This window comes from Coptis chinensis, chromosome 2 (assembly GCF_015680905.1).
Source record: "Coptis chinensis isolate HL-2020 chromosome 2, ASM1568090v1, whole genome shotgun sequence".
In the NCBI taxonomy this organism is placed as follows: domain Eukaryota; kingdom Viridiplantae; phylum Streptophyta; class Magnoliopsida; order Ranunculales; family Ranunculaceae; genus Coptis; species Coptis chinensis.
The window spans coordinates 15,518,917-15,663,095 of NC_141457.1; the positions used below are offsets into that span (position 1 = coordinate 15,518,917).

Sequence of the window (144,179 nt, forward strand, 5' to 3'; positions counted from 1 at the left end):
TTTGATGAGGTAATCCAATCTTATGGATTCGATCAAAGCCCAGACGAATCTTGTGTGTACAAGAAATTTGATGGAAACGTAGTGGTATTTCTTATGCTTTATGTAGATGACATCTTACTCATTGGAAATAATGTGAAAGTGTTGTCAGACATAAAGGTATGGTTATCAAAGCAATTTGATATGAAGGACTTGGGAGAAACGGGTCACGTCCTTGAGATCAAAATTATAAGAGATCGCAAGTAAAGGATGTTGTGCTTATCTTAGGCTACCTATATTGATACTGTGTTGACTCGTTTTAACATGCAAAACTCCAAGAAAGGTTTCTTGCCTTTCAGGCATGGAGTTCCTCTATTAAAGGATATGTGTCCCAAGATACCAAAAGAGATAGAGGACATGAAAGCGGTCCTTATGCTTCGGCTGTAGGAAGCTTAATGTACGACATGATATGCACGAGGCCATACATCTGCTTTGTTGTTGGGATGGTTAGCAGATATCAGAAGAACCCAAGGGACAAGGGCACTGAACTGCGGTAAAAGATATTCTTAAGTACCTGAAAAGGACTAAGGATTATATGTTAGTATACCGTACAGATAGTTTGGTTCCCTTAGGGTATACATTTTCTGATTTTTAGTCAGATAGGAACAAGAGTAAGTTTACCTCAGGTTGTGTGTTTACCTTGGGAGGTGGAGCCATAGTATGGAGGAGTGTCAAGCAGAAATGCGTATCTGACTCCACCATGGAAGCTAAATATGTGGCAGCCAAAGAGGCGGTTTGGCTCCGGAACTTCTTGTTGGACTTGACAGTGGTACCTGGTTTACCTATGAGTATCACACTTTATTGTGATAACACTGGTGCGGTATCTAACTCGAAGTAACCACGATCCTATAAAGCAAGTAAACAAATTGAGCGCAAGTACCACCTGATATGATCAATCATAAAAAGAGGAGATGTTACTGTTACCAAGATAGCATCAGAAGACAACCTAGCTGACCCCTTTACAAAGAGCTTACCAGCTAAGTCTTTTGACAGGCATGTTGAGGGGATGAGAATCAGATGCTAGGCAGTATAGCCTTAAGTATAAGTGGGAGATTTGTTAGTAGTATACTAAAAAGCAATGCTTTAAGTATAAGTGAGAGATTGATAGGGTTATATACTAAAATCATTACTTTTGTATTAACTCTAATTTTTTATATTTTGAATGAGAATCATATGAGCAAATGTTATACATATTATATATGTTATTAGTTATATGCATGCGTCTAATGTTTTATGTTGTAGATGATATGGTGTGTGGTGACACACAGAAGATCATATCATCAATACCTTATAAAGTATAAGTAAACGTTCTCAACCTAGATGGATTTGGACAAACCATTGGTATGGTTGTAGTATAATCTGGTATTAGTCTATCTTGACTACAGGATTACACTAATACACTTTGTGTGTATTGAATAGGACTAAGTGAGGTTGTTTCTCTTTATACTGACTATATAAGAGAACAAACACCTCTGTTATTATGGATGTTTGTCCTCTTAATCCGGATATAATAACGGACACTTACGTGCATTGTACATTGCTTTAAATCATCAATGAGTGAGATTCATTTATGAATCAACAAACTCGATGGATTGGGTAATGACATTGTATGTAAGGTGTATTGTTGATTATAGAAGGAATTGAATCTGTGACCCGCAAGAAGTTAGGTTGATGATGTCCCCTTGAGGAGCTCATAAGGATTGTCAAGTAAACCCTGCAGGTGGATTTAATCCGACATGACAATGAGGTTGAGTGGTACTATTCAAGGACATAAGAAGTTGATTAATATAGTTGTCAGTAACTTGACTTAATCAACGGGCATTCGATATCTTAACACGGGGAGATCAACGAGCATATAATATGGAGCCCATAACCGTAATACACGTAATTTGGGATTAGGGCGGTAGTGCAACAATAATCTTTAGTGGAATAAGTCATTTGTTGACGGACTTGGGCCGTGTGTTCTGGGCAAACATGGGAAGCCCAAGCCCGTTAGGAGACCTAACCCTAATTTCTCCTCATGGTCCCTGTTGTAGCCTATATAAATAAACCCTTTTTCTCTTGGCCGAAATATTCAGTGATTGCTCAACAGAGGCAAAGAGAGAAAGAAAGGGCTGGTAGATCGTTGCCTACACAACGTCCATTCCAAATATAGAAATATAACAGAAGATCAAGAAGTTGTTGATTCGTAGAGTTTGAATTCTCAGAGATATCAAGGTATGATTCCTAAACAAATCGTGAACATTACCCTTTATTACACAAAATCCTTAGTGCGTATTTGCATACTCATTTCCAATTGTTTTGATGCCCACTTTACTTTTGCAACCCAAAATGTTTTAATATTCAAGCCTCCATCAAACTCCCGCTTCTAATGTCCTTAAAAGTGGTGTACATACATGGAGAGCACTGAGCACATGACCATTGTAGTACTATACATTTGATCCGGTTGACAAGGGAACAAGGCACAGGGCAGCGTGTTGTTGCCAACCTAAGTTTGGGATGAAAGCATTATGCTTTTCGCATGCATTCTTTGTTAAATAAAAGCAAACTATTATGCATCTATCCCATATGTGGGTTACAGTTTCATGTTAAATGAAATCAAAATGAGAAAAATCCAGCAAGCAAAAAACGTAATTGATTCTACGAGATAGCTTCGATACTACTCCTTTATTTTTTCTTATTATATTCCATGGAAAATAGGTGCAAGCGAAGTCTGTGTTTAGTTTACATCCTATGGTTTATTTCTTGTGCATGTTGCGAACATATGGGGTCCTTAGCTTGCTAGTTGGAACTCCTCTCACTTTTAATGGAACCCGCTTGACCCCCTCGTCCATTTGGAAAGGACAACTCCCATCTAAGGGACAGATCTCCCATTTTATATTCTTCTTATAATCAAGTTTGGGAATCATGCTTGTTTTATGCAAGTAGTATAAAACTACAAAAGTTAGTTGTTTTCTTTGTGCATTATCTTGATTCTTGATGGTTGATACAATTAAACATGCGATAGATCTTGGTTATATTCTTCTTTTTTCTTTTTCTATAGATCTTCTTGGTTAAGGATCTAATGATTCATAACTTTAAACATATGTATCTAGCTATATTTAACAATGTTTGTGTGAATGTTGGTTTTTTTCTGAAAGAAGTTGTGAATGTTGACAGTACTGCTGTTGCATGATCTCTTATATATGATCGATCAGGATCAACTAGGGACCCAAGATATGTATGATGCCCCCACTAGAAAGGAAAAAAGGGGTAATCATTTTAACTTAATAAATATATACTAGAAGAATTAATCGACCACGTCATCATCGTCATTTAGGACCTTTGATGGCATTTGATTCAACATTTTTACCTATATTGCAATAAAAAAAAGGATGAAATCGTTGGAGATGCTCCTCACAAGGCCAACACCCATGGCAAAGCAATCATATATGATGGCCAACATTAGGAAGGAAGTTGATAGGAAGTTTTGAGTTTTTCTCAATCAAACATGTTTTTAGGGAGGTGAATAAACTTGCAGACGCACTAGTGTCAAATATAATATACCATCCACCAAATTTATAGAACTTGTCCCGAATTCCTTTTCCAAAGATATTAGGAAAATAGTCTATAATGATGCCAATGGCAAAATGTATGTCAGGATGTAACCAACTTGTTATATCTTAATGAAAGGGGTAGGGGGACCTCTCAAAAACCTCGCTTGCCAATAAAAAAAAAATGCTCCTCACAAGGCTAACAATAATTATTATTTTCATTTAGACAAAAATAAAAGCGAAACACTAACTAAAATTTAAGATTTTTCATTTTTTAAACTAATAGTAAGGATTAAGAAATACAGAGAGTAACTCTTAAGGACAAAAAGGAAGAAAAAATTACTTTTAAATTAAACTCACATTTTTTTTTATAATCACTCACAATGACCAAGTAGATTTTAAGACAAGTATACCCCAAAAGCAAAATTACCCGAGTGGTAAAAAGTCAAGTTTACTCTTGACGTGAAATAAAAAAATAACCCAACCCGACCCAATATATGTAGCATGAACAATCGTTGTTCATACCTCAACATGAGATATAAACAATTTTTGTTCATACCTCAATATAATGTATGATTAGTGGGAACACCTATTGGAGTATGAACCATCATTGTTCATACTTATTTGGGATATGATGAACGATCACTTTTCAACCTCAGCATGAGCTATAAACAATCACGTACTGTTCATACCTCAACATAATGTATGACCAGTAAAAAAACACCTATTGAAGTATGAACAATGACTGTTCAAAAACACCTATTAGAGTATGAACAATCACTGTTGTTACATATTTGGGATATGAATAATATAATCACTGTTCATACTTTAACATAATGTTTGATCAGTAAGTTGAATGCCTATTGGAATATGAACAATCATTGTTCATACATATTTGGGGTATAAACAATTACTATTCAAACCTCAACATGAGCTATATACGAACAATCAATGTTCATATATACCTTAACATAATGTATGATCAACATAAGCTATGAACAATCTCTGTTCATATCTCAACATAATGTATGAGGGAGGTATGTTTACTTATTTGGGATAAATTGTTCATATATATAGGTGTGATTGTTCATACCAAAACGATAAAAAGAGTAAAATCGAAAGATATTAATTTTAAATTTGAGTTATTTGTCCTTAAGAGTTATTTACACTTACACCCATAGTCCATGATTTTGACAAAATTCTTGGAATTTTGGAAAATATTTTGGTTTTTGAGAAATTCAAAATTCCGGTTCAAGGGTTGAAAAATATAAAATTTCATAATACACTCGAGATATAGTGAAATAATGGTTGAAATTCTAGCAATTTCGAAATCTTGAACTATGTCAGTACCCTCCACTCTCAACTACTCGTGGTCATAGTTCGTGATTCCGAATGAAACTTCGGAATTCCGCCTGAAATTTCGGTTTTTCAAAAAAGCGGAATTCCGAATATAGAGTCGAAATATCCAAAATTCCAAAATCATCCGAAATTCCGAATGTGATAGGGGTCGAAATTTAATGAATTCCGGTTTTTGGATTTGTTGGAATTCCGAGAATTCTGAAATTCTGAACTATGCTCGTGGCAGACCATCTGTCTAGACTACAAACAGGCCGTGCATACGACCTAAGGTCAGGTCGTCCAAACGACCTAGGAAACGTAACCGCTGCAAACTAGTCAACAGTATTATTAATAAAAGATCATTACTTCGTAATGGAAGGAGTAAAAGTAATCATCAAGACAGTACAAAAGGGGGATTTACGCCTATAAAAAAAAGTGTCTTCTCCATTCTTAGAGAGGGGGGTTTAAATTCTCTCCATCTCCAACTCAATCACTCAAAAGATGAATTACGTTTGACTTGATTCCAGTTCATCAGAGAACTAGATACGTAGACAGTTTAGAACACTGATCTGAGTTCAGTCAAACATATTATACAAATTATATTATCCGAGATTATAAAGTCGGGACTAAAATATACTTTTACAAACTATGACCTGAAAATTGAGTCATTTGGAAAAAAAAAAGTGTCGTGGAGAGTGATTTTGGCCCGGAACCAATTTCTTGTTAAAGAACAAGGATTTGCTGACAAAAAACAAAACTACCATGGTCGGGAGATTAGGATAAGGACAAGTCTGACATGACATGTGTCGGCCTTTGACAAGTACGTCCCACCAATCATTATCAGCTCCACACCGGTTTATAGTCCAGTTACATCAAGTTAGGGAAATTATAATGTAATATAAGGTGTGACACTCTTAAGTGTAACACAAGCAAATGGGAAGAGTCCACGTGGAATACAAACTGAAAAACGAGTAAACTACTAAAAGAGAACATCTTTCCTCTCCACAACTACCAGATTCGCCGCCGCCGCATTCAGCATCCTCTCCCTCTCCTCTTTTACTCCCTTTAAAATTTATTATATTTTGTTATTTGTTCTTAGTTCCAAAATAGCATTACAAATCCAACTCAAACAAACTATAAAATCCAATTCGATAAATATGTGATTCGGTGTGCAAATTTGTCCCCCGCATTTTGTTCTACGAGTGTTTTAATTTTATTTAAGAGATTGCTAAAGATGAAGATGGAGAAAACCGGGTCATTAATTGTGTTACCTTAGAACGACTCTTAATTCATCAGCTCTTAATTTGAATCTTTTGTACATGTATTTTGTTGTTAGCTTATGGACTTAATTGTCCTATGGACTAATCACATTTGGTCACCAAGATTGCGTAGAAGAGCTGGACGAGGGTCGGAAGATATGTTGGCCTGTTGCTAAAATGTGCTTGGGATCAAATTCCATCTTTCTCTTGAGAAACAATTCCCATTTATCTCCATAATGCCCTTTCCATTCTTTTTGGGAGTTATAACTAGGTAGATATTGCTTCACTTTGATCCCTGCCTCATGGCAAAATCGGAGAATCTGCTGGTTCTGATTGTTCAAGTACTGCAATGTTTGCATCTCTTCACCTGAATCCAATGCTGATCGGAGCAATGCTACTAAGTAAAAGACATCCTCGTCTGGTGTAACCACTGAGGTTTGGTTGTCCCACCTACACAAGATTATCCTCATGACCATCAGTATCTATATATGGATTTATAAATATGTAGGCCCGGCCAGTAGAATGATTATCAACGATGAATTGATGATAAATAATTGTATGTAGAAGACGGCATGATCAAAACAAGCTAGAAAATCCAGACTTAACTTACTATAGGTTCATCCCCCAGTAGTCAAGACTGTATCATGTACAACTCACTCAAAACACGTTTCTTTGGTTCCCTGGTAACATTTTTTCATTAATACAAAATCACCTTTAGCAAGAAAAAGGAGAGTTGTAGACCGACTCTGCTGTATGTGAATTGTAAATTGATATATCTATTATCTATGAGCCTGTGTTTTTGACTCTGCTATATATCAAACTATATAAAGTACAACCCAGGTCTTAGATTTCTTCCAATCAATCCGAATATATGGGCCCTCCGAACTCCTAATAATCTCCAATTTATATTTTACAATGCTATACTTCTGGTCAAGGAACATTTTTCTTATTATACCAAACAAAAGCAGACAGATCTTTCAGTTAGGCATTTTCTTTATCAAATTAACATACTAAGAACATACGCCAATTAAACAACAACGGTTCATGACATAGATACTGCATGCAGTGTTTGCATGATTCATGATTGATTGGACAAGAAATATTGACACTAATTCTGTCTTAGTAACTTACTTGTTTTTGTTCATTGGATAGATAAGTATAGGGCCACTTGTTTTATTATGTCCCAAAATACCCTTGAATACACCTTTGTCAAAGTCAGCAATCCTGGACTTGGGAACAAATAGGTTGAGCCATGGATGTGGTACATCCCACAAATCCTTGGACCGGAGTTTTAACTCAGCTTTGTGAACCCGGTCTAGAAAATCCACATAAGGAAGATCAGTTGTAAACACTGTTGATGGGATGAAATCTAGTTTCTTTAGCAAAGCTTCCACTTCCTGCAAACACAGTACACCAATCAAACTATATTATTTTATGTCACTTAGCTACTAAATATGGTATTAGAAAATTAAGATGTAACTAAGAGTTAGCGTAAGACATGGCTTTAAGATAAAGCTAATAGACGAAAATGAGTTGCTTAGCCAACAGATTTTGGGTGATGAGTTGATGACTATAATTCGTTTTTATCAAAAAAAAAATTATATTAACATATATAATTCTGGGCGGCGATTTTTAAAATAAAGATAACTCACAGAAGCTACTATGGCAGTATGGCTATTCCCCCTTTTTATTGTCCATTAACTCGATTGCATTAGATTTAAATAATATTGTTTCGCAAGTACGTATTGCTATCATTCTATCAATCAAAAAAATAGTACGTATGGCTAACCACAAATATTTGATATATCATATGACTTCATATAAGCAGCTATTTTTCGTATGAGGCATTTTTTTTTGCTCGGTATATAATATTTTTTCGTATGAGGCATACCTATTGACTATTGTACGTATACAACATAGCCACACGGGAGGTATAATTTGAGTGAATTAATTATTATTTTTTTGTGATTATTTATTGATTTTGGTAATGATTAAAATGTTTTCTTGTCGTTAGGGATGTAATTCGATTCAAGTGAACTTTATTTTTTTTTCAATTTTTTTATTTTTTATTTTTGTTTTGTAATGATTCAGTTTGACAGTTGATACTTGGTAGATTTATAAGAAATTATACAAATCAAACTTGTGATTTTATAATCAAAAGGATGGATTACACAAGATCTTCCATGTTGTCTAGTGGCGTCACAGTAAATAACTAAATATAATACTAGCTTTAGAATATTCTACAGCTTGGATATCCTCAATCTTAACATCATTTAATTTGCATATAAAGGACAATACTATACAAGTATTAGTATTTAGCAACCAAATAATGAAAAATAATTAACTATAGTGTACGTTTTTACTTTATTTCTTTAATTTTAATTATTTCCAAGTAAATGTACCTGATCCACGCTATTCGCTGTCCTGTCATCGAAATTTTTAGTGATCTCTAAGCAGTATAGAACGCCCCCAGTAGTATTAAGAGAGCTGATCTTAACAGGGTTACTTGGAGAGAAAAAAGATGATCTCCAGTTGTTTATAAGCCCTTCATCCACAATAACAAAACCTTCAATATAGTCAAATCTTTTACTTGGAGGCCTCCCATGCAGAGAAATTAGATGCTCTTGGTCCTTTGTGAAAGTTAAGAAATTGTTGTACAACACTCTAATCCACCTTACCTACACACATCCAACAAAAGAACAAAACCCAAAAGGGAAGAAAAAGACCACGTTAGAAAGGAAGACAAATCAACAACATTGCCAGCTTTTAGTGAGCAGTTTTCATTGTTAAAAAGCTTATATGGACCCCAAAACTAAGTACTTAGACATTAGGTCATATATGCTTGCTTTTTAGGTCTGATCATTAGTATATACAAAATTACAAATAGAATGCATTCCCCCACAAGCCAAAAAGGTCACGCATTATATTTCTCCTAGACACCTTTTTCAAAGTAAGTAAAGGCAGTTGCAGATAGTGAGTGGGATGTAATTACCCGCTGTGGGGCTTTTTCTAGAGCAAGTCTAGCCCTAGTTATAATCCCAAATTGTCCTAAACCACCAAGAACACCATGGAAAAGTTCCGAGTTTTTCTCTTCTGAACACGTTAATAACTCTCCTTTGCCTGCAACCAAGGCGAAAAAAAGAAAGTTAGAGAGAAAGTATCAATAATGAATCCTATATCAAAATTATGAAGAACCCATGCAACAGCCTTGTATAAAAAGCAGAAAGAATCCATGTGATGATGTGAACAGAATAAATGCAACAACAATATATATAATAATGACAAGAACAAATTTAACATAACAATTACTAACAATTACTAACAAGCCATGTTGTAACCCAGTGACAATTAGCAGCAACAATTACTAACAAGCCATGAAAACCAGTGACACTAAGAACAAATTTAAATAACAATACTAGCTAAAAAGTTAGATTAAAATATAGAAAATAGCATTATTGTACAAAGAGTATATACGATTTATGAAGCCATGTAAAGAATAATGTAGAAAAGAGAAGATAATGCATCGTGAGCTATATAGGAACTAACATATATAGTGTACGTGTTATGGCAATGAAAGCACAAATATAATTTAGTATGATACTAACTACCATTTCTATGATGAATTAAAGTTATGGGATTTAACGAAGGAGATAGATGCTCATTAACCTGTAACAACATCAAGTTCATAGACATTGCTAATTTGCGGGCCGTAGTTAAAAGCTTGGCCACTAATTCCAGCATTTGAAAGTGTTCCACCCACAGAAAGGTACAAGTAATCTGTCCATGATTTGGGTGCAAGCCCAAAATGTAAGGCCCAATTCAACACATTTATCCATAATTCTCCACCCCAAACATCAACATAGCTTGAGTTTCCTTCCATTGGAAGAAATGGCAAGGCCAGCTTCCGTTTTCTAAGCTGACTTCCCTTTGAGCCACTCATTTCTATCACAACTCCATTTGAATAAGGTGTTTGAGCTTGACCATTTGTTGAATGTCCATGTCCTCTTGCTGAAACCGTGAACCCGTGACCCGAACTATAAGCCGTTTTAACCAGCTCAACTATATCATCAGCTGAGCCAGGATGTAAAACGGCTACTGGCTTTGCTGATTTAGCCATACCACCAAAGTCTAGAGAAGCTTTTTCAATATCTAATGCGTCTAGGGAAATCTCACCATCGAAATCTTCACTAGGAAGATTTATCATTAGTAGACCAACTGTTGATATTAAATGATAGATAACAAACATTAAGAGAAGCTTAGAAGTCCTCATTGTTGTTGGTGGTGGTATTGGTCGTCGCACCTCGAACGATCAATCTATATATATTTATGAGAAATACATAAATATATATGACCACGAAAAAAAATTCTACTAGCTAGCTTGGTTGGTAAAGTTTTGTGGGAGTTGTTCGTCGACGAAGATATCGACAGTGGTTGGGTTTTAAGGCCTATATTATGGTGACTTACCTAAGGAAAAAAAACACATGGAACATAAGCGCAAGAGAAGAAATGAACAAAAATATGCAAGTTGTTGATGTGGCATGGAACGGAGAGACAAGTAGGGAATTTATAGGGGAGAAAAGAAGAGACAGCTGACGTGAAGATCAGGTGTGAAGAATGGGTTTGACACGTATGAAGGAACAGGCTGAAATTGGGATGGGCCACATGTGGATGAAGAAAGGAACAGAGTGGGGGCCCATAATGGATACGGAAGATCTGTGTGGGAACGCGAGCAAGGTGGCGTTCACGTGGGTGCAAGAGAGAAGGCTCGTGGAGATTCTGAGGAGTCTTTTAGTGTAAGGTCATTTCTGAATTCTGATGGATGTTGTTGACTTGGCAATTCAGTACTAAGTCTTCTTAGTCACTAGATTACAATGTGCGTATCAATGGAGACTTTCGGAAGATACAGCTTGAATTCACACATTTATAAGATGTTGCATGATGCGCCAGTCTCGTAGATTGAAGTTACACACTAATTTCACTTTCACTCGTACTGGCCCTCGTAGACCCGACCCTCACTGCCTAAGGGCTAAGGCCTAAGGCTAGTCAATGACCTATTTATAATTCTTTAGAGCGATCCTGAAATGAAGATATCCAAAACCCCCCCTCTCTCTCTCTCTCTCTTTCGTTGGATATGTGGTTAGCATTAGAGGTAGAAAAACTCATAAACATAAACATAAACATGTAAAGAATCTAGCCTGAACACTCGAAAGTCGATGACCTTTTAAAAGCTCTTCATATAGATCCTGAAATGAAGATATCCAGAAAACCTTGCTCGATGATGGATTGATCTGAGCAGGGAGTGAATATAAGAGTTTGGAAGAAGCTCCATGCCGACTGACCAATACCAAATGAAGCTGCCTCAAAGAAAACATATTGATATGACATTATGACGATATCTAGGGATATAAATATGTAATTATATATGTGAACAGTCATCAAACCAAGTTTATAATGCAATGGACAAAAGAGAACAACTTTGAAAGCACGAGACATAGAGTTTGCTCTTTTTGTGTTTCACCTAATCACATATTAATTAAATTACACTAATAACTGTGTAAATCCTCCTACAGTTTTCTTTGTTTTGCATCGGCGAATTGATGATTAGAAATGCCAATGCAAACAAAGGAAATGTATATAAAAGATTAACCAATTTCAGACGAACTCACCAAGTTGTACCGAATTGGAGAACTAGGGTTTTCAATTTACGCCAAAATAATGACATGTCAGCTCTCAGTTCATGGAATAATGAGGCAGACCCAAAGTGAACTTTCGCTCTGAAAATAGGCAAAGTGGATATTTGTGCGAATGCAACTTCAAAAAGTTCAATTGTCTAAGCCTAAAGTTGCTTTACAATTTACTAAATGCTAAGATGACAATCACCATCCCATATCAAGTGGCAAAACAGTTACACGAGGTATGGCATGCATAAATTGTACATTGAGATGCACAACAAACTGACAAAGAAACAAACAGTTTTGAAATTTTGTTTGTTCGTTTTGCTTTTTTGACGGGAGAAATCTCTACTTGAATCAAAAGTACTACTACAAGTCTACAACTCGATCAAAAGCTCACGTGAAGTTCGAACTTACTATTTACCGTACTTCTCAATTCTCATCATTCTTTAAATATATCTCTATGGCCAAGCTTCACAGCTCTCATACCATATTGAACTCAAATGTGCACTTTCATAAAAGTTGATTTTCTAGCCTCACAACTTACTTCACACATCAGGAAATAAAAACACTGCACTACTACATTCCTCCATTTTTTAAGCTGCTCCATTGATTGCCAAATAATGCACTAAATACTTAATGGCCCAAATACTCGACCTTACCAAGTAAAAAGTAAGACCACGAATTTTGGTAAAAGTAACTCCACAAGGGGTCTCACAATTCTGTTTACAGCGAATGGGCCATAGGACAATATTGAGTTTTAATTTTGGTTTTAGTTAGGGCCGGTATATAATTGTGGTGGAAGGACAGTCTTTGTTCAATGACATTTTTGCTCTCTATTTGATGATTTTGGACAAAAACATGTCTCTATTTTGTTTGACTATTTTTCTCTTTTCTTTCTTTATTCAACTCCCTCCACCAATTTTTGGGAATCATATTTAATTATAGAGAATGGGCGATTCAAATTTTAGCAATGAATTTACATGTAAAAGGGTGTATACATGTTTTAATACGCACGCATAATATTGTTTGCATGTGTGTTATATATATGCATAATGATATATGCATGTGTGATATACACATACAAAGTAGTATTTGCATGCGTATTATGATGTGTGCATGTTGGTATACACATACATAATGGTGTTTGTATATATATCATACTACTACTCTTAATTAATTCCCAACTTAAAAAATATCGTCGACGACAACAATATTAAAATCGGGATAAATCACACGATTGATTAACATAAAATTTGAAGAGGAAATTCAATTGTTGTTCAATTGCTTGTCGAACCAGTGTCGAAATTGACCTAATTATTCTTCAATTAACAATAACTTAGAATTGAAAAGTGAAAAAAATATATTGTAAAGTGAGAAGAGTGTTTGTCATAAAAGAATAATTAAGATGTTTTTTCACATCTTAAATCACTAATCACAATACACAAATCAACTAGTTTAAACATGGAAACAACTAAATCTAAAAAAAAATTACAAATTTATAGTTGAAAGTTTTTTTTTTTTTTAGATTGAGAAAAAGGTAGATATTTGTTATGAGAGAATAAGAAATTAATTGATAGAAGTAGAATATATTTGGAGAATAAGAGTTTGCTCACATAAAAATTAGGTTAAGTCCGAAAAAATTTCAATTTCTATTATGTATAATAGGAGACCATAATTATTCTTCAATTTGTGAAATTAGGCCTAATTTTGTGTTCTGTGGTGGAGATTGTACATGTTTTACACGTTCTAGTATTAAGAAAATAGCACACAAGTTTTTCAACAATGCCAAATGGTGATGTAACATTGCTTTGGACCAGTGCAAATTTCATTATATAGATTTGCCATGGTTAATTCTTTAAATGTGCAAACATGAACTTCAATTTCCTTGGCTGGTAGCTCAAAATCCGATTACCCCACTTATGGATGCCTTGCCTTTCGATCACTATTATCGCTACTGAAATTCTAGATTGTATTATTGTAATGTCTTCAATTTAAAGGTAAGAGCACCTTCGGAATCTTAGGAGAAAAGAAGAACACATAAGTTATTCAGCAACGACAACCTTGCTATGGACCTGTACGTGCAATATCATTAAATAGATTTGCCACTTTTAGTTCTTGAAATATCAAATGTGCATATATCAACTTCAAGTTTCTCGGCTCTTAAATCAAAAGTCGATTAGCCCACTTATTGGTGCCTTTTCTTTTGTTTTATTCAAACTCTACATCATAATGTCTCGCATCTAAAGCGAACAACAACTTTGGATAAAACGATAAAACGTACATGAAAGCCAACCACCTAATTCCTATCACAAGGAACTCCCTTCTCAGTGTTATTATGATCTGATTTACTGTGAGATTGCTTTGTTGGGCTAACAAGTCACTGTTGATTGACACTTGTCAAATACCATGAGCAAGAGCAAGTGGTCTTCTGCTCAAATGGTAATTCTTAGGGAACTTTCACCTTCTGCTCAAATGGTAATTCTTAGGGAACTTTCACCTATGTATGGACCAGACAAACAAACAATTTAACAGTAAGTCAGCAACAAATATGGTAATGATCCACAGACCAATTACTGAAACAGATTCATTCGTTGAATGTGTGAGCACTAAGTAGAATAGGAGATAACAATATTAATTATGATGGGGATTTCGTATCAACCTGTACTAAACAGCTACGGCAACATTAGAGCATCTATAGGGTAGTATCAACTCTCAAATTCTTCACATTTGCTTTAAAAACACGAAAATTTCAAGAATTTCAATTCTAGGTGTAAGCAAATTCGGTAGCATCACTTGTCCAGCAGTATTTTTGTTCATAAATTTAGCATTTCGGATGCAGATGCGGAACGATAGTGGTAATGTCACGCGCCATTGCAAATGTCGTCACAAATTTTTTTTTTTACTTTAACCAGCACCACGTGCAAGTGGTATTGTTGCGCGACATTAACTCGAAATTTTCCAGAATTTCAACTCTAGGTGGAAGCAAATTCGGTTGCATCACTTGTCCAACCGCATTCTTATTCGTAAATTTGACATTTCGGATGCAGATGCGAAGCGATAGTGGTAATGTCGCGCACCATTGCAAATATCGCAACAATTTTTTTTTACTTTAACCAGCACTACGCGCAAGTGGTATTGTCGCGCCATTGCTAATGTCGCACGAGTTATTTTTTTATTTTTTATTTTTTCAATTTGGTGCGACAATAGAAATGTCACGTGAGTTTTTTTTTCAACTTGGGGGCGACAATGGTAATTTCGTGCGACAGTATCAATGTCGCGCAAGGTATCCCTATTCTAAATTTGCGAATAATATTTGCAACAGAATTGGTCAAAATTTACATCCAATTTCTCTAAATTTCGCTTTCAAATTTGAAAGAAATACTACTACTACCTAGAGATACTATTAGTGTCTATTTCATAATTACAATCAACATTTAAGTTGTCGAGGCCGGGGGCGTTCATTGGATCAACATTGCTGATGTGGTGGTCGAAAAGTAAGACTACATTTCGAATAAAAACTACGATAGCATATTGACATGTGATACCAGTCATTCGCGTACGATTAGTAGGGCTGATCATGTATAGAAGTCCTAATATTTGGACTGTATTATTGAATGTGGCGCAAATCCAAAAGATTGTGGACCAATATATATAGTTTGTCAACCATACACTTGCCTAGTAGAACTGATGATTCATGCATGATTATATTGTATATATCCTACCCTTCCACTGAAGAAGTATGAGTACACTTGACTTGACTAAGAGGTGAGTCTAATGGAATATAATATCAATGCTGTACATCAGAAATTAAACTCTAATCAGAATCTGGTTGGCCGGTAGGGGTTGCCTCAGTCCCATTTTTTTTCCGCAATAAAACAAAGTATGTACGTATGAGCATTGGTCAGTGTGGTACGACAAGGGCATTGACTTTGAACTAGTGTGGAATAATTTCTGGTTCCAATTGGTCAGTATGGTACGACAAGGGCATTGGCTTGTGAAGTTGGGCCCAAAACTATGGTTCGGTCGAACTGGGCTGCGCTTGTTCTCCAGATATTACATCCCAGAGGAACATCATCGCATTTGCTAATGAACTGCAACATTGGTTATGTTAATTGGCAATCAAATAATTAATAAGTAGACTTTAACCATCATCTCACTTTGATTTTCAGGTACATGTAACTCCTTAACTCCTCATTAGTTGAACATATTTGCAGCGAAAACAGCTGACATAATTTCGAAACAATTCAACCAAATATTTTCTGTAATATCGACTTCGAGGGTCTTCCACAGCCCAACCAGTGTTGCATATGGACTCCAATAGCATCCAAGTACAAACTACTCCTACCATGGAACCCCAGCACCTTCCCTTCGGTTGTCGTTGAAGTGAAAAATGTTCCAATTTCCTCGCCGTATGGGCCATACTTTCCTCTACTAGTATAAAATGTTAGAGATTTTATTGCCTTCAATCTATCATCTCTACTGATGGAACCATAATATCCACAAACACAAGTAACAACTTCATGCGGGTAATCGAATTTGATCTGCATATGCATACAATCAAGGATAAGAAAAATAAGTTATGGATTGGAGGACATGGTGCATAACTGCATATGGAGATGAACAAAGGAACATTAGTAACTTTAGTCGTCGCCTCTCCGCTGCCACCATGCCTTACAGACCAAACGGATTGTCCATTCCTATCGTACTCGATTTGTATTGAGCAAATGACTTCTGTTCTGGTCAAGAAAATTTGTTTAACTCCAGTGAAGACTCCATCGTCCCATGGCCTGCCTCCATCTCCTCCCCATGGACCTGGACCACATGGAGCTGGCTCCTTTACCACACCATATGTTACCTGAAAAAAAAATCATTAACTTATATGATATTGTAATAACTAAAGATATTTATTTTGTTAACTCTGATAATATAAAGTGGCAGAATGTTATCCAACTTTTTGTTATAAAACTGTGGCACGAACAAATGAAGATAAAAATCAGTTTAGATATCAAACAGAGATTATTAATATAAAGCACCTCTTCGTTCTGTCCTCCTCGCTTTGCTAGGACTAGTTTATTAGACCACTGAGGATTATCCACTTCAGTAATTCGGATATCATCCATATTGTGTGGAACGAAGCTTCGTGAAGGTTGTAGAGTTGATACTTTCCCTTCAATCACATGAACTCCAATACTATCTATGTACCATCCCCTTTTCCCGAAAAATCCTACAATCGTGCCTTCTTTCAGGTTAGAGGAGAAGGGGGTACCTTGTTCATCTCCATAAGGTCCATATTTCTTTTTATTTGTATGGAACGAAAGAGATTTGATTACAATAGGGCCCATGTACATTAATGGTCCATAATAGCCTGTAACATGAGTCAGGGCTTCAAATGGATGATCGAATACTATCTGCAGCACAGATTAACACATTTAATATACCATTGCACATGTGTGCAAAATTAGCTAGAAAGGCTTGAAAAAAATCAAGTTTTTTGTTGTTGTTGTTGTTGTTTATGCCCAATTAGAATCATTTAGGCAATATTACTAGAGTAGTTGCAGCATGCTGGGAGCTAGGGTAAGGTCTCACCTTGTCCGACTTCATTCCACCAGTCCCTCCATACCTGTTCCCCCATGTAGCTTTTCCATTTCTGTCGTAAAGAACCTTAATGGAGATAATACCTGCACTACGGGTTAAATTGACCTGTCGAACACCTGTATGCTCACCATCATCGAATACGCTTCCACCAGCACCTCCCCAGGGTCCATAGGACACAACACCTTCGGGGATTAAGGATCCGCTGTAGTTCGTTGTATTTGAAGGAAGAGGAAGCAACTGTAACATAAATTTGTACAGCTGCATAAGCATTGACGCACATAACTACTATCTTGAAACAAATAAAAACTACATAGTACATTAATACCTATATATATTACCTTAGAGTACCTATATATATATATTACCTTAGAATTTAATTCTTCTTCGCTACTGCTTGAAGAAGAGGACTTACTTGAAAGTCTCTTTGATGAAACCTTACTGATAATATCATCTTTCTGTCTAACAGCAAGTACTATGTCATAATTTTGTCCAACACTTCCTTGGACAACATTGTAGCCAAATTTATCAGTACCATTGGCAACAAAGCTTTGGGATGAAACTAAAGCTTTTGATGATAGATTTGGTTTAGCAGTAAGTGATTTCAGATACACCCCTACTGAATCAAGATACCAACTAGATCTACCATGAAATCCAACAATTTTGCCACCATTCATTGAAAATGAAAACTGGTTTCCTTCTTGGGTACCGAATGGTCCATATGTTTTTCTATTGCTTTGAAATGTAAGTGACCGGATAAGTACAGGACTCCAGTCATTTATACTACCATAATGCCCGGCAATTGATGTGAGAAACTCATCGGGAAAGTCAAGTTTGATCTGCAAGAAATGAATGATCAATCAATATAATAAACTTATAAACATATGTCCTGGCATGCGAGTACGATCAATAGTAAGTTGACAATAATAATATAGTAATATACGTGCTTATTTACTTCAGGCTCCTGCTGAGAGTGTCGAACCGTCTATAGTTACAATGGTATCAGTATGACCATATTCGCCCTTTAGATTAAGTGAAATTTTATTATAGCTAATCAAGAAGAAAGTTGAAAGAGAAAAGAGGACGGTTTAGTTAGGTTTCAGTCTCTCTCCTCACACTTTTCTTATATAGGAAAATAGTATATTTACAATATAAAAAGCCCAAAAAAATCCGGGTTGTGGGGGGGGGGGGCATAATCTCTACAAACTGGGGACACTCTGCCAGCTTCCATTGGCTCTGTGCCCCTTCTGTGACGGGTTACAAGAACTCTAACAGTTTATACAAGACAATTTTTTTTGTCTTCGTCCAAGAAAAACTTATACATGGCAACCACTTAATTACCTTGTCTACTTTAATGCCACCACTTCCGCCATGCTTCCCCGACCATATAGAACTACCTTTCTTATCATATTCAACCTGAAAAGAGTCAATTCCTGCTCCATGAGCTATAACCAATTGCCTGATTGTTGTGTAAACTCCATCGTCCCAACGATCTCCATCTAGTCCTCCCCACGGCCCAACAGATATTGGTTTCTTCTCAAACGCCTCATTGCTCTGCCGGAAAAAAAAATATTAATTGTTCATAACATTATGCAAACATAAATTTTATACATGCTGCCTCTATGATCAGTTGATCACCTATGGTTATGTGTACACAACTATTTAAAAATTATAAATGTTTTGGGATTAACGTAGAAAAGGAGTGCAACAAGTAGAAAATTAGTAGACTAAGTTACCATATTTTCAATAAAAGAAGAATGGAGGTATGCAGTGACTAGTGAGTGCAACTCAGCAGTGTGCAAGGCAAGTTGAAGTAAGGGCACAAGTAAGCTATTATGTTGAAACTGAGTGCGTGTATATGGTGTTGCTTAAAGCCCTTCAGAAGTTTCTGGTGGAGGAAGCTCATTCCAGGTTCCTATCAAGAACAAAAATATGAATCATATTCTAGTGTCATTTATGTAAAAGTTACTTTTTCTAAGATAATAGACGATGGGGATTTCATGTAGCTTTTCATGACTCATTAAGAGTATCTATTTTTTATAGTGCGTATGGTGTTGAGCAACGACACTCAAGTGAGCAACATAAGACATTTTATTCGTTGTCCCACAACGAACCAGTTTTGACGAATATTAGATAACCATGTATGTGTAAACTGTACAGTTTTGATGTTCATTAACCTTGGTAGTTTAGCTAGGACGTCTATTCCATATAAAAAAAGAGAGAGAGGAAACGTTAGGACCAATAAAAGAAGGGCCAAAATAAAAGAACTCTGCTTAAACGCCAATTCAAAAAATATTACGGATACCCCCAGTTGCAAGATCAAACGGTAATGCTTCATCATTCACAAAAAAAACCTTCATCCCCACTAACCATCAGCATTCCAACATTTACATCAAGCTTGCAGAAGAGTTAAGCATGTTGAAAGCCCCTGTATTTGACCTGATTAAACTGCGCATTAATACAAAATGTTATCATGTGCTTGTATTCTTTTACATAACTTTAAAGGGAAGTTTGACGAACTTGGGACAGCGTCGTGGTTGCATTTTCGAAACCAATGAGCTGTTGCCTCATGGCTACAACCATGGCACACTTTATTTGGCCACAACAGAAGTGCATTTGGACTCGTGCTGGTTGTAAGAGTTCAACCTTTTATAGAGAGTAGTGCTACACGGACCTACTTTTTAGACTTATTATTGTAATTCACCATTTGGATAACGTTAGTTTGCATAACATTGGTTTGCATTGCAATACACACAGATATTTCTATATAAATCAATGATTATGACTTTTGACACATCAGTAGGTCCAAATAGTAGATCAAATAAGTGTAGGTCCAAATAGTAGGTCAAATAAGTGTGTCGGTCAGTACTGTTTCCTAGATCATATGTATTTATGTGATAATAATTACACTTTATCTATTTACTTTTACATTTCCCCGCACACAAACACACAATGTAGGCGTGTTGGTATTAGTAATTACTAATTAGTAATTCAAATAACACATCCAAAAATATGTATGGAAAAGAAAAGGAAAAGAAACGAAAAAAAACGACTAGCAGGAAGACATGAAAGGCATATCACTACGGTGACGCCTGTAAACACTAGCAGTGAACTTACCATCCCACGTTCATAATACTGCTCAGAAAACACTATAATAATGTACATATATATCAATACATCCCATAACTTTGCAAAAAAGTAAAATAAGACAGTATTTTTTTAATCACGCTTGTCATCTCAAGTGTGGTCAATGCTCATCAATGGTCAGCAAAATAGAACCTGCAAGATCCCGTTTTAAACGCACTTCATGTCTGCATCTTCTCACCAACCAAAATATTTTTCCGAACAGCCCAGGATCTCATTTGGCCACCGCTGAGATTGAGATATTTTAGTACAACTGATTAAACACCGAATATGTTGACAAATAATGACTTTAGGCAGTTACCACACTATCCTTTTTCCCCTCCCAAAGAAGAATTGTGATTTCTATCACGCTGAAGTGTCCGTGGGAGGAATGTGAGGCCTCGAGTGTGGCGCCTTCCAAAGCTAACAGATGATGGGGAAGAGTCTGATGTGCTCAACTTGGATACTGCTGAAACAAGGTTGCTGATAGTCTCATCCACTTCCATCCCAGCACTCTCCTCTTTCTTATGATCAGCTCGTTTGCGCTGATACTTCTGCCGTTGTTTCTTGGATAAGTGGCCTTTCTTGAAGAACTCGAATGACGTCGGAAATTTATGCCCGTCTACAAGGTGTTGCTGCCGACTTTTGTAACTCTTCAGCTTCAATCCGCAGCCTTCTACTAGGCATTCATACTGTTTTACACATAAAAATGGAAGGATGACCACAAAAGCTAGAAACAGTAAAATATTATAATATCTTTTTAAATCATGTATTAACAGGTGTTATTGCATGTTAATACATAATCAAACACAATAATACCTGAATATGCAATTTTGTCTTTATTTTTATTATTATTATTTATTTTTGTTCTTTTTCTATGTAAGAAAAACTACTACCTGAATGGACTCCACTACAATGTCTAAATTATGAAGCACGACACGTGGACACGACATCATTCAAAAAAATAGGACACGGATACGTCATGGACACGTTAAAGAAAAATTATATATGAACACTAGTTTTAAACATGTCCAACTCTAAAAGATTAAACAACATACATGTTCAAAAATGCAAGCTAATGCCAATGAAAGAAATAATAATTATATATAAAAAGGACTTGACAATCATCAAGTGCATTTGTGGATTGTGCATCCTTTTTCTTATTTCAAGAGTGAAATAAAACCCTTACCAAGTCATGTCTTCTTTTACATATTTTAATCACTTTAAAAAAAAATAATAATAAAATGTAGAAGTGTCCCTTGTGTGTCCACGGAGTGTCGGAAAATCTAAAAATTAATTAATAAATCCAACGCTCCGAATAGAGTATCGGACAAGTGTCAGGGAGTGTCGGTGTCGGATACGTGTCGGACACAGATACGTTGCCCCAGAGGAGTGTCGGTGCTTCATAGTTGCAATGTAATTTTGGTTTTGCAGTCTCCACTAGAGATCACACCATTATGTCATTTTATGTCCTTACTGCTCAAAATGGTTAAATCACAGCTTACCTTAGAAGCACAGTCCTTAAGAATAACTGATACAGTATAATATATTTGATTGGTGGAAACATACATATGTAAAATCCAAACGCTTGAAGATACCAATTAACTGGGAAAAAAAATATTTTCGTGTTGAATATATTTTATAGAAAAACAAGTTTCCAAATAAATTTAATACAACGTTATACATTTCAGAGTATATATTTCTAGTGTCACAAAGCCACCCTTTACTGTTAGATCAATTCACTTTTATGGCCATAATTAAACTAGTAAATCAACATCAGCATACTGATCTTTCACAACTAAAATGCCAAACACTCGATTTGTTACCAACTTGCTGGCACTACCAAGAGGAAAAAAGAAGAGACTCTTATGAACAACACCAAATAAGTCTTAGAGTCTAAAGTTAAATAGGAACATTGCTAAGTAACAAAACAAAAGTAAATTGATGATTAAATAAATTAAAATGAAGTACCATAGCAATACCACGCGCAACTTTTGCCTGGAAGAAAGAATCGTGCGCTTCAGAGACATGTATACTGAGCAAGCGTGATGTAGGGTAACCTCTTGAGCACACTGAACAAGATGCAGTGTGTCGAGCATGGTAATGATCCTCAAACCCATCCAGAGAATTCAATTTTGCACCACAATTAACAATTGGGCAATATATAACCCTGACAATAAATAAGCACATATTACACGAAAATTACGGTTTCACATACTACTATCATCAAAGAGTATGCAAACTGAAATATTTCAAGCAAGCATTACAATTTATGCACTTAAACCCCAGAAGTTTGATATGTGGTACCAAAGATCCTTTACAATGAATAATTATAATATTCTGTTTAATGAAATACCACTTCTCCAAAAATCAAACAATCCCAAATTCTGCTAACGTCAAAAGTTCTGAAACTTTAGTAGAATATGGTTTTAAAACCAACAAATATAAACTTGACACATTGATAACTAAGGCCATTGCATACATTGAATTACAAGGGATAGAACAAGGTATGAGGCTTGCAAGAAGGGAGAACATCACGAAAATTCATGTACGAACTGATTCGACGAATGCGGTGTCGTTCATCAATGGGATAAGGAAAACTCTTTGGCGGATCAGGTACATGTTGAACAGTATTGGGACAATGAGAGACCAGATGGAGGAGTTTGAAGTAAAGCACACTTACAGGGAAGCGAATCAACTAGCTGATGCTCTTGCACATGACATACCAACACAACTTTGTGTTGATATTGACCCTACATCTTTCAGTGAGGACATTAGGAAAGTTATAACCAATGATGCAGATGGTATTCTATACCTTAGAATGTAACCAACTTTTATTTCAAATAAAAAAGGAGTAAGGACCTCTATAAAAACCCTGCTTTCTGATAAAATAAATAAATAACTAAAGCCATCTCCAACTCTTTTGGGAAAAACTATGGCCAGTCCCATCCTTGAATCCTTCGTAGTTGATAAATTTAAAAATCCCTTATGTTACATGGAAACAACATATTTTGAAAATAATCCATGTCAGATACGTATCCATGTGTCCGAGTCGGACACATATTGTATGTGATTTACCTCAATTTTTTATATCACATCGTGTCAGACATTTTGTATCCGTGTCGAATACAGAGAAAACTATTCGTGTCAATGTAACTTAATATTTAATGCATGGCTCCTTCTCAGGCATATTTGCAAGTAGACAAGTTCAATAGGAGAGATATGAGCCCCAAAAATATGTTGAGCTCCTTGGGCTAAAAATCATTCTAATTCGGCAGATCAGCCTTCAGGACTCTTCTCAATGAGCCAAGATCCTGCACACAGGGGAAAATGGAAACTTGTATCCTCCATAAATAAATACTAAGCCAGATAAGAATACATGCCCAATTTGCATGCTTTGGTTCCTAGAGTCCTAGCTTATGGGAAGGTAGCTAACTTGTCTCTTGGGTTGTTGTATTCTATGGTTCTCCCAGGAAGATATGATCTGGATTCTTTCTAAACTGGTTAAATGCAGTTCAAGTCAACCGGATGCTAAAATATGGCCTGTTGTCCTTTCTGCCACAGCTTGGGCTCTTTGGTATACACACACAGTTGTTATTAAAAGAGACAAGAGGCTTCAGTAGATAAGAATACATATATTTGTCTCTTTACCAACATTGTTAGGTCCGAGTTTTCAAGCCTCAGTTTTTGGGTAGGATAAGATAGTCCTACTAGGGTAATAAGCTGTATTTGACTATTGAAAGCCCTAGGTCTCTCTCAACTAGGAAGTAAGAGATACATCTTCAGTCACTGACTTGCTTAACAGCAACCCCCCCTTCCTAAAAATAAGAGGAAGAAGAATAAGAAAAAAGAGTAATATGATATTTCTCTTTTTATCTAATGTCCTTTCATCATTTCAGAAAAGTGGGAGTAAACAACTAAAAAGCCTCGAACACATTCATTCACTATAAAAGAACATTAGCACTACAATATATAAATGCTTTTGGAATAAGACGATATGAATATATGATGGGGTGATTACAAACTTTATTCCACAAGCCAATGGTCCGTCTAAGAAAAGAAACTTTTTAGGAAACAACCACAGAGAATTTTGCATTCCTGAGGCAAGAACTTACTCCACTCGTAAATTAAACAAACACAAAGGTCATCAACAACCCAACTCCATCACCTCCCAAACCACCAACCATAGACATTTATTCAATCAGATATCGCCCAAAACAATTAGCAACAGAGAGTCCACAACTTATGAATATATTCAATAACATAAGTGCTCAAATGCTGGATACACAAACAAGATATGTTAAGAGAAATAACCAACAACCAAAAACGCAAGATTTTCATGTAATATTGAGCGAGAAAGAAGTATGAGACCTAGACTAGCACACAAGCATCCATTTATTAAGTTAAACAAGACCCACCCATTACCCTTCATTTCTCTCACCACCATTTACAAGCCAAGCATGCCCTCCACGTAGCCTCAAAATTACTACTAAATTTTCCTTCCATCAACTTCACATCCATACAAGAAAAACCAGTGACAAAGGAGATGGAATCTACAGTTTCTCATTTCTCACAGGCTCACGGCTAACTTGGGAATTATCTCTCAAAGGAGATGGAATCAACAAGCACTATTTGTCTCTATAAGACTAAGTTAGACACTACATTATATAAAGTAAGTACCATTCAACCATTACCATTAGTGTCATAATATATATTGATATGTTGAAAAAGAGAATTCAAGGAAAGATGTTAAATAAATCAACTTATAAGTCAGATATATTATAAATTAATCAACTAATGAGCAATCTCAGATCATACGGTGAGAAAAGAGAGGAACTGTAGAAGTAGAAACGCTATGCTCGAGAGGCAATCAAGTGGCAGACCTCATCGACGATAAACCTTAGGGATTCTAGGCTTGAAAGCAACACGAACAGAGAATTGCTAAAATATTATGGATCAAATACAGCTTAAGAGCTATCCCTTTCAAACCTGGTATGTAGTGATTGATCCTAAGTTGCATTGACATATACAACACACGGATATGAAGTGTACACTGCGAAATATAAAAAAAAATGAGGTACGACACGGATTATTTTTAAAATATGGCGTGTCCAAACTTGAGTGCTTCGATTCACATATGAAAAATCCATACCGGCCTTCTTCAACATCCATGTATTGGAGCTGACACTTGTCTTCATCAGTCAAATCTAACGCAACCTGAGACGAATACTAATAATAATAAAAATAGAAAACTAAATTTTGATATTTAAAATATAAAGAATTAATAATGAGTACCTGTTTAGCAAGAAGTTCTCTCTCAATATTGCCAGATGAAAAGAAAGGGGAATCTGGAAGGAATCTCCTGAAAATTGGATTCCAAAACGGAAACCTTCCTCCTAATACTTTATTATTATTAGTATCTGTCTCTGTCGTTGGAACCATCATCTTCTTTCTTTCTTCAAATGCTTTTTTTTTTTTTTTTTTTTTAAGAAGAAAAAGAGTTCGTCGACAAATGGTTCACGAAAAATCTTACAAAATGCCGTGGAATATTGTGAGATTTCGTGTTTTATGCCGTGACGGGATATTAGAGGTTGACAGTTTTACAGCTTTTGCTCTACGGTCATCAACAATACGTGCGCATCACAGTGGTAAAAGAGACGGAAGTATTTCCTTTATACGTGCCTTGAGATCTTATATTTGTAGCAGAAAACCCACATCCAAAACATTATTTAGGTTTCTAAGGGCATCTCCAACGGATAGGGCTGGTCATGGAGTCCTGTTCGTGAGTAACTCGGGCTCGGCATGTTGAAGGCTCGACTGAAACTCGCTCATTCAATAATACTAGCCATTTGGCCCGGCCCATGGCCGGACTTGTTACATAGATAGCTAATGACTCGTAAGCCTAAAGTCCACTTGAATAAATATGTATATTGACAGCTAATGATTCATTGCATATTTTTTGTTTGAAGGATTTATGTTTTTCTAATTTTTTTTAAAGATTTTGACGAAGTGTTTTATTTATATTTTTAGGTTATTATTGTCCTAAATAACAATTCTTATCACTCACCTATATAATACAACGCAACAATTAAGGAATAAGACACGTACTTTGAAAAATAAAAAATTACAATAGAGCAAGGATGCATTTAGTTATTACTCTTTCTTTAATCTCAAATTGCCTGTGTTATGTTTAAATTGGTGTCATCTTGGTTGAGAATAGTGTTCTATATTGAAATTTTAATAGTATCATACTTGATTAAAATCATGATTGATTAATCTTTGACAATGCGTCTCAGTAGCAAGAGAAAAAATCAGTATAATTGATTCGTTACAGTTTTACTTGGGAAAATCATACACATTATATTACATTTGAGATATATTTCTACAAACAATAAATGATCTACAATTACCAAAATAGATAGTGGATGTACATAATATTATTCAGTTCAACCAAATTTCTACAATCCTAATGTACTGAAACACTTCCCTACAAAGTGTTCAAGCATGGATTAAGATGGCTCATTCCTTATTTTTAAAATTTCCTTAAACATCATGCCCGCATACCTTTTCTTATTAACAACGACTTCAATGATCTATGCTTCTCAAGTGGCGTAGTATCATTATTCCTTTCAAACTATTTGGTCGCCATTGCTGCGCACGCCTATATACAGTGAAACTTGCTAGCATTTCTTTTATCCCTTTTATAATCAAACTACAGTATATATTCACAATTAGAATAAACATAATAAGCAATGAGATAAATGCGTGAAAGAAAAATGTAAAAAGAAATATCATGTTGGAATAAATCAAAATAACAATCATATTACTTGAAGATCGTACAACTGTGCGTCTACAACGGTATTATTTACATTAGTTCTCAAACACATGTTGGTTTCAAACAAACTTGAGAAAATATTAAAACACGATGATTTGTGTCTCAAAGGGCCTCACCAATATACAGTTTGTGGTAAACTTCTCGGCATTCTCGCTATTTGATATAATGCACTCAAGTTTCTTGTTGTGCTTAGTGTTTGTCTCCACCATAACCACGAACTACACTTTCAAATAGAAATGAAACTTCACAATATTTCTTCATCTCCACAGCAATACAATGAAACGTACAAATTTAGAACACCCAGTCACCGAAGGCGAGTGTCAAAATACAAAAGCTAAAGCAATCAAGTTATGAATGTGAAACTTTAATAGTAAAAAAACACTCTGAGTTTGAATTTTTCTTTAACTATCTATCTATCTATAAGATGAGTTGATCTCCATATACTATTATCAAGAAATCAAGTTCTACATAAGAATAGACATGTTATATAGCATCGTCCATTGGTCTTCATCTATTACCTCCCTTTACATGAGTCAAGATCAGTGTGCACGTTCATATACATTCATTCCGCTAAGACTAAGACAACCAACCATTCACATATTAAATTTCAAGTAACATATAACAGCAAGCCAGTAACAATGTAGTAATTTGAAAAAAAATATTATAATAATCCATAATGCATAATGAAAGCAAGAATGCATACAGTTCAGCCATCTCAAACTTTATATATATATATATATATCTTCGGAACCTAGCAATGCAAAGATCAAATTTTTACAAAAACATTATATGTAGTGAATTGAGTACTCGTGGAGAAAAAAAAATAGTCATGAAGAAGAAGGCAAAAAAAGGCATAACATTATAGAGGCATGAAAAGCATGAATACTTGATGAAAAAGAGCTGAAGCTTGCCAGAAAAATCAGACCACAAATAAATATACACCTTTTGAACTTTTGAGAATTTGAATTTTCCTAAGAGAGTTTGAACAAACAGAAACTTTATGTTTGAACTTTGAAGATAACCAAATTTTTGGTATAAAAATGAGTTGTTGGAAAGTTATAGACCAATAAGAATGGAGCCCTAACGAAGATGGACACTTGTCGAACGTTGCATTGCAATGTTTCAACTGAAAGGTGCACATAGTTTTGTGCAATGAGTTATATATTGTGATAGTAGTTACTGTAGTTCATAAAGAAAAACAAACGTACTAAACCCCAACATAGTATAAAAAGACATATCTAAAAGCAACCCTATATATATATCACTCTTCAACTATGGTTGTTAAATTCATTGCCCTAAAAATCAATATGCAACCTTGCTCCACACTTTCTCAATCTTCCCCTTGAAGTGAATTGAATCTTCCTACATCACCAAAATGATATACACAATATGCTATCGATTCTCTATAAAACCAAAATGCTATACACAATATGCTATCGATTCATATTAGTAAGAGATTCACACCATGCAACTATTAGAAACTATGAATATGCAATTATATACCTAAAGTACATGACTTTTCTGAAAAATTTCGATAGAGTCTCCTATGTATTTTCAACATTTCATAAATATAAAACTTCTCATAACCTAAAAATTTAAAACAATATACTTCTCATTGATTAACCCAGCTACTTAACCGTCTCGACGAATGCCAAAGCAGTTAAATAACTGGTTTAAAAAATGAGATCAACATTAGGACTTAGTACAACAAAGAACTTGAATGCCTCGACTAATGCCAGATCATCCAAACACCTCGTACAAATATACTTCTCATTAATTAACCCAGCTACTTAACCGTTTCAACGAATGCCAGAACAGTTAAATAATTGGTTTAAAAAATGAGATCAACATTAGGACTCGACTAATGTCAGATCATCCTCGCACCTCGTTTAAAGCCATTACCGAAAACACATTAAATATATACTTTCGAGTCCAACGCCCCAAAACTCGAACAATTATGTACCTAAAGTATGTGACTTTTCTGAAAAATTTCGACAGAGTCTCCTCTGTATTTTTGACATTTCATAAATATAAAACCTGTCATAACCTGAAATTTTAAAACAATATACTTCTCATTGATTAACCCAGCTACTTAACTGTCTCGACGAATGCCAGAACAGTTTAAAAAATGAGATCACTATAACATTAGGACTTAGTACAGCAAATAACTTGAATGTCTCGACTAATGCCATATCATCCACGCACCTCGTCCAAAACCATTACCGAAAACACATTAAATATATACTTTCGAGTCCAACGCCCCAAAACTCGAACAATTATATACCTAAAGTACGTGACTTTTCTGAAAAATTTCGACAGAGTCTCCTCTGTATTTTCGACATTTCATAAATATAAAACCTGTCATAACCTGAAAATTTAAAACAATATACTTCTCATTGATTAACATACCCACTACACATTAAAGCATCTTTGTGGTAGCAAGGACTTCTATTTGCTGGGGAAGACACCATAATACCTCTCACTTAATTTATTGGAAGTCTAATGGTTAGAACCCAATATCTCAGAGTTGTAATGGGTTGAGCACAATGCCTAAGTTTATTGTGTTTGGAGTGAATGCTTAACAAATATAAGTTTAATTAATCAATATAAATTTAGAATTTAGTCATTTATTTTCATAGTTTCGTTAATATCGATCAATTCTTCTAACTTAGTGACATATCAAACCAAAAGGAAAAAAAACAATGAAAGTAAAAAAGAAGAAGGAAAAGAAGTAATACAACACCTATAAAAAAGATAAAACTACAGCATTCATTACCATGAGATATCAAGAGAGACATAAAACTGCAATATAAAATTGATAATTAAAACAAAAAATATGATAGATTAGAAAGAAAACCAAAATTTTATTTAATGAAGTACTTGAGAATTGAAGATATCAATAGATGTTTGCTTCAAAAGCCTCTGTTAGTCGTCCTCTGCTTCAATTTTTCTCAACCATTTTGGCACTCGTTCATTATTCATACCAGGTAGAATTGGCACTTGCGGATGTCACTCCCATTGGCACTAATGTAATCATTGAATGCCCTGTAGTGCAAGCTGCAAGCATCAATCCGCAATCTAGATTCCAGAAGCACTTCCCATGGTGGGTGCAGTAGTGGCAGCAGCCACAATCATAGTCTCAGTTTGAATGGTGTGAGGACCCATTATATCATAGATAAATTGATTGTTCAATACCTAGTGAGTTTTATGCTAAAAAGAGTACAAATGTCAGCAAGAAGCAAGAAAGAAAACATGTATAGATAGGATAAATAGACTATTGCTTACCGCGATACAACAATACAAATATGCTTTATTTATCACAGTATCAGATAGTATGTTGACGTGTAGATTCTTATTAGTACACGTGATCTTATATTCTCCCATTCTGCATAAAGGAAGCAAAACAAACTGGCCACTTATATTTTTTGTAGAATGAAGGAGATAAATTTGGTGCCAACTTATACTAAGAACCCATGAAAAGAGATCTGGTAATCAGTATATGACACGTTTCTATTTCTGAAACTAAAATTTCATGCAAAATAATATACATAAACAAATAACAATACAATCTCACCATCTCAGGCAAGAGAGTATGAGTTACCCTTCTCGGAGGGGCATGTCAGTTAGGAATATCGAGGACAACACCAGTTTCGTGTAAGTTATGGTGGTTAAACATGAGAAAATAGTTAGCATAAAAGGCTTCGAATGGGGAATATAAATTATTCTGAAAAATATTTGCTACTATGATATATAAATATTATATTGATTGCTCATTCAAATTTCCATTCATAACATATTAGAGTAGATATACCTGAGCACTTTTTTCTTGTGTCCAAATTAAATCTCAATTTCTTAGAATATATTGTCATAGCTTCTAAAGCTATGTCTTTGGGTTCCGATATAAAGCCAAACTCTACATTCTCCAAATAACAAAAAAGAAAAATGTTTGTTCAGGGAATGATCTACATTGCATAATAATGGATTGGTAGAGCAGGAGAATGAAACTTCTTTTTTTTTAAAAAAATTTGGGGTTAGTTTTTCATTTGTTCGGCCGTCTCACACGAAATGGCCAAATGACTAAGAAAACTCCTCAAATTTGACAATTCGAGATCACCATACCTTTTTAATATGAACATGAAGTCATGAACACCCATTTTAGAAGAACGAAAAAGAGAGATAGTACAACTTAATAGTGAATCAAAAAACACTATAACCCATTTGATTCCTACTTTCCACTTCCAACTAATACTATAAGATACATGGCGTACATACTATACGAAGAAAAATAAGAAAACAATGGAAGTATGGACTATTCTATTTTGGTAAATAATAACAGTCTAAGCTACTTTTCAGCCGTGGGCATCCTATAGACAAATTAATTATAGGCTCATGTACGGCTAAATAAGTTCATACCCAATATACCTAAGTACTCAAATTCATACCTAATCTATCTAATAGCCATCTATTTCTTTAATTGAAAGCAAAAAGAACACTTACTTTTTTACACCATGGTTAGAATCTTCTACCAAAAGATCCCTTATCTTTTCATTATAAACTTCCAACATACTTACAGACAAATCATATTTCATAGTACAACTTCGCTCCTCCGATATTCGAAACAGTTCCTCTAACGTTCTATAGTGAACTCCGCTGCTCTCCGAAGTTCCTTCCATTGTGAAAGTCTTACCTGTCCCTGTCTGCCCATAGGCAATGATACAAACATTAAACCCATCCAAGACAGAAGTCATGACGGGTGATGTCTGAGCAAAGACAGCCTCTGCAGGCATTCCAAAAATAAGAAATCAGTACAGAGACAACACATAAATAATTAAGGAAACTAAATTTGACAACATTAAAATTACCTTGATCATCCTGAGGTCTGAACACATGATCGAACTTAAACAGCTTCCTAGAAGAACCCCCACATAAAATATGTAGTTCATTATCTTTAAACAAATTAAATTCCACGACAGACGAACAACCACTTGAAACTTCACCCTGATTTAATGGCCTACATCTGCAGAAAACCCTTATATTTCCTTTAAGCTTAATCACTTGGTAATTTAGCCATTTGAGATTAATAAATAAAGAAAATAAAAAGTTGTTTGAGTGTAAGTGTGAAACTCACCAAGATGTTAAGCTTCCCATTGAACACTGATGAGGTCTCTTCCATTAATTTCTCTCTTTGGGCTCGCACCGAGACATCGCAAACTGATCGACATTATGATCTCCTTAATGTTTCCTTGCAACTGAACTGTGTATCAATAGACATAAAGGAAAGAGATAATAATGAAAAATACTATCTGTAGAATAAAGTACTTAACTTTTGTTACATCAACAACGTTTTACTCAATTTTTGAAATTCCTAAGCCCATGTTTCTTCACTTCAACCTTTAAGGACTTGAGGTAAGTAACGACTTCATCAATAACAGTGGCAGTATTCATCTGGTCGGCACCGGGAACAATTGAACGCAGTGCCTTAACCATTTTCTTCATCCTCCGTCGCTGCTTTTCTCAGTCAAAGAAAACCTCGGCTTGCGGGATTTGGAACAAAAATTGGAGCATGAGTCACGAGAGCCACATTCATAGCTACCAAAATTCCGTGCAGTGCTAACCACCTCATCATCCTCTTCGAGTTCATCTTCTTCCAAACTCATTAAAGCATCGATATCTTTTGAATCCTCTTTCAAAAAAGAGGAATGTATTTTTGCTCACTTTCTTATTTCTTTTTTTTTTCTTTTTTTTTAGGTTTGGTGAGAAGAAGAAGTCTGGGTTTTGTTTGTTTGTTTGTTTTTTTTTATTTACCTGATGAATGGAGGGGTTGAAGGATGTGGGTTTTGTTTGTTTGTTGTTTTTTTTTATTTACCTGATGAATGAAGGGGTTGAAGGATGACTATTTTGGGTTACGAACAATTGAAATGTACAAAAAAGGGTGTAGTTTTACTTTTTTTTATGTTGTATTATTGTAAAATCTGATGTGTCAGTCTCAAAGAAAAAAAGGGGGCTGACGTGGGTCACTGGGAGCATTCTCAACTACTCAGTATTCATGGTCTTTGATGAGTCGAGTTTGAGCACATTTTAAAACTCGAGCTCGAACTTGAGACGCTCACAAGCTACTCGTAATTCGCCACTTTACATAGTTATGTTAACGTTTATTTGGGATAATTATATATGTTAGTGTGTTGGATTATAATTACTCGATCAACACATATTGATTGTATTTATAATGTGCACACTTTGAAATAGTTGTTTGATAGTGGTTATTGTAGTATTAGTAAATTGTAGTTACATTTTAGTATTTTATTTAAATGAGTTTAGCAAGTTATTTTGGTCTTGAAGTAAAATTTAGAGTCTATTTATGCTCAATTATCTTTAGTTTGTGGTTGAAGTCGAGCATATACATAACACAAGTCAAATTAAACTCGAGCCTAAGATTGAATTCAAATTTGTAGTCTAGAAGAGTAGGAATCTAGCCTCATTGAGCTACTCGAATAGTCGAGCTTGAGCATGAAGTAAAGCTCGAACAAATATTGAGCTCGACTCGTGCTCGACTTGAGAGATACACGTGCTGAGCTTGAGCACCCTAGTACTCAATACGAGTAGCTCGATGACCAGCCCTACTAATGGGTGTGTAAAATTACACCTCCACATAGGCTCCACCTAACTGTCATTAGTCATTAGGATTTTACAAGTCCAATTGCACACTAATGTTTAGACAATAAATATCCACACTTGATAATCCCCAATAGACAAGTATAAAAAAAAAAATTGGATTTTAAACTCTGACATCACTCCACGTGACATATCACTTTAATCAAAGACCATTAATAATGAGTAGTTGAGAATGCTCCCAGGAAGCTAGCCACGTCAGCCCTTTTTTTTTTCTTAGAGGTGGACACCTCAACTTTTCCAATAATTCGGCAGGAAAAAAAGAAATCTACACCCTATTTTCCCAATTTCAATTGTTGGCCATTCTCACCCAATTAAAACCAATGAAAAAAAAAAACAGAAAACCAAACAAAAGTCCTGACTTTTCCCCCAAAAACTTTATCTCATCTTTGTTCAGTATTACTTCTTGACACTCCACAAAACTAGGTTACTTATTTGTTGATCAACATATTTCAAATCTCTCTCTCTCAAAATCTCTCTGAAGAAGAAGAATATAATGATCTGAAAAATGCCAGAAAAAGAAGAAAGATATGATTTTATTTCTATATTGACAGAGATTTCGGTACCATTGTTGTTGGTCAATTTCTGTGATGATTGATTAATTTGAGTACCATTGTTGTTGCTTAAAATTCCATCGATTTCTTTCTTCAGAGCATACAATAAGCGATTTTTTTATAACCCATTTGCTTGAACTTGTTTGAGTCCTGACTTTTGCCCCAAAAACTTCCTCTCATGTTTGTTCAGTGTTACTTCTTTCTCAAAATCTCTCTGAAGAAGAAGAATATAATGATCTGAAAAAGAAGAAAGGTATGATTTTGTTTCTATTGACAGAGATTTGGGTACCATTGTTGTTGCTCAATTTCTGTGATGATTGATTAATTTGAGTACCATTATGACATTATCATTATCTGCATGTCCAATAGATCAAGTGCACGTTGAGTAAATTATTTCGTCGGAACCATATATAATTTGTTCTGTCACTCTTATTTTGAAATAAACTTCTATTGACATTGGGTTCCTTCTTTTGTTGCAGTTCCAAGTGGAATGCTACTAAAAGTAAGATATCGTATGAACTTATTACCCTGAGTTTTGAAAAGCTAGAGCAAATTCATCTTAACCAAAATGTGGACTCTTGACCAGGATTTTGCTAGGCGAAAAGGTGATGGAGGGATTATATCAGTGTGGGGACTACAACGACTGTTGGAGTATGTTAAATTGAAATACAAAAATCCTACAGCTGTAATTTATGAGAATGGTACCACTACTCACCCCCACCTCACAATCCAACCATTTTTGGGCCTGGTAAAGTCTATATATAGGTGAATTGCAATTTCGTTCTCATTGATTGCACCCACCTTTATGATAACAGGATTTCCAATGACTGCTGATGACTCATCCAATCCTGCAAGTCGCAATGACACTAGAAGAATCAAGTATTTGCAGAGCGCTCTCAAAAATTTATATTCATCTGTAAGGTATATGTTTTGCCCTTTACTCATCACCAGTTGGTCTTTCAGTTGGATGCTCCGTATTTAAGATGATATGAGGGCAGGGCGTCTGCCTGTTTTGGTACGATCCATGTGACACACATCTTATTGTATAGAAAAAACTGAATGTATGTGTTCTCGACCTTGGACTTATAACCAAATATGTATGTGATGTTTTTATATAGTATCGAGTATGTAAGTCCCTGCTTCACAAATGTGGATGCGCTCATTGTTTAATTATATGTAACTATTTGGCGTTACATGTTTCGATTAAGATAATGTTAACCCAGCCTTCTATTTTTCAAATTGCACTACAACAGAGGGGCCCTTTTGCAACGCACCCTTTTGCCACGCCAAAAAATTGTTGCTAAAACACATCTATTGCAACGCCATCTAGCGTTGCTACATCTTTCTCGTTCCATAAGAGCCCACTTTACTTGTATTCACATATTGTGACGCCTAGACCTGGTGGCAACCTGCTTGTTTTATGATATTTTAGAAACAATAATAAATATTTTTTGAGGGATTTTAACATTGGCAACGCAGATGGCGCTACTATTGTATGCGGAAATTATTTGCAACGCCATATTCATCACAATAAGTTTTTTATCGATTTAATATTTAACTTTCTCAATTTTTGGTATACATTTGTTCTGCGGTGAGGTAGAAGTCACAATTGGGCTTTTCACAGCCTACATTTTTTCGCGGGCTTCTTTTTGTTTTGGCTCCTACAAAATAACAAAATAGAAACGAAATATTTAGCAAAATAAAAATAAAAATAAAAACCCTAAAAACACTTCTTCTCTCTCCCTCCCCCCTTACTCTCTTCAATATAAAAATTGTTATAGCTAGGTGGCTTCAATCTTCCACCCTCGAATTAAGGTTAGTCTTCTTCCACCGAAAAAGATAATTGAGATAAGCTTTCCGGATTTCTCACGATCTCTTTTTTCCTCATATTGCATATTAAAGTTCCAAGCTTTGAATTAGGTTTTAGGCTGATGGATTGGGGTTTTGATTGTAAGGTAATCGCCCACCACTAGAATAGTGTCGATTTTGAGTTTGGGTTTGTTGAAATTTGTGTTTTTTTTTTTATAAAAAATTCTGTGATTTATTGTAGTGAATGGGTTCTCTTGTGTTTGAATGATTTATGGACATGGGATTCAATTTTACTAATTAATCTTTTGTTTGACATCAGTTTAGACTTGGAACTTTGTCTGCTATATGTTTTAGGGTCATGAGTGCTCTACTTAGAGAACTAATCTTCTTTCTCAGATATTATGCATGCAGTCCGTGTAGGTGAATACAGGTTTCAACCCAGGTAATTTTCAAAAGCTTTCAAGGTGGTTCATTATCTCTTCGATGAATTTCTCATGATAGATCTTTGCAAGTTCTTGCTTGTATGGGATTGTTAAATTGTTAAGGTAGAATGAACATTGGGTTGTTTGACAAGTAATGGTATTGTTTAATTAGAATAAATAGTTTTCTTTCGTCTGGGTATATTTTGTTTTGAATTGGTAATAATGATGAAGTTGTGCAATCAATAGATTTTTGTTATTAGCTAATATGGCATGGTTTTCACCTTTCTATAATTGGGATTGGGATGTTGACCGGCTTTTGGATCAAAGATGGAAACTTGAAATTTATTTGGAATTAATTGAATGATGAATATCAAATGTTATATATTCATAATCTGAGTGCTACTGTGATGATGTTGGTTGTCTTGATTGGTAATGCAATAATTTGATGGTATATGTTAATTGACCTAATTGCTAGTATTGCAGAAAATGTGATTTTGAAACGATGGATATCACTCATATTGTTCTTTGAATGATGCAGTTTGTTTCTTTTTCATAAGATGTATACCTAGATCCATCAAATGTTATAAGACCTCTTTAGCTTAAGTTATTTATTGTGGTTCTATATTTTGTTTTTAAGGTGCTGATTATCTAAGTGCGTCTCTCGAGCATACGATCGAGGTAGGCCAAGTTTATTTATTTATTTTCTACACTTTTTATTCATTTTGCTTGTTTATTTGGTTGGGATTTATTTTTTTTTTGTTAGTGAGGCAAAGAAAAAATCAGGTTGGGTACATTGTGTTAAAGCTTGGGTAGTTGGGTGTCAGGTTTTTGATGCATGTTTACAACCTAGTGTTTACTATAGCACATTTAATAATTAACTTGTCTTTTTCTTTTTTGACCTTGCATCTGATGTATGAATGGATTTGCTCTCTAGACGGGAAGTGGGAAGACATATACAATGCTCGGTGAGATTGACGAGTTGGAAGTAAAGCCCAGTCTAGACTGTGGGATGACACCACGCATATTTGAATTCTTAATGCAGAAGATATGTTGCTCCCTCAAAGCACATTCACCTTCTATGGTATGTTTTTGTATTTGTTATTAGTAATAATTTACATGTTATCTCAGTGCTGTATACATGTGTATTGTTCATCACATCTAACCTTGTGTCCGATATGCCATTTCAACTTTTCCTCGAGTTGTTTCATTGTATAATCGATTTTGTCATAAACTAACCAAGAATAACTTGCATTTTTTTTGTTGTTGTAGAGTTTGATTCAAATTTCAAGTTAATGAATAAGCGGACATATAACATCTCGTAACACATGATGGTTCATGATTGGGCCTTCACGGACACGCACTATATTTTATTTGGGAATCGTATTAAGCTCGATATTCCCGGGTGAGTTAAACTTTAGATATGCAACATTATCACTGTTCCTAACACAAGTTTTGATTTACGTAAGTGCCTAAACTCAAATAGATCATCATACATGAATTAGCTTTCTAGCATTGTGCTAAAATTTGGTTCCTCGATAAGCTATTCATGCAAATTACAATTTATATTTGTTCTGAACGTGAAAGTTGCTTTTAGTTTGGAATCAAAATTTCACAATATTATGTAAACACTGATTTAGAAGGACCATTGTAACATTATATATGCTGCATTTGCATAGAAGTGATTAATCTAGTCTAGCATTTGAATTGCAGGGTCAATGCTTGCATTAAGTGGGATATCTCCGATGATATCTGCGTTGTCTATGGACGATAGCAAATCTACATCTCCTATTTACTTGCTTCCTCGATTTCCAAATGAGATTGTTGAAGATCGAGATTGGAGGGTACCGATTGAGGCTCCAAAATAGATGTGGCTATTACATGTGGGTAATGCCTTCGAAAGCGGAGGGATGTGAAAGGGAATCTAGAAATTCAAGTGCATCTTTGCTGCTTGCTCCTACCAATGGTTCAATTTTTGCAAAATGTTTGGTAATTTCTTTTACTATCACACTATTTCTCTGTTTTTTATCACCACAGATATGATCCTTTTTTTTTTTTCTTATTTAGTGAATATTAACTTTTACTACAAAGGGTAATTTGTAAATCGCTGCATGTAACATAAAGCAAGGATTTTAATTTTTTCATGATTTTGTAGGATATGACCGGAGAAGTGGTACATTGGACCCTTCTTTTATGAATGCAAGAGAAGGTGAAGAGGATTCACTGCCTCATCTAGTGGAGGTACTCTTTGTGTTCCCCGTGTATGTTTTTGTGATTAAACTGTGTGTATGTTCCCTGTGGACTCACCGCCTCATCTTCTCTGTTCACCATGTTTATCGTTATCACCGAAAAAAATGTTTGTCATTTAAAACTTCTAATAGGATCACCCAACAAACCATATCTTCACCACATGGAATCACTCCAATATTTTCTACCTCAAACAAATAAGATGTGTACTTTTCTTTAGAGCCTTCTAATAATACAGAAGGTAATTTTCTTTTAATTTTCAAAAGAACACGATTACACTAGAAATTAGAAACATTTGAACCGAGTTACGTGGTTTCTTATGTTAGTAGAATATGTAGTAATCTGTTTAATTGAATGATCTTTTGAGCGATTAAGAAAAAGATCCCACAATTCAGGTTGTAAAGTTCGACTAAATCTTATGACAATGTAGGTGTCTATGAACTTTGACAAAGAAGGAAATTGTAAATATTGTTCCGTTGAGCCCTTGAACCTTTGGACTACACCTTCTCGACTTTCCCCGTGATCAACCCAATGGTCTCAAGTAGAAAAAACAAGTACATTTATGCTTGCCACATCTTCCTCGTTCCTCGCCAAACCTTGCCACATTTTCCTTTTGATATCAAGCAAAGCTCAATGTGGACAAAGAAGTCGGTTTCGACTTGGTCATTGGAAATCGAAGATTTATCGGTGAGCCCATCTTCATTTCTAAAGGTGACAAAGAGGATGACGGATACCTCCTTGTAGTAGAGGTAAGAATGAACACATCGTCGTAGGTACTTACTCATGCTAAATGACAAAGAAGGCTGAATTTGGGGAACCGATCTTCCTTATAGAACAATAGAAATTCCCTATTTATCCCCCTCGTTGCCATGTTATGTTGGGTGCATTTTGTATTTCAACATGTCCTTTGGGTTTCAAGGTAGTTACATATTATGGCAACACAGCTAACCACATTAAAGAAAAAGAGTATATGGTAACTTTTGTCTCAGACTCCTTAATCACAAAAGTTGTGGAACTATCTACTCTGTCTCTGTTTTAACGGATGTTAATCTATGTTTTTGATTTTTCAAGATGCGCTTCAAGACAAAGATGTTACCTTGTGATTTTAGATCCAAGACGGATAGGAGAAGTCGATCTTGCAGTCATAGCAAGGCTTGAAGTTCCCAAAAACTTAAATTTTCCTCTTGCTTTTCATGGTTTTGGGGCTGGAGAGAATTAGTTGTATTGTTTAAGTATTTGATTGCATTATTTTTACTTCGTTAAACAGGTTTGTCGATAATTCATTTTATACATAATGACCCAATCGTCACGCATTTTCAAGAGGTGAGTGGAAGCAAAGCAATTATCAAATACAAATTATGTGTTATATATTGAAATTGCCATTGAAGCGCTAAAGCTTATGATCGTGCGCGACTTTCAATTCAAGATGCATGGAAGCAAATCATTTCTCGATGCCTCTTCAAGACAGAAAATTTGAATATCTGTGTCACCAGTTCACCACCATTGAGTCATGACAGAAAAACATCGATATACTCGGGGAGAGTACCATGCGAACTCAAGTTGAGAAACAAATTGAACAAAAAGAGCTGGAATGTGTCAAGAGTCTTGAAGTTGTTCAACCTGTTTTCTGGATGACTGTTTGAGAAGATTTTGGATGGCAAGGGCTATTTATTATCGGCACTATATGCTCTAGTTCAAGTTCTGTTATTTTCTGTTTGTTTACACATGGGGTGGCCTAAGTAAGATGTTTTGGGTGTACATGTGGAGTTAATAATGAACAAATAAAAATGCATTTCTTTTGCCATTTCATTGTTGTTTTACTGCCAAATAAAGTGTGCTTTTCTGGAATTTATATCATTCGCAACAATTTTGGTGTAGCTAAAAGATTTGATTCTACCGTAACGTAGACACTTTTTGCCACACTTGGTGTGTCGCTAAATTTATGGATGTCTGTTGCCACGCCAAATGTATAGCTAAAAATTCAAACTTTCCGCAACGGAAATAGTGTAGCAAAAGGTTGCCTTTTGCGATGCCTAGTTGTGCAGCTAAAGGTATCACTTTTGCAACGCCATCCTAGTTGTTACAAGCTCTCTTTTGCGACGCCAAGCGCTGCAAATAGTTTGAAATAAATTTGTAATTAATTTAATTTTCATAAATGAAGTAGCAACGGAATTAGTGTATTAGCAGCGCCCATAGGCGTCGCAACAAACTAGGAACATTTGCCACGCCACTTTTGGCGTTGCATTTGAGTATTTGAGACGCACTTTTTAGCCACGCCTTTGCAACGCCATCTGGTGCGTTGCGACAGATCTTTTGCCATGCTCAAAGGCACCTTTAGCGATGGGGTATGGCGCTGCTAAAACCATGCTCTGTTGTAGTGTTGCACTTCATATGGTCGGATTTAATTTTTCCAATGTGGGTCAGTACTACCTAATCTCAGAGTGTAGTTGCCTCAACCTATTTTCATTCATGCCCACCTTTATGTTGCTTGCTCAACACCTCACTAAGACTTCCCATAAATATTACTAAAGTTATGGTCAAACAAATAGAAAAAATAATGACTCCGTCGAGTTTAGTTGTTTTATTGGAGCATCACCAGGTTTGCTTATTCACAATCATGTAGTAAGATCAAACGCTGCTTAACTTTGCAAAGAAAGTTTTAGTTTAAGAATATTAGTTGTTTTTTAACTTAGATAATTTAAGATAGTTTTTCAATAGCATTTCTGTGTGACTAGCTCAAGCTTATATCTAGATAGCTATTTGCAATTGGTAATCGTGGGTGACAACAAAAGCACCAACCTTTACACCTAAAGCCATATAATAATCAGATCAAATAAAATCCATACTGTTCTAGATTATGAGAAACAAAGCTACAGGTGTTGCCCCTTTACTTGGATGCAAAAGTATATCTTCTCTTCCTCCATTAATTTTTTATGATTAATGATATGGTTAGCTGTATTTAAATATTTTTAATCCTACTGCAGGAATAACCATCTATATCTTTTATGTCCCTAGCATACAGACTAATTATATTTTAATTAATAATGTATTCCCTCCATATTCTTCATTCTGAGAAGGACAAGATATTCCGTTGAGTAGGTAAAAGTTTGTCACGCAAGAGATAAACAAGTTTCAAATGAAAAAAAAAAAAACATATCCACACTTAATATTGTTTAAAGAGCATTTAGTATTCAAGTATCGACTTTATCACAGGTTTACTGTTAGGGGCCACAGTTTAAGTCTTTTATAGGGAGCATAGTTTAAGCCTTTAGTTTCTCCACTCTCTAGAACCACCTAGCACAAATTAGTATTTTTTTTCCCCAAAAAATAAACAAATTCATGATTTGGGTGTCATGAATGACTGTGGATACCCTATCAATACCAATGGAAAGAAGTGTAGTTTAATTGAAGGTAAGTATACGCAAGTGACTGTTGATGCCCTATCAGTACCAATGGAAAGAAGTGTAGTTTAATTGAAGGTAAGTATATGCAAGGGAGTCATTATTCTATGAGCCACTACCTGGACACATTAGAAACATGCCTCAAAAGACCTTCATTACATGCTTTCACTACTACTTTCTTTATCACATATTTTTTAAATGTTCATTGTCAAATTTGCCCTTTAAACTCTAATTGTTTAGTTGCAAATTGATGCTATGGTTGCATATCTTTATTGAGTACCCCCCAGCTGATGAGTTATATTCACCCCCTTTCAGTGACTGCTGAGGGTGGATTTACGACTGATGCAATAGAAAAAACTATAGAGTGGTTATATACATATATATATAACCACTATATATATATATATATATATATATATATATATATATATATATATATATATATATATATATATATATATATATATATATATATATAACTACTTCTGGGGTTATAATATATATATATATATATTATAAGATAGGGATAGGGATTTTTTTAGCACTACAGGACAAAATAACAAGTTGCCTAAGACAAAGGACGGTCAGGATCGATTTTTAGCACCATCGAATGGCTGGTGAGTGTTGATCTAAAATTCTGAAATGGGACATTGACGCAAACGGCTCCCACTTGGTATTTATGGGCTTTTCTTCACGTCAGGTCATGGATTCGAGCCGAAAATACCTGACTTTCGATGTTTTTGTTAGAATTATTGAAACTCATCGTGGTGTATCTGTTGAATACGAAGGGTACTTAAAATTTATCAAATTTTAGTTCTGCCTGCCGCTACTTTCAACAAATCATCGTCGAACACTCGAGGTATCTACCCAATTCAATTATTTTGATTTTTTTTTCTCCTTTTCGAATTAATTTCTTTGTCTTCTTTGATTACTTACACTATTTATATCAAAGTCTTAATCTTTTTGTTATTTTAGATTGATGTGTTTGTGTTTTTGAATTGACTAAGAAATGAAAGATGTTTACTTTGTAAATGAATTGAAAGTTTTGTTGTTTGGTGTCTGTTTGAATTTTGTATTTGAGCTAAAATGTGTTTTTTTTTTGCTTAAAAAATGATGCGTGAAACACTGCTGAGTTGTGAATAAATGGGATTTTGCTCCTCCCTTATGATGACTTTATTCCTATACATTACACGGAGATATTATAATGCATGTCTTACAAACCTTAGTGTGCAAACTTGATTCTGGACTTGATTCTTCAGTTGTGTGTGCAAATATTCTTGGGTTTGTTTTGCAGGTGTAGAAACTAATTATTGAGTAGCATAGTAACATTGTGAAAATATCCATGTGTGAAAGCTTTTGTTAATATTTCCCACCATTTCTCAGCACACCGTTTTGTTACTTTTTTATCACTTCACCTCAAATTTTATACAATCCAGTGTAGTGGGAAAAAACAAACAAGTAGTTCATCAACTAATGAAGACTCTAAATCGAACAAGAATGTGTTGATTACTTTAGCATGGTACAGTTATGAACTTCTTGGAATTACGACTTCTTTTTTCTGGTCACCCACCTCAAATGTTGAAGCCCAGGGTAGAGTGCTTGAGCTGGATGATGATAGGTCTTACATTGTTAATTGTGCCCAAGTCATGGAAAACATTAAAGAGGACTTTGAACAGTCTTATTTCATTACAGGTTTGATAACTCTCAATTGATAGCTCCATAAGTTTGTCCAAGTAATATTAGTTTCACAGTGTACATGTACATAATTAGGCTTTGTTTGTGACACAGTGATATTGTAATAGTTAACTTGGACAACTGCATGCACTATGAGCAAAGCAGACCAATGACGAATCTGATCATAGTTTAACGGCTTCTCTTACCTATTTGAAATGTTCATTATTCACATATAAAATTGAAGAAAAAAGATCCTAAGTATTAGCTCTATTGATTTGGCTTTAGGCATTTTCTTGCAATTTCAGGAAATTTTATACTTGATGCTTATGAAGAAGGCTGTGAATTTGCTGATTCGGCGGCATCCTTCAAAGGACTTTGTCGATTTACAAGAATATGTTCCAACTTTGGATCCCTGATTGAAAAATCAAAGATGAACCTAACAAAATGGGAGGAATTCAAGGTAAATCCGGTTTATTGTCACAATGACTGTTTAGAAAATAGAGATCGCCTTTAGAGCATTTTGCATTTATCCTTGCTTGAATAATACTTTGGGTGCAGGATACGGGAATAAGCCATTAGAGTTTTAGCTTCATATTATTGTTTTCTTGGAGACCCATTCTTTCTGGTAGAAGCCCCTTAACTCCTCTTGAAATCTTGCTCATAGAATTGGCAATCGAATACTATACTCCTGTCGACATACATTAAATATAGGCTCTTTTTAAATATAGATCATATAACTTTTGCACTATCCAAAATATTCATGTGTTAGTCTGGTGATTCATAAGGGATACTGGTATTGAATAGGCTTGAGGTTCTAGAAGTCGAGTATTCGATTGTGACAATCTTGCTCATAGAATTGTAGAATTGGCAATTGAATACTATACCTCCTAGAAAATGTATTCAAACTATTTTGTAGCCATTATTACTCAAAACAACTTTCCTTGCTTCATTCCATCACATATTACGGAGTGGTATTTCTAAGTTTTCACTTAAGAAATCCAAGTTTTTATATTCTTCTTTATGAGAAATTTTTCTCTATAGCGTATGGCCATGCCCTGTCTATGCTTTTAATTTAATTGCACAATTGAAGAGAGTGAGGGTAATAATCATAGATGATGGCGCATAACTCAGGTTGAGACTATGCCCCAGAGCACCTCCTCAAGTAAAGGCTTACATAGTCGCTTGATTGAGGGTTACAGTCAAAGAATCCGCCATGGCATATATAATGACTAATGATCACATATAATTACCAATGTCGTTGGATGGCAATATGAAACCAAAAACCTTCATTGTTACGTACCCTTGAACATACTTCATAGATTTTTGTGGCACTTTAACGCTCTCAGTCGTCATAGATTTCTAGTCATTTTATTTACCTCTCCTGTAGAACAAGCTACAATAGGAATAATTCATAAGTTTATCTTAGTAGCAATCAACTAAAACTAATGGGAAGACATAACAGTTTGTGACTCCTGTAGTCAATTCCCTTCGTATGAAGCCATTGAACTATTCATATTAGTTAAACTATTCATATTAGTAAGTTAATAGCAAACAATGCATTGCAGTCATAATTTTATGCTGCATAACTAGCGACAAGGCTTGCACATTGGCTAGGACTGCAACAAGTACACCTATTTGGAGACATTCAATGTGTCACTAAAGCCTTAATTAACTGGAGGAACTACTGTAGTGAGATTGGTGTGAGTTACTCAAACACTATAGGAAGAACATTCTAGCAGCTAAAATATACATGGGCAGCAATAGGCTTCGCTTGAAAAGAAAGGAGCAACATGTGGTTTAAGAATAGGGCCTCTGAGTCGCAATGGTATATAGATATCTACATCAATTCGATCCAGAAAAGAAAATGTTCTCAGCAAGGTAATGCTTTTCGTTGTTTCTTTCGAGCTATATACGTTTATTAATTATGTAATAAAAAATTAAATATGATTAGAATATACTTATTCAAAGTTTGTAGTGGAGAATACAAAAACAAGTATGGAAGACTTATAAACCATTGAGAACATTAACCAACAATATTAGGAAGCACTCGGGACTCAGGAAGACATATGTAAAGTGACATAACTAAACAAAGATATTATCTATAGTTTGTTACATAGATGCGATGGTTGTCGGCTTAGATCGAGATGGTAGACATTATGTTGCATAACTTTGGAAAAATAATTGAATGGTTACGAGTATTTTATTCTAGAACATTTAAGCTTTGTTTGCCTTTCTCTTCTATTATAGTAGGACTATACATCTTTACTAGACTTTAGTTCTAACTCTTTGTACGTATAAGACCTTCCCATTCAACTCGGTAATTTTGAAAGCATGCGTGCAATTTTAACATATAGTGACCGGCCGACTCACTATTTGTGATACTTCATCTTTACGGTACTTGGTGAGTAGCTACTAGATATAGACAACTCAATCCTTCCTTCTTTATGAATTTGTCAGGGATGATCTTAATGTTTTATTATTGTTTGTTTGTTAAGGATATGTTGAATAGGGAAATGATTGTCGACCTTATGGTATATTCTATAGGGTGCTACCTATTGTAAAGCAGAAGAAGAGGGAGAATCGGTACAACCCTGAAAGGAATTGAACAAGCACAAATACGAGGTATGTAAAAATGAATTCTACACTGATGGTTTTAGAAACTATTTAATTAATGAGATGAAAATTTGATTGCAATATATGGTATTACCTCGAATGTTCAAAATCGAAGTTTTGGTTTTCAACATTTTCAGCGACTAGATTGTTCTTTTTGAATGATGCATTATGTCAAAATTCCAACTTTTTTTTCCCCCACCTATTCCAAGTTCCGCATTAGCTTATTGTTCACTAACAGTATAGGCATTGCATGGTGAATATAGTAGGCACTAGACAGGGATACATAATATGTTTTTACACCCTTAATCCATTTCAGAAACAAATTATGATTCATTTTCTTTTTTTCTTCATTTTTTGGGGACCAATTCGGACTTGATTCCAATAATGGCCACAAGCGAGTGGGGAAGGGGGCTACTAACAGAGGACAGTGACTAAGCTTCTACCATGACGCTTAAGTACACTAACAGACCAGGGGCTGGTCTAATTCAAAGACATCAACTGTTTAGAGAGGCGTCACTTTGCTGATAAAAATGTATCACATATATTGTTATAGACTTCTCTTTCATCATTTTCAGTGTAACGAGAGAAGGGTAGACTTTAAGAGTTTTGAAGAAAACGAATTCGTTTCTTAATTCGGGCTTTTGAAGAGAACAAATTTTTTAATTGAATCCAAACAAGTTCAGAGATGAATTTACTGAAACTCTTCAATTCCCTTCTTTCCTTCTTTATTATCTTTATCTATTTGGTATTTTTTTTTCACAATCATTATATTATCGTTGTTGTTTGATGATTAAAATGACATGTGACTACAAAGGTGACGATGATCAACGATGACATGTGACTACTAGAAACTAGGTATGCATCCTTCTTCAAACCAAATAGTGCAACATATTTCTTGAAATTAATTGTGAAATTAATTGCGACGTATTTTAACAATGGCAGTGTACTTTGAATATGGAGCATTGTGATTGCTCAGCAACTGAGGAACAGACTTACAGAGGTAACTCTATCAAACTTAAATGGTTATCTGGGGTAGAAAATTTGTATGTTACTGAAAAGTAAAAGTAGATCGATATCACGTTGTGGTGGAATCCATGACAAAGAATAATCTATCTTCTTGGTTTTAGATTCTTTGCCAACAACCATGCATCAACCTTGATTTTCTCCCTGACTTGGTGCTTTGTGAGTTGATAGTGTCTAACAATACATACGAGTTAAATGTCGCCATAAGTATGATAACTAGATTGGCATTCTATTAGTGATCTTTGTAGCAGCCGTGTGAACATAATTTGTTGTTGACTTTTTCTTTCTGTTACATTTCTTTTTACTAGGGAATTTTATTGAATATGCATGTCCAATGAGATGAGGAACCCAAAATTGCAGGTCTTGCATGTGATATCACCACTATTTAACTTTGAACTTTTAATTCACCCTTAAGATAAAACTTTTGGGGGTTTGTTTCTTTTCATTTTTTCCAGTTTTTGGTTTGTGAATTACAAGCACCTCATATAAACATGTAGTAACCTTTTTAACTGCCAAAATCAGTAATTAGGATCTGCAATGTCCATTAAAATGAGATATGAATTTATAGGCATATACTTTGAACACTAAACCTTCTAGTGTAGTGATACGTCCTTTTCAATTCTTTTGAACACCATTATTGGTGTCATCCAAATACCTTTTATAAAAGTTTACAGAGCTCATCTCATCAAATCAACACGTACTTCTTCACTGTTACACATATATATACATTGTCATATAGTTAGACAGTAGTGGTTTTATTTAAATTAATCCAATGTTTTAAGCCAATTAGGAATATTAATATCGGTGTCCTATTGGCTACTACTGGGTATGTTTTCAACCTCTCAGTGAAAACTAATAAATATGTTTTTAGAATGTAGCTTCAAGTACCATTATAACCTAGGAAGAACAAATAGAAATTCGAGAAATATCAAGATTCAAGAAGTGGTGGTACTACTATTACAATATTTTGCTTTTTGAGTAGGTTTGCCATAAGGTATGGCCCTTCACAGCTCATTTAGTAAGTTATTAATAGAATACTCTGCAAGCTAAAGAGTGAAACAAAATAATATTCAATTGCTAGGTTCTCACAAGGCTTAATCATTGATTGATATGGTGGTGTTTAATTGAATATCCTTAGTCTAACTTTTTAAAGTGGTTTCATAGAATATAGTAGTGCTTGGTGGTAACTGTTGCAAATTCCGAAATGCCAAAGGAAGAAAAAATTCTTCTGTATCATCTGATCAATCCAAGGCATCTCCTTATCCTTGCAGCTCGAGGAGCTCCTTGCAGTATCTACCTAAGCCCCTTTTAGAGGATGTTAAAGAATGGGATCGGAAGAAGCCAAGTGCCCTGTGTGCACGAAGCATCCGCATAACGTTGTTCTCCGTCTATGTTCCTCCCAGGAGAAGGGCTACCGTCCATTCATGTGTGACACAACACTCAAACTACGTTATTCAGTTCCACAAGTCATTTGCATAAAACCTTTCAATTGTTCCACTTCAATCAAGAAGAAACTACTCATCAGGAATTGCTCAAGAAACAAGGAGAGAAACCAGAAGGTAGAGCCTACTAGATGCAAGGCGTGTAGAAAATGCCTTGAGTGTGCCCATTTCTAGTCCCACATGTGCCATGTAAAAGCTAGGTTCAGTTAAAACTTATCTGCCTCCTCTTAAGGGGCAGGCAGATCAGTGGTTGGGTTGTTATAGAATCCATTCGGAGGTTCATTAATTCTAGAGCTAGAAACTGGTATGTGGACCCTATTTTCCTTCAATGTTATTTGTAGGGTAATTTCTATAACTGAGGTGAATAACATACAAATTGTTGTGCAACAAGGTGTTGTTTGGTACAGGTGTTGATTTGTATAAGTGTTTGGACCATCTTCTTTTGAGGTGTCAATTGTTTTGTTTGGTTATGGTATGAAGTGCTTACTTAATATATCACTATTTGTGAATACAAACTATTATATTGTTCACTCTCTTTGTGTTAGTGAACAATATTAGCTTCAAACATGGAGGAAAATATGTGCATGCTACCAAATATGAGAACATTGGCTGATGACCGCCGTCTTCGTAGACAAACTCATAATTAAGAGGTTAAGTTAAATTCCTTTCTCTTTCTATGTACAAAATAATTGGTTTCTTTCATTTCACTCTTCAGATAAAATTTCCAGCGACTTCCAGAGGACAAGTGCTTTAGATATGACCCAGCTTATATGACTTGATATAGGTAATTGCTGGTTGGAATCGAGACACAGCCAAGATACAATTTTAGCTATTGTATAATGGTGTTATACCCAAAAAAGCTGTAAGATGATCCTCTCTCTCTCTCTCTCTCTCTCTCTCTCTCTCTCTCTCTCTCTCTCTATATATATATATATATATATATATATATATATATATATATATATATATATATATTGGGTAATCTAAGTTTCAATGTTAGTAGGTACTTTCATTGGGGTCACATATTGATAAACAAAGATTTTTACTTCAAAATTATATAGCTTTAGCTATATGAGAGTGTTTGATACTTGGATGTGTTGGATCAGAATTTGGGGTATACATGAGATGAACTATGAAAGCTAACAGTCCGTAGAGCAGTTTTAAGCGAAGTAATTGGGTAATTGTGGAAAATTTTAAAGTGAGTATTCAGGGCGCATACCCAAGTAGATTATAACCACACTAACATTGTTTATTCCATTGTTATCCCATTCAATTAAGTTAGTGGGTTACCTGGTTTGCTTTTTATTGTGCCGCTTTGAACTCTAATGTATTATTATATTAATTTGTGTGTGATAGTTTTTAGAGAAAAATCTCAATATGCTTACTAGACTGTTCCAATTAGTTGGTAATTAAGTTGGAATGTTTATGAGTTATGTATCTAATTACTGTTTTGGATTGGATTTCAGTGTTAAAATTGGTTGTCTTGCATAATTGGTACGAATTTCTTCCATTGAGTTGGATTTTATCTTTACAGGTTTAAAGCTTGATCTAAGATGTTGGAATAATGTCAGTAAAACAAGGAAGGTTATGCCAAAAAATTTGGAGGAACTATGTTCATGGGAGTTGAGGAGCTATCTACCATTCCACCACGAATGCAGAGAGGCAATGCCGAAAGCGCGCCAAGATAGAAAACGGCAACATTAGAGCCTTTATCATGAGAATTACCATCTTCAGTTTTTGTTAGTATATATTTTTGTTTTCCTTAAATATAAACTTATCTACATTATTCAATTATTGTTCCCTGAGAGGTTCAAGGTTAAATGCACATTAAATCAGAGGCATATAGTTTGGAGGTAGATATAAAATACCCAAGCCGTACGTCTGTATGAAACAAGCTGGCATGGCATAGACGTTTGGTCAATTTATGCATACCATATACTAATTTTAATGGGGCGCGGTATTGGCACCCCCATAAATGGGACTAGCACCCCTTTGACAAAAAGTAAAACAATAATGTTTATTCGTTATATATGTCCTTTTACACTCCACATGCCTATAGTTCTACGACAGGCAGTTGCCGTGAGATCTCATATCCCACGGCAGGCAGTTGCCGCGAGATCACACAATCTACGGTATCGGGTTGCCGCGAGATCCCATATCCCACGGCAAGCAGTTGTCGTGGCATATTTTTTTGTGTTTTTTGTTTTTTTTTTTCACTTAAATTTTGTGTATTTAACACACACGACATATGGATACCTCATTTTCTTCTTTAAAGTTTCTTTATACACTCCAAGAACAACACCAAAACCATGACAAAAAAAATGTACAATCGAGCTATAATTTTGCTATCTCGCGGCAAATATTTTCATATACTATAAGAAATTTTTGGATCAAATTAATGAAGAAGAGTTTTGATAATTAACACAAACAAAGACTCCATTTTAGTAAACAAAATCATCTCGCGGCAACTAACTTTTTTTTACGGTGGCTATTAAAAAAAAAAGGACCCACGGCAATCATCTTCCGTGGAATATGGGATCTCGCGGCAGCTGCTTGCCGTGGATTGTGCGATCCCGCAGCAGTTGCTTGCCATTAGTGTTTTTTGTGTATTTAATGGAGGGGTGCTAGTACATTTGAATTGGTCAAAAGGGTGCTAGTCCCATTTATAGGGGTGTCAATACCGCGACCCATTTTAATTAAATGAATTTGTCAATGAACTTTTATTTATTTTTTTTGCTAGATTTCTTAGATTTGAATTAATCAATTTCCAACTAAGAGATTGACAATGTGTTGATGAAAACTATATCATTGAACATGATTACAACGAACTACTGTTTTTAGTTTCCTTGAAAGAATCATTATACTTCCTCAAAAGAATTAGTACAAAGAAAACTTAATTTCATATGGCAGGCCCGCTATTAATTTTTGATGCTACTGATACATCAATTATATTTCAGTGGAGGAAGGCCAATCAATACTTTGCCAATAGTAGGTAATGCAGCTAATGGTAGGTAACACTGGGTAATGCTGTATTGTAGTTGTTAATAGTTTGATAAAAGTAAATCAGGTCATTGTGAATTATCAATGTAGCAGGCCCGGCCGTAGGCAGGATAATTGGCTAGTTTAAAAAGGATGGTTGAGTTTAAAAATTACAAAAGAACTATAGAGGGAAGTTACGTCCGAACATATTATAAATTCACGCGTCATTCCAAGTGACCCCCAAGTTTTTTAACTTGTATTCAAGTGAGAAATTCTCCACCCCCTCTATTAGCTATTAGTTTATTAGAGCATCTCCAATGGGAGGTGTAAATCGTATAGAGTGGAAAGTTTATACCCAAGTGTTAAAAAACTCTATCAAATAAACTATTAGTTAATAGGAGTGAGAAATTCCCCATCTCGCTATTAGTTGATAAATAGCCCTGACGACACTTGCATCACTTCAAAGTATCATCAAAATTGAACTTTTTTACACTTCTCCATTGGGAATAATATAGGGTGGATATTTGTGAGCTATACAATAATTTGCAATTGGAGTTGTAAAATCCTAATGGCACCTAAGTGGAGCCTATGTGGAGGTATAATTTTACACCCACCATTGGAGATGCTCCTAGTTATTACCTACGCTTTACAACCCCCGTCGGAACAAGTTTTACACCATATATTTACAACTGCCATTGGTGATGTTCTAACTGTTCAGATAAAAAACCAAACAGTAAGTGAGAAAGTAATTACAAAAAACAGATTGGTAGGGAAATGTTCCTTTATTACTCATAAGGTATTACAATTGCAAAAACCAACCATGTCCACTATCACATTCATATTCTTACATACTATTTTGAGTTAACAGAAACCTAATCTTGAGTTCTTGACCAGAAGTCGACCAGATATTGTAATCATAATCAAGCCGCGCCTCCGCTTGTTGCTGTACGGATGATTTGGAACAAAGCTGAGATGGAAAACATTCAAATTAGTAAATTCTAAAATGTAGGTTACACAGTAAAGCTAATCATCTTAGTAGATGATGATTTAATGATCTGGTCTAAAGATTAAAGTCAAGTACCACTAACACAAATAAAATAATTGAAATCAATAATTTGAGTACAATTCGCAATCTACAAACAGGCAGCCCAACAGGGGTCGCGACTTTCCTGTTTATGAGCAATTCCTCCAAAGAAATAAAATGAAGCTTGTAAATGATGAAAACAGGCACATATACTCCTTTATAAATACTATCAACAAAGATCAGGCTAAACCCCTTAGAAGATCAAACTGCAAAAGGACCATTTACCTACAGATCAATATGCCCCTGAGGTGCCAAAAGAAAGTAAATATGGCCAGAAAACAGTAAGGGCAACAAGGAAATGCTGAGCCCTGTCAACACAGTCCAGTGCCCAATACGAGCTGGAACTTGGTGCGAATCTTAAGTTGTAATGCTCAATAAGAATAATAGTGGAAGTAAATTGAAACTCTTGGATGATGTAAACAGTAGCAGATGGCGAACAAACCCAAATTGGTATGGTTTGTGGTGGTAAGAACCAATAAAAGAAATTCGTGAAAACGTTGCCACAGATCCGGCTCCAAATTCCACTAGGCATAATACTTTTTGTGTCTCGTAGTGTCTGCTCAGTTGTGGGTCCACAAACTAATACTTTTTGGTCGAACGTCAAAAGTTAAGGGTCATGATCATCATTTTATTTTACCAAGGAATGGCACTCGATTCTGAATTACATTTATTTCTGCACACCTACGCTTTGTGTAGATGGAAAGACGCTTTTGTGTTTCGGAATGTTTTGCACATTTGTTGCTATTTCCTGTTTATGACAATGGTTCTATTGTAAGGATACTTCATTACTTTTTCTATGATTCTATATTATTATATCAATAAAAATACCAACAAAATACCTATTTACAGATCAAAAAATAAATGCTAAATGTAGTCAGCATGTGCAGCAAAAGAAATATGACATGGAAAAGATAAATCATCATATATAATTTGCACGTACTGAAAGGTCAATTAAGATTTAACAAGGAGCTAACAACTTAGCGTACTATAACTTATGTGTTGAGATGTAGTTCTACGGCAGGCAATCAGCAACTTCAAAACTCGGTCGAGGAGGACCTAAGACACTTGCCTAAGTATGACAATGGTGCCAAGGATCTCATTTTGCGTAGTCTTGATCCCAGCACTTTTCACTCCCACTTCAACAAACCAATATAATTCACTCGCCAAAACATGATTGCGAATAACACAGACCTAAGAGGAAAAGATAGTGAAACCAATCATTTTCAATTATTTCTTCTTCACCATTTTTCTGTAAGACATCTCTATATGTTCTTCCCTTTTCCATATATCCATTTCCCTATTCCACCACCTATTACTACATCACATGTAAATACTAACCCCCCTTAGATCCGCCCCTGAGCATATAATCCGCTACTTGTTTCAAAAAGTCATATGCCTTTTCTAAAATACAAGAAACGATGAAACCATATTATATGCTTAAAACAAACATGCAGATAACAAAATGACAGATTAACAGTTATGTTAAAGTTAAAAGGAGAAAAAACTCACATGAACCAATGACAACGAAGACAAAGAAGCCAAGCACGATGGGTGTAACTGGATAGTCAGCCCCTTTCTTTGCAGTTGTTTCAGGCACTGCTCCTCTCTTAGTAATGTTCTTCTCAAACTTCTCCACCTTCCTATCTGCAAGACGCCTTGAAGTTGTCTACAAAAATTTTCATATCCGGCAATCAGATCTTAATTCAACAGCATAAAATAAATGGATTTTCAAAGTTCAATAGTATAGAGAATAATTAAACCAAACCACATTTACATAATAATAAATAATAGTCACGGGGATTGATCTGATCTATAAAACAAAACCCAGATCTAATATGTAACCCTGACAATCCGTTTAAAATCAGACCAACGAATCTTAAATTGGAAGGAAAAGAGAGATTGAGTGATTATTACCATCGTTGGGATCGAAGCGAGGAGATCTGCCGATGAGCGGTTTTTTTTTTTTTTTGGTTGCCGAAAGGAAGTAATGACTAATGAAAACGCGTTTGGGGTGTTGTATATATAATAGACACACACGGCACACTGATTACAAAGCCGACATTTCCTAATTCTTACGGACTTTTGTTTTTTATTCCAAGTAGCGCTGCCGTTACTTGAATGGATATTAGGTTTTGTTGTTTGGTGGGTCGCACCGTCTCCGAACCTTGTTTTGTCCAAATTCACAGTGGATTGAGTCTGTGAATCCACCCACCCCAAGTTACTAAACTTTTATTTGAATGAAGCCCAGCACATACTCAAATAAAAGCCCATCAACATTCTTTTGATTTTTTTTTTTTTTTTTTTTTTTTTTTTTCGATAATACATTCTTTTGATTTTGATTCACTGAAACTCATCAATGATTCCATGATACGATGTTCTTCTTGTTGGAAAATCTAAGTGTGAATATAAAATAGTCCCATATATGAAAGATGGTGTATTTGAACAATTTTAAGAAGTTGATCTAGTGTTATATATTTTGGAATTCAAGTTGGATGCGAAGGGTTCAAACCCACTCCCCAACAAAATAGACATAGGAATATATTGAATATTCTATGGTTTAAGATTGGGCCTTAGGGGTCTTAGACTTGTATGGTTGTGATTACGTTTTTATTTTCAGATTTCATAAGCAGTTATCAAGAAGTTAATGAGGTTTAAATTTTGGATAAATGCATTTCTCTTTTCTGACAGTTATAAAACTCTTTAAATATGGTCGTGGAGAGACATATGCTTGAAGAGACAAAGTGACTCTTGGAACAGACATAGTGGTTGTTTGAAGAGACACTTTATTTTTATTTAAACCCTTGTCTTGTTTATTCAAGAGGTTCGATCAAGATCTCAAAATCTAAGAGAAAGACTTGAAAATCATCATCCTCTTTTTCCCCATTTTGATTTTTTGAAGTTTTCATAGAAAGTACAAAAAAATCCATTCAAAGGTTCGCTAGGACTTCGAAGTTGTGGTGCTATACTTTGGAGTTACTGATTGTTATATCTTGGCAAGACGACACTCGAAGAACTGTAAGCACTCAAACAGAGGTGAAATTCGTCTTTTGGACATTGCATTTGCAGTCCTCAATCATCAAGAGTAATTTCTTTTATTATTATTATTTCTTTTATTCTATAAAACATCATATTCTTTATTCATACTGTTATCAGTAAAGTTTTATTACTTTGTTCAATTTTCCATACAGTTGAAGTGTGGTTCCAACACTTTTTCGGCTTGAAGATTAGCTTTACGAGTTGACTACTGACATGCAGGAGGATTATGGACATCCTTGCACTAGGAGCACACAACACATGAGTGATTGCGTTCCATACTTCCATTGTCTTAATTTGTGTCACAAAATTTGGATACTTTCAACTACTGAGAGATTGATACTAATCTCATCCATCTCAGATAAGCATCTAGACGTACCGGATAAAATAAAAGCACAGAAGAGCAGTTATTGGTTGTCTTGCGACAAAGTAACTAAGCAAGCTAAGTCCAATGGTGCGCCATCCCACCAAATATGGCGAAAATTGTGATCCAATGGTGCGCAAAATACCAACCTGTAAACGCTATCACTATTAATTTACATATACATAGTGCGAGTTTTAGTGGAATGGCATATGGTCTACAAGCCAATATGAAAGGCGGGTAGAATATATTTGGCTAGCACGTCACTACAAATGGTATGTAGTAAGTGTTTGTTTAATATGCCACACGCCAAACATTTTCCACAAAATATTCCATTTTATTAAGTTACTATTCTACCCATAATCTTATCGATTTTATTCCATTTGGGTAAGGAGCGAGGAAGGGGCAAAATTGGGACAAGATTCAATTATTAAATATGTGTTGCACGCCACTAGGAGTGGTGTGTGGTAATACTTGCTTAATTTGGGCTACACGCCATTGGGAGAGGCGGCTATGAATTCGAAAATTTTCTTCACGCCTTTGGCACTAGTAGATGGTTTAGAAACCATTGGGTGCGACTTACACAATCCGGTTAACACTATTCCTATGCTATTGTGCTATAGTGGGATAGTGTACAAAACCATTAGACTTAGAGAGTGAATTTGTGGATAGCCTTAGCCTAACATAGAGTCATCACTAACTACATTGCTCTCTCCTTTTGAGTAATTAACAAAAAACATGCTACAATTTCAAGCTAGTAAGTCTAGCTATAGGTTGAGCATTAATTGGAATAAAAAACTAATTAATGTCCAGTTAGTAGGTTTAAATTTTAGCTACAACTTCCATAACTTTTTTTTTTTATTATTAATTAATTAGTTTCTTGTACATAGAAACTCAAGAATATTCTAATTTTATTATTACTTCAGCAATATTTCAAGCAAACCTGAAAATATTAACGATGTCGATATATATATGTACATATATTTTTGGTAATGATTTAATTTTTGGTCTAGTCTCAATATGGGGATAAAGTACTAAAAACAACCGGGCGAAATTAGTTAAGATAGGTAAGAAAACATATATTCATATGTATGGACTAAATACTAGCCTACCTATGAGCAAAAGCACACAAAAATAGTTGGTTAGGTAAAAATAGTTAAAACTTAGATATAGCTCCCTCCAAAGTTTTTGCAAAGTACTTGAAATGGAGTGCTCTAAGTATAGAAGATCAATATAAATTGTCATGACTTTATGATTGTACCACTTCATATTTTTCCTCTAAACTCAACTTGAATAAAAGATGGCCTTGAGCAAGAATTATGTATACTAGCTAATCTGCCCGTCCTATGACCGGGCTTACTACTATAAAGATTAGACCACGTTAACAAATACATATTTTGGGTATGTTTGTTATTACGCTCATAAGTTTGTGTTGAAGAAAGATGTCATGGAATTTTTAGTCTTAAAAGTTAGCGTTTACAATATTTTTGTACATGATAGACTTGCAATTTCCCTGTTTATATATAAACTTCAGAAATAGGTAGCAATAAAATTATTGACAAAGTCATATATACATTTGAAATGAACAGTTATACCTTAGCTGAATTCTTACAATGAAATAAAAGAATACAAATATAAATCAGCATGAATAACTCAGCCATATAGTGTCCAAAAACATTAAGTCATTTTTGCTTCAAATAGCTACTTTTATCACCGTCATTGACCATGATCGATACAAATGAACTCTTACTGACCAAACACCCCAACCCCATCAAGCTTCCTAACCAAAAGATTTTAATTTATATCTAAAATCCTAATTCTATGCAGAACAACAATGGGAAAACTTGAGGTCCTATCACGTGCATCAAAGTCATGCAGAATAACTTACTCGAACAGTTGAACATTGCAATCGTGCTCACCTTGCTCACCTATTTCTTCTCATCCATCCTTTCATTGAGGTTGAAAACATAGTGTGTGATCTTGACCAAGGCAGTATGTGGAACATTAGTAGATCAAGTGATCATAATCCAGGAGGTACATTGCGATTTCTTTGATCCCTGTCCTTACAGAATGCATCAACCCAGCTGACCAAGAGCTTTTCCAACGAAGCCTTTTCTATTGATAGGGACTTGACTGCCTAAGTATCTCAATCAATCCACCTTCTAGTTGATTAAAATGATAGAAAATTTCATCTGGCTGCCTGTCCATCAACACCATTTTGTCACCGACGTTAATAATAGTTATAAAATTAAGTTGGCTAAGCTGAGCTTGACATAATAAGATCATGCAAAATACAAAACTGAAAATAAAAACTGAAATAAATGATGATATGCAGCTATGAGATAATAGATAAGAACAACATCAAATGCTTAATTCTACATAGCCTAAGTGAACTTTACATTGCATTCCTTCCAATATAAATGGCGTAAGATTATATGAACTCCAATTTAAAGGGTGACTTTTAATTCAAATTAAGACATTAATTTTATTACTCTTACATAATCAAGCTATGATTTTCTATCAATTTCAATTGGATTTTTAAGCTATACATATGGCTTCAGTGACAGTTACCTTCCGATTGCTTTCTATATAATTTGGCAGTGCTGCTCATGTCAATGAGCCTTTTTTTTTTTTTTTTTTTTTTTTTTTTTTTAAGTGGAAATTTTATTGATACTGATAAGGAATTTTACAAATAATTAGGACAAGCGTGCAACAAGTTTAGCCAAGAAGTCCTTTCTGAATAGCAAATCCTATTCTTCTAAAAACAAACTCGTTAGAACCGGTATCATAACATAACGCTATCGTCTATTACTTTCTGAAGTCTCTTGAGAAGCTCAACAGACTATTGTTCCAAGAAACCAAAAGTATCGAAACTAAACGGAATGAAACAATGCTGGTTAGCCATGCAAGCTTCCTTATGCTTCTCCATCTTCCCTGTCGCTGCTCTCTTAGTTGCTTCTCCCACCTCAAAGACTCCATTCCCAAGCCCTACCAACGGAGAGGCTCCAGTTACATCAACACATGCATGTCTCCCCTCAGACCAGCTGTATATCAATACATCCGCAGGCCGAAGTGTAGATCTCTCCTCATTCAGATCAGTGAGAAAATTCATAGGAGCCTCCTTCTTCACTTGTACCCCAGCCCTCCAAAATGCATCACATAAAATATCTCTGACAGGATCATGTCGGTATTTGAAACCAGGAAAATGTCTACAATGTGCTGCATGGTCCCCGAAAGCATCTAGTCTACTCTTTTTGCAAACAGGGCATAGACCACCATCAGAGTACAAAGGAATCATGAGACGGTACCGGAGAATAGAACGATACTCCACCGACGACATACGCTGTCCAAGGCCCTCCATCGGAATAGCAAGTAGAAAATCCTTTGCGTGTTCTGACTGCAAACATCCAATGACTGCTTTCTGACGAGTAGATAACACAAACTCCCTCTCAAGACCAGCAACAATCTTACTAGAGAACGCTTCCGCCAAAATTTTTTGTGGTTTTGAGGGGACGGTAGCATTCCCAGCCATAGAACTGAGGTCAAAATTGGGTATATTGTTGCTAGCAGTGCATGAGATTCTACCTGAGACATAATGGCATAACACTGCTAGCAACATCAAGAATCTCATCCAAAGGCACTGGCCCACAACTCCTAAGAATGTGGTTCTAAAGCTCAGAAGTCTGATAACGAGAGGCGACAAAAGCAAAAGTAGAGACATCAGTGGCACAATAAATACCTAACCCACCAAGACATAATGGGAGTGTTGATAAACACCACTGCAAATGACCGAAGTTAGGACCATCAGAAACCACAATACCCTGGAGAACACTGCGGAGATGCCGATTAAAAGTCTTAGCTGCCTCTCTAAATTGGGATGGTGGACAAGTACGAATCGCAAATACCAACTTAGAGAGCCCAACACAAGCACGTAAGAGAGCTAACTCACACTGTGGATCGTCTAATATAGCTAAATGGTCCATCAAAGTCGCAACCTTTTCAACATGCTTGCGAGCAAGGCCCATGACAAAGGATGGATTCACTACAATAGAAAAGACATTTAAAATCACTCCATAAGTGATGTAAAAAATATACGATGTCACTTTTGCAAGTGATGTAACTGGTGGCGACGTGAAAAGTTAGGGTTTTCAACATCACTTTTTAAATAATGTCTACAAGTGATGTTACTTCATATCACTTTTTAATTGATGTCCACAAGTGATGTTATAACTTTGCATCACTTTTTAATCGATGTCCACAAGTGATGTTATAACGTTTAACATCACTTTTTAAGTGAAATCAATAAGGTCAATTAACATTACTTAAGAAGTGATGTTTCATTTAGATTCCAAATTACTTGTAAAGTGATGTGAAATAACTCTATAAATCACTTTAAAAGTGATGTCCCATTTATCAAAATAATAAACAATAAAAATAAAAAATAAATAAAATTGCCAATGTCATCCCAATATAATACTAATTTCCTGGTCATTTATCATCAAATAAAGATGAAACGTATCTTAAAATCACATTCATCACACAAATATCATCTCCAATTCAAAATATTACACTATATACAAAAAATTATAACGAGCCAACATAAACTAACAAAATCTAATTTGCAGTACCGAAATGAGTCAAAGAGAACCACAATCACCCAACTAAGAACCTATCACAGCCTGGCTTGATGCAATCAATTTAATCCAAGAACCTATCATAGCCTAACAAATCACTCTGTTTTCTTTTTTCTGCAGTATGAAACATTGTAATAGAAAATCAATGCAGACTTGTACTCATGCAAGAATAGTTTGACAATGTCTGGATCTTCAAGAGAAGCAAGATAGGCTATACAAGGAACAAGACCAGGCAGTCAGATAATGTACTTGATAGCATAACAAGTTTTCCTACATCCATCTTACACAAACAAACCCTTGGAGACTCACCAAGAGAAATATTCTTCAAAGTACGTCTGGAGATATTAGCATGGTCAAAGATGTAAAGCTCAATACTCCTATTATTTTCAACCTAGAACATGTGATGCGTTAAATGAAACGAGGAAGACCAAATGAATAGAGAATAAGAACAATCAAAGAAAACACTTTTTGATTTAACATATATTTATATTTGAAGATGTCATACTGTGCTAAGAAATTCAGCTTTTATTTCCGAAGCGAGAAGTTTTCTGATGAAAGAGCTGACATCATGAACAACATCGAGATCTGCAACCTCCATCATATCCATGATCTCCCCATCTCTAGGAAGAGTAAGCACCTTTGCAATGAATTCCTAAAAATTATCAAGTAGTAGTTAGAACTAATGAGTAACATTATTTGGTTCTGACATCTACACTATATGATAAGCTGGGTCTTCCTAATAATACCCTCCCAATATCGAGTAGGCAATTTAAGATCTCCTTATTTACTTAATTTAGAAACATTTCCCTCACTAAATTTAGAATAAGTCCCTTTTTTAATATATATCGTTGTTTTTCGGAGACTTTGTCTCATTAGCTACTTACTTGTTCCCATAAATGATGCATCCGTGTTTTTCCGACGCAAACTTATTCCAAATTTTGTAAGACTAACAAAGATGTACTTTGTATTGATAAGAAATCAATATGGATCTACCTACATTTGAATGTAGCATAAAGGCCTTCGAGCTTTAACCCTTGAAAACAAAGTACTGCAAGTAGAAAGAAGCAACATATCCCTAGTGAACCAAAGAAGAAAAGATAGAGGAGCTCTGCTGAGGCTCTTTTGAATCTACAGAGACATACTCAATTGAGTGAAACGTTTATTAAATGGAACAAAAAGTGTTTGTTGGCAAAGAAAAGAAAGAACCTTATAAATGAGATTGCAGAAGACGGATGCCATAACATCTTATAAATAATGGATGCAAAGGTGCATCCCGATATGATGCAACAGACGACTAGCTGCAAGAGAGGGGCGAACCCGGTCTTTGTCCGTCGTCGAGCAGTCCCCGCGTCCAGCTTGGCTATATGTCAAAGGTAGTAATACATAAATTATATTTTGGGCAAAAAGAGGAGCTGCAAGGAAAAATATCGATCCATAGTTTGCCCATATATGACAAGAATTTATAACTTGGAAGAAGGTTTTAATTAATGGAATGAGGAAAATATGGACCTGACCAAACAATGTCGACACTCCGTTGTTATGTTCCAAGGTTAAAATAGGATATTAAAAATACAACTTTTTGTTAAATTATAATTCAGTAGCAAAGAAACTGATGAGCATCAAAAAGATACTCTGGTAAGGGAGCATGGTTAAAGAATATAAGGAGTATAGTAAGAATCTTGCAAATATGGAACTGAAAGGGCAGTTTACCTCAAGTGATGGAACTGATTTCGACTACATACATGATACACCGTAAAAAATATGTTATAAGAAACAAAAACCTTTTTCGACCACCCGACTCACGTTTTTTTTTTCAACTAACTGTCTTAGATCTTTGCAAACAGTTTCAACGTGGTTTAGAAGATCAAATGACTGGTATCCATTTCAAACAAGATTTAGGCCATTGTGGAGCTATGCAGGATTGAGCATAATTGAGAGATTGTCAATGTGAGAAGTAAACCATATTATTAATAATTGATGAGCCTTTCTCTTCTTTTGATGAATGCTAATTGTATGCTTATAAGTTTTTTTTTCCAATCATATTCTTAATATTTCTCACTCAATCAAAGGGGGGAAAACACACACACGCAGGGCAGCTAGGTGAAATTCAGTAAGGGATCCTGAATCCCAAGAAATGAATGTAAGAGACACAATCCATCTAAAGTCAATAATAAATTTGAAAAGGAATGAGTACCTGTCTTTCAAGAGCTTTTTGTGGTTGGTTGAGCTCCAAATAACAACCGCAGAGATTAAATATAAAAACAGTTTGTCGTAAGAGAAGCGGCCGGGGGTTCCAAATTCGTATCGAATGTTCAGTATCTTTCAACGAGGACAAGCGATTTGAACCAGCCATAATTCCAATAACAGCAGGGAAAAAAAGACTCACCAATGCACTGGAATGGTGAACAATTTTATTAGAAAACTTAGAAGTCATCTAGAATAGGAGGTTAGTTTGCTTCTGAGAGAATCTAGCAAGATTCAACAGTTGCACAAAAACATATATGGAATGAACATTTATAAAAACTCAGTGGCCACTTGGAACAAGATTATAAAGCAACAGAAAGGTAGTTTTTCCCTGGATTGAACTTGGGTAGAAGATCTATTTCTCTTCGAGATAAACGAGTGAAAAAAATGAAAAGAAGAAAGAAAAAAAATGTTTGACACCCAGGTTTATGAGTTGATTCCCTTGGTTGTACGTATAATGAATTTATGAATCTGAAGAAACAAGTGAAATCAGCCATCACAAAATCAACTTTACCACTAAAGACCCACTTCAATACTAGATACTACATGGTAATGTCAATGTGTGTAGACATAAAAAGCATATCCAAAAGTGTGAAGAAGGAAGCTCTGAATCTATCAAACAATAGTGGCACTAATTAAAGGGAGCCCATAAGATCCCAAATAAGTCACATATTCACCATAACAAAACAGAATAGGTATACCTACACGAAAACCATTAAGCATTTGTGTTGCTTACTTAAAATTCCAGTAAATTGATCCATTAGGATCAGGTACCCCTGCATTGTTGGTGTGTTGAAATTCTGAACTCAAATTGTCTTTAAATGTCGTTGAGCTCAACCCCGTGATTCCAGCTGTGCAAAGATTGGAACCATTTATCAGTAAATTCTAGCGCATAAACTAAAAGAAAAGATAACTTGAGCAATAATAACTTATTCAAAAAAAAAAAAGGTGGACAAGCAATAATCAATAAAATGATAAAAGGCATATTTCGTGTATCACATACCTTTATTGCACCATTAGTAGCAATAGCACTTAACGATAATGTAGTCAAGAAAGTGCACATGCCACAAAAGGAGACTAACAATAATGAGTCCAGTATGCTAGCCATACCAACTATCCTGAAAAGGGAAGAGGGTAGTATTTTCCCATTAACACTACTAGAGAGTACGTTTAAAAAATGAAAAAACAACAACAACAAAAGCAAAAAGATCGTATCTAAGACAGAACCTCAGTTGTTTGTTCTCCTCACCATTCTTGCCTTGATCCCTTCTAAATGACGTCAGCCACAAGAGTTCTCACTTTACAACCCTTTATATTGTATGTCATACCACCTATTTTGTTCTACTTCTTCAAATCATTTTTAATACCTTATCCAAGGTTAAATTCCTTTCCCGTCATTGTCTCTTTCGTAGCATACATACTAATCTTTCTTCAAACAGGTGAATCATTCGACAGGATTAGTTGTATCATATCCACAAGAAGGTTCCTATACAATGATCAGAATCCTAACTGACCATATATTACAACCCTTAACATTCTTTCTTAATTTCTGAAAATAAAATTGGACACACCAACTGATCTACTAACTTATACATGCAAAGTCTACCATTATGAACTAATACGGATAATAATTAATAGCATAGGGTAAATGTTATTTACCAAGAAAATCGGATAAAATGGATGATTCCCATTATATTTTGCAAGCATGGTACAAATAGACCCATCAAAGTCCCCAATTTAATTCCAATTGGCTGCAAGATAAATCATATTTCATCCATTAAAAACACATGGAAAAGATTTTAAAGTCAGCAAAAGTGCAAAACTACAATATATTTTATATTTTGACTGGTAATCCCTAATTACATCAGGGTACCTCTTGGGTAACGCCTTCCCACCTAAACATAAGATTGAATTCTGACACAATTTCTCATCGATAAACAATCAGAACTGACCTTCTTTACTTGAAGAACTACAATGTCAACTGGATGGGCATTTGGCGTAAGTGACTCAAGCAACCCTTCATGGTACACAGACATGAGAGGAATGCCCTTTCCATTGGAGTCGAGGAGACCAACTGCCAAAGGTATGAACATGGGTACTTTCACTTGCTGGCCAGGGGTTGGAGGAACCTCTTGACTGGAAAAAGATAAATCATAAACATAATTGAAACTACAAACATTCCTACTGTATATAACGACATTATGTGTACCTAAATCTCAAGGAATAAGTGTTGGCTTCGGGACAAAAAGATGATGTAACCTTCACAATAGGCGTGCCCGCTTGAGAGTACCTATAATTTATAATTACATTACAAAACCAAAAGCACCAACAATAATGTTAACAAGTAGAGATTGAACAAACAAGAAGGGGTGCAGAATACCATAATAAGAAATTCTGGAAGTTCGCATCATTTGAATCCTGTATGGAAGTAAAAAAATCTTCACAAGTAGCAGCCTATCCATCATGCCTCTTAAAGTAGAGATCCATTCCCTGGAACACATAGAGTGTACGTCATCACTCCATAAAAAACAGTTAGTACAATAACATCATTCAGAAGTAGCACAGAATCCACATTTGTGTAAATGTACATATAGCTATAATGCGACAAGATAAACATTTCAGGTTAAGGAAAATCCATGTTCATACTTTTCGAAAACCTCAACTCCCAAGCAAAGTTTTGTACATCCTGACAACTTCAGCTCCCTATTAAGCACAAATACAAATGAAGAATCAAATAATGCAAACTGTAATTATCAAACTAATTCCTAAAAATTATCAAGTACATTGTGTGAGTTCGGTTTCTTCTAAAATACTTAGCTCAAATCAATACACTAAACTAAAAGCTATGATATTCTCTTTTAAGAAAGCTAATGGTGGCGTGTAGTGACGCCGACATTATTCATCAATGATACAAGAAGGAAAACTCACCATAGATTATCGGAGGAAGAGTTCCCAGAGTTAGGCTTTCAAACTCAATAGATTGTATTTGGTACTTTCCAATGTAATATGCAAATATTGGTTCTACCGTGCTCTTTATCATACCACATATAGCTTGTACAGAACAAGATTGAACAATAAGTAATAAGAGAGGAAGAATAACTAACCAAAACAACATGTAATCCATATCTCAGTTTCCAGTACAAGGCATGAGGTACAGTTGTGCATATACTTATTAATTGATTATCTAAACTTAAAAACACCTTATCAAGGTAGGGCCACATATAAGATAGAAACTTATTCAACCAGTCCACCTAAAAAGATCACAAAAAGGAAATTAGTCACTGTGTGGAAAGAAAAGATCGTAAGTCCAAAATATCGGTAAGTGCACAACAAGAAATGAAAAAATCTCCATTAACTTCAATGCTCACTCTATCATAATCCGGATTTTTTATCCATTGAGGAATCTCATCCAAAAGATCGTGCAAGGCATTTCATTCCAATTCATGAAGTGGTTTGATGACAGGGTCCTGCCATGTAGGTTTCAAGTGAATATTAATAATACTAAAAGATTCACCAGAAGAACATTTGCAGCACTAACTAGGGAACCGTACCATTCTTAAGTCTTAACTAAATAACATACTTCTAGAGGGAACACATATACTGATTGAGGTTTTAGGTGATGCAATAGGATGAGGACAATATACATGGTGGGTTCAAGAATTTATCGTATCGTGTCGACATTTCGAAGATGGTATATTTATCTGGTTTGAAATATTCTTCCAATTACCACGAACAAGACAAATCATAAGCGAGAGAGCCCATAGACCCCCTACAAGACCAAAAATTTTCTCATACTTGCATAGCTAATAAAGTCGCGGCAATAAAAATGTCTTGTCCCCAATTTCATAAACAAAAATCAATGTGAATGCGACAGTGAAACCCTGACTTTGCAATTGCTTCTAAGATTGTTTGAAGGACTCCCCTTTTGCAAAAGCAATAGCGGCGAGACAATGAGAGGCGTGGAAACTTCTGGGTGAGAACTAGTAAGATTGAGATCTTTATTAAAGAAATATATGAGAATCACTCTGAAAACAACCAATACCATCTAATTTTCATTCGGCAAAAAAGCAAAACCAACCTTTTTTAATCAAGAATATTCTAAAGTAAGACTGAGAGGAAACCGACATCAAAGTAAACAGATCGAGAGTGACCTTACCTAGTTCATTAGCGATGTCACACCGCAAATTGGAGAAGATGACAAGAGGAACCCAAAATGTTTTTAGAAATTGGAGGCTAGATTGAAATAGAAGATGGATGAAGAGGATAACTAGTTTTCTCCGTTTGTTTCTGGTTGGGCTATTTTTGGTGCAAGAAAAGAGTCCAGATGTTTTTTATTTTCTAATTTTCGTTTAAGGGTGGCTAGTCTAGCAAACCAATCGCGCACCCTGTTTTATATTTTTCATGGTATTTTTCTAACTAATTAACTTAATTAAAATTAAAAGGAGCTATATTAATAATAACACTTATGGAAATCAAATTATAAGTGATTTCGAAAACTTGGCAAAGTCACTTTTAAAGTGATGTTGAATACATAGATATTACATCACTTTATAAGTGACACGCTGAGTGGCAACACCTTTAAAGTGATGTTGAATACATAGATATTATATCACTTTATAAGTGACACAGTGAGTGACATAAAAAAGTGTTACTACATCACTTATTAAAATAATGTTGTACAACTCCACTATATCAGCTTTCGAAATAAGTGATGTTAAAAAAAAATTGTGATAATTATTACATCACATGCTGAGAAAATTGATGTCATAGCTTTCATATGACATCATTTCATTGAAAGTGATGTAAAATTAGTGATGTCATATGTCATATTTGTTGTAGTGTTAGTGCTGACCGCACCTCCAAGCAACCTGACTCCCTGCTGAGGACGGGACAAATTTGAAGGAAAGAGACCAGGAGTGGAGCGACGTGGATCCAATGATGGCAAAAATATCTCAGTTTTAGCCATATTAAGAACTAGCCCGTAAGAAGGTCCTTCTTCCTGAATCATACCCAAAGCTGTTGCCACCTGTTCTGTATCTCCAATCAGAGTCCCATCATCTAGATACAAAGCATGTAGCAACAACTGACAACTGGACTGGATTCGCAGAATCAAGGGATGCAACACTAGTGCAAATAGAAGGGGACCCAAAGGGTCGCCTTGCTGGACCCCAGTAGCAGACCATATGTAGCTATCCCCCATATATAACCTCACAGGTTGACAATACAAGTACTCAACCCAAGGGGCAATAGCTGGGCAACAGATACGAACCTCTCTCAACATGGTGGTCCGATCAACCATGTTAAAAGCATTTTGAAAATCTACAAGCAGCATCGAAAGAGAGGTATTGTCACTGTTAGCATATACTATGCGGTTGACAACGTGTAAAATCGCTTCTGCACCACTAGAAACACCAACCCCATACTGAAAATCCTATAAGTATCCTACCACATCTTGGGAAACTCCTTTTATTGCAATCTTGGAGACCAAACGACGCCAAACCATCCCCATAACTATAGGACGAATACTATTATCCGGTTTGAGAAGTGGAGTAAGCAGAGCACTCGCAATGAATTCCGATAACGGCTATGGACATCGTCCCTGTAACCAAAGATTCAATGCATCTAGCAAATCAGACGATATAGCTGCTGCAGCACCACTCATGGCATCCAACAAATGCTGAGCTCGAAGACCATCACGACCACAAGAAGTACCTTTCGGAAATGACCTAATACATGACAATAGGGCATCTCTCTCTACTACTAAAGGAGGCTTAGCAAAAGGAACAGTCGGTCTCATAGGTGGTTGTCGCATTGGGTGCTTCTCCTCTAAAGCACATATAGTCTCCGCAGTATTGGAGGCAACTCCTGCTGATGATAACACTTTAACCGCTGCAGCAAAATGTCCATCAGTAACTTTCTGTAAGTAGCGACGCACATTCTGAGTGGAGGCAGATTTCTTAGTTGGCTGGACTGAAGGAGACTCTATTACAGACTCTAAGAGACGAAACATCTCGCCAGGCTCATTCCATGTCGTCAAAGCATGGAGAATCTGTTTTTGCTGAAAGTTTTTCCTAGTGCCAGAACGACGTTCCTGACGATTCTGTGGTTGGAAAACTTGTAGAGTGCAATGCGACAAGAGGAGGGGACGAACCCAAGGCATAACTGAACTAGGATCAGTTGTAATATCCCAAAGAGCTGATTTCAGTGCACCTGAAAATGCCAATCAACAAGCACGTGGTATACTTTTCACGGTTCAGAAAGGTATACGAAATGCATTATCCAATAATTTCTCATTAAGAGAAGAAGGAACAACAAGCGGATCAGGGGTATCACCACCACCCAATGGTGGAGCCAGGGGGGCCCAGGGTATGCCCTGGCTCACCCTCAACTTTCCAGAAAAAAAAATATAGTATAAGTGTATCACTTGAAAAAAAAAAAAAAAAAAAAAAAGGGAAAAAAAACGCCAGAAACCCAAACAAAAGAAACCCCTCAAGCACCCCACTTCTCCTCCCTAACTCCCTTCTCAATTATTCTATTAAAAGTCTTCTACTCTTCTTGTGGAGTAACTAGGTAAAACTCACATTATTTAATTTTGTGTCTTCTTTTTTTTTTTATCTTTTTGTACTGATTTCTAAACCATATTATTTAATGACAACTCTTACTTAATTTCTTGTTGTGAATTTACTAAATATTTAGGTTTGCAACTGTAAGGACAATTTGTCGGTTGTTTATTCTGGTTAATTAGGTCCATTTCTGGTTGTATTTAGGAGTTTTTGAGGGGAGTCAATGTGTTCTAGTATTAATTATGTCTGTCATTATTGCGACTGCCGACTGAGACCTGAGGTGTGTTTAATTAAATGGTGGAGTTTACTTTTTTTAGTCGATAGAGGTTGTGTTAGGTACTTAGGCTGAGTCCAATGGTGCATCACCCTCTATCTCCATTCCACCAAAAAATAGTGTTTTGAGGATGGGGAGTCAATTTTGGTGTCCAATGGTTCGGACCATTCTACGCCACTTCGATTGGCGTGGAATTAAAAAAAAAATGCATTCCATGCCACTTTAAGTGGCGCCATTTGGGATTTTACAAACCACGCCACTTCAAATGGCACGGTATGAAATTGAAAAATGCATTCCACGCCACTTCAAGTGGAGTCGTTTAGGTTTTTACAAACCACACCATTTCAACTCGCGTGGAATGCACTCTCTATTCCTCAATATTACTCTCTATATATAGAGAGTATTATAGAGATAAGGGGAAAAAACCACTGCCACTCCCTCCACTTTTGAGGGAATGGGGAGCCATTGCACCCAACCTTAGAGATGAGTTTTTATGGCAGATGCAAGATCCCATATTGGTGTTCCTTATAAAGATTGAAGATGTTCCAACCCATGCTAGGGTGTTGGAAAATAATGACTGTAAATAGGTCATTATGTGGATATGATGACTTTTGGTTAGAGGTTGTGGAAATGGACTCGTTACTCGCTAGTGAAGCTGGTAAACTCCGTATGTGATCCTGGTTAATGGGACGTTTGCTGGAATTTGCACCATGATCTTGTTTGACTAGTGTTTTCATTATTTGTTCAGTGGTGGGTTTTAAAATGTTAAAATGCTCCTATTGAGATATTTTACTCTCGTAACAATACTTTGCTTGCCAGTCCCCGCCTCAAGTTTCTGCAGAGGGTTGCATACCTTAGCGTTAGAATTTACCCTTTCACTTTAATATTCCTCGTTGTTTAGTTGTCTACTACTTTCTACCGGATTTTGCCCTCTTCTCTGAACATTTCATTTTAAAGACTCTTGATCCAATGTTCCTATTGTATCGTTTTATAAGATATTTGATGTTCGAAATATACTTGTTTCGTGATTGCGTTTGAATTATTAGTTAAAAGAAATTATTTATTTATTTTGTATGTTTGGTTGTCTGGGTGGCTCACCCTCACTCAAATTCCTGGCTCCGCCATCCACCCCTTTGTGTCGGGCTTAGGAGGCGGTTGTGGTATGCCCACAATGAAACATGGGGATTGCCCATTCTCCATCAAAACAGGTGGTGGTATGATAGCATCTGGATGAAGACACGGTATACCAAGTGTGTGGATACCAAGACAACGACCACACATCCATTTGTCTATAGACTTTAAGGAATTCTCCAATAACAAATACAAATCACAATCATCCTTAAGTTCATCCCGTACCCTATCAATACTCAACTGACAACCTACATGTTGTTTATCAAAATGCGTGAGAAAGTAGGGAATAGTAAAACCATTACCGTTTACCCCATTAGTGCATCCATGACGATCATGGAAGCTTAACCAACGTAAACATATAGTATGTCTGTAAGTTATCTCTTTAGAAAATGATTAGTATATGAAAGTGAGTCAAGAACCTAATTTTAGAGTTTGAGAGGAATCCAAAATCCTTTAATCTACACAAAAATGTAGTTAGCACTACTAACTACATTTAGTTATATAAGGCTTGAACCTTAAACATCAATTGTACCTAGACAACATGAAATTATTGAAAATTACGCATAGGAGAAAAGGTGTTTAAGTGTTACCACTGCAGTTCACTTATAGCTCCAACCTTAACCGCATGACCAATTGGTTCCCCAAAAGCACTGTTATAGTGGAGACTACCACATGATATTACGATGCATTGACAATCACCTTTAAACCTCAAACACAAAAAGCGAAGAGAATTTAAGATCATATAACATGTATCATTTCCTTACATAGTTAAATTAAACAGATAAATTAAAATTTTATTGATGTTCAACAATATATGTATATAGTTTAGTTCATTAATATGACATATTCAACTATATTAAAATAGGTAGAGAATGATACTGAGCCTAGCTTTTTATCAATGGCAATATGGATGAAGAAAATATTGAAAAACATAATGAGAACTGATGAATGAACCTTCAAGCAACAAAATAATTAAGTAAGCTGATTTACTGTTGAATGCACCTTCAAGCTACATGATTGCATATGTAATTTGAATCTCAAACATTCTTTTGACAAACACTATTGCTCGGGAGATGTGATCGAACAGTAACATACTCCTAAATAGATGGTTCTCCAGGCTTACGCGAGGCATGATGAATTCATACACTAACATCCGTTGATCATCCTCAATGTAGTAATTGATAAATTTAACCAAGAGGTTGCCAAGAAAATTAACTTTAGCCTGCCATAATGGTAAGGTATTAATGCATCAATATATATTTCATTTTGAGTAATAAGAATATATTTGTGTATACAAATTTCAACAACAATGAAAAAGAAATTTGAGTAATAAGAATATAGACCCATTTTCATTTTGAGTTTAGATTCTTGGTTGCAAATGTGCATATTTGCTTGTGATTTAAGAGAAATAGAATGTATAATGGCAAAATGGGCAAATAAGGTTTCACCATTGTCAACACGTTTTGGTTCCCATCATTGTCCCGTCCCATCCTTGAGCTAAACCTTTTGATGTGCAATAATAAGAAATTATTGAAAATTTGATTGAAATACTATACCTTTATTGTAACCAAGGTTGGTTGATAAGCACCCAAAAGTGTAGTTTAAACCCCTTAATATTATTACATTTAGGCCAATTATGTTTATAATAAATAAGAGTTAGTACTGTTTACGTGTTTTTATGTATTTCAGGTCTTGAAGTTGTTTATGTGCTTAAAGATACCATTTTGCATGGAAAATGAGTCAAGATGATTGCTAGAAGAGTTCTATATTTAAAGCCCAAGAATCAAGAAGAAAAAACCTTTTCAAGCCCAGTTAAAGCTGGGAAGTCAAAGTCAATTCGAGTAGAAAAAGAACAGAAAAGTCAACAAAACTTCAAATGGGCGTATCTTTGGACTTGGGCCTTGAAATTGGGCCTACTTTATGTCAAAATGACCGTCTCGGGTCAACACTTACAGAAGATACAACAAGTTATTACTACAATCCATCATCCTAATGTAACACCTGAACAAATAAGTTAAGGGTGTTTTCTTTCACCCTAGTTGACAAAGCAGCAGCTTGGCTAACAACACAAAAGCCAAACTCTGTCGACACATGGAGAAAACTAGTTGAATTATTTATGGAACAATTTTACCCACCACAGAAGACTGATGAGTTGTTATCACATATTCATTTCTTTCACCAAAAGCCTAAAGAATCCTTTTCTAAGGCTTGGAATCATTTTACTGGTCTTCTAGTAGAATGTCCCCATCATAATCTTGGTAAAGATACACTAGTTCGTGCCTTCTTCAAAGGCCTATCCCAACATCATAATGAGACTTTAGATATCATGAATGGAGGTAATTTCTTAAGTAAAGGAGCCACAGATGCATATAATTTCTTAGATAATCAATCCAAGAAAAGTAACAACTGGGAGGTAGTGAGTACTCCCGCTCAAATACTTGTTCATCAACAGATAAGGCAACCAACATAGTTGAGGCAACACCCAACCCTGACTTAATATCTTTAATTGAATCCCTCACACGTAAAGTCGATGCTCTTTATGTTAACAAACAAGAACCGAAACCCAATTTGGTCCTGAACATAAACACTAGTCCATGTAATGTCTATTTTAATCCCAACCATACCAATTCCTTTTGTCCCTTACTCTACGGTTCACCTCCACCACAACCCGTAGACAATTACGCTTTCACTAACCCTAACACACAATGGATGCAGAACACTACCAACAACAAAAACCTGCACCTTCATGCTTTAATTATCAAAATGTTAGGCCCACTACAGACTTCCACCAATTTAACCAACATCTAGGACAAGGAGATTTAGGAGACCAGAATAGAAGTTTAATACACGTACCTCAGTACTATCAAAATCATAACATAAGCACTCAACAAAACTTAGTCCCAGTCACCCCTCCTATTACCGCACAACCGGCTAACCCATCAAAAGATGACTTATTATTAACCATGATACAAAACCAACAACAACAAACTAATATGATGCATGCATTGTTCCAGAAGGTACTTGATCTATCTCCTAACCACAATAATAACCAATAAAGCGTGTTTCCAAGTCAAGCAGTGCCTAATCCTAAGTCAACAAACAATGCCTTCAAAGTAAATAGTATTTAGTGTAATGGTAATATAAACCAAGGGGATCTACAGGCAGTCACTACCCTTTATTCAGGTAAGGTAGTTGATAACCAAGTGACTATGCTTAAAGATCGCCCGCAAATTAAGAATGAAACCATACCAAATAGTGTCATGGAAACTGAAGACCCTACAACTGTAGAAGTTCCAGTCCAACCACAACGACCAAAAGGGAAAACCTTACAAGACCCAATAATAGAATTTGATGATCCTACACCTATAGAGGTTCCAATATGGAAACCTAGTTGGAAAGCGGCAAAAGATAAAGACAAGGTTAATAATATTGTTGACTCTTATGCTAAGTATAGAGAAAAACTACCGTTTTCCCAGAGACTAGTTGTGTCTAAAAAGTATGAGAATTTTGATGAGATTAGGGAAGTGTTTAAAAATCTGACCATAAATCTACCTTTTCTAGGTGCTATAAAAAGTCTACCTAGACACGCTAAGTTTCTAAAAGAGTTGTGCACCACGAAAAGGAAAACTAACATGCCCAACGAAGCCTTTTTAACTGAACAATATCCTTCCTTATTTGAACATAATGGAATTGTTAAGTACAAAGACCCTGGTCATCCTACTGTTCAATGCACCTTAGGTGATAACTTCATAACAACTACACTATTAGACCTGGGGGCGAGTGTTAACTTACTCCCTTTTTATTTATATAAACAGTTAGGTCTCCATGGACTTAAACCAACCAAAATGACTTTGCAGTTAGTCGATCGTTCTATTAAGTATCCCAAGGGTGTAGTTGAAAATATTCTCGTTAAAGTTCAGGATTTTTACTACCCAACAGACTTCGTTATTCTTGAAACAAAAGTTGCTCATGATTCTATTCCTATCATTTTAGGGCGTCCTTTCTTGGCAATTGCCAATGCCCAAATCAATTGTCGGGATGGATCAATGACTCTTCCTTTAAAATCTTTCTGTAGAAGTTAACATGTTTAGACTCAAGCATGGACAACTAGGTTTGCCTGTAGAAGGAGAAGTGAAGTCAATTGAGAGTTTTGTATCTAACATTAGTACAGCCGACACCTTAGTCCCCACCCTAGTAGATACCCCTTTTATGAAAGAAGACAAATATCATAATTTCTACTCCTTGAACATAACTAAATTAGAGGAAGAATTTTCCACCCTGTCTTCCGAACTTCCACCCTATCTTCCGAACTTATGAGAGATGGAGTCAATCTCACAATGGACAAGGTAGATGAATTTCTCAAAGATGTAGATGAATACCACAATTATGTGGATGCGAATAACCTAGATGAGGAATTCGACGAGTTTCTAAGAGCCTATGATGATCCACCTTTTGAAGAACTACCTAGAGCACCACCCAACCATCATCCCCCTAAGCTAATCCCTAATAAATACCAATCATTTACCACCACCTCGATCCCCCTCCCTCCACTTTTTCAAAGACACATTCAGTTTGCAATAAACCTTCTTGTTTCTCTTGTGCTTCATGCCTTTCTAAACCTATCTGGTGAAGAAAGTAATACCCAAGGACAAGCCACCTAACACTTTCTCATTTTTTCCATCCTTTCATTCTAACACTTATCCAGATTCCATGTATTTTCCACAACCATTATTTTTCTCACGATCATTTACTTGGAGACCCTTTCATTAGAGGAAAAAGAAGAAATTGCATGCTCGATTAGGTTCTAGGCCGATCTATTAGACTTCATCCCGCTAAGCCACGTCATAGGAAATCTTAGTGCCTTATTATGTTTGGGGGTGTTTTTTGTGATAATTATTTATGAAAAGACTCACAACTCTTTAGGTTGTTGATATAATTAAGGTAAATTGCATGTTAATATAATTAGACAAAGTCTCAAGTATCTGACTATAAAAGACTCATTGTATTCTTTGGTGTACTCTATTCTAATCTTATATTATGGGAGTACACCATGAGTTTCATTTTTATTTCTTTCTCGTAATTTCAATTTTTCCAAAAATTAAATATATAATAATTAAAAAAATAAAAATAAAAATTAAACATAAACATATATTAGTAAGTCTAGGGAATCTGACTTTAAAACTTAAAAAAAAAAAGTTTTCAAATTTTGTTTGGGGGTGGCGCATTTTGGTCTTTCATTTTGAAACTTTTTGCTTGTCATGTTTACTCCAATAGAGTTTAGGTTAGTTAGTTACGAAATATAATTGTACTATTGAATTATTTCATGAACCCCCCTTCTCTAAAATTGTTTTGGGGTGGTATATTTAAATTTAGCACATTGTACGTTCACTTATTAAAATTGCATGTATAAATATCGAAATATAAAACCCATGGGCCTTGTTGATTTAATAATATAATTAGGTACCTTAATTTCGTAAAATTTCACTATTTCGCAAAAAATTTGAAAGCTAATCCTATAGGAGCCACTATATGTAAATGCTTGATTTGTGAACATATGATATTATTTTATTTATGTTAGAGTCCGCTTATGTCCCAAGTGTTATTTATTCTTTCATGTTATCCCCATAATGGGAGGAACTCATATATGAGTTGCATATGTTTTTATTTATTTATATTAGTATATATTAACCTTCTTTTTTAGGTGCTCCCATTTACAAGCACGTTTCTATGGTACTCTCTATCATTTATTTGCATTCCATACTTTGGGGACAAAGCATGATTCTGTTTGGGGGTGATATAGAAACATATTTGATAAGAGCCCAAAAATGTAGTTTTAACCCCTTAACAATAATACTTTTAGACCAATTATGTGAGTAATAAATAAGAGTTAATGCTGATTACGTGCTTTTATGTATTTTAGGCATTGGAGTTGATTATGTGCATAAATGGGTCACTTTTGCGAGATAAAGGAGAAAGGGTTGGTTGCTAAGAAGTTCTATGATTAAAGGCCAAGATTCAAGAAGAAAAAGCCTTTTTAAAGCCCGGTCAAAGTTGAAAAGTCAAAGTCAACGCGGGCAGAAACAGCGCACAAAAGTTAGCAGAACTTCCGAAGGCCATATCTTTGGACTTAGACCTCAGAATTGGGCTTACCTTATGTCAAAACGACCGACTCGGAAAGAGCTTTCCAATAGTATGAACCTTAACTAAATCAGAGGAGTAGAAGTAAACGAAATGTCTGTTGAAGCAAAATCTAACTGAAAAGGCCTCTGTGGACTGAAGAAATTGGGTTTTAGGCTCGATTTTCCGGCCCAAAACATGGCTCCTTAGCCCATGCACGAAAATGTGGATCTTGTCTCCTCCATTTGAGGACACAAGACTTAACTCTTAAGCATCTAGTTTTTTAAGTAGCCATTAGCCAATAGTTTTTAGATATAGTTTTAGACTCCATTAATTAGTTTCAATAGCTTGTTTTAGATCTAGTTTTTACTTTGTAATAGATTAGTTAGAACAAAGTAGATTATTATTTTAGAATCAATTTTAGTTTTACAATAAAGTATTAGTTTTTCAATTCAATTTAGTTTCATTAGATCAATAAAGTTAGTTGTTACTCATAATCTAGTTTCAAGTATTAAATCACTTAGATCTAATTTCAATCATTTAGTTAAAAATCATTTCTTAGTTGTTAATTTAGTTTTAAATTCTTGATTAGTTAAAATTAGTAAATTTACAATCTTTATATCATGTCTTGCTTAAATTCGTATAGAAATGATTGTTTGATGACTCAAGGCTAAACCTCCATTAGAGGGGTTTGAGGAAGCCTCGATGAAAACTCGATTTTTGCTAGCTTAGAAATTGTTGTGATAATCTATTCAATTCTAGAAAGTAATTAGTTCACCATGAGAATGGGTTTGATTGCTTCACATGCTAGTTATTATTTGGTAGAGATTGCCACGAATAATTAGGGATTAGAATACCATTTGTTATGCGAAAGCATTGACATTTGGATTACGAAATTTCTTTGTTAGTTGATTAAGTCGAATCAAGGTGGAATCAAATTCCCCTAATTCATTCTCTATTGACAAGTTAGTATTTGAATTCCATCATTTCATTATTTGCATATTGTTTTCTAGTTTCCCATCGTAGTATAATTTCCATCTTACTCTCATTAACTTTGGATAGACTGATAATCTTAATAAACGTTAATTCTAAAGAACTAGGAGTAGAACGAATCTTCTACTCCACTTAGTGCAATAACATCGAGAGTGTAGAAAACTTTGATAACATAAGACATAAGTTTAGTTTTAGTAATACTTGCGTTTGAGTTTCATACTTATTCATAGGTAAAACTATCATTTTACAGTTATCAAATGGCGTCGCTGCCATCTTAGTTCCCTTTAGTATTGTTTTCTTTAGTATTGTTAGTCTTCTCAAAGTCCCATTAAACCTACCCACCCTTGTTTGTTTCTAACAGTGATTTCTTGTTTCAGAAACTAAATTTTTTTCAAAAAACAAGCTTGAGCGCGACTTGCGCCCTACCCAGACATATTTCAAGTGCCCCCAGCGCTGAAGAGCCTGGAACTTCGAGTTGGACTTGAGCGCGACCTGCGCCCTACCCAGGCATATTTCAAGCACCCCCCCGCGCTGAAGTGCCTGGAACTCGAGTTGGACTTAAGCGCGACCCATTCCCTACCCAGGCATATTTCGAGCACCCCCCGCGTTGAAGCGCCTGGAACTCGAGTTGGACTGGCGACCCAGCCCTCCCGCTTAACGGGCGTACCTGCGTCCTATTCTGAACCGCCCGATTTCCACAGGTTAGTTCAAACTACCATTACTTCAAGTTATTCAGTATTCTAACTTGTAAAATACACTGAGCTCGCGTATACAAGACGATATTCATAAGTGAAGCAAGGAGGCATTCAGGTACTTCTTTCTTCCACTCCTCGAATCTTCTATCTGAGGAGTTCTTATACTAGCATATCAGGGTTGTTTTGATTATTGTCGTGTTTCTTCAATATTGGACTTAGACTTGCATGAGATTACGGTCAGGTAGAGAAAAAACGACTAACGTAATCTATCGTGAACGTCAACACACACACCTATCTAGTATACCACACACCACACCTGAAATAATGGCTGAAGAAAGAGAGTCTCTTCTCTCTGACTTTTACAAAGCCTTGAACGATAGCCCAAAATCTTGCATCGTTCTTGCAGACCTAGTGGGGGATTTCTGAATCCCCCAAAATATATTTAATTTGTTACCTATTTTTCATGGGTTAGACCATGAAAAACCTTATCAGCACATGCGTAGGATTGAACAAGTCCTTACCACATTCCACCATCCTACGGTTGGTGCTGAACAAATTAAACTGATGGTGTTTCCTTTCACCTTAGTCGATAAGGCGACATCTTGGTTAACTGCCTAAGCGCCTAATTCTGTAGACTCGTGGGCCAAACTTGTTCAAATATTTATGGAACATTTTTACCCACCACTGAAGACATATGAAATGCTTTCCAAGATTCATTTCTTTTGACAGAATCCTCATGAATCATTTTTAGAGGCTTGGAATCATTTCACCGATCTTCTTATAGAGTGTCCACACCATAACCTCGCGAAAAACATGTTAGTTCGTGCCTTTTTTAAGGGACTGTTACACCACCACAAAGAGGTGCTTGACATAATGAATGGGGGTTGTTTTCTTAGTAAGGGAGCCTCAGAGGCTTATAAATTTCTAGAAGATAAGACAAAGTGTAATAATAACTGGGGGGTAGTGACGATATCTCCCGTTCCGCTAGTTCTTCTACAACAGTTAAGGCCGCCGGTATGTTTGAGATGAAACCCGATCCTGAACTAAAAACTTTAATTGAATCTCTCACTAAAAAGGTAGAGGCTATCTTTGTTCAACAAAAGCCTATCCCCGTCATGAATGTCAACTCTAATCCATGTAATTTCTGTTTAAGTCCTGAGCATCCCGACTCCTATTGTCCTCTCACTTACGAACAACAAACATCACAACAAGACAATGTTTGTTCCATTAATAGCGAACCTAACGCACCTTGGCGACAAAACACCAACTACGGTTGGCGAAATAATCAATAAGTTACACCTCCAAGGTTTAATAACCAAAATGTTAGGCAACCAAACAACTACAATCAAGCTCCACCACGACAAGGACAAGGTCAGGGATAAGGTCAGGGTAATTATAATAATTATAACAATAATAATTATAATGCTAATAGAGGTATTGTCCCGGTAAATAATAACTATCACAACCCACCCATTAATAATCAATGTGACATAGTTCCTGTCGCACAACCTATAGCTAACACTCCTCCACAACCGGATCGTTTTGATGCCTTTATGCAATCCCAACAATAGATTTTACAAGCTATCCAACTTTCCTTACAGCAGATAACACAAGAGAAGGTACAAACAAAAGGTGTGTTTCTAGGTCAAGCGATACCTAATCCTAAAACAACAAACACAGCCTTTGAGGTAAACAGTAATACTAGTATGGACAATGAAAACGTAGGGGAGCTAAATGCCATCACCACTCTCCGTTCTGGCAGAGTGGTTGATAACGCTGTAACTATGCCTATAGTTACCCCACCATTAGTCCCTACACCGGATATTGAACTAGATACCGAAATGATAACTGAAGATCCTCCCTCTGTAGAGGTACCAGTTAAACCACAATTTAAGAAACAGAAAGCCAAGGTTAAACATCCTGTTGATCCATATGCAAAATATAGAGAGAAACCACCGTTTCCTAAGAGATTAGCTATGTTATACAAGGATACAAATTTTGACGAGATTAGGAAAGTTTTTAAAAATCTAACGATAAACTTACTTTTTCTTGAAGCGATAAAAAAATTACCTCATCATGCTAAGTTTCTTAAAGAGTTGTGCACTACTAGGCGTAAGACAAATATTCCTAAAGACGCCTTTTTAATTGAACAGTTTCCAACTTTAATCAAACATAATGGAATCGTTAAGTACAAAGACCCTAGTCGTCCTACTGTACAATGCACCCTAGGGGATACTCACACGACCACTGCTTTACTAGACCTATGGGCGAGTGTTAACTTACTCTCTTATTATTTATATAAACAAATAGGTCTATAGGAGATGCAACCTACAAAAATGATGTTGCAATTAGCTGATAGGTCTATCAAGTATCCTAAGGGTGTAGTGGAAAATGTGTTTGTTAAGGTTCATGATTTCTACTATCCTGCTGATTTCGTTATCCTCGATACATAAGTCGCCAATGACTCTGTTTTGATCATTTTAGGGCGTCCTTTCTTGACTACTGCCAACGTGCTTATAAACTGCCACGATAGTTCGATGTCCTTGTCTTTTGGCCATCTTTCTGTTGAGGTTAATGTTTTTAAAACGATGAAATAGTTTCCTGATACGAATATCGATGGAGAAGTTTGCATGATAGAGAGCTTAGCTCAAGAGTATTTTAACAACACGTTTCCTGAGAATCAGATGCACCAATTCATTTCCTTCGGAAGTTCTAATTTCGAGAAGGACTCCCTTGATGCCATGAAAGAAGAATAATTTTTCACCCTCTATCCCAGTGATTCTTCTAACCCACCTATTGAGGAATGTCTTGCATATTTAAATGATTATGATGATCTAGACCTGAGAGCATTAGGTGAGCGCCATTTACCTACCTCAATTCATTCTGTTACTCATTCACCTTCCATCAATGTTCCCCGCCCTCCACCTTTTTAATAGAATCTTGAGTTTGCGCTTGACCCTCTTGCTTCTTCGGTGCTTAATGATTTTCTAAATTCTTCTAATACGGAAATAATTTCCAAGGGAAAGGCACTTGACACCTTCATTTTTAGAATTGAGATAGTTCTTACCTGCACTATGAATGAGTTTTGTGCTAAACTCACATTCCCATTTGTTCCATTCTTTCCTTCTAAACCTTATACACATCCAACATATCTTCCACAAACATCCATTTTCTCACGATTATTCACTTAGACACCATTTCATTCAAAGATGAAGAAGAAGGTGTATGCTCTGTTACGTTCTAGATCTATCAGACTTCGCTTTCATTTCACTAAGTTGCATAGAAAATCTTGGTGCTTCATTCTGTTTGGGGGTGCATTCCATGTTATTTATTTAGGGAAAGACCCACAACTCTTTAGGTTGTTGATATATGGTAAACTGCATGTTAAGTATATACATATGTTTTAAATATAATCTTGAGTATCTGACTATAAAAGACTCACTTTGTTGCTTGGTGTACTTCCTTTCACGTTCATATATTGGCAAGTGCACCATTCAAGTAACCGGGCCCTCCCTATGGAGTGTGTGGCTGTAAGTACCGGATCCTAAGTCCATGTTTAATATAATTCACGTTTTCTACTCTTGCATGTTTTCTCGATTTTTGAGTCATGTTCCTCTATGGTGTGAATTATGTCTTTATTACTTTTCATTTTTCTTATATTAAATCTTATTCATAAAAAGTAACAAATTTTAAAATCATAAAAATAGTAATATAGGAAGTCTCGGGAATCTGACTTTAAAAGACCCACGTTTAAAACAAATTTTCTAACCTCTGTTGTCTAAAATTTGTTTGGGAGTGGGGTCTTAGTCTTTCCATCCTTGATTGCTAAATTTTCCATTTTTTATTGCTTATGCCGTTTAATCGTATTTTGATTCAGGTTGACATTATCTATGAATTTAGATTTCATTCGTTCACATAACTTACGTTACACACGCACTTTGAGGTATTTTCCATCTTCTTATATGTCACCCACGGTTGGAATAGAGTGTTTTATAGATCATTGGATTAGAAATTCTCTCCTGATCGTTTCCATATCTCATTTGCAAAAAACGGACCGGTAACGAGTCGGGAAGTTTAGTTTGAAGTTGTGCAAAAAATCGGAAAATTTCAAAAATCGAATTGGGCTTGGGCCCAAATACCGCACGCACGTGCGTCTCCTTCCTCAAGTCAAAAACAAATCGCGATTTTTCTTCTCACTTCCACCATTACGAAAGTTAAAACCCTAACCAAAAAAAAAAAAAAAAAAAAAAAGAAAACTTAAATACCACCGCGCCATAGTTTAACCCCCACCCCAAAAAACTTCTCCAAACATAACCACCACCATCTCCATCAATTTCAACCACCAAAACAGTAAAAATTTTGAAAAAAAAACTCGAACCACCGCGCCATCGCCCAAACTTTAAGTGAGTTTGATTCAACTCCATCCCCATATTGCGTTTAAACCCTCAAATCATCTCAAAACTTCAATGGTGCAAAGACGGAGAATTTTGCTGGAAGAAGCTTTTACGGCCGACCGCTTCGCGCCGTTTTATAGTGACGAGATGATTAGGAGGGATTGGAATAGGTTGTGGTATTCGACAGATGATTTCTACCACTCCGATTTGGTGAAACAATTCTATAAGAAGAGGGAGTTGGATGGAAATAGAATTTTTGTTAAGGTGGCTGGGACGAGGGGAGAAGTATCTAGGAGGTTGCTGGCTGAGATTTTAGGCATTCCACCTAGACGCCATCTCGACGCCACATTGCAGGAATCCCAATTTGGTGGGATCAAGCCTTTTATGAACGAGACAGTTTTGGAGGGAAACTACAATGCGAGCTCGCATTGTGTTCACCGATCGTCTCACGCAAACCAACCAAAATTTGTCAGCTTCGATGGATTGGTAGGAATGTCACTGGAAAAGAGAAGGTCAGTGATATCAGTCTGAACTGTCTTCACATTCTATGGATACTCCAAGAGCAGAAGTATGAATTCTATATTTCTGAGTTTTTGATTAATATGATTAGGGGAGTTGGGAAGAGTATTGAACCTCTCCCTATTTTGATAACAAAGATCATGATGAGTTTGAGAGCAACTCCGAAAACTGAGCGTACTATGATTAAGTTGCATACAAATGTCATAGCATATACGGACTGTGTTCAGAAGATTTGGAGGTTGCCTGGAGATAGGGTAGTGGAAGAGGCTGATTCAGATGATGATGAGGAGGACACGACATGTTTTGATGCCGATGCCTTGGAGAGGTGTACTTCTGATGCAGAACGCATGTCAGTGCTTCATCGTGGCATGCGCTCTCTTATTACTATTTGTGAAGATCTCCGGACTCGCCAAACTATCATACATCATAACTATTAGACTCGTGCCCAGTGCGATGATTAGCGTTGGGAAGAGATGAAAGCCGAGATGGAAGCACAACGCAAGTTTCGAGAAGATATGCTTGAACGCTTCCCACCCCAGGGGGGGTTCTTCTTCTGAGGAGGCGTCTGTGAGGCATGGGCGTCGTCACCGAAGGACGGATGGCTCGGACCCATCTTCATCTCATGCTCCATCTTCAACCAGTAGCGAGTGGTTTAGGGAATTTATTGATTGATATTTTTTTGTTTTTATTGTTTTTATTAGTTCGGATGTTAATTTTGAATTCAGTAGTTAAATTTGTATTCGGTAGTTAATTGTATTTGAATTTGAATTTTAATTTAATGTGGTTCTTTTCAAATTATGCGTTGATTTTTGTGTTAATCCCACATTCCCGAATTGTTTGGGGTGGTATTATTTCTTTTAGCATGGTTTTTATATGATCCACATTTTTAAAAGTAATTTTGCGATGATTGTTGGGAATGTTGCCGATATTGGCATGCCTATGATTAGATATTGTGGTAGGGAGAAATTTCAATGAGTTAGGAAGTTACTATTCTAAATTTAATCTAAAAGATATTAGGTTTGTTTTAGAATAATGAATATGGGTTGTTTTCGTTTTAAGTTTTAGAAATATTTTGTTTTTGGCAATTGCCTTAAAGCTTTTGGCAACTTGTTAATTCGTTTAAGAAATAAAAACCCTATATAAACTTCCTTCATTCTACACTCACAACCCACACTACATCTCACTTTCATCTCTCACCTTTCACTCCCAATTTTTCCTCTTTTATTCTTCACTTCAGCACTCCAGCTATACGGAGCGTGCCCTGCGCCTTAGTTGAGCGCCACCTGTGCTTGAATCACCTGTAACTCGATTTAGTGAGGAGCGTGACCTGCGCCCTACCCAGACAAAATTTGAGTGCGTCCCGCGCCTAAACCATTGTAACTCGAAATTCACCTGAGCGCACCCTACGCCCATCCCATGCAAAAAGTGAGAGCGCCCTGTGCCTAAGTGCCTGGAACTCGAGTTAGACCTGAGTGCGACCCGCGCCCTACCCAGGCTAAATTGGAGAGCCACCCGCTCCCTAACCTGCGTAGGCATAAATTTTTTTGATTTTTTGTAGGTTGTTCCAAGATCGTTTCCAGCTTGTCTAGAGAGTAGTTTTGTGATGACATCTCCTACAGTCATACCTGAGCAGTCTTTCGAAGACTTGTTGGGAAGCGAGACTTATGGAGGTTGGTTTTACGACAGGATCTTGCAGTTAGGATGGCGACATCTACTGGTAAGTGATGACGACTTGTATTCACCTTAGCTTACTGTATTTTTCTACAATAATATTACTTTCTATTGTAACCAAGACGGAGAACACAAATTTTCTCTTGAAATTAATGACACGACAATGGAATTCAGTAAGTCTTTGGTAGCGTTAGTTTCGGGATTGCCCTTGCCTGATCCTATGCACACGTGGGGATATATAACCGATAATACATACCTCTATGACTATACATATTTCCATGAGTATTATGGGGGAGGGGCCGGTGTTTCGTGTAATGGACCAAGGGCGATATAGCATAGCCCTTGGTAGCCTGTCCCTGAATGTAGGCACCACCATGTTATTCATCCTGATGAATATTTTAGGAGAGTGGCAATTTAATTCTGCGAATAGTACTGCTGGTGACGTTTTCCTTGCTTTAGCTGAGGGAAGTCGCCGATATGACATTCCCCGAGTATTAGTAGTTAGTCTTAAGAGAGCCCAAAGCATGAGACATAAGTATCTTCTTATGCCTATTTTGGTTGGCCGCATCATGCGCAGTTGTTTACCTGAATTCTGTACCCAGTTCACGGATTGGAAAATGGTTGAAGTCATGAGACCCACCAATTTGGTGGTTCATTCATTTCGAGTTTTAACTTGGCTGGGATGGTAGGTGCAACCTCATTTGGTTGCTCCTTACACCCCATCAGACCTAGCAACACTCGACAGGTTAGCACAAGTTGATGACACATGGCGGCGGGCTTGGCAAGTTATCATGGCATGGCAGGACGCAAAGGAACCACATCTCTTTGAAGAGAAAGATGAGGAGGATGACGATTAAACGGAAGATAAGGTAAGTTTTTAGTTTCAATTAGTGTCTGCTTATGCCCCAAGCACTTTAATTCTTGTTAACCCCATAACAGGTGGAACTCCTATAGAGTTGTGTCAGTTTTTATTTTCTATATAAGTATATTTTAACCTTGTTTTGCAGATATTCCAAAATTTCACGCATTTCCATGGTATTTTTCTACACTTTTTATTTAAATACTTTGAGGACAAAGCATGCTTCTTGTTTGGGGGTGGGCATAGAAACACGTGTAATTAAGGCATCTGTTAGGATATAGATATGTACAATATGCACTTGTTTTCTAGTTAAAATTTCAAAAATTTCAAAAAATATAAATAAAAAGTTTTGCTATACACTTAGGAATATTGGTATGTTCTTAATAATCTAGAAGTCTCACGTAGCTTTTGCATTAGAATAGTTTTTAGAAACTTAGGTTAATATGTAGGTAATAATCTTTGCATCTATCTATAAATATGTTACATGAGTATCTATGATTGTTTGGCAGTAAGTTCCTGAAATCTAGGCTAGAGTACTTATTCTACAAATCCTGTGAGAATATAGCTTAAAGCCTTATATGAGTGAAACATTTGAGAAATGACACAAGGAAGAAGTAAAATCCAGATAGAGAAATCACACGTCCACTTGCTTGATCAATATACCATATCCTAAGCGAGAATTTAGGCCCTCTTTGGATCGATATAGCCAGAAATTCAAACCTTATGAAAGTATTTTCCGCTAGTCGCCCCTCTGAGCCTTTCTTTAGCCTTTCATAAACCACAATTCCTCTACCCTTTTACAAAAAACAAAACAAAATAAAAAATCAACCTACCCATTATAGAATGAGTCTGAGAATAGGATGAGTGAAGAAATGAGAAGAGAAAAACCTGTGTAAACAAAAATTAGTTAGTTGCTTCATAAAAGAATAAGAAAAGAAAGTTTCCATCCATATAAAAAAATAAAAATAAAATAAAAGAAAATAAAGAGTTAGAACTCCAAAAAAATAAAAATAGTCAAAAAGCCAAAATAAAAAGTCTAAGGATGGAAACAAAGTGTAAAAGCAAAAGAACAAAGGTTTCTCTAGTTACGAATATGAAGACCCTATTATCTTAGACTTGTTCTTTTTGAATATCTATTTCCTTTATTCTTAAACCATCTCCTAATTCCCGTAACACCTAATAAAGACCTCTAGCTCAATTAGGAATAGGTTAGTGTGATAGTAAGTGGTAGATGTGTTTGATCGACTTCGGCTTCTTTGTGTGTCATTGAGATTGTAAGGTAAAGTGTGCCCACTGCACACTGGAGTAGCGAAACTTGAGTGGAAAAATCAGAGTGGTTTTTGTCTTGATATTTATGTGAGGACCTACTTAAGGACGCTATTCCGAGTTTTCAGAAACGGACCTGCTAGTGCATTTCATAGTATTACTCATTGTATATATGTTTATTCATAGATGATTGATTAATATGCATATATTAACTTAGGTTTCGACTTGACTATTCTGTATTCATTCCTAGTGAGATGTATAGATAATTGAGACATAAATAAGGAAACAATAGTTTTATTTTTTAGTCGTTGTAGTATAGATGAAGTTTATGAGTACCTTCACTTGAAAACTTTCACGAGGCTATAACTCGTCCACTAGGGAATTCCTAGTAGTTTAAGGCCTTGTTGCCTTTATCAGAACATAATGGATTCGTTAATTAATTACAAAGACCCTGGTCGTCCTACTGTACAATGGACCTTAGGATATTCCCACACGACCACCGCTTTATTAGACCTGGGGGCGAGTGTGAACTTACTCCCGTATTATCTATACAAACAAATAGGTCTACAGGAGATGCAACCTACTAAAATGACGTTGTAATTAGTGGATCGGTCTATTAAGTATCCTAAGGGGGTGGTTGAAAACGTGCTTGTTAAGGTTTAGGATTTCTACTATCCTGCTGATTTTGTTATCCTCGATACATAAGTCGCTAACGACTCTGTTCCAATCATTTTAAGGCGTCCTTTCTTGGCTACTGCCAACGCGCTCATAAACTGCCGCGATGGTTCGATGTCCATGTTTTTGGCCATCTTTCTGTTGAGGTAAATACTTTTAAAACGACGAAACAGTTTCTAAATACGATTTTGGATGGAGAGGTTAGCATGATCGAGAGCTTAGCTCATGATTATTTCAAAACCACGTTTCCGGATGATCAGATGCACAAATTCCTTTCCTTTGGAAGTTCCAACTTCGACGAGAACTCCCTGGAAGTCGAGGAAGATTTTCTTCGTCTCTTTTGCAACTCTTCCTTGCCACCTTGTGAGTCCCACCCTGCCAACATCCCTTCATCCCTTGACACTATGACGGAAGATGAAATTTTCACCCTCTATCCCAATGATTCTTTTGACCCACCTATTAAGGAATGTCTTGCATATCTCAAGGCTTTTGATGATCTAGACCTGAGAGCTCTAGTTGACACTCATTCATCTTCCCTCACCAATTTTCCTCACTTTCAACCTTTTCAAAGGAACACTCAATTTGCACTTGACCCTCTTGCTTCTTCTGTGCTTAATGATTTTCTAAATCCTTATAATACAGAAATAATTCCCAAGGAAAAGGCACTTGACACCTTCATTTTCAGAATTGAGACAGTTCCTACCTACACCATGAATGAGTTTTATGCTAAACCCACATTCTCATTTTTTCCATTCTTTCCTTCTAAAACTTATCTATATCCAACATATCTTCCACAAACATCCATTTTCTCATGATCATTCACTTGGACACCTTCTCATTCAAAGATGAAAAAGAAGGTGCATACGCGGTTACGTTCTAGATCTATCAGACTTCACTTTCATTTCACTAAGTTGCATAGAAAATCTTGGTGCTTAATTCTGTTTGGGGGTGCATTCCATGTTATTTATTTAGGGAAAGACCCACAACTCTTTAGGTTGTTGATATATGGTAAACTGCATGTTAAGTATATATATATGTTTTAAATATAGTCTTGAGTATCTGACTATAAAAGACTCACTTTGTTGCTTGGTGTACTTTCTTTCATGTCCATATATTAGTAAGTGCACCATTCAAGTAACTGGGCCCTCCCTATGGAGTGTGTGGCTGTAAGTATCGGATCTTAAGTCCACGTTTAACATAATTCATATTTTTCACTCTTGCATGTTTTCTCGGTTTTTAAGTCATGTTCCTCTATGGTGTGAATTACGTCTTTATTGCTTTTTATTTTTCTTATATTAAATCTTATTCATAAAAAGTAAAAAAATTTAAAATCATAAATATAGTAATCTAGGAAGTCTCGGGAATCTAACTTTAAAAGACCCACGTTTAAAATAAATTTTCTAACCTTTGTTGTCTAAAATTTGTTTGGGGGTGGGGTCTTGGTCTTTTCGTCCTTGATTGCTTAACTTTTCATTTTTTGTTGCTTATGCCGTTTAATCGTATTTTGATTTGGGTTGACATTATCTATGAATTTAGATTTTATTTGTTCGCATAACTTACGTCACGCACGCACTTTGATGCATTTTCCATCTTCTTATATGTCTCCCACGGTTGGAATAGAGTGTTTTATGGATCATTGGATTGGAAATTCTCTCCTGATCGTTTCCATATCTCATTCGCAAAAATCGGACCGGCAACGAGTCGGAAATTTTAGTTTGAAGTTGCACAAAAAAATCAGAAAATTTCGGAAATCGAATTGGGCTTGGGCCCAAGTGAACAGTAAAACCCATGAACGCATCGCGTTCTTCTTCTTCATCTTCTCAATTCCGTCATTAACGATTTAAAACCCTAGACCAAAAAAAAAAAAAAAAAAAAACTTAAACACTACCACGCCAAATTAGGATTCCTTTACCCCAAACCTTAACCACAACATCCCCACCACCATCTCCATCAATTTCAACCACCAAAACAGTAAAAATTTCGAAAAAAAAACTCGAACCACCACGCCACCGCCCAAACTTTAAGTGAGTTTGATTTAAACTCCATCCCCACATTGCATTTAAACCCTCTAATCGTTTCAAAACTTCAATGACGCAAAGACGGAGAATTTTGCAGGAACAAGCTTTTACGGCCGACAGCTTCGCGCCATTTTATAGTGACGAGATGATTAGGAGGGATTGGAATAGGTTGTAGTATTCGACAGAAGATTTCTACCACTTCGATTTGGTGGAACAATTCTATAAGAAGAGGGAGTTGGATGGGAATATAATTTTTGTTAAGGTGGCTAGGACGAGGAGAGAAGTATCTAGGAGGTTGCTGGCTGAGATTTTAGGCATTCCGCCTAGACGCCATCTCGACACCACATTGCAGGAATCCCAATTTGGTGGGATCGAGCCTTTGATGAACGAGACGGTTTTGGAGGGAAACTACAATGTGAGCTTGCATTGTGTTCGCCAGTCGTCTTTGCGAACCAACCAGCTAGCTGTATCTGAGTGGATTGATAGGAATGTCACTGGAAAAGAGAAGGTCAGTGATATCAGTCTGAACTGTCTTCACGTTTTATGAATACTCCAAGAGAGGAAGTATGAATTCTGTATTATCGAGTTTTTGATTAATATGATTAGGGGAGTTGGGAAGAGTATTGCACCTCTTCCTATTTTGATAACAAAGATCATGATGAGTTTGAGAGCAACTCCGAAAACTGAGCGTACTATGATTAAGTTGCATACGAATGTCATAGCGTATACAGACTGTGTTAAGAAGATTTGGAGGTTGCCTTGAGAGAGGGTAGTGGAAGAAACTGATTTGGATGATGATGAGGAGGACAAAACATGTTTTGATGCCAATGCCTTAGAGAGGTGTACTTCTGATGCAGAACGCATGTCAGTGATTCATCATGGCATACGTTCACTTAATACTATTTGTGAAGATCTCTGGATTCACCAGACTACCATACATCATAAATTCATACATAACTATCAGACTCGTGCCCAACGCGAGGATGAGCGTTGGGAAGAGATTAAGGCCGAAATGGAAGCACAACGCAAGTTCCGAGAAGATATGCTTGAACGCTTCCCACCCCAGGGGGGTTCTTCTTCTGAGGAGGCGTCTGTGAGGCACGAGCGTCGTCGCCGAAGGACGGATGGCTCGGGCCCATTTTCATCTCATGCTCCATCTTCAACCAGTAGCGAGTGGTTTAGGGAATTTATTGATTGATATTTTTTTTTGTTTTTTTTGTTTTTATTAGTTCGGATGTTAATTTTGAATTAAGTAGTTAAATTTGAATTCAATAGTTAATTTGAATTTGAATTTCGATTTTAATTTAATGTGGTTCTTTTCAAATTATGCATTGATTTTTGTGTTAATCCCACCTTCTCAAATTGTTTGGGGGTGGTATTATTTCTTCTAGCATGATTTTTATACGATCCACAATTTTTATTATGTAATTTTGCGATGATTGTTGGGAATGTTGCCGATATTGGCATGACCATGAGTAGATATTGTGGTAGAATGAAATCTCAATGAGTTAGGCAGTTACTATCCTAAATTCAACCTAAAAGGTATTAGGTTGGTTTTAGAATAATGAATATGGGTTGTTTCCGTTTTAAGTTTTGGAAATATTTTGTTTTCGGCAACTGCCTTAAACCTTTTTGGCAACTTGTTGATTTGTTTTAGAAACTAAAATCCTATATAAACTTCCTTCACTCTACACTCACAACCCACACTACATCTCACTTTCATCTCTCACCTTTCACTCCTTATTTTTATCTCTTTTATTCTTCACTTCAGCACTCAAGCTACCCGAGTGACGACTGCGCCTCATTGAAGCGCCACTGCGCTTGAACCAACCACGTAACTTCGATTCGATGAGGAGCGCGACTGCTGCCCCTACCGGACCAAATTTGAGCACATTGCCCCCAAAACATAACTAGAAATTCACACGAGCGCATCTCGCACCCATCCCAGGCAAAAAGTGAGCGTGCCCTACACCTAAGTGCCTGGAACTCGATCATAGTCAGAGCGCACCCTGCGCCCAAACAAGGCATAGTCAGAGCGCACCACGCGCCCTGACCTCCTTAGGCACGAAAAATTCTGATTTTTTGTGGGTTGTTCCAGGATCGTTTGCAGCTGTTCTAGAGAGTAGTTTGGTGGTGACATCCCCTCGTATCATACCGGAATAGTCTTTTGAAGACTTGTTCCAAAGTAACACCTATGGTGCGTGGTTCCACGAAGTAATCATACAAGCAGGATGGCAATCTTTAATGGTAAGTTCTGATGAATTTTACTCTCTTGCAATTACCTCATATTTTTATGACCATTGTAAATTCTTTTATCGGATGGACGGAGAACACGTGTTCTCTATCAACATTGATGACGAAACAATGGAAATAACCAAGTTCTTGTTGGCTTTTGTTGTTGACCTTCCTATGCCTGCTGAGATTCAAGACCCATGGGCCTACATAGTTGATAATTTCTCTACCTACAACTATGGGCTTTTGCATGAGAATTATAGGGCTGGCATTTTCCGTGTAGAGGACCAAGGGATATATAACGCAGCCCTTGGTAACTTGTCCCTTAACGTGGGCACGGTCATGTTCTTTATCATGCTAAACATATTAGGGGAGTGGCATTTTTCTTCTGCGAATGAGGCCACTTGCGACATTTTCCTTGCTCTAGCTGAGGGACGCCTGCTATTTGACCTTCCCAAGACATTAATGTCTAGTTTAGCATGAGCCCAAAGTATGAGGCATAACTACCTTCTTATACCTGTTTTAGTTTTCCGTATTATGCTATGTTTCTTCCCTATTTTTTGTGCCCGTTTCACGGATTGGGTTGGGGTCGACATTGTGAGACCCACCAATTGTATTATTTGATATTTTCGTGTTATGACTTGGCCGGGATGGCAGGTGCAACCTCATTGGGCTTCCCCCTACACCCCATCCGACCAAGTGGCGCTAAACAGGTTAGCAATTGTAGATGATAAATGGCGTGAAGCCTGGCAAATCACCATGGCGTGGCAGGATGCGAAGGAACCTTGTTTCTTTATAGAAGAGGATGAGGATGAAGATGAGGATGATGATTAAATGGGAGATAAGGTAAGTTTTTAGTTTCAGTTAGTGTGTGATTATGTCCCAAGCACTTTAATTCTTGTTAACCCCATAACGGGTGGAACTCCTATAGAGGTGCGTCAGTTTTTATTTTCTATATTAGTATGTTTTAACTTGTTTTGCAGATATTTCAGAATTTCACGCATTTTCATGGTATTTTTCTACCCTTTTTATTTAAATACTTTGAGGACAAATCATGCTTCTTGTTTGGATGTGGGCATAGAAACACGTGTAATTAAGGCATCTGTTAGGATATAGATATGTACAATATGTACTTGTTTTCTAGTTAAAATTTCAAAAATTTCAAAAATTTCAAAAATTTCAAAAATATAAATAAAAAGTTATGCTATACACTTAGGAATATTGGTATTGTTTTATTTCTCTATGCTCTTAATAATCTAGAAGTCTTATGTAACTTTTGCATTAGAATAGTTTTTTATAAACTTAGGTTAATATGTAGGTAATAATTTTTGCACCTATCTATAAATATGTTACATGAGTATCTATAATTGTTTGGTAATAAGTTTCTGAAATCTAGGTTAGAGTACTTATTCTACAAATCCTATGAGAATATAGCCTAAAGTCTTATATGAGTGAAACATTTGCGAAATGACACAAGGGAGAAGTAAAATCCGGATAGAGAAATCACACGTCCACTTGCTTGATCACTATACCATATCCTAAGCGAGAATTTAGGCTCTCTTTATATTGATATAGCCAGAAATTCAAACCTTATGAAAGTATTTTCTGCTAGTCGCCCTTATGAACTTTTTTTTAGCCTTTCATAAACCGCAAATCCTTTACCCTGTTAGAAAAATAAAACAAAATAAAAAAAAAATCAACCTACCCATTATCGAATGAGTCTGAGAATAGGATGAGTGAAGAAAAGAGAAAGGAAAAACTTGTGTAAAAAAAATTAGTTAGTTGCTTCATAAAAGAAAAAGAAAAGAAGTTTCCATCCAAAGAAAAGAAAAGAAAAATTAAAATAGAAACAAATTAAAAACTCCAAAAATATAATAAAAGGAGTCAAATAGCCAAAATAAAAAGGCTAAGGATGGAAACAAAGTGTAGAATCAAAAGAACAAGGGTTTCTCTATGTACGTAATATGAAGACCTTATTATCTCAAACTTGTCCTTTTTAAATATCCATTTCCTTCCTTCTTAAACCATCTCCTAATCCCCGTAACACCTAATAAAGACCTCTAGCTCAATTAGGAATAGGTTAGTGTGTGGCAGATGTGTTTGATCGACTCCGACTTCCTTGTGTGTCATTGAGATTGTAAGGTAAAATGTGCCCACTGCACACTGGAGTAGCGAAACTTGAGCGGAAAAATCATAGTGGTTTTTGTTTTGACATTTATGTGAGGACCTACTTAAGGACACTATTCCGAGTTTTCAGAAACGAACCTGCTAGTGCATTTCATAGTATTACTCATTGTATATATGTTTATTCATAGATGATTGATTATTATGCATATATTAACTTAGGTTTTGACTTGACTATTCTGTATTCATTGCTAGTGAGATGTATAGATAATTGAGACATAAATAAGGAAACAATAGTTTTATTTCTTAGTCGTTGTAGTATAGATGAAGTTTGTGAGTACCTTCACTGGAAAACTCTCATGAGGCTATAACTCGTCCAGGGAATTTCTAGTCGTTTAAGGCCTTGTTGCAAATGGTCAATGTTGTAAATGTTTAAGCACATATTAGGTTGTATGTTACGTATTATTTGTCGTATAAAAAGTATGAAATCATAAATATAGTTTATACTATGCACTTAGTGATAATGGTATTGTTCCCTTCTCCATTATGATATTAGTCTAGAAATCTCACATAGTACTTGAATTAGGATTTAATTTTTGAAACTTAGATCAATATGTAGGTAATAGTCATTGCGTCTTTTCATTTACATCTTGCATGAGCATCTATGATTGTACTTGACAGTATATTTCTAAGACCTAGGTTAGAGTACTTAATACATATCCTGTGAGTATCTAGCCAAAAAACGTCATAAGAGTGAAATATCTTAGTGATGACACAAGAGAGAAGTAAAATTCGAGTAGAGAAATCACACATCCACTTGCTTGATCACCATACCACATCCTAAGCGAGAATTTAGGCCCTCTTTGGATCGATATAACCAGAAATTTTGACCTAAGTATATTTTCCGCTAGTCGCCCCACTAAGCCTTTCATTAGCCTTTTCACACACTACAAATCCTTTACCTAATAAAAATAAAATAAAATAAAATCAGCCTACCTATCTGGATAAGTCTGAGAAATAGGATGAGTGAAGAAAAGATAAGAGAAAAACCTGTGTAAACAAAAATTAGTTAGTTGCTTAAAAAGAAAAAGAAAGAGAAAAAGAAAAGAAAAGAAAGTTTCCATCCAAAGAAAAGAAAAATAATAGAAATTAAATAAAAAGTTAGAACTCCAAAAAACAGAATCAAAGGAGTCAAAAGCCAAAACAAAAAGGCTAAGGATGGAAACAAAGTGTAGAAGCAAAGTAAGAACAAGGTTTTCTCTTGTTACATATTTTGAAGACCCTATTATCTCATACTTGTCTTTTTGACTATCTATTTCATTTCTTCTTTAACCAACACATACGCCCCGTATCACATAATAAAGACCTCTAGCTCAATTAGGAATATGTTGGTGTGATAGTAAGTGGTAGGTGTGTTTGATCGACCTCAGCTTCCTTAGATTGTCATTGAGATTGTAAGGAAATGTGTGCCCACTGCACACTGGAGTTGGTAAACTTGAGTGGAAAAATCAGAGTGTTATGTGTCTTGACACATTCCTTGTGAGAACCTACTTAGGCATGCTGCCCAAAAGTTTTAGAAATGGACCTGCTATTACATTTTATAACTTAGTTCATTGTATCATTGTTTATCTTAAGATGGTTTGATTATTATGCATATATTAATTTAGGAGTTAGATTGATGATCCTTGTTTAAATGCTAGTGAGATGTATAGATTTTGAGATAAAATTAGGGGACAGTTATTTTTATTTTTTAGTTGTTGTAGTATAAATGAAGTTTGTGAGTATCTTCTCTAGAAAAATCTCACAAGGATATAATTTGTCCATTAGGGAATTCCTAGTGGTTTAAGACCTTATTGCATATGGTCAATGCAATCGCACTCTGCGAAACGAGATTAGTTAGGACCACATTTTTTGCCACTTATTTGTTTTTATTTCGCATATTTGCTTGAGGACAAGCAAAATACTGTTTGGGGGTGGTTTATAAGCACCCAAAAGTGTAGTTTAAACCCCCTAAATAGTATTACATTTAGGCCAATTATGTTTATAATAAATAAGAGTTAGTATTGTTTACGTGTTTTTGTGTATTTCAAGTCGTAAAGTTGTTTATGTGCTTAAAGACGACATTTTGTATGGAAAATGAGTTAAGATAATTTCTAGAAGAGTTCTATGTTTAAAGCCCAATAATCAAGAAGAAAAAACCTTTTCAAGCCCAATCAAAGTCAATTCGGGTAGAAAAAGAACAGAAAAGTCTACAGAACTTCAAATAGGCATATTTTTGAACTCGGGCCTCAGAATTGGGCCTATTTTTGGACTTTATTGTCTTTACTTTATAGTTAATTTCAATTATTGTCTTTACTTTATTATGTCTTGTTATTATTATTTAGTTAGTATGATTCCAATGACACAAGACTAAACCGCCATTAGAGGGGGTTTATGAAGCCATGTGAGGATGATTAGTTCTTAGTTTATTATTGTTTTACATAAAAAACTTCAAGTTCTTCGTTGTGAGTGTCTAGAGATAGAACTCATAACGGAGAACTAGAGATTAGAAACCCCATCAAAGAGATTTGTGGGGGTGTTAATCTCTCATTCTAGTTAGATAATGACTATAGAGATGTATGTTGTTTGCTAGGGATCAAGAAAGGCGAATCGATGATTAAACTAATAGCTAATTGAGTCGTATGGTGGATTAACTCCTCTCTAATCTCCTCTCATATCATCTATTTACTGTTTTCATACCTTTAATCTACTTTTTTGATAACTTAGTACTCTAATTAGTAAGTAGTTTATCAACCTAACATGCATTCAAGTAGGTAACGTACAACTAGTGTGGATCGAAAACAACTACTCCTCTATCTTTCATGATTTAGAGAGTACCGGGTTATCGGAAAAAAAAATGATTTAGAGAGTACCAATACACTATTTTTCCTATTCATTCTACTGTTCACACATCTTCACTACTGTTACCTCACATCATAAAATAAGTTTTTCTACCTATCATTGGTTTCTTATTAAATAATCAAATTTTCATCTGGAAGAGGTTAAAATATAAGTTTATAAAAATCATAAAACAAAATGATTTAAAAATGGATGAAAAGTTTATAGTTACCTCACAAAAATCATTACTAAAAGGTGTGTGTGTCTTCTCAAGAAGAAAATTTTAACAATGGTAACGTTTGGGACGAAGAAATATCTACCTCGGCTAGATAATGGAAGGCGTTAAGAAAGTGCATATATATACCTAAAGAATGTAATGGTTGCAGAAAATGAATTAAACACTTATAACTTCCTAATTTCATTCTCTCAACAACCATCATGAACTCCATAGTCCAATGAAATAAATCTATACTACTAAAAATTGAACAAAAGCATAAACATACACACATGTTCCCCAAACACTTACCAAATAGAAATCCCAATCACCGACTATCATATTATGTAATACAAAATTTAAATAAAATTTCATGGAATAATGGGATATTTAGTATGTAATAAAATAAAAAATTAAATATTCATAAAACATGATGCGCATAATTGTATGGGGAAAAAAGCAGTTTTGACCCTTGAACTTGGCCAAAGATTATTAGAGGAGACCCTGAAGTTCACTTTAGCCAAATTAAACCTTGAACTTGAAGAACGCAAGTAACTCCACTTGGGACACAAAATTCCAGTACCTGAAAGAGGATGTGGCAAGTGAATTGCTTATGTGGTAACTCACCTTTTTACTGTATCAACTCAGTTTTTGACTTGTCAAATGACTTGTCGATGACATGGAATATTAAACATCTATTCCACCTCAATTTTGACATGGATATACATTAGTGATAAAATGTAAAACGATAGTTTTACCTACGAATAAGCTATGAAACTCAAATGCAAGTAAAACTAAAACTATTTTCTTGCTTAAAGTTATCAAAGTTTTCTACTCTCGTTATCGTTATATATATATATTTAGAGTAGTGAATTCGTTCCACTCCTATTCCTTTAGAATTAACGTTTACTACGATTATCAGTCTATCAAAGTTAATGAGAGTAATGATGGAAATTATACTATGATGGCAATTCAAATACTAAGGTTCGAATCTAGATAAAGAATTAGGGGAATTTGATTCCACCTTGAATTCAACTTAATAAACTAGCATAGATTGTTGTAATCCAATTCTTTCGTTCTTACGATAAGAATTGGTCGTTCTAATCTCTAATCATTCATGTCAATCTTTACCAAATAATGACTAGCATGTGAGGAACTTCAACCCATTCTCATGGCGAATCAACTACCTTCTAGAGTGGAATAGAATCTTACAACTAATTCTACACTACACAATTAAGTTTTCATCAAGACTTCCTCAAACCCCTCTAATGGAGGTTTAGCCTTGATTCATAAAACTATCATTTCTATAGGAATGAAAACAAGACATGATATAAAGATTATAATTTTACTTATTTGAATTAAAAGGGAAATCTAATCATGCAAGATTGAATTGAACTAGTAATAATTGATAACTAAATCTATGAATTGAACTAAAATGATTAGATTGGAATGAAACTAGATTTATGAATAACTAACAAACTTTATTGATCTAATGAATAAATAACAATACTGATTCAAAATTGAATTAAAAACAAGGTAATAAAACTAATTAATGGAGTCTAAGCTAATTTATTTTCTAATCTAGGTCTAGCTAATGAGTCTGCCTCTTTCCTCCCCTCAAGAAGAGAAAGAGATCCCCAATTTCGTGCATGGGCCTGGAGCCATGTTTTGGGTCAGAAAATCGAGCCCAAGACCCAAATTCTTCAGTCCACAGAGGGCTTTTCAATTGGATTTGATTTCAGCAAATTTTTTGTCTAGTTTTGCTCCTCTGATTGGGTCAAGGTTTAGACCATTGGAAAGTTCTTTCTAAGACGGTCGTTTTGACATAAGGTAGGCCCAATTCTGAGGTCTGAGTCCAAAGATACGGTCTTCGGAACTTTTGCTGATTTTTGTGCGCTATTTCTGCCCGCGTTGACTTTGACTTTTCAGCTTTGACTGGGCTTTAAAAAGGCTTTTTCTCCTTGAATCTTGGTCTTTAATCACAGAACTTTAACCAACCCTTGCTCCTTTATCTCGCAAAAATGACACATTTTTTTACATAATCGATTCCAATGCCTGAAATACATAAAAGCACGTAATCAGCATTAACTCTTATTTATTACTCGCATAATTGGTCTAAAAGTATTATTGTTAAGGGGTTAAAACTACAGTTTTGAGCTCTCATCAAACCACCCCCAAACAGTATTTTGCTTGTCCTCAAGCAAATATGAGAAATTAGCATAAGTGACCAAAAATGGAGTTCTAACTAATCTCATTTCGCCAAGTACGATTGCATTGACCATATACAACAATGCCTTAAACCACTAGGAATTCCCTAGTGGACAAGTTATAGCCTCATGAGAGTTTTCAAGTAAAGGTACTCACAAACTTCATCTATACTACAACGACTTTTTTTTTCTTTTTTTTTTTTGGAAAAAGCTAGGGGTTAAGGTTGCCCCAACCTTTATTTGATCATGATCTCAAGTACAACTTACCCTCTTCATCCTCTTTGACCAAAACATGAAGTCTTTGGTCTAAAGGGGGAATGAAATACAAAACACTTTCGTCTTTAGAATCACTAAGCTTAGATAAATAATCTACAGCCTGGTTCCCTTCTCTGTAAACATGTTCAAAGTCCACCAATTCAAAATCAATAATAATGCGCTTTATCTGTGCTATGCTATTCCTCTCCGTCTAAGGTGGCTCCTCCTTCAAATTCAGAATGCGTACAACCCTCATGTAGTCAAATTGTACATGCAGTCTCTTTACTCCCAACTGGGCAGCTCCTTGTAGGCCTTTCATGACTCCTAGCAGTTCCTGACGAAGCACTGAGGGAGATTTTGACGATCCAGTAAACCCAAAGAGGACCCTACCTTCTGAGTTTCTCATTAGCCCACCATACCCTGCCTTGCCGAGCTTCAGCGAACCATCAGTATTCAGCATAGGTACCTGATCATTCGGTTTTGACCAGTGCACCCAATGTTCCTCAACTGGCTTGTAGTTACCTTCTATTCCTAGTCTTTGCAGCAACACCCGCATCGCATGGCTCTCCTTAATAGACTGCAGTGTTTTTCCAAGATACACTTTCATATCGTTTAGAATCTGCATACTCAAGATACTCGGTAGTCTTTCCTGCCTTTCTTTAATCGCCAGTTCTGCTCATTCCATATCGCATGGACTGTTGCACAAGTGAAGGCTCGCAGAATTTCGTTTTGCATTGAGTTCGCTCTGCATAGTCTCATTAAGAAGTACCACTCTTCATGTGATTGCTTCACCTGCCCAGACAAGCCCATAGCTAGCTTTATCCTCGCCCAAACTTGCGCTGAGTACGCACAGTAAAAAACAAGATGCGAAGAACATTCCACGTGACCAGTACATAGACAACAGCTGGATACATTTATAACTTTCTTAAACATAAGTCTATTTTGGGTGGGCAATGATCCAGAGAAGAGCTGTCATACAGTAAAAGAGTGTTTGGGCACCGATAACTTACCCCAAACTAGCTTGAACCATTTTACTTTTCCTCGAATTTTCTTGAGCGAGAGATACACCGATGCAAGGGAGAAGCGACCAGTGCTAGTTGGTGTCCAGATGACTCGATCCTCTATTAAGAAGCTGTTTACCTCCGTTTCCATGATCCACTTTTTCAGTTCCCAGCTCGATAATTGACAAATAACATTCGACCAACTCCCATTTTCAATTATCGATCCAACACAAGCATCATCAGGAATAGAAGTCGCTAGCAGTTCTCTAGCTTGGGCGTTGAAGATTAAAGGACCAGAACACCACGGATCATGCCAGAAGCTCATTTTCCACCCATCAGCAATACTATATCTCACACTCTTCCAAGTAGCCTCCCTATGCCTAAGGATGCCTCTCCACACCCAAGAACAGTCCTTGGGTTCCTTCATAGTCCAGAAATATTCACCCTTTATTTGGTGCTCCCATGTCCATTTCACCCACAAGCAATCATATTTCTGAGCAATCTTGACAACAAGCCCACAATACGCCGCTTTATTCCAAGTTCTAGGATCTAGCAGCCCAAGCCCACCTTGGTTTTTAGCCACTCTTAGAGTTTCATGACTCGCATGATGCATCGTTCTCTCCATAGAAGATCCAGCCCAGATGAACCTGTTACATAGCTTTGCCACCTTATCCAGCACCGTTTTCGGCAAAACAAAGGTTTTCGCCCAATACGTTTGGAAGGAGGCCAGGACCGACTGAACAAGCTGCACCCTTCTTGCTTGGCTAAGAGATGCATTTTTCCAATTTGAAATTCTCCCCGTTATTTTCTCAATGAGTGGGAGGCATTCCCTAATACCCAATCTGGTGGCCGTGAGAGGTAAGCCTAGGTAGGAGACTGGAGGAGTAGCCAAGGAGATTCCTAGAACATCTGCAAGTTGTAGCCCTTCTTCCTCAGACATGCTACCAGTGAGGAGAGTAGTTTTTGCATTACTGAGCTGTAGCCCTGTTGCATTAGAAAATGAGGCCAAAATATCTTTTATCGCCAGAAGAGACTCCATATCACCTTTACAGAAGAGCATTACATCATCGGCAAAACAAAGATGAGAGATACCAATCTTTCTACACTTGAAGTGAGCATGGATAGACTTAGACCTAAGCCCTTGTTGCAGCATAGCACTTAACACCTCCATCACAAGAACAAAGAGATATGGAGAGACCGGGTCACCTTGCCTTAGCCCTCGCTTGCCTTCAAAATATCCTTCAGGTGTCCCATTAACTAGAACGGAGTAAAACGGGGATGAGAAGCACATCTTTAGCCATTCAACAAACAACGGAGGGAACTTAAATCTTTGTAGTATCACCAAGAGGGAATTCCAGCTTATAGAGTCGTAGGCCTTCTTGATGTCCAACTTTATTGCACACCTTTTTGGTCCTCTCTTTCAGCCATAACCTCGCAAAAGTTCATGAGCAAGCAACAAGTTATCCTATATAGTCCTCCCAGGAACAAACGCCGATTGTGCACAAGAAATCAAAGAAGAAATACATGATTTCATTCTGTTTGTGAGAACTTTAGATACACATTTATAAATAATATTGCAACATGCAATAGGTCTAAAAGAATCAACACAAGAAGATATTCTATTCTTAGGAAGAAGACTAAGAATAGTGGAATTTGTACCTCTTGGCATCTGCTTATGTTTGAAAATGTGCTGGATGGCTCTTATAACGTCATTTCCAACAACATCCCAACACTTCTTGAAAAAGAAAGCATTAAACCCATCAGGGCCCGGAGCTTTATTATCATTCATATAAAAAAGAGCTTCTTTTATCTCTGCAACAGTGATATGGGAAGCCAACTATAGACTTGTGTGATTATCCACTTCAGAGATAACTAGATCATTAAAGACTGCATGGTCACAAGTAGCAGGCGAGGTGACACCCAGAAGGTCCTTGTAGTACTCAATAAAAGCATTTTTAACCTCCATCTGGCCCTCTCTGAGATTACCCTCCTTGTCTTTTATACACCATACAACGCTCCTAGACTTCTTTTCCTTTATTGCATTAAAGAAAAAGGCATTACATTTCTCCCCGAAACAAAGCCACTCAATATTAGTCTTATGAAAAAGGTCCGCCTCCTCCATCTTGATAAAAAGACAAAGTTTGCGCCTTGTGGCACTCTCTTGACAGCATAAAGAAGAATCTAGAGGGTTCACCGGTAGTCTCACTTGAAGTTGTCTTAGCTCTTCTCTTGTTTCCTCCACTAGTCTGTGGGCATCATAACAAAAGGAGCGAGCCTAGCCCTTTAGAACAGCCTTTAAAGCTTTCAGTTTGCATGATAGCATGTACGGTGGGTTACCATGGTCTTGAATATTCCAGCATTGAGCAAGGGTAGGTGCAAAATCCTCATGAAGTCGCCAAAAATTGCAAAACCGAAACGGTGGTCGACTTCTTATTTTATTCAGAAAAGACATAACTATTGGGCAGTGGTCAAAAAACTCCTAAGTTAGAAATTCTACACTCGTAGCCAACTGCATGGAAGACCAGGAAGAATTCACCAGACACCGATCTAGCTTTGACCATTTCCTGACAACCTCACCCCCATTGTTCCATGTATAGAAGCATCCTGTTGCTGTATGATCAAAAAGCCCATAAGCATTTAAGCAGTTTGCTAGTGGAGTTGTTTCCCTCTGGTGGACTGCCACATCCCCAATTCTTTCGTGCGAGAAGAGTACATTATTCAGGTCACCCATAACACACCACGGTCCTTGAATGCCATGACTGAGAAACTTCAATTCCTCCCAGAGAATCAGTCTCTCCGTATTATTATTACTAGCATATATAACTGTCAAGGTAAACTGGAGATCATATTGTAAGATATACACCTTACAGTGAATAAATTGCGTCATCTCCAGCTCTTTCGTAATCTCCATAATATCCAGATTCCATACAATCCAAACTCTACCACTATCATCGCTTGCATAGTTATGAATACTTTCTCAATAAGGACAAACTATTCCAGGTATAGCTAGGAATTTCTCTCTTTTCACCTTTGTTTCCAAAATACCCATACAACTAATGTTCTTTTTTCTACTAAACAAATTAAGCTGTCTAGCTTTTGTGTGGTCATTTAACCCTCGCACATTCCAGCTACACACTCTTATCATGATGAGAATCAATGAGCTTTTCTCTTTCCATGCCCTCGGCCTCTCTCTTTTCCTATATTACTGGAAACTGCCTGTGCTTGGTGTTGATTCTGGTTTCTATTCTTCTTTTGACTTCGAGTCTGTACTGACAGTGTAACTGGTATAGGTGGAGGAGTCCTATCACCAAAAAGTTCCGGTTCTGCATCAGAAATGTCGTCCTCAAGGTCTTCTCCTGCTGCAAGGCATTCAAACATACCCCCTTCACTGAGAAACTGTTGTGCAAGAGTGTTATCTGGTAGCAAGTGATGTAACGGCCTATCGTCCTCCCTACTCTGTACCCTCACCATCTCGCAGCTATGCTCTACCTCTTGTAAAACATCAGCACTATCATTGCAATCAGAAACTCCTACAACCATCAATTGGTTATCATGCCTTGTTTCACCCTGTGGAGATGCGCCTCTTAGGTTTTGACAGTTAGCACCATCATTTTGTCCACTGACAGCCGCATTTACACCTGCATTTAGGTCCGCCAAACCTACTGCTAACATTGTTCCAATAGCCTGAATATCCACTATAGCTTCAGCCATAGCAGCGTGCTGCCCAATTTCCTCATTGCTACTTGAATCCGAAATCACCACAGCAACTGTTTGTGACCCTGCTCCTTCTTGGATCCCTTGGTCAGTTTCGATAACAATACCCTCTTGGCTGTGAGTATCTCCTCTTGTTCTGGCGGCTCTTATGGTTTCTCCACCATTTCGCGGAACTGCCCTTTGTCTCCATACCCTAGTTGGTCTACCAGAGCATTGGTCTGCTGAGTGCCCAAATTTATTACAGTTTGTGCAAGACTTCGGTTTCCATGGATATTCCAGAGGTATAACAACCTCTCGGTTCCCTGCTTTCACTGTTATAACTTCCTTATAATCATAGTTCACTGGGAACTCAATACAAAATCTAGCAAAAGATAGTCTTTTCCTTTTAGTTGTCGCATCATCCATAAACATAGGTGTGCCACCCACTAAGCTTGCAAGGTACGAAAGTCCATCAAAAGTCCACATTTCTTTCGGAACATCCATCAGCTTTACCCATAGAGGTATGGAGGCCACCTTGTTCTTGTAATTATCAACCTCCACTGTCCATGGCTTTACTACAAACACTCTGCCCGCAATAAAGATAGGACCTTCATCTAAGATCATTTGGCGATCCTCTGAGCTCGTAAAACTCATATAGAAAAGCTCTTTATCTGTGGTGATATCAAAGGACCCTTTCAATTTCCATTTTCTCTGCAACACTTCCTTTACCATCGGAAATGACAATCTTTTATCCAGAAAATAACCAACCAAATACTCATCCCAATCCTTTATACCTTGCTCCAGTAAATCCGACGGAAACTCAGCCACTCCATTAACATAGATCGGAGAGAAAGACTTAAAGGCTACCGTGGATTCTGACGACCCAGACCGACCAAACAGGGACCTCCAGGATGTGTTACGAGGAACAGCTTGCCCATTTACACTGCTCGCAGAAGCCATGAGAAAAGGCGTAGCTTAAGCTGTCCAAGGAAAAAGAAGAACCAGCACAATATATTTCCTCTGCGAACTTACACTATAAATAGCGGAGGATTTTACCTTAGAGGCTGAAATCTATAAACTTCCACTAATAAACTACCACTGTTTAGCAATGGAGGATTTTACTATTAGTAGAATGCAAAACCAGCAAGACTAGATAAGAAACCTACGAAAGATCAATTTTTTCTCTATTTTAGGTAAGAAAAGGAGCACCAGATCAAAACAGCATCCTATGTTATCTCACAACCCATTGCTTCTAACACTGTCCCCATTTTCTAACTTCCTACTACAACGACTAAGAAATAGAACTATTGTTTCCTTATTTATGTCTCAATTATCTATACATCTCACTAGCAATGAATACAACATAATCAAGTCGAAACCTAAGTTAATATATGCATAATAATCAATCATCTATGAATAAACATATATACAATGAGTAATACTATGAAATGCACTAACAAGTCCGTTTCTAAAACTTTGGAATAGCGTCCTTAAGTAGGTCCTCACATAAATGTCAAGACAAAAACACTCTGATTTTTCTGCTCAAGTTTCGCTACTCTAGTGTGCAGTGGGCACACTTTACCTTACAATCTCAATGACACACAAAGAAACCGAAGTCGATCAAACACATCTGCCACTTACTATCACACTAACCAATTCCTAATTGAGCTAGAGGTCTTTATTAGGTATTACGGGGATTAGGAGATGGTTTAAGAATAAAGGAAATAGATATTCAGAAACAACAAGTCTGAAATAATAGGGTCTTCATATTACGTAACTAGAGAACACTACTAAAAAAAGGACTTTTTATGACGGCTATTTTTTTTTACCTTGACGGCTTTCGTATAAACTGTCATTATATGTATTTCACAATAACTTTATGACGCTTGATGTCAAATGTTGACTGTTATAGAATAAACATCATAAATTTCTTGATCCTTTTTTATTTAAGTGTCAAGGTTGTGTCTAACAATTGTATACCTACCATTTAGTTTATGACGCTTGACGTCAATATTGATGGTTACAGGCGAGCCGTCGGGTAAATTTCTTGACTCTTTTTATGAAAGTGTCAAGTTTGGTGTCTAATTTATGAGTTCTATTTTACAAGCGTCAAGTCAAAATTTGTCTAACTTTACGCATCAGCAAGACCGGTTAATTTAATGGTTTAATTAGTAACAATAAAAAAAAGATCGGTTAATGCTTTAATTAGTAACAACAAAGAGAAGCGCTAAAAAGAACACCCCTTGTGACTGGTAGAGTGAGGGAACCGTATTGAACAGGGTTAAGTCTTGTGTCGGTATAGCCTTTTCCTTTTTAGCCAATATACGTATGCCCAATTCACAAAAAACCAAAATATATTTAAAACCCTAACTAATACTGGAGAAAATATAAATCGATATGGATAAAAGATTTCTTGGTTTGACAAATAGACATCGCGCGCTTGCTAATCTAATTCCTGGATCCTCAATGATCTTCAACGCCATGCGAAAGAGGTAAAAATTCCCGCTTATTTTCACTCGGATTCTTAGGTACTCGATCTTGGAGACCCTGGCATAGTATCGGTAACCTCTTACTTAGATCACATCACTTGAAATCTGCGTCGTTTTAACTCATCTCTCATTTCAAAATCGTAGATGTGTTATTTTACTGTCGAACTTGGAGTGGAGTTCGTTGCTTTTGCCAACAGATAGATACCAGCACACTTGATTTCTTATCAAGTAAGATTTTCTTTGAATTTTTTTGTTATCTTTTTGGGTTTAAATGCTCTTTTGATTTAAAATTTTCCTCAAATAAGGTGATGGAATTGTTTGAAAGGTGTTATCTTGATCTATGATTTTGGTAGTTGAGGCTTGGTTTTGTATGTTATTGTGATTATTGTGCGAGATACTATTAATGTTTTGAGAAAAGTTTATTCTTTTTGCTTTCGACTGAATGTATTATACATGAAGTGCAATAAAGGCCTTTCTTACAAGGTCTAGGGTGTTGTATCATGTTTGATACTTCAACGTTTAGTGTAAAATGGAATATCATGTCCTTTTAAGGTTGTACTCATTCTATCTGCAGGGTAACATGGATCAGGTACTATGTGGAAGAAGTAGTGTCTATTCTTCTGAAGGGTTTATATTCTTTTTTCAAGATCATAGAGGTTGGTCTCAGACACAGTTGTTAGTTTGCATTATACCATTCTGAGTCTAAGGTAACATTGTTCATTGTTGTACAGTATTATAAATACTTTCCACCTACAATGACATTTCACTATTCTAGGGGTTTAAAAAAAAGAAAATAAAATGTCATATATTAAGTGGAGTAGTTCTATCAAGCTTCTCTCCAATCTATTACTTACAGTTGCTTTAGTTCTTTCTTGAGCATGTCTGAGCATAAGTTGGTAAAGCATCCAGCTATTAAATTTAAGGCACATAAGTGGTCAAACATAGTTCCCTTCATGTGTATGGTATCTTAAATTGTTTTTTTGAGTTATTTTGGTTTATTTATGTACTTATCCCTCAAGATATATATAAATTGGAAGTTTTTTAGTCTTTCTTTTAGTGTTCACAAAAAGCATCTTTACTGTCGAATTTGTATAATTCTTTTGGTTGGTTAGTACAGTTTTGTCCACCATAGAGTTTGTTTGGTTAGTCCCCTATTTTGCAAAAGTTCTTCTAGTAGCTTGGTTTTGGTAATTATTGACGTAAGTGCAAAAAAATATATATTTTCTTGATTCAACTGGATCGAGGTGTCCCTGATATAAAGCTAAGATGCATGGTGAACACGTGAGTTGATAAATCTTATTTTTATTTTGTATGTCATATATGAAAACAATTTGTAACTTAATTGTAAAATTCTTTTTTTTAGTGGGATGAAAACATTAGCATTAAGTGAAGGAAAAAGTGTGGAACCAGAGTGGGACTATGTCAAGGTAAATATACAGTACTTGAATGTGAAAGATTTACTTAGTGTATTAAATGTGTTTTGACAATTTGTTTATGTTTTTGTGGTGCCCAATTCAACTAGGAGGATACGTATGTGGATATTATGTCTTGCGGTTCATGAGACACTTTATGATGGATCCTAGTCAATCAATTAAGACAAAGGTTAGCAAGTCTTTCTTTTTAATATATATATTCTAAAATATCTATGTAATTCTTTCTTGTAAGCGTAGATCATACTAAATTCTTTGTTGACTTGACGTACTTGTGTAGCTAATGGAGCTGGCCAACACTATCACCTATACCACCGCTAAGCTTATTGAAATTCGTATGGAGCTTGTTGATTTTATCGAACAATTTATCTCGCCAAGCCAAAGGTATGCGTATGTATTGCGAAAATAGTATTTTGTTTTTTTTTTATTTGCTTTGAGGTATGTGATGGCTTTAGTAAAGATTTGTACTATGACCCTTGCATATATATATAGTAGTGTATATCTTGGACCACAGCCCATTTGCATTGTAGGTATTTTCATTTATTTTTTCTTTCGTTGTGAGAACTAGGTCTCATCACATTATTGTTATCCTTATGCCTATATAAAATAGTCTGTTTTTGGTTAGTGGCTTGAGCTTTTGGTAGCAAATTTACTAATAATGTTTTTCTACTTTATTTGTTTCTTAGGTTTGACAACGTTCGATCGATCGATAGATAATGCTTAATTTGTTGATGATGGAGTTGATTAGAATGATTTTTAGTTTGGTTGAATGTGCTATCAAATAAATGTATCTAGCGTTTTTCAGTAATGTTGGATAAATGATAAATTGATGTAAAGAACAAGTATTTTCAACTGGTTTGAAAATATATAAGTTGAAGTTACTGTGGATGTTATAATTTTATTTTTGAGAATTTTATAGCTATTTTATTGGTGAAATAAGTTTACAGGTTATTATGGAGTATTTTTTACTGGAAAAATATAATATTATATATATAAATTAAAAAAAAAAAAGAAAAAAAAAAAGATGACGGTTCCACAATATTCTACATTAGTCAATTGACATTTCATGACGGTTTTGTCGTGAACTGTTAGAAAATATTGTTAATTTCTTGACGGTTACATATGAGGTGTCATAATAAAATTTACCTATTATGACGTTTTAAAGACTAATATTTGTCATAATGGGAGGACCTTTTAAGACGTCCTTCTATAAAACTGTTATAAATTTAATGACGGTTTTGGTTGACTTTTTATGACACCCTCAGTAATGATGCCTAGTTTTTCAATCAGAAAGTGTCATGATATGTATTTCATGACAGTTAAAAAATGTCATAAAAAGCCTTTTTTTTAGTAGTGGAAACCTTTGTTCTTTTGCTTCTACACTTTGTTTCCATCCTTAGCCTTTTTATTTTGGCTTTTTGACTCCTTTTATTTTTTTGGAGTTCTAACTCTTTATTTTTATTTTTTTTTATATGGATGGAAACTTTCTTTTCTTATTCTTTTATGAAGCAACTAACTAATTTTTGTTTACACAAGTTTTTCTTTTCTCATTTCTTCACTCATCCTATTCTCAGACTCATTCTATAATGGGTAGGTTGATTTTTTGTTTTGTTTTGTTTTTTGAAAAAGGGTAAAGGAATTGTGGTTTATGAAAGGCTAAAGAAAGGCTCAGAGGGGCGACTAGCGGAAAATAATTTCATAAGAAGGTTTGAATTTCTAGCTATATTGATCCAAAGAGGGCCTAAATTCTCACTCAGGATATGGTATAATGATCAAACAAGTGGACGTGTGATTTCTCTATCCGGATTTTACTTCTCCCTTGTGTCATTTCTCAAATGTTTCACTCATATAAGGCTTTAGGCTATATTCTCACAGGATTTGTAGAATAAGTACTCTAGCCTAAATTTCAGAAACTTACTACCAAACAATCATAGATACTCATGCAATATATTTATAGAAAGATGCAAAGATTATTATCTACATATAAACCTAAGTTTCTAAAAAGTATTCTAACGCAAAAGCTACGTGAGACTTCTAGATTATTGAGAGCATAGAGAAAGAAAACAATACCAATTTTCCTAAGTGTATAGCATAAACTTTTTATTTATATTTTTGAATTTTTAAAAATTTTGAATTTTTACTAGAAAACAAATGCATATTGTACATATCTATATCCTAACAGTTGCCTTAATTACACGTGTTTCTATGTCACCCCCAAACAAGAAGCATGCTTTGTCCTCAAAGTATTGAACTAAAAAGGGTAGAAAAATACCATGAAAACGCATAAAATTCTGGAACATTTGCAAAACAAGGTTAAAACATACTAATATAGAAAAAGAAAAACAGATGCAACTCTATATGAGTTCCACCCGTTATGGGGTTAACAAGAATCAAATTGCTTGAGACAAATTGCTTGGGACATAAGCAGACACTAATTGAAACTAAAAACTTACCTTATCTCCTGCGTTTAAGAATCATCCTCATCCTCTTCTATAAAGAAATGAGTTTCCTTCGCATCCTGCCACGCAATGGTGATTTGCCAGGCTTCACGCCATTTATCATCTACAATCGCTAACCTGTTTAGCGCCACTTGGTTTGATGGGGTGTAGGGGGCAACCCAATGAGGTTGCACCTGCCATCCCGGCTAAGTCATAGCACAGAAGGATCGAATAATATAATTGGTGGGTCTCACAATGTCGACCACAACCCAATCCGTGAAAGGGGCACAAAAAACAGGGAAGAAACATTGCATAATACGGAAAACTAAAACAGGCATAAGAAGGTACTTATGCCTCATACTCTGGGCTCGTGCTAAACTAGACATTAATGTCTTGGGAAGGTCATATAGCAGGCGTCCCTCAACTAGAGCAAGGAAAACGTCACAAGTGGCGTCATTCACAGAAGAAAAATGCCACTCCCCTAATATGTTTAGCATGATAAAGAACATGACCATGCCCACGTTAAGGGACAAGCTACCAAGGGCTACGTTATATGTCCCTTGGCCCTTTACACGGAAAATGTCGGCCCCATAATTCTCATGCAAAAGCTCATAGTTGTAGACAGAGAAATTATCAACTATGTAGCCCCATGTGTCTTAATTCTCAGCAGGCATAGGAAGCTCAACAACAAAAGCCAACAAGAACTTGGTTATTTCCATTATTTTGTCATCAATGTTGATGGAGAACACGTGTTCTCCATCCATCCGATAAAAGAATTTACAATGGTCATAAAAATACAAGGTAAGTGCAGGAGAGTAAAGTTCATAAGAACTTACCATTAAAGATTGATATCCTGCTTGTATGATTACTTCGCGAAACCACGCACCATAGGTGTCACTTTAGAACAAGCCTTCAAAAGACTGTTCTGATATGATACGAGGGGATGTCATTACAAAACTACTATCTAGAACAGCTGCAAACGATCCTAGAACAACCCACAAAAAATTAGAATTTTTTGTGCCTACGGATGTCAGAGCGCGGGGGGCTCTCTGGCTATGATCGAGTTCTAGGCACTTAGGCACAGGGCACGCTCACTTTTTGCCTGGGATGGGCGCAGGTTGCGCTCGTGCCTTGGGCAAGTTATAGTGTTTTTAGCGCGGGTCGCACTCGGATTTGGTCTTTTGAGGGCACAGGGTGCACTCAGGTTTAAATTGAGTAACAGGCGATTCAAGCGCATGGCGCGCTCCGGGTAGTCTGAGTGCTGAAGTGAAGAATAAAAGAGAAAAAATTGGGGGTGAAAGGTGAGAGATGAAAGTGAGATGTGTGGGTTTTGAGTGTAGAATGGAGGAAGTATATATAGGGTTTTAGTTTCTAAAACGAATTAACAAGTTGCCAAAAAGCTTTAAGGCAATTGCCGGAAACAAAATATTTCCCAAACCTAAAACGGAAACAACTCATATTCCTTATTCCAAAACAAATCTAATATCTTTTAGGTTGAATTTAGAATAGCAACTTCCTAACTCATCGAAATTTCATCCTACCACAATATCTAATCATAGACATGCCAATATCGGCAACATTCACAACAATCATCGAAATATCACTTCTAAATTTGTGGATTATATAAAAACAATTCTAAAAGAAATAATACCACCCCAAAACAATTCGGGAAGGTGGGATTAATGTTAAAATTATCGCATACATAGAAAAGAACCACATTAAATTAAAATCGAAGTTCAAATTAAAATTAACTACCGAATTCAAATTTAGCTACTAGATTTAACCACTTAACATCCAAACTAATAAAAAAAAAAAAAAAAAAACAACTAAATAACATCAAAACAACAAATTTTTCTAAACAACTAGCCATGTGGTGAAGATGGACCCTGAGATGAAGATTGGGCCTAAGATGAAGATGGGGCCTAAGATGAAGAAGGGCCCGAGCCATCCGTCCTTCGGTGACGATGCTCATGCCTCTCAGACTCATCTGAAGCAGAATCCCCCAGGGGTGGCATGCATCGTAGAATCTCTACTCGGAATCGGCGATGTGCTTCCATCTCTTCCTTCATCTCTGTATAATGCGCATCCTGACGCTGAACGAGAGTCTCCATGTTATACTAGAGATCCGCCTAACCCTTGTCGAGCACTTCAAAACTCGTCTGAAGGTTCTTTTGATTATTTCGAATTATAATCTGCCTATCCCGTACATCTTCACAAATATCATAAACGCAACGCAAGCTACCATGCAGCACTGACATGCGTTCTAAATCAGAAGTACACCTCTCCAAGGCATTTTCATCCAAACATGTCATATCCTCCATTTTCTCATCCAAATCAACCACCCTATCCTCCGACAACTTCCAAGTCTTTTGGATACACTTTGTATAAATAATTGCATTTGAATGCAATTTTATTATAATACGAATAGATTTTGAAACAGCTCTAAAAGACAGCATGATCTTAGTGATCAATACCGGAAAGGGCGCAACACTCTTTCCAACGCCTCTAATCATAGTTAAAATAAACTCGAGGATGCATAAGTTATACCTTTTCTCCTACAATATCCAGAGAACGTGCAGACATGTTAGACCAATATCACTGACTTTCTCCTTCCCGATGACGTTCTTACCAATCCACTGAGCTACAACCAGTTGGTTGGTTCGCAGAGATGACTGTCGAACACAATGAGAATTTGGATTGTACTGACCCTCCATGATAGTGTCTTTCATCAATGCAGGAACTCCAGCATACTGGGATTCCTGCAAGGTGGCTTTGAGGTGGCGTTCAGGCGTAATGCCTAAAATCTCAGCTAACAACTCTCTTGATACTTCTCTCCTAGTCCCAACCACCTTCACAAAATATTTCTGACCGTCCAACTCCCTCTTCTTATAAAATTATTCGACCAAATCGGAGTAGTAGAAATCATTTGTCAAATACCACAACCTATTCCAATCCCTCCTAATCATCTCGTCACGAAAAAAACAACGTAAAGCGGGCGGCAATAAAAACTTGTTCTGGCAAAATTCTTCGTCTTAGAGCCATTGAAGTTTTGAAATGATTTGTGGGATGAAGACAATGTAGGGAACAAGTTTGAATCTAAACTCATTAAAATAAAATGGGAGGTGGCGCGGTGGTGGAGGTGGTTCAAAATTGTTTGGATTTGTTATGTTTTGGTGGTGCAAAAGGTTGGAAATGGTGGTGGGGATGTTGTGGAGGAGTTTTGGAGTGGGATAAACTTTTGGCGAGGTGTTTTTTTTTTTTTTAGGGTTTAAAGTTTGGTAATGGAGGAAGTGAGAACAAAAACTCACGATTTGTTTTGTTTGGAGGAAGGAGACGCACATGCGTGGCGCGTGCGTGCGAGATTTTGGGGCCAATTCGATTTCCGAAATTTTCCGATTTTTTTGCACAACTTCAAACTAAAATTACCGATTCGTTACCGGTCCGATTTTTGCGAATGAGATATGGAAACGATCAGGAGAGAATTTCCAATCCAATGATTCATAAAACACTCTATTCTAACTGTGGGTGATATATAAGAAGATGGAAAATGCCTCAAAGTGCGTGCGTGACGTAAGTTATGTGAACGAATGAAATCTAAATTCATAGATAATGTCAACCCGAATCACAATACGATTAAACGGCATAAACAACAGAATTGGAAAGTTTAGCAATCACTGATGGAAAGACAAATAACCCACCCCCAAACAAATTTTAGACAACAGAGTTTAGAAAATTTGTTTTAAACGTGGGTCTTTTAAAGTCAGATTCCCAAGACTTCCTAGATTAATATTTATGGTTTTAATATTTTTTTTTCTTTTTATGAATAAGACTTAATATAAGGAAAACAAAAAAGCCATAAAGACATAATTCACACCATAGAGAAACATGACTCAAAAATTGAGAAAACATGCAAGAGTAGAAAACGTGAATTATGTTAAACGTGGACTTAGGATCCGGTACTTACAGCCACACACTCCATAGGGAGGGTCCGATTACCTGAATGGTGCACTTAACAATATATGGAAGTGAAAGGAAGTACACCAAACAACAAAATGAGTCTTTTATAGTCAGATACTCAAGACTATATTTAAAACATATATATAATGAACATGCAGTTTACCATATATCAACAACCGAAATAGTTGTGGATCGTTCTATAAATAATTACCATGGAATGCACCCCCAAACATAATCAAGCACTAAGATTTTCTACTGCGCAACTTAGTGAAATGCAAGCGAAGCCTGATAGATCTAGAATATAACAGAGCATGCACCTTCTTCTTCATCTTTGAACAAGAGGGTGTCCAAGTGAATGATCATGAGAAAATGGATGTTTGTGGAAGATATGTTTGATATGTATAAGGTTTAGAAGGAAAGAATGGAAAAAAATGGGAATGTAGGTTTAGCACAAAACTCATTCATGGTGTATGTAAGAACTGTCTCAATTCTGAAAATAAAGGTGTCAAGTGCCTTTTCCTTGGGAATTATTTCCGTATTATGAGGATTTAGAAAATCATTAAGCACAGAAGAAGCAAGAGGGTCAAGTGCAAACTGAATGTTCCTTTGAAAAGGTGGAAAGTTGGGAAAATTGGTGAGGGAAGATGAAGGAGTGGTAGGATGACGTGAGGTGGATGAATGAGGCTCGGCTAGAGCTCTCAAGTCTAGATCATCAAAAGCCTTGAGATATGCATGACATTCCTTAATAGGTGGGTCAAAAGAATCACTGGGATAGACACTACAACAGATGAGTCTTTTTGCGACGTGTCTTGCAGGGATGACAGTGGATCCACGCCGTGTCCAAGACCCATGACATAACCAGGTTTTGTACCTAAGACTTTGTCAGCAATTTCATCCTCAGTCATAGGGGTAGAGCCTTTTTGTAGGGATCGAAATCGCATCTCCAAAGATTTTATCCTATGATTTGAAATATGGCATAAGTATTAAATGAATATGCTCTTCATAAAACTAGAATTGCACACAAATAAGAAAAACCGAACTTGGTCATTACATAATTTTCTTGAGCCACAGGGCCAGACCAGCCTTTGCTTGGGTTATAGTACATCATGCGATAAAATTCAATCCTTCCGGGCTCTTGTTGAGTCTCTGCATTAACCTGTAACAAGCTTAGAAAGATACATCAATATGTTGATACAAAATCTTGAAGTAGTAAAAGTAACAGATGAAAAGAAGGCTACTAAAAAATAATAAACGATTTATACTACCTTATCTGCTCGGTGATTTAGAAAGGACCTCGAACCACCACGGTGATTAACCTTCTTCTGCTCACGATTTGCCTTATTTTTTGTGCTGAGTTTCTACCATAGGAAATATTTAGTTAGAAATACAATAAAAGATAATTACAAAAAATCATATAAATTACTTTGAATTTTTCTATTTCAAACCAATCACAAAGCAATTCCCAATCTCCTTGCGCGACCATCCCCTCATATGGCTTCCGTCTACGTTTGTCATTTGGGAAACCATTGTAATATTTGTGCAACCTGCACCTGCACTCGTTGAGGCGCTGTCCTAGATACTTATTAACAGCCCTTTCTACATGCGGCAGATGGATATCAATGTCAAAGCTCTTCTACAAACAAGTTATGCATGCAATACAATGTTAAAATAAATAAATAAAGAAACAATATAACTAGTAATGATATTTTATTACCATTATATGTTCGTGCATTGTATTAACTTTTGACTTGAACTCCTTCTTCACCGTTCTCCAGTTCTGAACTACTAGAGGTGCATACTTGCGGCAAATTATGCCAATTTCATAAGCAAATTGTTCACTCCAACTCCCTACAGGTTTTGACCTCCCTGGTGGAATCTTAATTCTCGGTTTCTGACCTGTCCTTGCTTTATGATTGATTAGAGTTGTGTTCATTGCTTGACCTCTTTTTTTAGTGGGGAGTAATGGTGTCGAAGCTGTTTATAAGCAAAAAAATAAATAAATAAAAACTTAGTCTGCCGCAAAAAGCTAAAAGTTTTACTTCTTATTTGCTTTACCTCTTCCATTTGTGCTATTTGTATGAAAAAAAAAATTGTCTTACCAGCACCAGACCCGCTAGACGATCCTGCAGAAACATTGGGCCTAGACTGAGGCAGTGTACTAGAACTTGCAGTACGACCACCAGGTTCCATGACTACAAAAAAATATACATGGAGAGAAAAGTTGGAAGTCTTTAACTCAATATAACCTATAATTTAGATGGACTAAAAATTGATATCATACCACCAAGAGAAGCATCTGCTGATTGGGACCTTGGCATAGACTGAGGCTGAGGCTGAGGCTGAGATTGAGGCTGTGCATTAGAGCTTCTAGTGGTTCTTCTACCTAGGCCCATGACTGTACAAGAAATATATACTTACCAGCAGAAAATTAAAAAATTCTTATTGAACAGAAATCATTTTTCAAGTGTAAATAGCTGCATTCAATTCTCCCAAGTGTGGCCAGACACTAAAACTGAAAAAAAAAAAAAAAAAAACAAAAAACCAAATACAAACAAGTAGATAGGAAGTCGCTACTGACATTACTAACAAGGAATTCAAAACATAGAGAACACTTTAGAGAACACATAGAGAACACATAGAGAACACTTAACTTTCACATTTAAACTTAATCTATGTCAGTATCATCATCACTTGATATGACTTTCTCTTCTTCAGAACTACAATAGTTTATGAGCGTATCATCTTCTTCATCAGATTCGTCATTAACAATGAAATGATCATCCATTTGAGTTCTATTTATATTGGTCAAGACCACATCCGCATCAACTTCAGTTGGGATCAAATCATCCCTATTCAAAAGTACAGGTGCAAGTTCTTCCATTTGAATATTATCATTGTTACTTTCTTCAAGTGTTTGATCGTGTTGGACAATGCCATCCACTGCATCTTGCTCCTCTTCTTGAAATGCGACACCATGCCTTGCTACAATCTCTTCCTCTCTCTCAGCAACGTCATACACATTTCTAGGCTTTATCTTCTGGACAACTTGCCAACTACCACGTAGTTTAGTATCACTCACATAAAATACTTGACCTGCTTGGGTAGCTAGCACAAATCGGTCGTCTTTGTACCAAGTTCGTGAGACATTAACACTAGTAACATGGCCATCTGTTTGTATTCCACTCCTTCCGTTGCTAACATCCCACCAATCACACTAGAAAAGATAAACTTTTTTGGAAGATAAATAGTTTAAGACTATGACATCAGTTAAAATACCATAGAAATCAATCTCTTTTGATTGGTGACACCCCTCGACAACAACACCACTATTTTGTGTTCGAAGATTTACTTCTCTATCCTTCGTGTGAAACCTGATCCCATTCACAATGCAACCACTATATCGAATTGCACGAGGATCAGGCCCACAAGCTAATTAATATAACTCATCAGTAGCTTCTGGGGAATTCTAAGATCGCAATTCATGCATCTATCAACAAAATAAACAACAATCAATAGAAAATATAATAATAATGAAAAACAGCAAGGGGTATTTCCTGTGAAAACTTACTCGTCGTCCAAACCATTCAGGAAAATATAGTTCCTGCCTCTCTTCCAAATTATGTGGACTTTGCCTAATAAGCTCTGCCCTATCTTCACTACATATAGAAAATGTTGTATATATAAGAAAACATGTTAATAATGTGTATATATTGTGTCTTACTAAAAGCTGTACTTACTCAAGGTATGGTAATACTTCTTCAGAATTATTTAGCACATAATAACGGGCCTTGTCATAATCTTTTAAGCTTAGGCTGATAACTTTAAAAGCCCCCAATGGTCGCACATTCTGTGAGAAAACAAGCAGCCCCGTAGGTTGTTTCTCTTGGCCACCATCAAAATTCCGTTCTTCACGGTTGAAGCGTGTTTCAATATCTTGGAGATACATGGAACAGAAAGTGAGGCATTCGTTATAGATGTATGCTTCCACAATTGAACCTTCTGGACGCGCCTTGTTTCGGACATACTGTTTTAAAGTGTGTAAAAACATGTTTAACAAATTATATTAATTGAAAGCAAAACAAAGTATATATTAAAAGTTACAAATGATATACATGTTACCTTTCAATGGGATACATCCACCGATATCTTGTCAGTCCGCCAAGCCAAGCGTGCCTCGTGTGGTAAAAGTGAACAACCAAGTGAACCATTACATCAAAAATCTTTGGTGGAAATATTTGTTCGAGTTTACAAAGTATCACGGCAATATCCTTCTCCATATTCTCGAGCACTTCTAACCTCAGTGTCTTGCAACACAACTCTTGGAAAAACACACCCAACTCAATCAATGCAATTGCTACATCACTACACAAGAAACCACGTGCATTAAGAATCGAAAGAAGACGTTGTAAAAGCACATGGCAGTCATGGCTTTTCATTCCTGATACTTTACCCTCATTGGCATTCACACATCGAGATATATTTGATGCTTAAGCATCTGGAAATTTCACAGATTTCAGCCATTGGAAGAATGCCTTTTTATCGATATATGACATTGTATAGGATGTAGCCGGCATGATATACTTATTACCATTCGGAATTAGATGCAACTCCTTTCTAATACCCAATTCAGCCAAATCTAGTCGAGCTTTAAATGAATCTTTTGTTTTACCATCAATATTCAACAATGTTCCCAACACATTCTCACAAACGTTCTTTTCAATATGCATCACATCAAGATTATGACGCAACTCAAGGGATGGCCAATATGGTAAATCAAAAAATACACTCTTCTTTGTCCAATTTAACTTAAACTCGGTACGCTTCCTTTTCTTGTTAATCGGATTCTTTCCAAGTTTTTGTTCCTCGACCAAATCAACTTGTGATAACTCATCAACCCCATCCAAATCCTTTGGTTTTGGTCTGTTTTCAACCTTCCCGTCTGTACGCGCAAAAATGTGTACCTAGGTCTATGCAATTGATTTTAGAGTCGCCACTAACTTTATTAAGGAAAAGTTTAGTAAAACCTATGTGAAGGACTAGCCTTCGAAACTAGATGATTATTGGGTTCGGGAGTCAAGGTACGATGTGGGAAGGTGTTAGGCACCCACAATCGCCTGGTAAAAACCAGCCTTACTTCTATTGAGGTGTAACATGTTAAGATAGGCAAACGAAGAAAGCTTGAAAAATTAATCTATCAAGTTGGATGATCCTCACTAAATTATTAAAAAACTAATAACTATATGCTATAATAAAACTAAAAAAATATAACCTAATATGCAATGCTAAAGGAAATAAAAGAAAAAAAGAAAGATGTCACCTTGTTTGGAATGTTGCCTCATACTTGATTGTAGATTGATTGATTGATTGATGATAAACTTGATCTTGAATTGACAACTGTGATTTTTGGATTGAAACAGGTGATTTGAGGAAAAAAACAACTTTTGGTGAAAAGAAGTTTCTACTCAAGATCGACAAGAAGAAAAGAAGGCTAAAATGAAGAACTAGAAGAAAAAATGAAGAACACTAAAGGAAAGAAGGCTATTAGCTCTGAATAACTAGGTCCAGATTATTAACTCCGAATTCCTAGCTCTAGCTTGCTCTAGATTCTTTTTTTTATGGGTGAATGAGACCCATATTTATAGCTTTTTGGGATGGATTTCAATATGGTAATGAGTTTGATCCAATGGTTGAGTATTGATGAAGAAAAATCCAATGGCTTGATCTCTTTCTGGTTGCACCTCCTAAATCTGGCCCTTGATTCAAGAGGTGGGATAAGGGGTGCGATCTTGGCCCTTGATCTTTGGATATTTCAGATGGATTAGGGCAAAAAATCAAGCCCTACACGTCCTTAATGAGCCCATAATCCAGGGTTTCCAAACTTGGCTCCAAAATGGTATATTCTCTAGAATATTCTTGATTTTAGGGATCAAATCAAATCAAACAATTAAGGAAGGTTCTCTAGGTTTTTGGAGGCTTGAAAATGGGCTAGAAACCCTAATGAAAAGGTCCAACTCGAGTTGGATCCACAGCCCATGAGCATATGTCCAAATCCAACCAAAAAGGCCCATCTTGACCATTTTATGAACACTGCAAATTCCCTTTGACCAGTCAAAATTAGGCAAACTCTTCTTCACAAAATTGTTAATTAATCCATTAGGAAGGTCCATGAACTCTTAAAAATATCCTTGGGTCGAAATCTTACTCCAAAAACGTTGCACTCAACAAATGTGCATAAAATTTGAAAGCGGGATAGGACAAGATTAGGGTTTCCGAAATCCAAAAGTAACCTAGGCAAGCTTGTACTCATTTCGAAGGATTTTTCAAGGGGAATTCAAATATGAAATAATCTCATCCAAAGAAAGAGTGGAAAAAACGAGATTTGGGCTCTAAAGGGTTACAGGGGCATTTTGGTCATTTTCATCTCAAAACTCAGAAAGCAACGAAACTTCAGCCATAGCTAGAACATGATGAGGAGAGTCTAAAGACACTAAAATAAAATGAAAAGAAAGAATTTTGATATAGAAAAGAAGACTCTAGAAAGCAAATCATCTTATATGATCAAATTTAATTCAAGGCAAAATCGTGAATGAATTATGCCTGAGGTGCAAAAATGGGGTGTCTACACCGTCGAACAGATTTTTACCACGTATTTGCCAAGAATGTCGTGGTGGCAAGAAACGACGATTGGCCATATAGCATAACTTGTGGCCATTTTTTAAATACATAGAGACCGTGTTTTTGTTACAATTTGGGCAGGCCATTTTGCCTTTGGTGCTCCAACCAGAGAAGTTCCCAAATGCAGGAAAGTTATTTATGGTCCACAATAACCCAACATGCAACTTAAATGTTTGCTTGGACACAACATCGTATGTCTCCACGCCATTGTCCCACAAATCTCTTAATTCATCTACTAGAGGCTGTAAATATACATCAATGTCATTTCCTGGGGATTTGGGACCAGGAATAAGAAGCGACATGAAAAGGAAAGGATCTTTCATACATTTCCAAGGAGGCAAATTATAAGGCACAAGCATTACCAGCCACATGCTATAAGAGGTACTCATGTCACTAAAAGGGTTGAACCCATCACCTGCAAGGCCGAGGCGGACATTGCGAGGATCATTAGAAAACCACTCATACTCCTTGTCGAAATCTTTCCATGTTTTAGAATATGCTAGGTGCTTGAATACATTCTCTTCCGAGACTCAATTTTCTTTGTGCCACCTCATATCTACAGCAGTCATCCTTGACTTAAACAACCTTTGAAGCCTTGGTTTAAGTGGGAAATAACGCAAAACCTTATGTGGTATTTTCTTACACTTGCCTTCAGAAGCTTTATACCTCGGTTCACCACATACCGGACAACTTTGAAGATCTTTGTATTTGTCCCAGAAAAGAGCACAATCGTATTTGCATGCATGTATATCAATATACCCAAGTCCTAGTTCTCACATTAATGTCTTAGCCTCGTGATAGGACTTTGGCAGCGTCTCACCCACAAGCAATGCAGCTTTAATCAATTCAAGAATCATATCAAATGATTTGTTACTCCAACGATTAATCACCTTCAGATGGAACAACTTCATGAGATAATCTAATTTGGAAAACTTTTGGCAATCTGGATACAAAGGCTGTCACGCTTCACTCAAAAGTTTATCAAACAAATTTGGATCATCACCATTACCCCCATCGACATTACCCCTATTAAGACCAGAAGAGGTATCTGCATGTTGTGTTGTGGCAGTATAATTATCTCCACCCCCATATTGCATGTCTGGTACAGAATTATCCATAGGAGTCGGTCCTCTTAAATCTTGAAGCAAGTCTTCCAACCCATCAAAACGAACTCCTTCATCACTACCGCATCATCATAATCATCATCATCATCAGCAAGGTGCTCTTCATAACCTTCACCATGATGGAGCCAACGAGTGTAATGCTTGCCCATTCCATGTTCAAGCAAATGATCTCTTACTTCACTGATTTGCTTGTAGTACCTATTATTGCAAATTTTATAAGGGCAAAGAGTCCTACCAGCGCTGTCTGCATGATCAGTAGCAACCATAATGAATGCCTTAACGCCTTCAATAAATTGAGTGTCAAACCGATCTGGCAGATTCATCCAACTCTTGTCCATATTTACGTGCAATTGCTATACATTGTAAGTGAAAACAATATGTTAATAGCAGTACAGACACATAAGTGGCTTCTCTCAAGAACCTTGAATTGAAAAAGACTACTTGTAAGGAGCCCCCCTCTAAAGGCACTAAGGTACACTGACCCACATTGAGCAAAATCAATTTGAATTCAAAAGGTGTTCGCATCCAAAACTAGCTAAACAAAACTCAACCAAACAAGCCAAAGGGTTCAAACAGACCAACAAATCATTCAAAGTATTTATAAGCTTATCCCATTATCACGTGTTAGCCATATCCAAAACTAGCTAAACAAAACTCAACCAAACAAGCCAAAGGGTTCAAACAGACCAACAAATCATACAAAGTATTTATAAGCTTATCCCATTATCACGTGTTAGCCATATAGATGATACTATCAGACGTTATCAAGTTTGATGGTGCTAAGAATATAATAATCCTAGATCAATTAACATTCATGAGTTTGTCGCAAAAAAAAATGCTCAATCTTATTGTAAACATGGTAAAAAAGAAGAAAAAAAATTATAAAGTAGACCAAACTTAAGTTCATAATCAAATACTTAGATTACTTCTACAATTGCAAAATGGACAAAAAAAGTAGCAATGTCAAATTACAAATCTAGTTTTTGTCCACCAATTTAAACAATATTTTAAAAGAAAACACTAACATTCACTTCTTATTATTGCTATATATTCCAATTTATCGATACAATATGCACATACAATTATACACTCAAAAAAGGTTGTCAATAAAGTATGCACTAAATTTCCCGATTAAGTACCTATAATTTTTCTATAATACTAGGCTAAACCCAACTATAATTACACTAAGAATTATAGAAAATTAATAGAAAATTTAGTCAAAATCATAACTGCAATTATTTAAACTTTTCAAATTTTCAACACCTAGTCATGTTAGCTAAACAAGAGAACTAAAAAGCATGGGCCGAATAGATGCAAAGCTACCATCTCAAAGTGCTTCATGTGAGAATGAGCAATCTTAGTATTCTAAATTTGTATCGTAAAGCTCATCTAGAATAGTATTTACAATCTGTATCTTAAAACTCATCTTGAATGCTATGTCTTATAGGTGAAGGCTCAATTTGTATCAAATATTTGAAACTTGATACATAATGGGTGCATCAGAAAAGGTATATATTAATAATTTAATGAAAATATCTTGTAGCCCCTTTGACATATAGCAAACAGACTAAATTTATAAAATTGAACACTTAAAGTAACAAACGAAGAATACAAGACGATGATCCAGATTTCAAAGCTTAAACAATTTAAGTTTATTTGCAATCTAGTTGGATCACCTACTTGAACTTTTTTTTTTTCTATAGAGAATCTCTTACTTGAACCATTTGTAGCATTATAGTACGCAAGTTATACAAAGACCCAAGTCGAGTACCCGCGAGACCATTTCATCACCCCAATGAGTACATTTTTTTTTTTTCTTCTTTTATATTCTAGTATCTAATCCAGTTCTAAAGTAAGGGCGTGAGAGACACATGAACAGGAAAGAGGGCATACATATTCAATTAGAACAAACGCAGAGTTGGAAAAGATGTTGGGCATTCTAATTGACCAAGCCAGCACACTACTACCAACATTCAAGGGTGCACGAACTCAAGTTAATCACCGCACTACATTTTTTTTTTCTAATGATAACAATTGTTCAAAAGCCATATATCTCATAATTTATGAGCTCAACTTTTATATTATTTAATTTTTATCTAAAAGTAAGTAGGTATTTTGAAAATATGGAAGAAATTCAGGTGTGAAGGTTTTGAAAAATGTCGCAAATTCTTATTATTTTCACTCAAGCTTGATGGCGCTAAGAAAATAATAATTCCAAGTCAATTAATAATTCAAGAGATTGTCCCAGAACATGGCAAAGAAGAAGAAAAAAAAATACATAGTGGACCAAACTTAAGTTCATAATCAAATACTTATACTACTTTTACACTTGCAAAGCGGACAAAAAAAAATAGCCTTGCCAAATTACATCTCTAGTTTTTTCCCACCAAATTATAGATTGTACCCTTCAAGACATGTTTCCTGAGTTGTGCCTTTATAACATATTAAGCTAAAAGGGTCATATATCGACCAAGATTTATTGTGCTTCTAGATATTGACCAAATTTATTCTTATTTTTTTTTAACTAAGTGAGCAAGAGTTTGTATTAATATTCAAACAAAGAATCTACCCAATTTTTTTTTATAGAGTGAAGTGAATACAACTTCAAGTCTAAACTCAAAAAAATGCATTAGTCAACTAAATTCGGCTTTAATAGTAATAGTGAACCCCTACATGCACTTAATCAAATAACACATTCACAAATTTCAGACAATATTAAGTATCTAGCAATGGATTCTACAACACAGTTCATTTCAACAGTACAATGATATTTTTGAAAGAATAGTCAAGAGCACATCAAACAAGATAACCAAAAAAATAAATTCTAGCGTGATTAGAACAAAAACATCAAAAGTACCTTAGCTTTTCCGCTAAAGAACTATTTCAGCGAATTTTTTGGTTGCAACAAAGCCTTAGCTTTTCTACTTAAAGTATCTAAACAAAGTAGTATTCAGTAGACAAATAGAGAAATTGAAGTATAAACTTGAAAGTTTTGATTTTTAGAGTATTGAAGAAAAAAAAACCCAAAATTAACCAAACCCCATCTAAACAAACTCCATTAAAACAAACCCCACATTATAGCAAAATGAAGCAAACAATTCACATTAGAAAGGTCTAAATTTTCACTACCCTTCATAGGTCATATAACCAACACTAAGAGAACAAAAAAATCAAAAATTTAAACACCCCAAACCCCAAAACTGAAAACACCCGAAGCATAATTTGCACTATAGCAAAACCCCACTAGTCATAATTTGCACTATAACAAAACCCAAAATTAGTAACAATTGAAGTCATAATCAAATAATTAAAATACCTGCCAACAGGAATTCCGAGATAAAAACTTAATAAATTTTGAGATACCTGAGCAACAATATGGAAATTTGGATATACCTGCCAACAGGAAGAGGAGAATAAATATTTATAAATATTGATACATATAAAATATCGGCACTTTGAACTATCTAAAACTCTTATTTCAGAAAACACTCTTCTTTCTGTTCTTCATTTGAGCTCATTCCTAAAAAATCCCAACACTAAATCAAACTTCAAATCTAGTTTTCACCTAAAAAAAGATGTTGTTTCAAGTAGGTGGACAAGGGGTTCGTCCCACTTTTTTTTGAAATGGCAGCAACACAACAACTTTCAGCAAGTCTAAGAGCTGCTTTAACATACTCCATTGGTGTAAGTAAGTATCACATTTTTTTTTTACTTGTGTGGGTTCTTTTAAATTTATGATTTTTGGATGTATTTAGTTAATTTAAGGTTTGGGTAATTATTTTTTTGGTTGGTTTGATGCAGGTTTTGGCTTTGAGAAGACCTTTTCTACAGAGATATATATAGAGTGAGAAAGAGAGAGACTTACTGGTGTTGTGAGACAGACTGGAAATCGCAAGTTACAACCTTTTTTTTCAAACTTTTTTTTCAGACTTACTGGTAGTGGCGGTGTGAGACAAACTGATAAAGTTTTGGTTTTGTGTTGTTTTATTTTTCAACTTTCCTGAAAACATAAGCCCGCGAAATATCTGAAAAATTGGGTGCATTTAGTGAAAAGTTAGCGGCCAAATAACTAAAATGGGGGTCAAAAAAGAACGACAACATCTATCACCACTTACCTAAAGAAGACCAGCGACGTATACAAAAGTGTGGCCGATGTTATAGAAAGCGTAGTCGATGTTATAGCTGTTGCTACTCTTGAAAGAGTTGCTGATAAATATTATCATTATCGACGCTTAAAAACGTAGCTATTGAACTTTAACAAAATATAAACTATTTTCTTTAGAAAATAAAACATGGAATATCTTGACCAACTGTTAAAAGCGTAGCAATTAGTGCCCCACAATGTACACTCCCAAAATTTATTTGCTACCCTTAAAAGCGTCACAGATGTTGTATATCAGTAACAGTTTGAAAGTGTCGGTCATAATATGGTCGCAAAAGGTCCCATCTCTTGTAGTGAGAGGGAGAAAAATTCATCTTCCGTCATTGCGTTAAGGGATGAATGGATGTTGGTAGGGTGGGACTCGCGAGGTGGTAAGGAAGAGTTGCAAAAGAGACAAAGGAACGCTTTCTCGACTTCCAGGGAGTTCTCATCGAAGTTGGAACTTCCAAAGGAAAAGAATTTGTGCATCTGATCATCCGGAAACGTCGTTTTGAAATAATCTTGAGCTAAGCTCTCGATCATGCTAACCTTTCCATCCAAAGTCGTATCTGGAAACTGTTTCGTCGTTTTAAAAACATTTACCTCAACAGAAAGATGGCCAAATGACAAAGACATCGAACCATCGCGGCAGTTTATGAGCGCGTTAGCAGTAGCCAAGAAAGGACACCCTAAAATGATTGGAACAGAGTCGTTGGCGACTTCTGTATCAAGGATAACGAAATCAGCAGGATAGTAGAAATCTTGAATCTTAACAAGCACGTTTTCAACCACACCTTTTGGGTACTTAATAAACCGATCAGCTAATTGCAACGATATTTTAGTAGGTTGCATCTCTTGTAGACCTATTTGTTTGTATAGATAATGTAGGAGTAAGTTAACACTCGCCCCTAGGTCTAATAAAGCGGTGGTCGTGTGGGAATCTCCTAAGGTACATTGTATAGTAGGACGACCAGGGTCCTTGTACTTAACGATTCCATTATGTTCTGATAAAGTTGGAAACTGTTCAGTTAGAAAGGCGTCTTTAGGAATATTTGTCTTACGCCTAGTAGTGCACAACTCTTTGAGAAACTTAGCATGCTGAGGTAACTTTTTAATTGCTTCGAGAAAAGGTATGTTTATCGTTATATTTTTAAAAACCTCCCTAATTTTGTCAAAGTTTGTATCCTTGTTTAACATTACTAATCTCTGGGGAAACGGTGGTTTCTCTCTATATTTTGTGTATGGAACAACAGAATGTCTAACCATGCCTTTCTGTTTCTTAGGTTGTGGTTTAACTGGTACCTCTACTGGGGTAGGATCTTTAGTTTCTATTTCGATATCTAGTTCAATATCCTGTGTAAGTACTACTGGTGGGGTAACTATAGGCATAGTTACGTTGTTATCAACCACTCTGCAAGAACGGAGAGTGGTGATGGCATTTAGCTCATCTACGTTTGCTTTTTCCGTACTAGTATTACCGTTTAGCTCAAAGGTTGTGTTCGTTGTTTTAGGATTAGGTATCGCTTGACCTGTAAACACACCTTTGGGTTGTACTTTCTCTTGTGCTAACTGCTGTAAGGAAAGTTGGATGGCTTGTAAAATCTGTTGTTGGATTTGCATAAAGGCGTCAAAACAATCCGATTGTGGAGGAGTGTTAGCTATAGGTTGTGTGACAGGAACTATGTCACGTTGATTATTAATGGGTGGGTTGTGATAGTTATTATTTACCGAAACGATACCTCTATTAGCATTATAATTATTATTGTTATAATTATTATAATTATCCTGACCTTGTCCTTGTCGTGGTGGAGCTTGGTTGTAGTTGTTTGGTTGCCTAACATTTTGGTTATTAAACCTTGGAGGTGTAACTTGTTGATTATTTCGCCAACAGTAGTGGGGTTTTATCGCCAAAGTGCGTTAGGTTCGCTATTAATGGAACAAACATTGTCTTGTTGTGATGTTTGTTATTCGTAAGCGAGAGGATAATTGGAGTAGGGATGCTCAGGACTCAAACATAAATTACATGGATTGGAGTTGACATTCATGACGGAGATAGGATTTTGTTGAACAGAAATAGCCTCTACCTTTTTAGTGAGAGATTCGATTTAAGTTTTTAATTCAGGATCGGATTTAATCTCAAATATACCGGCGGCCTTAACTGTTGTAGAAGAACTAGCACAATGGCAGATATCGTCACTACCCCCCCAGTTATTATTACGCTTTGTTTGATCTTCTAAAAATTTATAAGCCTCTAAGGCTCCTTTACTGAGGAAACTACCCCCATTCATTATGTCAAGCACCTCTTTGTCGTGGTGTAATAGTCCCTTGAAAAAGGCACGAACTAACGTGTCTTTCACGAGGTTATGGTGTGGACACTCTATAAGAAGATCGGTGAAACGATTCCAAGCCTCTAAAAATGATTCATGAGGATTCTGTCGAAAGAAATGAATCTTGGAAAGCATTTCATCTGTCTTCAGTGGTGGGTAAAAATGTTCCATAAATAGTTGAACAAGTTTGGCCTATGAGTCCACAGAATTAGGCGCTTGGGAAGTTAACCAAGATGTCCTCTTATCGGCTAAATTGAAAGGAAACACCCTTAATTTAATTTGTCCAGCACCAATCGTAGGATGGTGAAATGTAGTAAGGACTTGTTCAATCCTACGCATGTGCTGATAATTTTTTTCATGGTTTAACCCATGAAAAATGGGTAACAAATTAAATATATTTGGGGGGATTCGAAAATCCCCCACTGGGTCTGCAAGAACGATGCAAGATTTTGGGCTATTATTTAAGGCTTTGTAAAGGTCAGAGAGAGGAGACTCTCTTTCTTCAACCATTATATCAGGTGGAGTGCGTGGTATATTAGCTAGAGATGTAGTGAGTGGTATACTAGAAAGGCGTGTTTGTTGATGTTGTCGGTTGATTTCGTTAGGCATTTGCTTCTACTTGACCTTAATCTCATGCAAGGCTAAGACCAATCTTAACTAAACACAACAACACTCAAAACAATCCTGATATGCTAGTATAAACCTCTAACATGAGACACGAGGAGTGGAAGAAAGAAGTACATAAATGCCTCCTTGCTTCGCTTATGAATTGCGTTTTGTATACGCGAGCTCAGTGTGTGTAACAAGTTAGAAACACTGAATAACTTGAAGTAATGGAAGTTTGAACTAACCAGTAAAAATCGGGCTTTTCCAGAAGAGGGCACGGGTCGTGCTCCGAATTAGCCTTGGTAGGGAGCGGGTCGCGCTTAGGTCCAACTCGAGTTCCAGGCGCTTCAGCGCGGGGGGCTCAAACTTTGCCTTGGTAGGGCGCGGGTCGTGCTCAAGTCCAATTTGAGTTCCAGGTGCTTCAGTGCTAGGGGCGCTCGAAGTTAGCCTTGTATGGGCGCGGGGTGTGCTCAGGCTTGTTCTTTGAATTTTTTTTTAGTTTCTAAACCAAACAATCACTGTTAGAAACAAACAAGGGTGGGTGGGTTTAATGGCACTTTGGGAAGACTAACAATAGTAAAGAAAACAATTCTAAAGGGAACTAAGATGGCAGCAGCGCCATTTGATAAAATTAAAATAATAGTTTTTACCTACGAATAAGCTACGAAACTCAAACGCAAGTAAAACTAAAACTATATTCTTGCTTAAAGTTATCAAAGTTTTTATACTCTCGTTATCGTTATATATATTTAGAGTAGAGAATTCGTTCCACTCCTAGTTCTTTAGAATTAGCGTTTACTACGATTATCAGTCTATCAAAGTTTTTTTTTTGAAATAACTAGGGGTTCAGCCCCCAAACTTTATTTATTTAGGTTCTCAAGTAGAATATTCCTTCCTTATCCCTCATGATCAATATATGCATTTTTTTATCCATAGGGGGAATAAAAAGAAAAAAAAACCATTACACTCTTCTCTATTTAATTTCGATAGGTAATCAGCTACTTGGTTACCCTCCTGGAAGACATGGACAAAGGATAATTGATCAAACTTCAAACTCACAGCTTGAATTTGTGCTACTAGGTTCCTACAGTACCACAGTGGCTTTCCCTTTTTAGTTAAGATTTGTACCCCCTGCATAGAGTCTGATTGCACTTGAAGTCATTTAATGTTCAGCTGTACCGCACCTTCCAACCCTTTTAGAACCACGAGAAGCTCCTGATAGATCACCGATAACCTCTTAGAACTACCATTGTACGCCATTATCACTTCCCCATAGCTATCCCTCAAGACTCCTCCATAGCTTGACACCCCCTCTTGCACCGACCCATCAGTGTTAAGGACTACTGTACCCACCTCTGGTTTTTCCCATTTAACCCATCTTTCCTCTTTGTGTATGGCTCTTACCCGAATTCCCAACTTTGCCAACAACAATCTGGTTCCCACATCTTCCTGGACTGATTCCAGTGTTTTCCCCATGTAAATCTTCATACTATTTAGGACCTTTTGACTTACCTCATCAGCTGCTCTAAATCGGTTTTTCTTCAACCTCCAATTTCGCTCAGTCCAAATGGCTTGAATTGCTACGCAAATAAAAGCTCTAATCACTTCTGACACCATGGTATTCGTTCTACTTAATCGCATTAAGTAGTACTATTCATCATGGGATGCTCTTACTGTGAATGGTAGTCCCATAGCCCTCTTGAACTCTTCCTAGACTAACTTAGAGTAGGAACAATAAAAAAAACAGATGGCCCGAACTTTCTTTATGGTTTCCCCACACAAACAACATTTTGTAGTGCTTATAACCTTCTTCGCCATCAGTCAATTCTGTGTTGGGAGGGCTCCGGAGGACAATTGCCAAACTGTGAATGAATGCTTTGGGACTGAGTACTTCCCCCATACTATCTTGAACCATTTGACTTTACTCCTCACATTCTTTAGGATAGAATATGCTGATGATGTAGAGAATTCTCCTGAGCTGTTAGGTGTCCATGTGACCTGGTCTTCTGTGATGTAGGCATTAATCTCCGTGTTCATAATCCATTCCTTTACCTCGCACTCCCGTAGATCAGTGATTATCCTTGACCAGCCACCATCAGCTATCACTTCTGACACCTTTGCATCTTCTGGGACTGCATTTGCTAGTAGAGCTATGGCTTGACTATTGAGAATAAGTGGGCCTGAACACCATGGGTCATGCCAAAAGCTGGTACCATCTCCATTTGCAATACAATATCTAATGAACTTCCATGATATCTCTCTTTGTTTCATTATACCTCTCCACACCCATGAACAGTCCCTTGGAGCTTTCATGGTCCAAAAATGTTTTTGCTTGATGTGAAGTTGCCATGACCATTTAACCCATAGACAGTCTGATTTCTGTGCAAGTTTAAAAACCAGGCCACAGTATGCTGCTTTATTCCAAACTCTAGGGTCAACAAGGCCAATCCCTCCATGTTCTTTATCTAGTCTGAGGGTCGTACTACTCGCATGATGCATCTTCTTTTCCATGCTTGGCCCTGCCCATATAAATCTGTTGCATAACTTTGCCACCTTGTCTATCACATTCTTAGGAAGAACAAAAATTTGAGCCCAATAGGTTTGAAAAGATGATAGGACTGATTTCACCAATTGCACTCTTCCGACTCTGTTGAGATCCTTATTCTTCCAGTTAGATATTCTAGCCGAGATCTTCTCTATTAGCGGCAAACATTCTCTTATGCCAAGTCTCGTTGCGGTGAGGGGGAGACCTAAGTAGGTGATGGGTGGAGCAACCACTGAGATATTCATAATTGCTGCCAACTCTAGTCTTTCTGCTTCATTCATGCTTCCTGTGAGAAGTGTAGTCTTATCATTGCTGAAATGAAGCCCTCACAGCATCGAGAAAAATTTTGAGTATCCCTTATGGCCTTCATAGATTCAATATTGCCTTTACAGAAAAGAAGCACATCATCCGCAAAACAGAAGTGTGATATTGCTAACTTCCTACACTTTGAATGAGCACTAATTCTGTTCATCTGCAAATCTAGGTGGAGAAGTGAACTCAAGATCTCTATGACAAGTACAAACAAATACGGAGATACTGGATCACCCTGCCGCAAACCTCCATTTCCTTCAAAATAGCCTTCCGGCATCCCATTCACCATAACTAAATATGTAGGAGTAGCATAGCACATTTTTACCCATTCTATGAATAAGTTAGGAAACTTGAATCGGCACAAGATGGCTTCAAGAGCTTGCCAAGAAACAGAATCGTACGCCTTTTTAATATCAAGCTTGATTGCACATCTCTTCTAGCCATGCTTTCTCGAATACCCCCTTAATAGCTCATGAGCTAAGAGAAGATTGTCTTGAATAGACCTCCCCAATATAAAGGCTGATTGGGAACTTGAGATTAGCCCAGAGATGCAAGTCTTCATTCTGTTGGTTATAACTTTCGACACACATTTATATATTATGTTACAGCAAGCTATGGGTCGAAAAGAGCCAACTGAAGATACATTTTTCATCAGTCTATCAAAGTTAATGAGAGTAATGATGGAAATTATACTGCGATGGCAATTCAAATACTAAGGTTCGAATCTAGATAAAGAATTAGGGTAATTTGATTCCACATTGAATTCAACTTAATAAACTAGCATAGATTGTTGTAATCTAATTCTTCCGTTCTTATGATAAGAATTGGTTGTTCTAATCCCTAATCATTCATGGCAATCTCTACCAAATAATGACTAGCATGTGAGGAAGTTCAACCCATTCTCATGGCGAATCAACTACCTTCTAGAGTGGAATAGAATCTTACAACTATTTTTACACTACACAATCAAGTTTTCATCAAGGCTTCCTCAAACCCCTCTAATGGAGGTTTAGCCTTGATTCATAAAACTATCATTTCTATAGGAATTAAAACAAGACATGATATAAAGATTATAATTTTACTTATTTGAATTAAAAGGGAAATCTAATCATGCAAGATTGAATTGAACTAGTAAAGATTGATAACTAAATCTATGAATTGAACTAAAATGATTAGATTGGAATGAAACTAGATTTATGAATAACTAACTAACTTTATTGATCTAATGAATAAATAACAATACTGATTCAAAACTGAATTAAAAATAAGGTAATAAAACTAATTAATGGAGTTTAAGCTAATTTATTTTCTAATCTAGGTCTAGTTAATGAGTCTACCTTTTTCCTCCCCTCAAGAAGAGAAAGAGATCCCCAATTTCGTGCATGGGCCTGGAGCCATGTTTTGGGCCGGAAAATCGAGCCCAAAACCCAAATGTTTCAGTCCACAGAGACCTTTTCAGTTAGATTTGACTTCAATAGACTTTTCGTCCACTTATACTTCTCTGATTGGGTCAAGGTTTGGACCATTAGAAAGATCTTTCCACGACGGTCGTTTTGACATAAGGTAGGCCCAATTCCGAGGTCTGAGTCCAAAGATACAGTCTTCGGAAGTTTTGCTGACTTTTGTGCGCTGTTTTTGCCTGCGTTGATTTTGACTTTTCAGCTTTAACCGGGGTTTAAAAAGGCTTTTTCTCCTTGAATCTTGGCCTTTAATCACAGAACTTCTTAGTAACTAACTCTTGCTCCTTTATCTCGCAAAAGTGACACATTTCTGCACATAATCGATTCCAATGCCTGAAATACATAAAAACATGTAATCAACATTAACTCTTATTTATTACTCACATAATTGGTCTAAAAGTATTATTGTTAAGGGGTTAAAACTACAGTTTTGGGCTCTTATCAATTAGAAAATAAAATTTAAACAAAAATAAATAAAGAGAAGAGAAAGAACAGAGCTTTTTCTCCAACTAACCTCAAATTAACTTTTAATTTTTAATTTGAACTCAAACAGAGGGAAGCCAAGATGGGATGGTTAAGAGTTGCAAGATCTTCCCATTACCAGTGAACCCTAATTCCTATGCTAATCAAATTAAGTTTCTTCAATTCTACTCCCAGTATGAGTACAATACTACACCAGTTGAATACCATCCCACATTGATCACCTATTCTGGCTCAATTAAACCTCAAAGCCAGACTCATTATTCTTCAAATTAAATCATGGAATTACACCACAACCAAATTCTCTTCAATTGCATTCCCTTTTTCCTTATTAAATTATAGAACATTCATTATCCTGCATTTAATTTTAAATAACCCAATTGTTATTTTCGGTCTTTCTTATTTCTCAGTTCTTGTAAACATATTACTCATCGAACGACAATTTTAGCCCAATAATAGCTAGTTCGGATTAATTATTGTTATCAAGCAACAATTATTCATAGCGATGACGATGTGGATCGAATGGGTTTATGCAATGACATTTGTGATTGAGGAATGTCATTCAGTAATTTGGTGTTTGTTATTGAGCAATTAGATAGAGATGAAACTGGTGTCTGGTGGTTTAATAGTGACTTTATTGCTTGATACTAAGGAGATGTATTTATTTAAGCATTTCTCTGATCAAGTTTATCTGTTTTATCTTCTTAGTTTTGGATAGGTTTAAGGTCATATTATTGTTCAATTCGAACGTCAATCTGTTTTATCAAATTTTGTTCAGGAGAATTTAAGCTTAGTGATGGGTTGAGGGGGTTGGGGAAGAAGATGAATAGTACACGTCTTTATATGGAAAGCAAAAAAAATGTAGCCTTTGGATTCTTGTTTATCTGACAATAAATATTGACATCTTGATTTAATCTTAACCGTCCATACTTTGAAGGGGAATAATTGCTTAAGTGGACCAATCAAATATTGTTGATATTTCAAGTTTAATCTAGGTGCGGAGTAAGTGCTTTGATTGATGCTGATGTGGGTTAAAATAACACTTTAGTGCTTACCCACTTACCACCAGGTCAAATTTGATTGGATTACAAGTCATGAAAATGAAATTCCACGCATGAAAAGAAGTTGCCACATCCTCTTTCAGGTACTGGAATTTTGTGTCCCAAACGGAGCTGTTTGTGTTCTTCAAGTTCAAGGTTTAATTTGCCTAAAGTGAACTTCAGGGTCTCCTCTAATAATCTTGGCCAAGTTCAAGGGTCAAAACTGCTTTTTTCCCAATTGTATGAGGGTATTATAACTTCAGTTTCTAAATAGTCTCTACTCTACAACATGATATATGTACATCAAACTTACCATTCATTAGGATCAATTGTAGCGTATTGGTTCAATTGGTGTATAGAAAATTAATGTGATGCCGGAAGGAGCAAAATCATACTCCATTCACGGGTGACATACTCCATTGCTAGATGAGTAGTACATAGCCCAAAAACTAAAAAATTCTTTTGTCAACCACAAATATTCATCACAACTTGAAGAAGAGGATAACACATTTGAATCTAGGGGAACAACTAAGAGAATATCAGATCCACTAACCTCACTTTATGACTCAATGAGACATTGCAACAAATACGTAGAACCCATTTTAATTCAAAGCAAACAATAACAATGTATTAAAAATTATTTATTTAAATCATTTTTTTTTATCTCTTTGTTTTTGTGTTTATATAAACCTAACACATATAGACCTGGTTCATCGGAGAGACGAATTGGCTTCCTACTACCAACGCCCTAATCAGTTCCAAACAAACAATAATATCATGAAAAAAATAACTACGGCCTAGAAGATGACGCCTCATCTTTGAGAGGGTATTAATCCATGAAAATATTGCAATTGTAAAAAATATATTCCAATTAATCCACTTTTCTTCTCACCTTCTTTCTGCAAATACCCAACAAAAGAAAGAATCTCCATTCCAAACTCTAATGACAACATAAGAAAAGAGGTTTAGATTTAAGAAAAAGAAGGAAACCTGTTGCTTTTCTTTGCAATCCAAACTGATTTTGTTGGGAAGAGATTTCGAGCTGCGTGGCTAGTAATAAAGTAAAGAAGAGTTTTGGGGTTCGGGGTTTTTCCTCATGAAGAATGAAAAAATATAGATTGGGTTTCCGATTCTTTTTTTTGTAGCTAAACTATTAAAACTGGGTGTGTATTTTGTTTTCTTTTTTCTAAAACACATGAAAAGACAAATTTGACTTACATTAAATTTGATAATAGAACATTAATATAGGTAGGATGTAGTAATGCTTATGAAGTTTGCTTATTTTTCGAGTAGGAACTATTTTAAACAATTTACTTACGTGGCTCACTATGAGCATCCCATATCTTGGGAGAACGGACATTAATATAGGTAGGATGCAGTAATGCTTATGAAGTTTGCTTATTTTCTGGTTAGAATTCGCTTTGGCAAATGCAAGGTCTAATCCATCTCCTGCACCAAAAGTTGAAACCCCAACCACGACTCCAACCCCAAAGGTTTATTCACCAACCATGACTCTAGCTCCAAAGGTTGATTCATAACCAACCACAACTCCAATTCCTACAGGAGGATGTTCGCTAGTAATGCGAAGACCGATAGTAAATCGGTGAGTTTTTAGGGTCATTTTAAGTAGCAGTATGCTATCTACTTGGGATAATATATAATGCATCCTCTTACAAGGACACAAGGTTGCTATTGGATCCTCAAAGTGTATTCACATAGATATTACCAAACCTAACAATGTGTGCTAAATCCCATCACACATCGTTATCTGAAAACTTTCCACGTTAATAAAGTTTAATCATGACGTGTTTAACGGCAAGACATACATACAATTCAAAACTTCAATCACTAAAACACAAGCTATATTAATTTCATTTGCAGGCGTACGTTTCAAGCTGCCTGGACTGACGCATGCAAACATGTTGGGGATTTCACCTTTATTGTTCCTAGAGTGGGGGGGAGCTTGAAACAAGTATCCAAATGTTGAAATCATAGGAACATTGAAGGCTCCTCCATATCTGAGTGCCTTCAAGGAGCCAATTTGGCTTGAATTTAGAGACTTGTCTTCTATTAATATCACTGGACCTGGTACTGGAATGTTGGATGGGATATGGCCAGGGAGAAGCTGGGAGAAGCTTCCTATGCGCGTGATGGTTGTCGTAATTCTGGAGGACATTGCAAAAATTACCCTATTGTAATTAAGTGCCATTCGTATCTGTCATCATTACACTGAAACCTCAGGATTGTTGGAACACTCATTCCATAATATCTTACCACACTCAATGACAGCTGATTTTCATCATCAAATAATAATAGACAAACGTGGTAAAATGATAAAGTGACAAATTACTGTGCAATGATTATCCGTGAAATGACATAAAATAAAAGTAAATATAAAAAATATTAAAAGATCGTATATCAAAGAAATAGTACTCCGCAGAATGGTGTGGTACTCCCCACTTTTAGTTATATTGTTATGCTAATATCATCTTTATATACTAATTTTAAACTTATTTAATCTAAGAAACTTTGCTTATTAACCATATGTGATTTGCGGTCTCTGAAAATCGTTAATGCTTCAGGAGGCACGATCAACAATATTGCATTAGTAAATAGTAAGGGGTTCCATATGAGCTTATTATTGAGTAGCGACATCCTTCTCCAAGATATGAACATCACTGCCCCAAATAAAAATCTAAATACTCATGGCATTCACAGAAGCCAGTCTACAAAAATCAATATAACTTCTTCAACAATTGGTGTTGGTGATGATTGCATCTCCATTGGACCAAGTAGCAACAATATTTCTATATCCAAAATAACTTGTGGACTAGGACATGGTATCAGGTAATGTTCATATACGACTTATTCAAAAATAATCACATAACTGCATTTGCTAAAATACTATGAAGATTTTAAATAGAAAATATTTATATTTGGTACAATTACAGTGTAGGAAGTTTGGGCAAGTATCCAAGTGAGCAGGACGTCAATGGGGTTTATGTAAAGAATTGTACGTTAATAGGCATTGATAATGGTGTTAGAGTCAAGAGTTGGCCGGGATCACCCCCTAGCAAGGCTAGTAATCTCAAGTTTGAAGACATCATCATGACCAACGTCAAAAATCCTATTATCATTGATCAAGAGTATTGCCCAGGGAAGGGTTGTGAAATTAAGGTAAATCTTCTTTAATTAATTTGCATATATATATAATCTATTTGGATGTCTAATTTATGAAAAAATGGAGTTATAATTGCCACATATAATTACTTTTTTCTCATTTACAGCCCTCACAAGTAAAGATAAGTGATGTTCTTTTCAAGAATATCAAAGGCTCTGCAACTACAAAGTCCAAAGTAACTTTGGTGTGCAAGTCAAGTATGTCGTGTGAGAACGTAGTACTTACCAACATCGATCTTAAGTATATTTTGAATTGCCTGATGGTCCTGAAACTTCAAGTTGTACCAACGTGAAAGGAATCTCTATTACTAGCATGAAAAATCCATGCCACAACCTTTCTTATAAACAATCCCCTCAATGATGTTGTGAAATTATTATAAATAGTATCAAGAGTGCTGTCCTTTTTTCTCCCGGACTGTAGCTCTATGAACACGTACCATTGTCTTACAATTAAGAACACCTTCAGTCCAACTCAAGAAGAAAAAAGTTGTTCCATTGAGCGTTTGCTAATACAAATACTTAGACATGGTGGTCATCATGATAGTAACCACGTCACATGTATTCCAATAGAATATTATTATAAGTAAATTAAAGTTATATCTTTTATTTCAATTTCTATCATTTTTCTTTTAACTTTCGTATCGCTCTAATAATAATAATAATAATGTATGAGGATGCTTGAACAACTCAAAAGGGACTTAATTATATGTATCCATCCTAAAAAAAGGTCAGGCAAGACTATAGCCATGACACTTGTGCAACATAATATTGGAAATCAACATCACAAGTGAAAGGACTATAAATCTGAGACCAACCTGACCTAGGGTTTCCATATTGACAACCATCAAAAGTTGCACAATTTGCCCCTCTAATAAAAAGTCACTTGAATTACTGTTTAGGTGTCTGTGATGGCCGGTGGAACAATAAGCTCCTTATTGTCTACATAATTTTCATGTCTCGGGTAGTCGGGTGTCTTCACGAGTTGGCATATAGTGGCTCTCGAGAATGTAGATCAAGCACTTGGATATCATGTAGGATTGTTGAACTGCTGATAGCATATCTTACCTATATCAATATTTCTTCTCCCAATATGCCCACAGTGAGCCACATCAGCTATTTTTTTTAAAAAGCACCTACTTGAAAATTAATTAATTGTTTGATTACTAAGTTAAACTTATTGGTGTGTTTAGGGGCAATTTATAATAAAAACATTTTTGTCTTTTTTCACATATTTTGGAAAAAGAGAAACAAAATACACGCTCAATTTCCATAGTTCGCTACAACTAAAAAAATCAGAAACCCAATCTATATTTTGTTCTTCGTAAGGAAAAACCCCAAACCCCAAATCATTTCAAAGCCTCAAACTCGAAGAAGAAAAAAACTACAAAACAATACTTGAGCAACAATATGTTTAGAAAGAAAACATATTGCTTAAAGTTGGAATCTTCCTAAAAAAGAAAAAAAAAATTAATACTTCAAACAACTTCAATTTGACATTGTTCAGCAGCAAGTATCTTCTCTTGTGTTTATGTTGAATATTTTTAATATTCTTCTAACTTGATATTTTTTTTTACCGTTGACGACTGCATCAAAATCAATACACTCGATATTCTTCTTCAATCTACCAATTTCGAGGTTTTTTTAAAAGGAATTTTAGTAAATAAATGATTGATTTGTTGGTTTGAGTGAAAGAATGCGTGTTGGATTCACTGGGGCACCAGTCTGCGATCAAGCAAACATATATAATAGGATGGAGAAAACTCACGGTTCCCGACCTTCACCATTCTCAGTTTTGCTTGACGAGGTAATTCCATTTATTAGTGCCATTAATATTCTTATACAAGAGTAACTTATTTTAGTAGTTTCAATAAAGTAGGTGCACTCTTCCACCAAAGATACATATATATGTTACTGGTGGCAATCTGTTGTAGATATTGATGATGAAATCACAAGGATTTTAAATTGATTTCTAAAGTTAATTAAGAAGTTTAAATTCATAAAACGTACTGAGCAGAGAACAAAGCTTGACATCAATGTCAAAGATAGTTGTAATTAACTATCTGTATGATCTAGGAGATGCAAGTTCTACAAATTTTAAAGAGGATATATAACGCAACCGGCTATCATAATATTTAAAAGTTAATTTAGCAAAATTTAAGAATACTGATTGTGTGTGCAATTTTGTCTCTATATCTTTGTATAAGATTCGAGTTGGGCAATTGAAGAATTAGTTGACGATAATTCCCTGCTCAATCAATGTTTTGATTTCCCAAATTAATATTTGATTTTCTTTTTCACTATGGTTTCTTACGTTGCGAAAAATTTAAATTACTCCTTATATATGATAGGATGGAAAGTTTTTTGTGTCTACAATACTCAATAGAATGCTCTTAAACCATAAAGTGTTGTAGCTATTGAGTGATTTTTTGCTCCCAGCGTTGGTTCCTCCAAGCGCTCCAAGGGATATATCAGCCATACACGTTTCATTTTTTCCATCCAAAAAAAGATGTTACAGCTGTATAAAATCTTCAAAATTTTGGATTTTACTTGTTTGTCCCTCATAATTAAAAAGGAAATAAAAAGGAAAAATATAAAGAAAAAAAGAAAGTGGAATAAACCAACGTGTGTTCCTTCTTATACGGCAGTTTCTTCAACTTCTTACTGCAAAAACCAGTTACTCTTTTCAATTAATTAACAACCACACTTATCTAGTGACTAGATGCGTAGGTTCCCTAATCCACAATTATCCAACAGTAACAAAGATCTGATGTTGTTAGGCACCTCATTCAATGCTTGAAAATCACCAGACCTTTGATTCATACTAGCTAATTTATTTCCTTTGTTATTGAAGCTGGTCAAATGAAGCCAAACATGATATAGTACTTGAGGATAAGATTTCAGTAAGTTTCCTTGTCTTCATCCTTGAGCCACGTAGGTTAAAGCGAAAAAAGAAAAAATATAGTCAATATACTGAAACTACAGTATACCTAAACGTGCTAACCGCAGTTGTTGGTCCTCTGGGTGTGAGTAGAAGATTACAATTTTGTTTATAATTTTGCATACTGTTTCTAATTGTGCTAGTGATGGTGGTTGAGGACTTGGGGTCCATGGGTCTAATGAGTTAGCATATTTGATATGATATTTAGTTTTTATGGGAGTTGATCATCTTCTCAGATATTATTTTTCTATATTAATTACCCTGGGCTTTGTTTTTTCCGTCAATTTGTTGCTTTATCTATTTCTTTTTTGAATGACGACAGGGTGATGCTGACAGTGCACTTGATCGACTTTGGCAGAAGAAGAAGGTCGAAGTTCAGCAGCAGTAGAGATGCTGTTTAGCATTTGAAGGTCTTCTGTAGGGAGAGTAATTTAGAACTTAGAACCCTTTTGGTATTATTTTTGGTGAACCTAATAGTTTTTAATCGATGTTTGTCTTAACACTTGGGATACCTGAATCTACATGTTAGAATGAACTAATGAAGTGTGTCAACTGCTTTCTACTTCTGCAATGTTAACCAGCTTTACTTAATTTCCATCCTCATTGGGCGACATCTGAGTCTAAATTATTATTTGATGACTTAAAGAGATATTTAGATACTTGTCTGTATGCCCTATGTAGGATTGTATTTGTGTATATATATTTCAAGATGATACCTGCGCTTGTAGATGCTACTGTAAGTTGTACCGTAGTTGTGAAATAATTCCTACACTGTCGTCACTCACAACACTCTGTTTGGTTAAGGCAGTTGGCACATTGGGGTGGGAGAGGATTTTTCTTCATCCTCCAAAAAATCAAATACTGATTTTGAGGAAATGAAGTGGTAGGTTTATCAGCTTCAGAGAGATTTATGATCCACTGCCTGCAGTGTTGATTCAGTTGAAAAAGAAGAGCGACTGAATGAGAGTTTTTAACGTAATTATGGCGGGGGTGTAGCCCTCTCTTTGGATCCAAGGTCCAGAAGTCCAAGTTTGCAGTCAGCTAGTTACCATGGCCATAGGAATAGATAGGCAGGGAGTTGTCAACTTCTATGCATTATGTTTTTGATCATGCACATCAAGAAACATGTTCTCTGGTAATGTCTGTTTGACTAATTCCTCAGACACCAAAATTGAGAGGAAATGGTAAAGCCATACCGAATAGATAGAATGCTGCACTTGAAATCCCAAATACTGAAGCAACCCCTCTTCTTTGAATCTGTCTTTGAATTGTAATAATTTAAGAACACAAGTTAGAGTGAAAACACTCCCTTTACATGTTCACTGAATTTTATACAAACGACAAATAAAAACAAAATGTATGTAAGTTTTCTCATTTAACTACAAATCAAGACTTCCTACATAAATCAAATATAAAAACAAGTACTATTTTATTTTTCTTTTTCCAACAATGATGCACTACTCTAGATAAACGTCTTTGTAGCTTTTGCATATTGGTCGGAACCGATCCATCCCACTGCCCAATTTTTCTTGCGTAATGATTTCCACATTGCCGCTTCGGCAATCTAACAAGCTGCCAACCTCGCCAAACCGGAGGTAGAGGAGCAATATCTTTTAGCACAACCGGCACAAAATGTGTTCCTTTGTTTATGTGGCAAATGACGATTATCCAAAACAATTCTT

At 36.0% G+C, this 144,179-nt stretch overlaps 4 protein-coding genes, 6 long non-coding RNA genes and 1 pseudogene across 17 annotated transcripts in view; 5 read left to right on the plus strand and 6 right to left on the minus strand.

Moving 5' to 3' along the window:
* Nucleotides 1–6,150: 6,150 nt before the first annotated feature.
* Nucleotides 6,151–10,973, minus strand: LOC147515082 (cytokinin dehydrogenase 5-like). 2 transcript variants are annotated; one of them, XM_086586082.1, is made up of 6 exons: nucleotides 9,833–10,973; nucleotides 9,159–9,286; nucleotides 8,569–8,844; nucleotides 7,298–7,563; nucleotides 6,777–6,846; nucleotides 6,476–6,616 (listed from the first exon to the last, which is right to left on the minus strand). In XM_086586082.1, the coding sequence occupies exons 1-5, from the start codon at nucleotides 10,434–10,436 to the stop codon at nucleotides 6,798–6,800; spliced, it is 1,323 nt and encodes a 440-aa protein (XP_086442208.1). In that variant the 5' UTR covers nucleotides 10,437–10,973; the 3' UTR covers nucleotides 6,476–6,616; nucleotides 6,777–6,797. The 2 variants fall into 2 exon arrangements, with proteins under 2 accessions (XP_086442207.1, XP_086442208.1); XM_086586081.1 differs by lacking the exon at nucleotides 6,777–6,846 and having other exon boundaries at nucleotides 6,151–6,616; nucleotides 9,833–10,718.
* A 4,947-nt stretch (nucleotides 10,974–15,920) lies between these two features.
* Nucleotides 15,921–19,373, minus strand: LOC147515083 (Mannose-binding lectin superfamily protein). The gene is made up of 7 exons (XM_086586086.1): nucleotides 19,170–19,373; nucleotides 18,775–18,987; nucleotides 17,802–18,272; nucleotides 17,428–17,673; nucleotides 16,875–17,249; nucleotides 16,481–16,696; nucleotides 15,921–16,382 (listed from the first exon to the last, which is right to left on the minus strand). Exons 1-7 carry the CDS (start codon nucleotides 19,170–19,172, stop codon nucleotides 16,086–16,088), a joined length of 1,821 nt encoding a protein of 606 aa, XP_086442212.1. The 5' UTR covers nucleotides 19,173–19,373; the 3' UTR covers nucleotides 15,921–16,085.
* Nucleotides 19,374–20,495: 1,122 nt separating this feature from the next.
* LOC147515084 (nucleic acid binding / zinc ion binding protein) lies at nucleotides 20,496–26,058 on the minus strand. 4 transcript variants are annotated; one of them, XM_086586105.1, is made up of 5 exons: nucleotides 25,852–26,058; nucleotides 25,709–25,773; nucleotides 22,528–22,726; nucleotides 20,879–21,248; nucleotides 20,496–20,805 (listed from the first exon to the last, which is right to left on the minus strand). In XM_086586105.1, exons 1-4 carry the CDS (start codon nucleotides 25,999–26,001, stop codon nucleotides 20,883–20,885), a joined length of 780 nt encoding a protein of 259 aa, XP_086442231.1. In that variant the 5' UTR covers nucleotides 26,002–26,058; the 3' UTR covers nucleotides 20,496–20,805; nucleotides 20,879–20,882. The 4 variants fall into 4 exon arrangements, with proteins under 4 accessions (XP_086442231.1, XP_086442224.1, XP_086442225.1 ...); XM_086586098.1 differs by having other exon boundaries at nucleotides 25,709–25,785; nucleotides 25,852–26,042; XM_086586099.1 differs by having other exon boundaries at nucleotides 20,496–21,248.
* An 11,816-nt stretch (nucleotides 26,059–37,874) lies between these two features.
* On the plus strand, nucleotides 37,875–40,308 carry LOC147515085 (carotenoid cleavage dioxygenase 7, chloroplastic-like; annotated as a pseudogene).
* A 2,691-nt stretch (nucleotides 40,309–42,999) lies between these two features.
* Nucleotides 43,000–51,089, plus strand: LOC147515086 (uncharacterized). Of its 2 annotated transcripts, XR_015213362.1 has the most exons (7): nucleotides 43,000–43,349; nucleotides 44,470–44,624; nucleotides 46,709–46,786; nucleotides 47,592–47,632; nucleotides 47,720–47,777; nucleotides 49,801–50,104; nucleotides 50,777–51,089. It is a non-coding gene; the product is annotated as an uncharacterized LOC147515086 (long non-coding RNA). The 2 variants fall into 2 exon arrangements; XR_015213361.1 differs by lacking the exons at nucleotides 49,801–50,104; nucleotides 50,777–51,089 and adding an exon at nucleotides 49,072–49,773.
* Nucleotides 51,090–52,984: 1,895 nt separating this feature from the next.
* Nucleotides 52,985–55,443, minus strand: LOC147515087 (uncharacterized). Its single transcript, XM_086586109.1, has 3 exons — nucleotides 55,220–55,443; nucleotides 54,815–54,971; nucleotides 52,985–53,188 (listed from the first exon to the last, which is right to left on the minus strand). The coding sequence occupies exons 1-3, from the start codon at nucleotides 55,220–55,222 to the stop codon at nucleotides 53,142–53,144; spliced, it is 207 nt and encodes a 68-aa protein (XP_086442235.1). The 5' UTR covers nucleotides 55,223–55,443; the 3' UTR covers nucleotides 52,985–53,141.
* An 8,630-nt stretch (nucleotides 55,444–64,073) lies between these two features.
* LOC147515088 (uncharacterized) lies at nucleotides 64,074–64,696 on the minus strand. Its single transcript, XR_015213363.1, has 2 exons — nucleotides 64,581–64,696; nucleotides 64,074–64,428 (listed from the first exon to the last, which is right to left on the minus strand). It is a non-coding gene; the product is annotated as an uncharacterized LOC147515088 (long non-coding RNA).
* Nucleotides 64,697–65,566: 870 nt separating this feature from the next.
* Nucleotides 65,567–66,085, minus strand: LOC147515089 (uncharacterized). Its single transcript, XR_015213364.1, has 3 exons — nucleotides 65,958–66,085; nucleotides 65,787–65,867; nucleotides 65,567–65,713 (listed from the first exon to the last, which is right to left on the minus strand). It is a non-coding gene; the product is annotated as an uncharacterized LOC147515089 (long non-coding RNA).
* A 41,538-nt stretch (nucleotides 66,086–107,623) lies between these two features.
* On the plus strand, nucleotides 107,624–109,680 carry LOC147515090 (uncharacterized). Of its 3 annotated transcripts, none has more exons than XR_015213366.1 (4): nucleotides 107,624–109,125; nucleotides 109,208–109,271; nucleotides 109,367–109,446; nucleotides 109,555–109,680. It is a non-coding gene; the product is annotated as an uncharacterized LOC147515090 (long non-coding RNA). The 3 variants fall into 3 exon arrangements; XR_015213367.1 differs by having other exon boundaries at nucleotides 107,624–108,500; XR_015213365.1 differs by having other exon boundaries at nucleotides 107,624–109,271.
* Nucleotides 109,681–140,673: 30,993 nt separating this feature from the next.
* Nucleotides 140,674–144,179, plus strand: part of LOC147515091 (uncharacterized) — a 9,120-nt gene continuing 5,614 nt past the window's right edge. The window contains exon 1 of the long non-coding RNA XR_015209847.1: nucleotides 140,674–141,363. This is a non-coding gene — a long non-coding RNA (uncharacterized LOC147515091). The remainder of the gene's footprint in view (nucleotides 141,364–144,179) is intronic.
* Nucleotides 141,370–143,088, plus strand: LOC147515092 (uncharacterized). The gene is made up of 2 exons (XR_015209846.1): nucleotides 141,370–142,459; nucleotides 142,820–143,088. It is a non-coding gene; the product is annotated as an uncharacterized LOC147515092 (long non-coding RNA).

Bases quoted from the DNA above. Each gene is read 5' to 3' on its own strand.
- LOC147515084 (XM_086586098.1), bottom strand. From the start codon at position 26,001: ATGATGGTTCCAACGACAGAGACAGATACTAATAATAATAAAGTATTA. The intron at 22,727-25,708 runs GTATGGATTTTT...ATTTATTGTCAG, and splicing joins ATGGATGTTGAAGAAGGCCG to GGTTATATATTGCCCAATTG. The intron at 21,249-22,527 runs GTACTTCATTTT...TGTGTAAAACAG, and splicing joins TTGCGCGTGGTATTGCTATG to TATGAATGCCTAGTAGAAGG.
- LOC147515083 (XM_086586086.1), bottom strand. The intron at 18,273-18,774 runs GTAATTAAGTGG...CATTTCTTGCAG, and splicing joins GTGGCATTAAAGTAGACAAG to ATCAAACTTGACTTTCCCGA. The intron at 17,250-17,427 runs GTGAGACCTTAC...TCTGTGCTGCAG, and splicing joins GTGGAATGAAGTCGGACAAG to ATAGTATTCGATCATCCATT.
- LOC147515082 (XM_086586081.1), bottom strand. From the start codon at position 10,436: ATGAGGACTTCTAAGCTTCTCTTAATGTTTGTTATCTATCATTTAATA. The intron at 8,845-9,158 runs GTAATTACATCC...GGATGTGTGTAG, and splicing joins TAGAAAAAGCCCCACAGCGG to GTAAGGTGGATTAGAGTGTT. The intron at 7,564-8,568 runs GTACATTTACTT...CTGTGTTTGCAG, and splicing joins CAGCGAATAGCGTGGATCAG to GAAGTGGAAGCTTTGCTAAA.
- LOC147515087 (XM_086586109.1), bottom strand. The intron at 53,189-54,814 runs GTGAGTTTTTTC...TTTCCATCTCAG, and splicing joins CTTCGTTGTCATTGGTTCAT to CTTTGTTCCAAATCATCCGT.